We start from the raw sequence: 138,951 nt of genomic DNA, 5'->3' as shown, positions 1-138,951 counted from the left end.
GATGAAATTTGCCAATTTTGTCCAAAAATCATAAAACTGAATGGTTTGAGAGTTATAGATTCAGGTGCCAAATTAAAAAGACACTTACGGTGGAAATAGGAATTTGTCAAGTTTCAAATACACATCGAAACAAAAAAAGGAAAACAAAATAGTATATGTACTATAGTCTGCATGTTTAGCGGAAAATTAGTAATGATAATTGTATTTGTTTGACCCTTTGATTTTCTTATAACATGTCATCGTTTTTCCCTTCCTATTTTTCAAACTATCAATGGTATTCCTGTTGGATTCAACGTAACATTTTTGCTTTCTGATTGCATACCATGGCAAAGCAGATGTGGTTTCCTGTCCTGAGGTAACCATTTGTGGTGAAAATACGAGATGGTAAATTGCAACCCCCCCCCCCCCACCCCCCCAAAAAAAAAAACCACACACCGCCCTCCTCCAAAAAAGGCTCGTCGAACAAGCTTCTCTAACACACATTTTTATAGAACAGTAATGCTAAGTTGCTAACCTTCCAAGCAAACATATGGGTGTTTCGGTTTTAAGATGATTGCATCGAAACCATAAAAGATTATGTTAAGTTAGTTAAAATGAGAGCGCAGAAAATCTAGGCAATATTTACTGAGTGACAAATATGTCTTAAATAGCAAAGATTCAAATTTCTAGCGTCATGATCTAACCTTTTATAAAACAAATGAGTTAAGATTCGATGACTAGCCACTTTTTCTATTCTACAGTATACTCCGTAGTAACTAATAGAAATCTGTGGATCTTTAATTTTGATTAAAAAATGATAACCCATCCAAGCCTCCTCTGCACAAAAGGATCCAGAATAATTTTTGTGGAGTGCCTGGCTATTTTCTTATTTACGCTTTTTGGTAAATGATAAAGCACGTTTTAAGGACTGGGCAGTCAAAGGTCTAAAATGATGGATTTATTTCTATTTTCTAAAAAATTGCTTGTTTTCTAATATCTTTAGTTTGGCCAAAGTCCTTCCATTCCTCAGCCTTCTTTTTTTATGTCCTTCCTCGGACCCCATAATTCATAGATTTCATACAAGAGGAAGACTCGCAAAAAATTCATGGATTTCAGATTTTGAGCTCATGTCCTGCAAGCGATGTCCTGCAATAGTGGAAACATATATGTGGAAACTATTGCCATTCAGAGTAATCAATATATCGTGGGCATTCACACAGAACAAGGGATGCCCTGCTATAGTGGAGAAAATAAGGAAGTGATGTCTTGCCATTAAAATGTATGTGATGAGCATTAGCAAGCGTGGCTCATTTGACGCAGAAAATGTTCTTGTGTGCAAGAAACAATGCCAACAAGTTCCATAACTCACATGATCCCGAGAGCCATCCACTCTAAGCATTCCAGTTTTCTCAATCCTATACTGTATATAGTCAGACATTGTAGTTTGCACAAGTTTCCATGTGACTTGTATTGTATTTTTGAATAAACAGCACGGATACATTTTCTTGAGAGGTACATACAGGTCATGATATGATTTGAATGCTCAGTGTCAAACAGTGCTGAAAATTGTGCCCTGTGAATATGATGAGCATTAGGGTCAAAGTACCATATTGCAGTTTACACTAACCCAATTTAGAATATACCACATATAGTTCTAAAAAAGCTTAGAATATACATAAGAGAAGTATGAATGGTTACCTTTTTCCATTGTCATTATAGATACAAACAAATTGTCCAGTGGAAGAATTGATAGTATTTGGTTTGACAAATAGGAAAAATGATCATCTCCGAAAATAGAATTTGGTTTCAATCTCCATCGCCCAACGTATTTGTGGAAAGTGCTGTCTCCCATCACAATATGAGAGAACCCGTGCCTGGGCATCTTCACTTGGAAGTTGTATTTTATTTTCTTGCTGTAGTACATCAGTTTTGGAATACTGGGAACAATAAGGATGAGGTGTCTTGCCATTAGAAGGATGCAGTCTATCAGTGTGCTACAGATGTTTCAGCAGAATGTCAACAAGTTTTGTACACTTGCTCAGCTCAGAGATGAGTGATTTGTCACTCCCATGATCCTGAGAGACGTCAACTACTTTCAGCAATCATGTAGAAATGGCTAAAACATGGTAACTTGTAGAAGTTCTCAATCTCTAGTACATTGTATTTGTTTCTTCTCAATCTGTTATTATTGGCAGCTGAAGTTAAGCATGTTATTGGCAGTGAGTACCAGGAACAGATCGCGCGGATGGCAGAGCATGCAGGACCAGTTCAATGTTGTGCTGCGGTTTTCTAGCGCTGCCTGTCCCTGACGGTTTCTGCAAAGGGACAATTCCATTCATGACCCTGGCATGCAAAAAGTCATTTCATGCTCCAAACTGATCACTGACGCAGAAGCCAAGAACCGGGGCCTGGCAGATGGAGTGGATGCATGTCGAAATCTCAGAAATTATGACGAGATGGTTCAAATGCCTGGTCAATCCTGCCGAGCCAGACAAACAAACTGACCCACTCATTAGTTCAAATTCTCCTCAAAAGTCTTGATCAAACAGGGCATGCAGCTCACCTCACTTTTCCTGTTGTTCTGCCACTATAAATACTAAAGAGCCACCGATCCCTTTGCATCGCCATAAGCATCAGAGAGCACAGAAGCAATTTTTTCACTAGTCATTCAAGGATCACAGCTCCAAGCTGCGATATAGTTTTCAGATTCAAGAACTCTCCAGCTAGTACAGAGACAGAAGATGGCGGTCGTGAAGGCATTCGTGCTGTTGTTCACGGCCTTCTTCTTCTCCGGGCTCATGCAGCTGTCCATGGCAGAGGGCAAGCCAGCGACCATGGCGGCGACAGCACGGGTGATTGATGCAAAGGCGATCGATCAGGCGATCGCGTACCTGCTCATGTTTGCGGCGCTCTTTGTCACTTATTTTGCGCACTGACCGGCGTTTAGGTACTACAGTTTCGTTGAGTGGTCTAAAGGCAGACAAGCAAGGTCGTCTTTGGTTCTGTAATAAATGCCGGCCGTTTTGAGATCTAACTGTACCATCAGCTCAGTTCTTTCTAAGCAGATTATTGTTAATTTGTTAAAAAAAAAGTAAATGTACACGCACAACAATAATATTTGTATCCTGATATGAGAGAAGTCTCAGTTATAATGTATCTTGATATAATGAGAAAAGTCTCAGTTATATTCGACATACTACATGTATGTACCAATTTAGTTCATAACTAGGGAAAGGGGCTTATGAAAGTGTTGCATGTATGTACCAATTTAGCTCGCCTTGACTCAGAAAGGGCCCATGATATGCTTTTTATGAAAATCGTGTTGCATATAAACTTCTATTATGACTCCCAAGTAAGGTTTTAAATCTCCCGCTATAGCCCGCTATAGCTATTTGAGGCATGTACCGCAATTTGAACTTATGTGTAATCTAGCAGTTATAGCTCGCTATAGCCTCATTCGACCCGCTATTAGCTATTTTTAGAGTTCAGCCGCTAAACCTCTTAGCCCGCTAGTTAGAACCATGCTACCAAGGGCGAGGCCACTTGGTACTCCATTATTTTTACAAAAAAGCAAGTATATATAATCATATACATTTATTTCAAAAAAAAGAGAAAATGGTATCATCCCAGATAACATCAGCCTACATCCCTTCTCGAAAAATGTGCCGAACAATCCAAAAATTGGCCCACTCGGCCACTCTCTATCTCTCTCCCTTAGATCCTCACTCGATTCGAACCCTGCTCACTAGAGGCCGGCCGACAGCAGGAGGAGGGGGGCTGCGGTCAAGCAGCGATGGCAGTGGCCGACTGGCGGGCTAGCTTTGGCCTTGCGCGGGGAGGGCAGGAGGCTGCTGGATGCCAAGACGAGCCACATGGAGGCCTGCGGCGGTGTGGCACGGGCCCACGGCAACGGCGGCGGTGCAGTAGGCAGCTCTTGTGCGCGACTTGGGTCTGTGCTGCGGTGCGTCCGCACAGGGCGCCAGGGCCGCAGCCGGCAGCCCGCAAGCCATAAAAGTGCTCAGTGTTCAATTGTCCATAGCCTCTATTTCAATTTTAGTCAAGAACTCAAAATTAGACAATTGCTAAGGTAAATTTCTCAAATTCCCAAATTTCTCAAAATTGTTCGATGTGTGTACTTTAGGCTGTCAATTTTTTTGCACCCTATACAATCTTGAATACCCAAACTCAAAATCCTAGTGCCGCCCCTCATGACTACCGATATTAAGCTACATTCACCAGCTAAATTGACCAATAACTGACTACCTAGAAAGTGGCCTAATACTTAAAATCCTTCCAAATCAATTTGCACAATTTCAGTGTTGATAGATTCAGACAACAAATAAGCATATATTCTCATTTTAAATGGGTGCTGGCTCTGGTAGCATCGGCGAGGGAAGATATATAGCGGCAGCAAAAATTATAAAACAAGCAAAAATAATAAATAGTCTGATCCATAGTGCATTTGAGACACAAAATGTTTTTAAAAGTAGCATTGCATAAAACCTCCAAGCTTATATATTACTACCTCCATTCTTAAATATATGACCTCATTTACTTTTTGCTTTCATTTGACTATTCATCTTTTTCTACAATATTTATGTGAATAGATAAATCTAAAAGTTAAATTTGAAATACCTTTCATGATAAACATAGTGGTACTCCTTTACTTTATTTAACTAACTTATTAAATAAATATTGTTGGTCAATATTTGACAAAAGACAACAGTGTCATATATTTAAAACTGAGGTAGTAGTTATTACCTAGGATTCCATTTCTATCCTACTATACAAATTCACATTGATTTTAACAAAAATTAAAGGATAACTGTAAAATATGAGCTAAATATACAATGATAAGCAGCTATCATATAAGAATTATTGATTGCTGAATTTGTTTAAATCTTTATTTGTGGAGTTGCATTTAACACCGTCCATGCATGGCTCTTGTTTGTCTCATACTTGCTCGAGCATATAGAAGGAATCGTCATTCGGTATTCGGTAGGTTAATTCCACGGTATTCGATAGGACACGTTTTATCTACTATATATATTTCAGAACTAATTTTCATTTTTTAAGTATACAAGTCATTTAAGTATCATGTGTTTGTATAACAGACCACGCGAGCCGTCTACTGTCCACGAACAAGATCGCAGGGAGGCAGGGGCCAGTCAACATTGTCCTGCATTTTTCTACGCTGCTGCTTACTGAATATTTCAGCAAATACTACCATTCACAACTTGCACAGATAGCGATCATCTCATTGCTATGAACTAAACTCATGTGCGTACCCTGCAAAGTAGGGACAAAAGCTGCTAAGATAGAAATGTTCAGAACATTTTTACGACGACGGAGATGGTTCAACTCTTCAGTCAATCCTGTCGAGCCAGACAGACAGACAGACTGACCGATTCAAGACCGTCTCTTCAAAGTTCAATTTTTTTTCCTGCAGTCATGATCAAACTGAGCACACTCGGAGACCTATAAATACAACATGCCCACCGATTCCTTTGCATCACAAACAAATAAGAGAACTTGTTGGAAGCACTTTCACGTTTCTTTTTCTGTCAAACTTCATTTGAACAGATGGCAGCCGTGAAAGTGAGCGTGCTGATGTTGGCGGCCTTCATCTTCTCCGGGCTCATGCAGCTGTCCATGGCGCACGGCAAGCCTGCGGCCCTTGCGGCGACGGCGCGGGTGATCGACGCAAAGGCGATTGATCAGGCGATCGCCTACCTGCTAATGTTTGCGGCACTGTTCGTCACCTATTTCGGCCGCTGATTGGTGCTTCGGTTCCTGATGAATGGGCTAAACCGCTGAAGGCAGACAAGCCCCTTGCGGTTACCTAGTGCCGCTGTGACGAGCTAACTTATTCCATGCACCGGTTCAGTTCTTTCTGGTTATTAGAGTCTGTTGTCAATTTGTTCAGAAATTGTACGTGCAGATGATGATGCTGTGTCCTGAATTCCTGATAAAGTTGAAGTTTTTATTTTCTTTAGAGGAATGTCTCGATTATGCATGATGTATAGTTTTTATGTTGTGCAGTGTTGAGAAAAAAGGTTACATATTTCTGTCGAGATAATGTGGCAAATATATTTTAATGGCATTATCCATTATATTCCCATCGAATTTGCAGTTTAGAGTTCAGAAAAGGTACTAGTAATCAAACTAGCAATGCCTATAACTTATGCATAAGCGTATCAGGCACATAAGACATGTGCCAATTTGCAGCGACTATATTCTTGGAACAATTACCTCACAACAACATCAATAGGCATCATTTCAGGCAAATAATAAACACAAGAAAGTGGTTTCTCATGCATACATATGCAAGTCATCCATATACCATGGCTCGAGCAAATTGATCCATAGCACATATATGCAACCTCATCAATCAACGCACATTTTAGTAATAGAATGAAGTATACAATAGTTTTAAACAGCAGTTTTGTAAAATACTACAAACCTTACAGATTTATTTATTAAAAGAAAATTAGATCATACATCCCCTTTAAACGACCCTTTCTTCATCCTAAAGGAATAGAACACAAAACCTTGCCCTTAGGGTTACGGGTTTGAGTTTGTGCCCACGGGCACGGGTGCAACTCTAAACCCAACAAATATCTTCTAACAGGTTAAAAATTGATACCCGAATTCACAAATCCGCAAACAATGACTCTTGTGATGTATTATGTATGAGACTAGTTCTTTTATTTGCTAAGATTTATTTGTTTCCTCAAATAAATGGTGTGTTGCTTGTTGGGTTATAATTTATTAGTGTTGAGATATATATGTGCATTTATTGATATATTAATATTTACATGATATTAAAATGTGCCTGTGTGTTTGATTTTCTAAAACTTGCGGGTATATAAGCGTGCCCGTGGGTATGCGGGTATCTGCCGATAGAGGGTACGGGCACCGTTTCTTACCCGTAGCATGTTGCGGGAACAGTGTAGGCGCAGATTTTAGTATGCGGGTACCGGCTTGTGAAGTTGATATCCCCACGAATTTTATCCGTTGCCATCTTTGTGTGTGTGTGTGTGTGTGTGTGTGTTGGGGAGGGGGGAGGGGGCTGTTTTTTTGGGTGAAGGAAACATATGAATATTTTAGATTGCACATATTTGAATACAAAATTATTTTGAAGTACCGGTTATTGGAAAACTTAGGGTGAAAGACGACAGTTATGAAATTGTCATCCTAGGCACCAATTAAGTGCCATCACACCACCTTTCTTCCCGGCTGAAAACATGGCCATTTAGCTATGCTTCCTCTTCTCTACAAATTCTGTAGATCAAAAGTTGCAGAAAAGCAAGTCTTATTGACTAGTAAAACAGTCAAATCGTAGCGTCAGATCATGGTACTAATTCGTTCATAAACAACAAGCAGTAAGGCCAATTGGGTGAGTTGAGTGTATGCAGTTAGAAAACACAAGAAATCAGGGAAGGCGGAAGAGCATAAATATACTGTGTCACATGGAGTGTTGAACTCGCAGGATTTAGAAAACACAAATATCAAACTTTGTTGACAGGGGAAATAAGGGACTGGAGGGAGAATATGTACAATGTTCTTTCTTCCATGAATAAATGCTTTAGACTTCTCAAAAAACAAAATATATAAAATGTGGTTTGACTGGAACCATTTTTATTCTCTATGACATCAAAAAATGTTAATTCTCCTATATTTAATAAAAATGTGTCGTATATGAATTTGGCAACTCAACTAGAAAAATGTTGCGCCGTTGCCCCCCCCCCCCCCCCAGAGGCCAATCACGGACATATATATCGGTGCTTATAAAGTTTTGTTGCGGGCTCGGTCAAATTTAATTTGGTTTGTTAAATGTATTTGTGTGAGGAGTGGAGCGTTAAAATATGTCTATGGATCGTCCATGCGTCCGTAGCGAGAAAGCATATATGTGGTAGTCATTATAGGTGTTGATGTTGTGGTATATGCAGTGTGTAGTGTGGGAAGCGATTTAACCCGTCATCGATACATATTAAGGGGGTTGGTTTCGCAAAAGTCTGGGGGGTTTCTGTGAAATTGGTGTTCGCCGTGGAGTGCGGATTGATTTTTCCAAAGTTCATATGGTTTTATGTGAAAGCGACGTAGGCAGAGTGCCGTTTTAGGGTTTTTCATAAAATTGTCATCAATAGAGTGCGTGTCGATTTCGTCAAAGTTTAGGATGTCTTTTGTAATCATAAAGTCCGGGGACTCCTTTGCAAAATTGTTGTTCATAGACTGTGAGTTGACTTCACCTAAGTTTGGGGGGTGTTGCAAAATTTACATCCCCAAATGTTGATTTGGGGTGATGTGGCCACCCTTCGGTGCAAGGGAATGCATAAGAATTAGTAGAAAAGATTAGTATGCTTCACATTGTTTTAAATTGTAGGTTGTTTACATAAATTTTATTATGCATTTAGATAAATGCTATATCATCATACATGGTAAAAATTATGTCTATACTCCCTCTGTTTAAGTGTCGCTGAGGAAGCAGTGCTGCGCTCACAGTAACGCTTCCCGAGCGACACTTAAAAAGGAATGGAAGGAGTAGATTTACCAAAACAACCTATAATTTGAAATGAAGGGAGTATAGTTTGGTAGGAGTAACACACATGGCATCGCGCTTGCCGGCCGTGTGTTGCGCCGCCAACGGGAACCGCATCGCTGGACTCGGTCAGCATCGCTCTGCTGGATCAGAAAAAACGCAAGCCACCGCGTGTGTCGGTCGGCGTTGCTCGATCCGGTGGTCTCTGCGCCGCCGCTCCCTGCTGATGATTTCAACGGGCCAAGGCCGACAGCCTGACACCACCATCTATCTCATCGTGCACCCTGGCCATGACACGCACGCCTTTCTTGTACGTGTTGCACAGCTTGACATGCGAAACGATACAGAAAGTCACAAGGCTTGACATCGACTTGCTTGAGGGCCTAGACGACAGTACAAAGTATTAACAGCTTCCAAAAGCACAGCATGGGCTAGCAGAACTAACGCGAACGGCCGGTCAATCCTGACAAGCCCCGCGGACGAGCAGACTGACTGGTTCGTCGTGACCCTTTTTGTTCTCTGAATCCCTGATCGATCAAACAAAGCGTACGTCGTGACCCTTTTTGTTCTCTGAATCCCTGATCGATCAAACAAAGCGTTCGTCGTGACCCTTTTTGTTCTCTGAATCCCTGATCAAACAAAGCACACTGAGCTAGAGAACTCTTCGCTCTTTGGTTTGCTTGTTCTGTCGTCAGGCTCACACACTACAACGTATATATACCCCAGCTGGCCAGGGCCAGTAACTCATCCTCGATCATTGCATCGCCAGTTGACATAAACTTCTGACGAAGGAAAGACCCGTGTGCGTGTGTGTGATCTATAAGCAAGTTCAGCAAACTTTAGCAAAGATACATGGCGACCATCAAGGCTTACATCCTGCTGTTCACTGCCTTCTTCTTCTCCGGGCTCATGCAGCTGTCCATGGCGCATGACAAGCCAGCACCGGCGGCCGCCGCCGCCGCTGCGCGGGTGATCGACGCCAAGGCTATTGATCAGGCGATCGCGTACCTGCTCATGTTTGCGGCGCTCTTCGTCACCTACTTCGCGAGATGATCCATGCTTCGTCACGGAGGATGAGATCGATCTGAGCCCCGGCCTGTGGTTAGCTGCGGACCAGGGAGCCATGGTTCTAAAAAGTGTGCTCTAATTGGGACAGTTATTTTCTTTCTGATATTGTCGTTGCTTCTATAGTAAATTGGTTTCAGTGCTATACTCAGTGGGTTAGGGTGTGTAAGTGATGCTATCCTAACTCATACGTATACAAGTTATCTTTTCAAAAAGAAACGTATGGATCGGAATGCTTGTATATGGCCCACGGAACAAGTAAATTTATGCGATGGACAAATAGATCGTTGGCCATGAAAGTATTTCTCCATCAGTGTCACACGAACCTCTAGGCCCCCCAGCAGCCAGCGTCAGTTAGTCGCAAGCCCAAAACCTGTCAATTGCGACAGAACTCGCAATGTCGTCCTCCGTCTGAGACGATTGACCGACCAGAGCGAAAGCAGAGCTCAGCTACACGCACTGTGATAGATTGAAAAAAAAAATCATTCCTCACGACTGGCAGCTAAACTGAGAACGGTACCAATAGTATCATTATGAAAGTTGATCACATGACGAGCACACGGTTAACATTTGGTTTAACAGCTGTAGCATCAGGTATTCAGAGAGGAGCATCATTCAGTGCTAGGCCAGATGCCTAGCTCTAAGCGAGGTTCAGCGTTAATCTGTGTTTCAGCACATTAAAGCCGAGCTCTTATGCACAGATCTCAATTCTCATTTCTTGGATGGGAAATTACCAATAACCGACTAGGATGCCAGGAGTCTTTGTCTGGATGCCCAATCAAATGCCATACTTAGGTATCCTTTTTGGCATCAGAAATGTCCTTCTGGTCACGCTCACTCTCTTCCAACTTTCCATTGGCTGCTGCCTCTAGCATAGTCTTATTCTGTTTTGATACAGCCTCCAGGTTTTTCTTGAGCCTTCGAATTTCTTTGACATAGTTGTGCAGCCGGTCAATGATTAGAGCAAGGAATAAGGAGTATCCTGAAAGAATGTGATGCTGTGAATTAGAATTTACCCATAAAACTTCACAAATTGCATCATAGAACATATATACTGTGCTGTGCGTGAAAGTGGAACTGCGATCTGAGTGGACTCATTGCATTCCTCACGACGATCAATAAAACTAGTGGTTTTTTATGGTTACATATGGAAGGGAATATAAATCCTAAAGTTTTAATCCGAATAAAATATGACCGCTGATATAAGTGGAATCCTATGGACTAAGATCATAAAGACATTCAGGGATAAACTTGCGAAATTCTAAGCCAAGCAACCAGTGAATGAGGATGGGCATGAATTGAAATATCTCTTTTTTTTTCTGAGGAAATTCAAATATCTATTTGGCTGCTTTCTGGAAACACAAACACCCATGCCTTAGATTTTCCTTGAATACACTACTTTTATGTTCGTAAAGTGTTAAACAAGTTCCATATGAGAGTGTATTAACCTAAGGGTTCAATGACTAACAAATACAATGCACACAAAATAACAAACTTAAAGATTATTAAAAAGGATCACATATGATGCAAATACCAAGGATAGGTCACCGCAAACCTCATTACTTACATAGTGCAATAGAATTCTAAGAACAGTCTCATAATGATATGCACAAAATATTCTGATACTGCATGATTGCATCTACTCATTTCATATTAAGGCTTGGAACCCAACCATACGGGGATCCATCAATACTTTGGATTTGAAACAAACATGTTGTATGTTTAACGTTACTTGGGATCAACCTTAATTTAACTGAAAATAGAACCATATAATTGACAATATCCATGATCTGCATTGCAGCATAAGATATAGATGTAGCATAAAGGGCATGTGTTCAGCATTCTGAAAAAATCATCAACATAAAGGGAGAGAATCTATGATCTACATTACAACCTAAGGTTCAGAAAAGGGCCCCTAGGATACCGAAGACGCATAGTGCCGGAAAGAGAAAAATGAGACACCAAAAAACAGGTTGTTCTTGAATATCCTATTCCAGGACATAGTGGAATTGATGACAGTAAAAGGGCATTGTATCATTGAAACGTGTCCAGCATACAGACTGGTTCTAGCAATTATTCACACGCATATACTACCATAAACTATAGGAGGGGAATATGAAACACTCCATGTGGAACTCTTCTGGATTTAGCTTATGCGTTATGGCAGTGTTTGATTTTGCTTTGTACAAGGATTAATAGAATAATGCAATACTACAGATACAGGACAGGGTTTATAATGGTGAAGTAAAAAAACAACGGTACATGTGACAACCACATTTTATTGGTGTAAGTAATTGTATGGCATTTCATCCCATAAAGCCTGTTCGGATAGGGGGTCTGATATCCAAAGCATTATAGGTTAGTACCGATTGAAATGAAATTCTAGAATTTCCTGGAGCAATAGCCTCATCCAGAAAGGGGGCAAGTCTAATAAAACAGAGTTCACCCTGAGCTCAATTATCAATCTATACACCACTTGGTGCAAACTGCAAAGTGAAATTTAGGGACATCATAGACGGAAATTTTGAAATGCATCATCCCAGTATGTAGCCGTACGTGGCACTGCTAAACTGATATTTCAGAATGAAATCCTATGTTCCTGTTTTTCTCTTAAAAAAAAAAGAAATCCTATGTTCTTGTATCGTGCAATGAGGTTAATTCATCCGTTCTCCAAATTCCTACACATGGGAAGCCTCACCAACACAACCGCTGCGACATTTACGATGACGGACCAAATCAAAGCGAGGAGAAGGCCCAAGAGAATCAGGAACCGCGCGCGCACGTACGTACCCATGAGCGAGGCCTCGAGGAGGTGGCGCGAGAGGAGGACCTGGTCGGTGGGGGTGAGCCCCACGACCCCGGCGCCGTCGAGCTCCCCCTCGGCGCGGCCGCGGATCTGGGCCATGGTGTGGAGGCTGGACGCGAGCAGGACGAGGACGGTGGCCGCGACGGTGCGCACCATGACGGGCCCGCGCCCGCGCTTGAGGCGGTCGAGCGCGAGCACGGCGAGCTTCCGCAGAGGCGTCTTGAAGAGCAGAGTCGACGCCACCGCAGCCTCCGCCGCGAGCACCGTGAAGAAGAGCTGGATCATCTTCGAGGCGGGCCGTCGGCGGCGGAGGGGAAGAGAGGGCGACGAGCCGAATCGGGGAGGCAGGCAGGGGTTTGTTGGATACTTGGATCGAGGCGGCGGCCGTTCCCCTTTTCTTCACGACCGTCGCCGAAGCGGCGGTCTACCTCGTGGTTGGTTTTGGAATCTAGAAGGGCACTACTAGTAGTGGGTATCTGGGGATTCTGGGAAGCTAAAGACTTTGTTGCGGTGGGCGTAAATTTGCTCGAATGCACGGCGTTCAGAATTTGATTTCCATCTTTCATCGGACACGCAATATTTTATGAGAGGTCGTATTCGTGAGCTATCCCACCAAAATCACATTTACACTACTGCACGGCAGTCTAAGTTAGCCCTCCACCGCGCAGGGCATGACACGTGCAAACGACCTCAAAACTTAAAAAAATTGTAGTTCTTAAACAATACATCAAATTCAAATTCCGATTGCGCAACTATATCTCTTTCGAGGAGATCTTCAAAACAAGACCCCACTTGAATATATTTCGACGATACTTTTTAAAACACATAAGTTGCTTTTATGTACTGTGAAAAAATACCAAAATCAATTAGCCAAAATACTCAATCGATCTGCTAAAATTGCCTATTATTGATCATGCGATCAATATTCACCTACCTAACAAAATTGTTTACCATTATTCACTATTGACACTAAACATTCTATCTTCACAATATGAACACCAATATCCACTTAACTTATCTCGGGCATGCAAAACCAACATTATGTAAACTCATGAGCATTTTTGCAAACATCATAAGCAAATTAGAATATGCGAAAAAGTATTTTCTCTCAAAAAAATTATATCGTTAAAACATAGTGGTGTGCGATCTTGTATTGAAGCTTTTATTGAAACGAATACAACTGTGCAATCAGATTTTGATTTCGATGCTCAGTGTTGAAACTATAGCATTTTTTATCTTCAAAATTATGTGCATGCATGTGCTGTTGGTTCTGTCATTGTCCCTCACATGCATGCAACACTCACTGTCCGAACGGCCGTACGGCTAGTCTGATTTACGGCCGGCCGTAAATTAGCCGTGTCGGGAACACCGGGAAAACGAGGAAGGGAGGAGGAAGGAGACTGCCCTTGGATTGGACGGAAGGTCAAGGACTGCGTCCTGGAGCGGCATTCTTCCGCAAATATTGTACTAGCAGTTAAGTCATCATATAAGATTTAATAATTATTTTAATTAAAAAATTGTTTCGAAACAAAAAAATATTTCAAAATAAATTGGACTAGATCACACATGGATCGATTTGTTGGATCAATTTAGGCTAAAAATATAAAATTTAGAGTGGAAAAGATTTAGTGTGACAAGGGTCCTGTTTGGAACGGCTTGCCAAAAAAATCACGAAGCTTATATGCGTAGTGCGGCTGGGAGATCGCTTTTGCGATTTTCGGTGGCCCAATTCAACTCCCGCGATTTGCTGTCGCGAGCGGGCAGCCAACGCGCGTCAAACGCAAAGTGTTTGGCAGATTTAATTTGCTTTTTCCGTGGAAAAGCGACGCAGTCGCGGTCCCAAACAGACCCAAGTATACGTCCCATTCTTCGGAGTCGACAGTTTTGTTAGACCGTTTTTGCCTGTCTCGGACTTCCAATACCAGTTCTTTTGGCACCGAGCCAATAATCATCCACCTTTTTGATCCAGTAGGAATGCAAGTCAAGTATCTCTCTATGACCTACTAAGATGTTTTGTAGAAATTAAGAGTAAACTTGGTTCCTATGGAAGCCCCGTCTTACCTTGTTCAGTTTGGCTTCTGATCAAGATTATGTGTTGGCACTTGACAGGATGGAGGAGTCAAAATTGCTTGCCCGTGAAATAAGGAATAATACAGGTCGCGCGGAGCAGAAGCGGAGGCGGCCCAGCCCGGAGCTTGACTAGTGACTCCGTGCACGTACTCAGGAGGCCCGAGGCCGAGCTGGCCCAACATAAAAATGACGCACTTGCTGGCCCAGCTTTTCTCGTGCTCATGGGCTGTGAGTCAGTACAATTTTATTTTGTTCTAGAACGGTTGTTTCAAAATATTTTATTATGAATATTTTGTTTTGTTTCTGAAATATTTGTCTTATTCTCAGAAAAATTTATATTTTTGACAAAACATTTTTATTTCTCTTTTGCAACAATTTTTCTTGGGACATTGTTCTACAACGTTTTTAATTTTCATGTCAGAAAAAAATTTCTTGGAACATTGTTCTACAATGTTTTTAATTTTCATGTTAGAACATTTTTTTCTTGGAACATTGTTCTACAATAGTTTTAATATTGATGTTAGTATAATTGTTCCACCTTCACAATCAAATTGTTCCAAATAAAAATTATCTAAATATATTCAAGTGTGATCTTAATTTGAAGATTTTTTATTATAAAAAATACAGTGACATCTTCAGAACGATGTGTGAACTATTTTTTTTAGGATTAGATAGTGCGCTACTATTTATCTTGTTACATGGGCCGTGAATCTATACATAGAACAGCAAGTAACAAGTAGTTGGCCCTCAGTCTTCTTATTATGTGTACTCCTTTTTCTGGCCGTGCTGTTGCAAACCTTGTTACGTGGGCCGCAGACCGTGCACATGTCGCAAGCAGCGGGGCCTCCGTCTTGTGTGACAGATCTGCATGAAGTCACTGTTGACACCCAAAATTGGGACACATCAGATTTACTGGACAATCTGGGCAGACCGGTCAGACCTGTCGTGAAAACCGGTCAGACCGGTCAGACCTGTCGTGAAAACCGGTCAGACCGGTCAAGACAAGTTCGTCATATTGTAAATTAGACTTCACTGTTGCGTAGATCTCGTCAAGACGATCGAAATTCATATATGGAACGTCCAATTTGGACTCCGGATGAGAAAGTTATACCTCCCGGAAGACCTGCACCCCGGTCTGACCGGTCCAGGGGCGGTCAGACCGGTTCGGAGACCGGTCAGACCGGTCCGAAATGCCCAATTAGAGTTAGTAGTTATATTTTGACACGAGATTTGTAAGGGTTTCGACTCCTAATGGTTACAGACCACCCCACCCTATAAATATAAAGGGTCACGGTCGATTGAGACACATCCAATCGAACAAATCAACTCTCTACCTCTCCAAACCCTAAATCTCTTCCAACCTTAACATGTTGCTGTTCGTCTACTGATCTCCACGACCAGAGATGGCGTCCTAAGGCTTGCTGGTCAACCTAGAGCACGTCCGGCGACGTTCACGCCCCGACAGGGTCCCTCCCGGGCGAGAGCTTCGACGGCCTTTGCTAGTTTGATTGTAAACTAGTCGTTCTTTGTCACGTAAGCGCGTTGGTTATCCTTTGCTGGTTTGCTTGTAAACCTCGCTGTCCTTCACTATGTAAGTGTGATAATTATTCCTCAAGACGACCGATTCCGGTGAAACCCTAGAAACCAGTCGGCTGTAGTGGTCTGATCGGTTGCGCGGCCTAGCTGCCCTCCGGTCCGTTTGCAACTCGTACGCTTGAGTGTTCTCGTGTGTTGACCGAAATCTGTGTCAACAGTCACGCGTGTGGCCTCCAATAGCACCCCCATCTGCACGAAGTCACGAGCTCAGTGGTGGGCCAAAATTGTAGTTCAGATAGATTCAGAACTACGCTTAAATTTAGACCAAAAACTTTGCCACCCTAGGCAATTCACGATTCACCCTTCCTTCTTATTTTTCTGTGTCCTCTCTCTATCTCTCTCTTCTCTCCTCTCAGCCTTTGTCAGTTCTTTCTGTGACAGGTCTTTGTCAGGCCCTTCTCCGGTTACTTGCATCCATCCATCCACCAGGTACGGCCCTTCCCTTCTTTCTGTGCGAAACCGAGCACTCCAAGCCCTAACATGAGCTATATGTATTCCGATCCGACCCAATCAATAAAGCACACGAATCCACTTCGATTTCTTGCAAAAGTGATCTATTGTACATGCACATCCGTGCTCTGGATTGGGTCCGCCCCCTGCTCAACGTTAACGTAGATGAAAATCACAAAATTCAGATCTGTAGGAGTTGCACGCTGCTCTCAGTTTTTCTGCTTTCAGATATACAATGTGCGGTTTGTAAAAAAAAAAAACATTAAGGCAATGCGCTGTGGATTTGTACATTATGGTTTTGTGTTGAAACAAATGACGAGTCCAAACATCACTTCAGAGGACAGACACATCTCAGATAATATTTCAATCTCTATTATCGTGCCTCACTTCAAATAATTCAGTGAAAAAAAACCCTTCAGATGTGGTATGATTGGAATGAACTTATAATTGGGGATGCTTTAGATAACTGTATTGATTCTCGTGCACGTTTTGCTTGCAGAAGGTGATCAGTGTAGACAGATGGCAAAGAGAAACACATGGTTGAAGAAGCAACTGAATGGACCGCGTGTCAAAAAAAAAAAAGAAGTCAAGGCTCCAGTTGAGCGACTTACCATCGTCCATCGGTATGAATTGTCAGATATCAATCAAGCAATGTAACTGCTTTACTTCTACTCCACACAATTTATCATGTGATACACTCTCACTACATCTGTTGCACCATGTTGCACTATGGAGCATATTTTCTTGTTGCCATTGAACCATTGCTAGTTATAACACCGTTGCCTTTTGTTCTACAGGATATTTTGCACTATATTATATCACAACTGCCCATAAAATAGGCTGCAAGGACAAGCATATTATCAAAGCACAAGAAATATGTTTTGTGTTCCCGTAGGAACTTGGAGTTTTCTTTTAAATCATTGTTTTACAACAAAAATTGTAGGATTCCTTATTCGTCCATAAAAGAGCAAGTTTTTATTGACAGGGTCAATACGGTCTTAAACTAACACTCTGGTGTAGGGGTTGAGAAATTGGAGTTTGAAGTTTCAAGTTTGCACAATGAACATGCAGAGCACATAGATGGGTGGCTCAAGTTTGCTATTGCATCTAAGACAAAGCAACTTATTCTTGATTTCACATTTGTTCATCCTCCAAAGGAACCATATATCTTCCATTTCCAGCTTTTTGATGCCACTACCGGTTCTTGATTGCGATCTATTGAACTAGCTTGGTTCTGTTTCTATAAAGCAGCCATCAAACATCAAGTTTCTTCTAAACCTTACAAAGCTTGAGCTAGTAGATGTGAACATTGCTAGTGAAGAACTTGAGACTATGTTGTTTAACTTCAATGTCTAGTTTCTTTGAATTTCTCGTTGTCTAATGCTTACAAGCCTGCGGACACATCATCCTCTAAATCACCTTAATCATTTGCATGTCAGTTACTGTCCCTTGCTTCAAGAGCTAGAGTTAATTTCCAGCCTGATAACACTTGAATATGAAGGTCCGTCGATGCCATTAGAATCTCATTGCACTTTAAGAAACGTGTGCATAAAGTCGCCATATGTTTGCTCTGCTCTTTGCATATATCTTGACTGAGTTTCCCAGTACTCTTCCTTGCCTTGAGATGCTGACCATACGATGCCAAGAAATTGAGGTTTGTTCTATTTTTTTATTTACATTTTTTTAATTTTACTGCTTTCTGTGTACGTTAAAGGGCATCGTATCCTATGGAAACCAAATACCCAATGGAAATTATGAAAACTGCAACGGAGACCACAGAATCTTGATCGGAGGGCACCAGACAGTGGTGGGGAAATTTTTCATTTTCACGCCCGCCTCTCCCCACCGTTCTCTACGCGTTTTGCAATCCGCCCCCTGCCTCCATTATCCTCCAGTGCCGTCACACCTGAGACCGCGTCGTTCCATCTCTGCAGGGGGTTCCGCCCACCGCGTGCAAAACGCGCCGCCGCCGGCCTCGTAGGATCTCCAGCAGCGCACACCGCGGCGATGGCGGAGAGGCCGCGCACGTCGGCCATGGTGCTGGATGGGTCGGCGGCCAGCGCGGACACGCCCTGGTCGTTGTAGTAGACCGTCACAGGCCATGGAGCAGTGCCGACCCGTGGCCGCGGAGCAGCGCCGTCGCCAGGTCACGGAGGAGCGCGGCGCCGTCGCCAGGCCATGGAGCAGCGCCGCCGCCCAACAATCAGAAGGCTTCGACAATTGTTTACATTCGGAAGGATCCTTGCTTGAATTGTGTTTACATTCGGTTGCCTCAACGGAGGCACAATCAACGGCGACTGCAACTTCATCATCCATGGCGGCGCCAGACTGATTACACATGCAGGCAATGAGAAACATTCAGTTCACGCACCCAGCAGTGATTACACAAACACCATGCCTACTGATCGCTTTAGCTACCCATCAGTGAACTCTGAACGTCAAGCGGCCCGTGGACGTACCGATCGGGAAAGCGAAGACGCCGCCGATCACGACAACCATGAAAGACGAGGGCGGCGGCGATCAAGACGTGATGTGATCACGCAAGACGAGGGCGGCGCTGCTGGAGGCGTTGGAGGCCGGCGGTGCTGTGGAGTCCCCACGGGCGCGCTGCTGGAGCTCCTACAAGGCCGGCGACGGCGCGTTTTGCACGTGGTGGCCGGAACCCCTGTGGAGAAGAAACGACGAGACGGAACGGCGTGGTCTCGGGCGTGACGGCGCTGGAGGATAACGGAGGTAGGGGCGGATTGCAAAATGCGCAGGGGACGGTGGGGAGAGGCGGGTGTGTAATTGAAAAATTTCTCCTCTATCCGGTGCCCTCCGATCAAGATCTTGTGGCCTCTGTTGCAGTTTTCATAGTTTCTACAGGGGGCTTGGTTTCCAAAGGACACGGTGCCATATTAGGGAGCTGATATGCTGGACAAGCCTCTCAATTTACCTACCTAAGGCACCTGAGATTGGAATTAATTTTTGTCTCCCTGGAAATGGAAATAAGGACAACTGATGTTCTTGACCTTGCTTGCCTCCTTGAGGCTGCTCCTTACATGGAAAAGCTGGAACTTCATGCCAGGGACAGGAGCCCGGGGAGCTTGTGCAGTCAGCCAGTTTCTCGACTCACGGAAGGAAAGAGATTGGACTGAGGTTGAAGAACGGTGAACGGCACTCTGGACGGTCCGATGAGATGACGAGATTGATCGACTGGGAGAATACAAATGACGAGAATGCAAATTTTGAGGCGCGTGATGTACAGAATCACCCGAGTTGTGAAACATTACAAAGTCTACGTGGTGAACATAATAACTACTACATGTATCACAGGATGAAAAATACTACCAGTTCATCATCATGTGCTGCGGCTGCTAGTATATAGAAGGATGGATGGGGAGCAGAGCAATTCTCCAACACAAACCAGAGACGAGAGCACAAGCAGCTAGCAACTCCGCCGTGAGCACGCATGTACACTGCACGAAGAAAGAAAGAGACCGACGGGTGGTCGACGACCGATCAGTACCACGGCGAGTCCGGGACCGCGGTGATGACGCTCTTGACCTGCAGGTACTTGTCCATGGCGCCGAGCCCCTGGTCCCGGCCGAAGCCGCTCATCTTGTAGCCGCCGAAGGGCGCGTCCGGGTCGAAGACGAAGTAGCAGTTGACCCACACGGTGCCCGCGCGCACCGACCGCGACACCCGGTTCGCGACGTCCAGGCTCTTGGTCACGATCCCGGCGGCGAGCCCGTACCTGGTGCAGTTGGCCTTCTCGATCACCTCGTCCACCGTCCTGGAGTCAAGAAGAATAAGAAACCCATCCGCGTGGTGATGATGCAAATCCAATCGTGATGATGTGAGATTTTGTGAGTGCGTGGCGACCTACTTGAACTTCATGAGGGCCATGACGGGGCCGAAGATCTCTTCCTGCGCGATCTTCATGTCCTCCTGGCCAATCCATCCAAATGAGCATGTGTTGGTGACATGGTGGTGGCTGGCATTCTTCCTAACTGCAGTGTGCTTGTGGAACTTACCGTGACGTCGACGAAAATGGTGGGCTCGATGTAGTACCCTTTGTCGGCGGCGGGCTTGCCGCCGGTGAGCAGCGTCGCGCCCTCGCTCTTGCCGTGCTCAATGTACTTGAGGACCTTCTCAAATTGGTCCTTGTCAATCTAGCACAACGAACAATGCCATTCAGATGCCAATCAACCTGAACAATTTGGCATCCATTGCTCCAAGCAATTCAGGAGAAACCAACAGAGTATGCTATGATCATATCATACCTGGGGACCCATGTTGGTGGTGACATCGAACGGGTCTCCGACCTTCCAGCTCTGCGCGGCCTCCACGGCCTTCTTGACGAACTCGTCGTAGATCCCTTCCTGCACATAGACGCGCGATCCGGCCACGCAGATCTCCCCCTGGATTGCAAGTTCATCAGGCGTTTGCTCTGAATCGGAATTGATTCTGCTGCACATCATCACCTGCAGTTTATGTACAATAATGTTGCCTGCGACTGCGATGCAATAACACCGACCTTGTTGAAGAAGATGGCGAGCCTCGACAGGTTGACGGCCATGTCGACGTCGGCGTCGTCGAAGATGATGAGCGGCGACTTGCCGCCGAGCTCCAGCGAGACCGACTTGAGGTTGCTCCTCGCCGCCGACTCCATGATGAGGCGGCCGACCTCCGTGGACCCGGTGAACGCCACCTGATCGACCAATTGCATCGCATTGGATGGTAAATATATTCTCGGTTAGCAACCAGCAGAGAGCATGCAGACGCAGCAGCAGCATCGTCAAAACGCTCACGGTGTCGACGTCCATGTGGGAGGTGAGCGCGGCGCCAGCGGTGTGGCCGAAGCCCGGGACGACGTTGAGGACCCCGTCGGGGACGCCGGCGAGCTTGGCGAGGTGCGCGTAGTAGAGCGCGGAGAGCGGCGTCTGCTCGGCAGGCTTGACGACGACGGTGCAGCCCGCGGCGAGCGCCGGGCTGACCTTGAGGAAGAACATCATGGTGGGGAAGTTCCAGGGGATGATGACGCCGGCCACGCCGACGGGCTCCCGGAGCGTGTACCCCTGGTACCTCCCCGAGACGCGCAGCATTTCGCCGTGGATCTTGTCGGCGGCGCCCGCGTAGTAGCGCAGCATCTGCGTGGCGGAGGGGATGTCGATGACCTTGCCCACCAGCAGCAGCTTGCCGGCGTCGGCGCCGTCCAGCGCCGCCAGCTCCTCCGCGTGCTCGTCCACCAGGTCCGCGAACTTGCTCAGGATGCGGCCTCGCTCCTGGCGCACGCGCACCAATTTTGGTCAGATAGGGAGCTACACTGAATTGTATGTGCCTTTTCTTTCGTTTGGCTTTTGAATTGAATTAATAAATTTTGGATTTGGTTTGAAATCGCGTGCGCTCATTTCAGAAAATTTTGGATTTGGAGTACTTACATAGCCTGACATGCGGGGCCACTTGCCGTGCTCGAAGGCGTCCCGGGCGGCCTTGACGGCGAGGTCGACGTCAGCCTTGGCGGCCTCGGCGACGTGGGCCAGCACGTCGCCGGTCCGGGGGTCCCGGGTCTCGAACGTCTTGCCTGCGACATGGAAGGAATGCGTTCAGTGCCAAGCCACACGTCAGCCTTGTTGAAAGACGACACCGTTTGTTGCTCTGGCGACTGGGCCTTGGCGGGCGCACGGGGCAGGGGAGCTGACGTCACGTGGCGCCCTCCTCTGTCTGGGTCCTCGAGGCGCACAACACAAAGCAAGCAAGCAGCACGGCACGTCGGCACGGCGGGCTGCACGTTCTCGTTTGACAAGCAAGTCGGACGGACGCCGGGCAAGCCGGCAAAAGGTATACTGGTCTGACCAGATTTCACAACCCAATGGAGGATCAGATCATATTAGAGCTGCTTGCTGTGACGTTAGAGCGAAAGGGCAACCGGCACCGCCCATCCCCAGCAGCGGCAAAGCGGTGGGGGAACCGGTTCCTCCGTGGTTACCGCATAGATACTTGGTGACCGATAGCCGATATAGGGCCTGTTTACTTCGTTTAACCTGTAAACGTAAATTTTTTTGCGTGGGAATTTTGCCAATTTAAAGTACTAAATGAAGTCTATTTATAAATTTTTTTGCACAGATGAGTTGTAAATCGCGAAACGAATCTAATGATGATAATTAATCCATGATTAAGAAATAATTAGCGAATGGTTACTGTAGTATCACTGTTGCAAATCGTGGATTGAGTAGGCTCATTAGATTCGTCTCGCGATTTACAGCCCAACCATGCAAAATTTTTTGTAAATAGACTTCATTTAGTACTTCAAATTAGTAAGATTCTTTTTCACTTTAATGTGTTTACGATTTTTTTGTGTTTACGGGGCGAGAACTAAACAGACCTCTGCAGCTATCAAGCCGCGGTGGGTCAGAAAACAGAAAGATGGCTGCAACAGCCGGCCCCAAGCTGCACATCCTCATGAAACTCAGCCCGACGCATCAAAATATAATGAAACTTTTTTAAAAGAATAATAGAACTTATATTATTTTGCGAGACAGATATGCTATACTGTACTCGAAAGACATATTTATACGCATGCATGAACGGTGGCCGTTTATTTCTTCCGTGGCAGCGTTTATTTCTTCCGTGGCAGCGGAAAATATCTTGGGCGGCGTCGCGTTTTAACGACGACCGAGCAAGCGGTTTTACCCGCCGGCCGGGCCCGAGGATCGCCTCGTCTCTATCGCGCGGCGGCCGTTGCATCATCCATCGGTCTCCTCCTCCGGTCTCTGCCCCGGGCCGGGGATCGGCAGCGACGACGATGAGAGCGCCGCCGACTCGCACGCACCGCCCTGAACAAACTAAAACGTCGCCGTCCCCGTTCTCGAGCGACGCCTGCCATGTACCTGGACACGCGCGCCTGCTACATTATCTTTTTCTTTTTTTAGCTAGCTAGCGCGCGCCACCGTGGCATCAAAAGTAGAGTAACCAGGACCAAGTTTCGTTGTAACATTAAAAATTTCGCGAAAAGTAAATCTTATACGCATGGAGTAGTAAATATAGTCTATTTGTAAAAAAAAAATTAGAGATGGATGCAAATTTGCGAGCCGAATCTAATGAGCCTAATTAATACATGATTAGATATAGTAATACTACAGTGACCATACTCTAATCATCGTCAAATCATGCGGTCAAAGGCCTCATGAGGTACAAAATTGCTACAGTACCCATGGTTGTGGAGGTGCTTTTGTAATTAGACTTAATTTAATATCTCTAATTAGTGGTCAAAGTTGCAAAAAGTTTCCATCAAAATTTTTTCACCCCTAACCAAACACAGCACAGACACTGGCGGATCCAGTGGGTGGACAGAGTATGCCGTGGCATACCCTAAGCCCAGCATTTCTCTTTCTAATGACTTCTTTGACTGGGATTAATAAAATTTGAATTACAACTTGACAATTATATTGATGGCACTAGACATGAGGACAACTTTAAAGGTCTTACCAATCGTGTTGACCTCTCAGTTCTAGTTTAAATTGGGAGGTATAAGGTTTATGATATTGTTTACAATCTTCTAAAATTGGTCTTACTTCTACCGGTGACAACATTTTTTTTTCCAAAGCCAGCTTTTCACTAGTACAGATCCAAAAGCACTTTCCCCTACTTTTACTGTCTTTTGGACATACAAATTACTCACTTGCCATTGATTATGTAAGATACCGGTTTGTGTTTTTTTTACGCACTCTCTCCTCCCTCTCGCGACCACTTCCTCGGCGTCCCTCACCTCCCCTCTCGCCAGCGCACCACAAGCCTTGTCCGCGCGGGTGCACGGCCCTACTCTGATGTGCGCGCGTCCCTGCCCTCATCGTCGTTGAGGCTCCGCGCCCTCCCCACGTCGCTTCCCTCCCTCGAGAGGGCCGCATTGGGATGATTGTGGATGATATGTGGGTTCTCTTAACAGTTTTCTGATAAAAAATTACAGCTGTCCAACCAAATGACCTTCTACTTTTTTACAACTGTTTTTCCATGGCCCACAACTCACAACAGCTTTTCCAAAAATCACAGCTCAACCAAACACACATTTAATTTGCTTCTACTATTTATATTGTAATCTATGCAAGTATTGAACCTAATTACTTGTATACCGAATTATTTGTGAAATTTTTTATTGTGCACCAAATTTTTTTAGATTGTATCGAATACCGAATTGTATGTTAAAATTTTGACATGGCATACCCTAAATTTAAATGGGCCGCCACTGGCAGCAGGCCGGCAGCTGCTAAGCTAGCGTTGACCAAGCCAACAGCGACGCTTCTGTACTAGAAGCTGCAGCGCTATACCACACGATCGTTCCGGAGATCCAACAGCTTAGCCATGTAACCAAGTTTAATTTATCCCCAGCTTGCATGTATTCTTTTTACGGAACGGAGGCGCGCGACGAGTTGCAGCTACGGTTAAAAGTTGGGTGTAGACACTCGCCCGTGGGTGTAGATCGATCGAGGCCCGGCCGGCCGGGGGTTGGGGGGGGGGGGGGGGGGAGGAAGGCACGGCGAGACACGTACCGGAGACGGCGTCGACGAACTCGCCGTTGATGAAGAGCTTGGTGAACTTGATCTCCGGCACCACCACGCCCGCCGCCGCCGCGCCGTTGCCGTTGCAGCCGTCGCCCGCCATTGACGACGCTGCCTGCAGCCGCCTGCGTGTGTGCGATTCGCCTGATGTCAGCCTGTGCGGGCGGCCGTACAGCGCCTCTTCCTCCCCGTCGTCGAGCTGTGGGTGAGGAAGGAGAGAAGAGTCGTCGCCCTGGAGCCTGGAGGCTGGCTGGCCTCCCCTTTTTATAGAGGGGGCAGGCCGCACGATACAGGCTTGCTGGAGGGCGTCGGACTTCGACAAATCGCTGTCACATTCAGGGTAGACCTGGGCAAACGTCGGGTCGGGTCGGGTTCGGGTCGGGTCAAGACCGGGTCATGGGTCGCATAGGACGGCCCGCGCCCGACCCGTACCTATCACCGGGTCGGGTCGGGTTGGCCCGTGCACCCTGCGCGGGCGTGTCGGGTCGGGTTTTTTTCGGGTTGGGTCGGGTTTTTTGGCCTTTGGGTCGGGTTTTTCGGGTTGGGTCGGGTTTTGGGTCAAAAATCACGGCCCGTGCCCGGCCCGTTGATTGTTGCGGGTCAAAAAATACGGCCCGCGCCCACCCGCCACGTAGCTCGGGTCGGGTCGGGTCGGGGTTTTTTCGGGCGGGTTGGGTCGGGTTGTTCGGGTCGGGTGACCCATGCCCAGGTCTAATTCAGGGTTTACAAATTCGATCCGTCCGGTCAAACCGCCGCCCTTCGGTAGTGGTTTATCGGACCAGTTTGACCGGAAACCGGTAGAAACTGGTTGAATTCAAATTCAAATTCAAAATAGCATGTGCAACCGGTTCCGGCCGGTTTGACCGGTTTGGAAATTTTTCATTTTTTAAATTTAAATTTGAATTTTGAATTGGGACCGGTAGATCGGTTTGACCGGTTTACCGGCCGGTTTGACCGGTTTACCGGTCGGTATGACCGATTTGAGAATTTTTATTTTTTTAAATTCAAATTTAAATTTTTGAATTGAGGCCGGTATCCGTAACCGGGCCAGACCGGTTGTAACCGGTCAAACCGGACCGGTTCCCACCGATTTCGTTAACCCTGGTCACCTCACCCTCCCGCTGCTTTCTTCTCCACCGATATTTTAATTCCAAATGAAATCAAATACAGTACTAGTATATATTACATGCACCACCACATGATATATTATATATAATATATGTAAACATACACACACATGACTCATAATACTACTCCAACATATATAATTACCGAGCCAGCAGACTTGTACTGAAGTCAACTGGCCGTCCGGAGTCGAGAGGATACAATTTGTCGCGTGTTAATTTGTATATAAGATAGCATATGAAATGTGAAGGTCAACTCTCCATCTGTCGCGTCAGACAGCTCTGCTCGCCACGCACACGCACGCCGCGTGCCCGAGATATTTACCGGGAGCTTCCCCAGCTGACACGGCGCCACCAGGGGCGGCGGCTTGGGATTGGGAGGCAGCCACATTCTCATGCGTCTCTGTTTCCCTCTCGCTCCAGGATACATTGTATATAAGATAGCATTCAGAGGATACTAGTTGATTAGTCTCAGGATTAATTTTAGTCCTTTGAATAAAATTTTTAGTCCATTCATATTTGGAACTAGAGACTAAAGATCATTAAATGAACTAGTTTATCAACCCGTGCTCCCGCACGGGCTAGTTAGAGATATCTAATAATTATCTATCTCACACTCTCTTTAACTAATTAAATATTCTAATCTAGTACTGCAAAGATATATATTTATCATTATGTAATTATAACAAATGTGATAGGTTTAGTTACTAATAATTTTTTTCTCACTTCACATCACACCTCCATATATGTTTGATATGTGTTTAATTGAATATTTTTGTTTGAGCTATGTGAACAACATAAAAATTGGTATTCTTATCTTTTCTCTTATACATGAATATATGGTGATAAACACATTATAGTTAGTATGTTTAAATAAATAATAACATAAATAATATATTAATAATGATAGGAATAATACTTTAGAATTTTATATTGATGCGCTTTAAGATTTTATTATAATAACATAATTTTGATTTAGATTTGGGTTCATTTTAACTTTTAATTATGTTATCATTGGATAATATATATATATATAAGCTTAGGGGGTTATTTGATATTATTTTATAATGGCAGAGATGGATAATTTAGATACACGTTTAGGGGGTTACTTTAGTCTATATTTATAATGACAAAGGTGGGTAATTTATTTAAAAATATAACAGATCCAATGGCTGTTATGATTAGAGTTGCCGAATTGATGGCCGGATGTTTTTGATTTTTGTGAGAATTTGTAGAATTTCTCTATTTATTTAGACTGTCCACCTAGGATTCAAGGTGACTTCACATGCTTCAAAAGGAGCCTCCAATGAAGCCTCTAATTAGTAATAGTAAGATTGTACAAAAGATCATTTTACCCCTAAAGTGGAGATGGACAGATAAGGTGGAGTAGAGGTGGCAGCTGGAAAACTAGGCCTTCAATATGCATTTAGTTCTAATAAGCACCTCCAAGACGGTCTAATAGATTTTAGTCCCAATACGCACTTTTAGTCCCTTTTACTCCCTCGTGTTTTGTTCTTTAGAGACTAAAGCAAACAGGACCTACAGTTGCTGCTGTCCCAAACGGGAAACAAAAATTCGGTGAAGGCTCTGTCAGGAACTAAAATATAATTTCTTTAAGCTTTGATGACCAGACCACTGTTGGACCGTACTTTCTCGTACACATTATATACTGCATGCTAAAAATGGACAGTGAATTAGGGCTGCTGGCTGGGTACATTGTTGGTTCTTCATTGTGAGGACAAAAACACGTCTTCAACAGAAAGGTTTGCCATGTGTTGGGAATTATGTTAAGCAACCTGCCATGTTCCAGGCGACCTCATCAACGTGTAACCATAATATAGCATATATACACAGAGTGTATCTAGATACTCCCTATGTCATGCCACAACCGTAATTTGATCCGTTTGTTAGCGCAATGTCCTGAAGCTGCCAAGCTGCTAGCTAGTGTGAATTCGTCCCTGCCGGGATGCAGGCCGGAGCGGCCGCAACTGACGCTAACAACAAGTTGCTGGCCGAACCACTTCCATTAATTCATGACAGCAAGTCATTAGAAAACCGGCAGAGAAAACAGTCATGGATGGCGGCCTTAATTTACTCAAGACAGCGGGGTTTTCAGAGGCTAAGGGTAATTTTGTGTATTCAAATATCAAAAACTTGGTCAGTACTTCGGTCTGAACCAGTTCCATGTATGATTCAACATGCAGCAGATGGAACCCTGGATCAGGTCGAGAGAGGGGAAGCAAGCTCTGGCCAAGTTTGAATTGGTCGGTCAGGCTGGCACAAAAAAAGGAATAATCTGAACTGAAGCCGTCTGCTACGACATGTGTTAGGACCGGACCCGTGGTGACGGCAAAAGGTCCCTCCTGTGCGCCACCTTGGTCACTAGCTGATCTAAGGAAAGATTTACTCTGATGACTTTTTTTTTGAAAAAGAAGTTTTCCTGCTTTTAGAGAAAGCATATGAATATGATGTTTGTTACAGAGATTCTGCTGGGGCCACCAGCTGTCCAGAGCCGCACTCAGTTCACAGCAGCAAGGAGAAGAAAGCAAAGAAAAAACGGAACAGCGAAAACGGGCCATCCGATGCATTCCACCTCTTCCCAGCACCGCTTTGTTGAATCCACCTCACCAGCTTCTCCTTGGAGCTCTCCATCTTTGCCCGGTCTTCCTCAGACAACAATATCCCCCCCCCCCCCCCCCCCCCATTTTCCACAAGAAGAAACAGGGAATTTGTGTTCCATAGCCATTTTATTCATGTTAGTCTAAAAAGCCCAAGCCGCAATTGCACATGAGCGATAAACTATTTGATGTAGTCAAAAGGTAAATTTTCCTATGCAAGTTCGTTTTACAATATCACCAGTCACTCTGACTATGGCCTTGTTTGAAAATAGAATAATTCCCTCCAATCCATATGCATTGGGAGAGATCAGAGGCAAATTAGTTCATTTTCCACTCCAATTTGCTTGTATTCGGAGGGAATGGCTTTATTTATACAAACCGGCCCTAAATAAATCACAAATACAACCCGGTCATGGGTGATTAACCAGAGATCGTAGAGTGTTGAATCACTTATTGGGTAGCAATTGGTTGTTAAACTAGCTGGTCAACGAGAAATGCAGCCAGCAGTACAGTCGAGCGCACAGCCTAAACAAATCTGAACTGCTGAAAGAAAGCCGTCGGTTGAATGACGTGCTCATTGCATAGCCACATCGTAGAGTGTTGACTCTTGGGTGTTACTTGGCCATTTTAATCTCGGCATGTCGGTTGTCTCGTTGTACATGAAGCTTCGTGTGTTGACTCTCCTCCCTCCCTCCCTCTTTCTTCTCCTTGAGAGCACTTTCTTGCCGAATTGAAACGCACAACTTGGTACTGGAACTTTCATCAATGACTTGTGTTGATCACATCTTTAGGATCAATAAGTATCGCACTTTCCTAGAGTTGCGACATCACATGCATATATTTCTGTGTAAAAAACATCCAAGTCACAAATGAAAACATGCACTACCAAATCTAGAATATAGTAACATGGCAATTTAGTACGCAGGCTTTAATTTAGATTTACCATAGGTCATCTTCAGACTTCAGTGTTACTTATTGGTTGGCAATTGGTGCGTCCAATTAGTTGGTCAGAGAGAAACACCCATTAGTCACTTGCCCGATCAGTGTTACCATCAGTCGAGTACACAACCCAATCAGATACGAACTGATTGAAGCTAGCCGTCTGTTGAACGCGTCTGCCCGGCGCATAAACAAACAGGTAAAGAGCAAAGAGCAGTCTATAGTATGATAGGTGTACCGTGTATGGTCCAATCTCTGCGATAGGGAGAAATGAGAGTTACAGAGACTTTGTTGATTTGCCTCTTTTTAAATCTTGGCCAGTGACGAAATATGAATTCCTTGTTATCCAAGATTCCTTGCTGTCATTTTGTCAAGCATCAACATCAGAAAGAATCATCTCCGATGGGACATCCCGACTAAAGTTGGCAAGTTGCAATATTTATTTAATACTTGTTGCTTAATGGTGACATCCATTGTTTCAAGTGAAAGTATGTGAAAAGACGCTTATTCCGTGTTCATTTTCATGGACGCATATGCGTCTTTATCATATCGTAAATGATCCACAAAACTAAGCAACATAATCTGGTAGTGAGATCAGGAAAAAAATGAATCCACACAAAGTCAATGGTTGTCAGCTAGTTTAATACTGAAACATGTTCTTGAAAAGATGAAACAACAGCTGACGTCGCCGAAACATGTGTCTTCATTGTTCTTCAACATGTCCATGCAGCATTGCTACATCAAAACAAAGCAGGATCAAACAACTGAACCTTTCGATCTGTGTAAGACATTATTTCTTCATCTCTTCCTGTGCTGTTCAATTGCTCATAGGATGAGATCTGGGCCATGGTTTGCTAGACAACGGTCAACGTCTGGATGTACTTTCCAAGCAATTTACCCGCGAAGACATTCATTTACTTATTTTCGGTGACGCCCATGCATCTTTATCATAGCAGAACTGATTCGTAAAATCTTGCCATATAATTCTAGAGTACGATTAATCCAAGAAAAGGTTCCCATGGAAGTCAATGGTTGTCACTTGTCAGCAAAATACTGAAACTGTCCTGGAACAGATTAGACACCGGCCAAAGCAACCAAAAGTCTGAAACATGTCTTTATTGTTCTGAAACAAGTCACCATGCTACATTGTACATCATCAATCCATGCAGATGCAGAGCTACAAACAACCCATTCTTTTATCTGTATAAGACACGTTTCTTCATTTCCTCCCTTGTGTTGTTCAGTTGTCTTAGGATGAGATCAGAGCCAGGGTGTGTTATATAGGGGTGTGACCACGGTCTTCGTCTGCAGATACTTCTCAAGGCCGTCCATGCCCATGTCCTTGCCGAACCCACTCATCTTGTAACCACCAAATGGCGCATCAGGGTCGAAGGCAAAGTAGCAATTGATCCAGATGGCGCCTGCGCGGATCGACCGCGACACCGTGTTTGCGATGTCAATATTCTTAGTCACGATGCCAGCGGCTAGGCCATACCGGGTGTTGTTTGCTTTCTGAATGACCTCTTCAACAGTCCTGCAATGTAATAGTTCAGTTGTTTCAGACATTCAGTTTCAGCTGTCAAACTGAAAAAAAAAAAGTTTCAGGGAACAAGCCTACTTGAATTTCATGAGCGCCATCACCGGTCCAAAAATTTCATCTTGCGCGATCGACATGTCATCCTGCATGAGCATTTTTTTTAATTTGTTAAGAAAATTCAGTCTTCTGTTTTACTTTTTTGTTCATGGTCAGGAAAAACTATATCTGCTGTTCACGTTGAGCATTGACCTTTACGTCCGTGAAGATGGTGGGCTCAATGTAGTACCCCTTGTCACCGCAGGGCTTCCCTCCGGTGACCAGCGTGGCGCCTTCGCGCTTTCCGATATTGATGTACTTGAGAACCTTCTCGTACTGGTCTTTGTCAACCTGCATTGCAGTCTCACAGTTGGTCGTTGCTTGCATCAAGTGTTGTGTATTCTTCTCTGAACACGAATCACTGACGTTCATACCTGTGGGCCTTGGTTGACACGCGGGTTGAACGGGTCCCCGACCACCGATTTCTTGGCGAGCTCGGCCGCCTTCTTGACGAACGCGTCGTAGATCCCTTCCTGCACGTAGATGCGCGTGCCGGCGACGCAGATCTCGCCCTGCGATATTGCAGAGTATATCGTTGCAGAGGGGATGTGGAACTCTGTCCGAACTGGATGGTCCGAAGAACAGATCACAAGGTGAGCAGAGCATAGCAGCATACATACCTTGTTGGTGTATGTGGCGAAGTTGACCAGGTTCACGGCCATGTCGAGGTCGGCGTCATCGAACACGATGACCGGGGACTTGCCGCCGAGCTCAAGCGAGACGGATTTGAGGTTGCTCTCGGCGGCCGCCTTCATGACGAGCCGGCCGACCTCCGTGGACCCGGTGAAGCTGAGCTTGTCGACGTCCATGTGCGCGGCGACGGCGGCGCCGGCCGTGGGGCCGAACCCTGGCACGACGTTGAGCACGCCGTCGGGGACGCCGGCCTCCCTGGAGAGGTGCGCGTAGAAGAGCGCGGAGAGCGGCGTCTGTTCGGCGGGCTTGACGACGACGGCGCACCCGGCGGCGAGCGCCGGGCTGACCTTGAAGAAGAACATGGTGCTGGGGTAGTTCCAGGGCACGATGTGGCCGATCACGCCGACGGGCTCCTTGAGCGTGTACCCGTGCATCCGCTGCGCCATCTTGAGCGTCTCGCCGTGGATCTTGTCGGCGGCGCCGGCGTAGTAGCGCAGCAGGTGCGCGGCGCCGGGGATGTCCCGGACCTTGCCGACGAGGAAGAGCTTGCCGGCGTCCACCGTGTCCAGCATCGCCAGCTCCTCGATGTGCTGGTCGATCAGGTCCGCGAACTTGTTCAGGATCCGGCCCCGCTCCTGCCAATCAACCAAGTGACAAAAAAAAAATGGCGCGAAACAAAGACGCACGTCATTCGATTTGAAAAAAAAAAGCCGTCATCCCAGTTGGGTTGGGCCCAATCCAGAGCGAAGAATTGCTTCTTACATAGCCCGTCATCCTGGGCCAGGGGCCATTGTCGAAGGCCTCCCGGGCGGCCTTGACGGCGAGGTCGACGTCGGCCTTATCGCCCTCGGCGATGTTGGCGATGACCTCGCCGGTTCGCGGGTCCCGGGTCTCGAACGTCTTACCTGCGGGGAAGAGTACAAATTCAGATGCTTCTGCTTTCACAGATTGGAATATGGAAAGCCAAACTGTCTGAATCTGAACCTTTGGCACCAGTCATCAGAAAACGCTGTGAATTGCAATATATTGCAGTTTTTTTTTGGATTTTTTATTACAGCATGATTTAGAGGTTGGAGTGTTATGTTCTTCCATGGCTCGTGGCGGAAGCACCGCTCGTTCTGCTAGCTGGTGGCCATTAAGAAAAGCAGGGCGTTGACATTATTTACAGGTTTACGTCTCATGATGACAGTAACGTCTGAATCAGCTAGGGGCGTAAAACAAAAGCTATACCTACTGTATAATATAATGAGTAGTGCTAGAAAGGAAAGACAGTTTAATCGTAGCAAACAATAATGATGAGCAGATAGTGTAGTTCCACTCCTTGATTCCCCCATCACGAGACTAGTGCGCGTAGCTAGAATGAAGACAAAGCCAGGAACATTATCTCCTGACACGAGACACTGACTAGACACACGGAATTTAATCTAGCTCTTAATCAGATGGGGCTCGCGTTGGATGGCATTCTGGAGCAGTCTCTGAGAACTCTCCAAACAGCTTCAGCAGTGAAGCCAAAGCCGGTGAAGCTAAAAAATACATTTATCCTGGTTTATAAAACGATTTCACGTAATAGTATCTCGATTTGTGCAAAATAGGTGAAGCCGAAGATGGTAAAACCCTCCCAAAGATCATTGCATATGCACAGCAGCCCTCTCTCAGCAGTTGGGTAACTTGTCTCCATCTAATTATATATAAAAAAAAGTCTCCATCTCATCATTTAACTTACAGAGACAAGCTTTCATACACAATTATATCCCTACCTTGGAATCTATCGTTTTAGATTCCGTTTGGATCATCAACTAAGTTTAATCCGGACTAAACTTTAGATGACTAAACTAACTAAACTTTAGTCTATGACTGTTTAGATCCATGGACTGATTTAGGTGAGAAATCATTTGAAACATATAAATATTAATGGGTGAAACTAAACTTTATTCTGAATTAGGTGGGCTCTATAAACTAAACTTTAGTAGGATGAAATTAAACTTTAGTCCAAAGTTCAGTCCACTTAGCTTGTTCGGATCACCTAATGAACTAAAGTACATAAGTACTGTTTAAAAAGTTTATTCCATAGATCTAAACAAGATCTTTAGCCAGCTGGACGGATAGGAGCTGGTTCCTCCAATTCGTGAATCTTTTAGGAATTACACAGATACAATTATGGATATGTCTGGATCCACCAACTAATTAGTAGATTGCTAATTTTATTAGCTGGGTGGATGCAATCTAGACTAGCTAATACGTAGTTAAAGTTTTTCTAACTAACAAGATAGTAACTATACAATTAGCTGGTCCAACTCAGCTGATTTCAGTTAGCCAGCTCATGGATTAACTGGGTTGATCTACACGAGCCTTAAGCACGGCCACAATAGATTCCAACAGATTCTACTCCCTCCGTTCCAAAATATAGGTCATTTTGGCTTTTCTAGATTCATAGTGTTAACTATGCACCTAAATATAACATATATCTAGGTACATAGCAAAATATATAAATCTAGAAAAGTCAAAACGACCTACATTTTGAAACAGAGGGAGTAGTTAGCAAGTCCTGGTCGTTGTCATCATCATCAATGATGCCTCTTTTTAAGTTTTGAAAGGATGCGTGCATATATATTTCGAGAACATCTGCGGGTCACCGTCGTTCTGATACCCTATATATATCATTCTCATACCTCTATCACTAGTATTCATATTCTAGTACATCTCTCCCTCTCACATTTGAATCCCTGACGACGACATTGATACTCTTGATGGTGCCGTTCTATTGGTTTAATTTGTCGATTGCCTGACGGAGAATTTTTTTAGAAAATAATATATATCCTATCACCAAACTGAGGGGGGGGGGTATGTAAGTTGATTTTGGATTGAAGACTCACGATCGAACACCAGAAGAGCGGGCAACGGACGGCTGCAGATTCGTCTACGGTTGCTCCATCTCCATCTGCTATCTGCTACGGAGTACGTACACACTAGTATTTAATTTGTTTTGCTTTCCTTATTAATTGCTTTATTTTGTTTCCCTCCTAATAATCTAAGCCCGATCCGTGTGTAATATATGTTGTGTGTGTAAACACTAAACCAAGGTCTGCACGCTGACGTCCGGCGCGGGCATGTCTGACCGACCGAGAGAGAGAGAGACCCAGATTGAAACCGACCGGCGGCGGCGGGCGCGCGCGAGCTCCACGAGGCCGCGCCGCGACACACATGCATCGACGTCAGCCGGCCGCGAGCGAATGGCCCTAGAGCAGCAGCAGCAGCAGCCGCAGGCCGCCGAGCAAGCCACCAGCCGCGTGTACAAACGGAGCGAAGCTTCTGCGGCCTGCTGCAAGGACTCCGATTCCGGCCGTGTGCGTGGCCGGCGGCGGCGACGGAGACCTTGATGCAGACAAGCGGTGTGAACCACAGTCTGAAGTCCCCGGAACGACGGATCAAACAATAAGGAACGACGCTTGAGATCTACTTTGGGCCGGGGACGAAAATGTTCCCGCGTTCCCGTCCCGGATTAAACGGCGTCCCGGAACATGGAACTAGGAGCGTTCTACAGTGTGAACATTATTTCGATCGAGGAGCAAGAGCTAGCAATGCAAGGCATCACCAGAAGAGTACGTGCGTCATCACCCGGGCCGGCTTTGATTTGGAGGCTGTCCGATCCCGTGCGTTCGTTTTCGTTTAGCTAGCAAACGAGCAACGAGCCAAAGGCCGGCAGCCCGGTGATAGCTCCCTCCGTTTATTTGGCGTGTACTCACGCGCAGCTCAGCGGTTTGGGCGACTCGTCTCCATCCATCTCATCACATGGAGACTATACTGCGTAGTGCATGCTCCTATATAGACTGCTGCCTGCCTAGCACAGTAGCATAGGCTAGAAGCTACTATCTGTATGTATGCATGCTAGTTATTAATACTGCACTGTTTCCCGCGAGCTTATTATTAATTGTGCTGCATGCTAGTTTTCACCAAGGATCATCTAGCTATATGTTCACAAAGAAACAAAATCACATCAAACCATCTCATACAATACATGTTACTACTCGCCCATTAAGCTATCTTTACGGCAAAAATGTTTGGAAAATTTCGATAAAAGACCACACGGGCGGCTCCAAAATTGATGAATTAGCAGGCTAAATCGGTTAGGCATGTGCACACTAGTCTATAGGAGTACTTGTTGTCAATCTACATCCAATGCAAGCTGTAATTTGTCGTTGCGTGATCTAGTTTAATGCCGCTCAGCTTTTTGTTTCGTTTTGTGGCTGTCGTGATGACCGTGATGGCGAAATCAGCACCATCTATCTCGCACTTGCAAGTGGTTCATTTCAGACCCCTTTTTTATAAGCCTTACCGTGGTGCGCGTGGCCATTGCAACAACAGATGAAGTGTGTAGATGCAATTTTTCGATGCAGCCCCTGTTCTAGCAGCTCGATTTTCATGATTATACTTATTCCTCAAAATTAAGGGGATGTTTGGACCCATTTGTTAATGCGGGCAAAGTGCTAAAGTTTAGTATAAATGATAATAGATGTTAAAATTTATTACCACTCAACTTTGGACCATCCAAACAGAATCTAAGAGTCCATGAGAGCTGGAACAACGGGAAGGTCAACGATGTGTACTGCTAGGGCTAGCTAGCTAGTGCTGCGACTTGACTAGCAATAGCAGGGAGAAGCAGGCATCGAGCCGTGGTCATCATGTACCAAACTGGAACACCATGGTGGTAAGTCCTAGTCATCCGGGTGCCCTGGCTTTCGGTATTATCTAGGAGTATTGAAAAAAGGATGCGCCGCCGTAGCAGTGTGTGGTCGGTGAATTTGCACGAATCGGGAAAGCTATCTAGGACTCTCAGCTTAGACGGTTAGACCCAACAGAAATCAGGACTCTCCATGCACCTACCGTTTGCAAGGGAACAAGCAGTCCTACTACAGCTTTTTTGTGCTAGACTAGACAGGTAGCCTCATGAAGGATGGGTGGTCACTGTCAACTTAAGCGTGCATGGCCGAAACAGCTCGTCCAAGGCTGAATTGCAGAGACACAAGATATTCTTTTTTTTTTGGCAGAGAAAAATTTTACATACGAAGTATATGGTGCAAATTAAATTCTGCCGATGGGTATTCTGAAAATAAAAGGCCTTTTTCTTTCGTCAAGACGCAGCTTGGTTTGGGCAAGATATCAAAAAAGCGCACAGTAGCACTTGACGAGAGTGCGTCGTCCGTGTATCGTTAAAAGAGCTAGCACTTACATCCGTAGCATGATGAGTATCCTTAGTATTTGCGTTGCGGCATTGACCATCCAAGTACGGTGCCAATGGTGGTACTGCTGCGTACAAGTGTACAACCTTCGAGTACAGCTCAACATCAAGTACATGGTTAAGCCTATTGATCAGCTGTTTTTAGTTAGAAAGTGGCAGGCAAAGCAATTTCTATCCCGGAGACCTGGACTTCCTTTTTTTATGTTGCCATGCGGCTAGCCACACCTCAACTTTGCCGTGGCCTCTTGTTTCCCACGATCGTCGCACAATATCAAAGCATAAAAAAAAAAAGGACTACCAAAGCTACAGGTGCCATGCCAGCTCCTACTCGCGGTTACTGTGACGGCCTATCTTTTGCCAGGACATGCACGGTCCCAGTTTGGCCGCCTCCGCCCGAGATCTCACTGGTGAATAATCCAAGGAAGAAGCTAGCGATCGAGCCACGAGGCAGCTTGTCTTGTTCCTCCTCGATGTGGCCACCCGCTGCGCCACTCCCAGTCCCAGTGGAGACGAATTGTTTGTGCCCAAAAATTTAAAAAAATATACTTTTAAAAATATTTGAACTTTTCAAGAGATTTGGGCTCGATTTGGGGGGAGATCGTAGTTAGTATAGCACTAGCGTGCCACTAGAGAACGGCCGGCATGCATCGTCGTTTGGACTGAAGCGTGAGGGGTTCTTCCCCATCAGCTCTGCCCTCCAAACTCTGCAGTGGCGGTGACGAACCCCGCCGGCGACATCGCCGTTCATTCAGAAGGTCGCCAGGCAGGACGAGCGGAGAGCTCGGGTGCAGGAAGTGAGGGGGAGAGAGAGAGGCACGGATGATGGGCGGCGTACCAGAGACGGCGTCGACGAACTGGCCGTTGATGAAGAGCTTGGTGAACCTGACCTCCACCTTGGGCACCTCGAACCCCTTGCCGCCGCTCCCGTTCGCAACCGCCATGGCGCCGCCCGCCCGCCGCTGGGCCGGACTTCGCAGAGAGAGGTGTGTGCTGTGTGAGCGCGGGAGAGGAAGGAGGATTAGATAGATGGCCTGAGTCGGGGGCGATGGATGCACGGCCTGCAGCCTTGGAGGCAGCAGGCTTTTTAAAGTGGACGGCAGGAGAGGCCAGGACGAGGAGACAAAGGGCGGCATCGGACGGCGGCAGATTCGGCTACGCTGCTAGCTGCTAGCTGCTTCCTTTCCCTTTTTTTTTTCTTCTTTTCTTCTTTTTTTTTTTTGCTTTGCTTGCTAGTTATAATCTTTGATTAACGTGTCCAAAGTCGTTCCCGGCTTACGGCGGGCCCATGTGTGGGGAGCTTCACCTAAAAACCAAACTTGCAAAGCAGCAGTAGTAATTAGTAAATAAATAAACTTAGAAAGGGACCTAATAAGGTTTTAGTCCCGTGGACCACGTGCTCCCGCTGCTTGTATTAGAAATCTGAAAAGGATTAAACTTTTTTAAAATTAAGCGTCCACTAATAATCAAATTATGTGTGTGCTTATCAGTATGTATATGATGAAACTTATTTAAATGGCTTCGTATTCATTGGTTTTTACGGTATTGATTTTGTAGTAGGCACCGGTGATGGCTTTGTTACCTGTACCCTGCTTCTAGATACTTCACCAAAGTGTAAATATATACCTGAGGAAGACGGTGCGAGTAAAACCAATAGAACAAACCAATAGAACAAGTGTGGCCTTTATGTTCCCAAAAAAAAAAGTGTGGCCTTTATTATTTACTACACATCTAGTAAAACACATTAAAGTTCAAGTTGACCTCAGCTCGTGTTACTGTCATGATGGGGGCTAACTTATTGTGTTTGTTTGGAGGAGCTAGTGAATGCTAAACTTTAGAGTTGAATGTTGTTAAACTTTAGTACATATTAGCACTTATATCTTTGCCAAAAATTTTAAGTCTTTGCTAAACTTTAGCCCATTCTACTTCCATTTGGGCCATGTTTAGTTCCTAAAATTTTTTTCTGCAGTATCAATCACATCGAATCTTTGGACATATGCATGGAGCATTAAATGCAGTTGAAAAAATAACTCGTTACACAGTTTAACAGTAAACGACGAGACGAATCTTTTAAGTCTAATTAGTTTATGATTGGATATTAATAGTCAAATAACAATGAAAATGTTGCAGTACCAAAACCTAAAAATTTTCGCGAACTAAACAAGACCTTGGATACACTAGTGCTAAAATTTAGCACATTCACACCCATTAGCACTTAGATCCGGGATCAGGCAGGTCTCCCATGGCTAGGCAGTAACGTGGCCGCAGCTCTACCTCCGGCGACCTCAACGTGTTACGTAATTTGTTAAGGCCATGCGTGTGATAGCTACAGTAATCCCTTTCTTTTCGTTTACGGCAGGGTTGCACTGGCTTTCGTCCGTCCCATCGATCGTCACTAAGATTTCAAACAATAAATACTCCTAGGTACGCATCACAAAGTCAAGATCGAGGACCCGTTGAATCAAGCGGATGTGGGCGCGCGCTCTGTCACTGTTACACTCTCACAAGTCACAAATGGCCGCGTTACGTAACCATGACTCATCACCAGATGGATTCGTCACTGTTGTACACCCATAGATCCATAGGTAATTATGCTCGTGCGTTGTTGCAGACAAAATTGATATAAATATCATATATGTATTGGTGCTCGTATTTAATTCGTAGGGATTTATATGATTGAGTCGTGGACGGAGAGCTGATCCGACTCGTATAAGGGATGCATTAAGGCCCACATGTCAATGGTACCAGACGGATCAAACCAAAAATTTGGACAAATCAAACAAAAAATTTAAGTGAAATCTTACTTATTTGAGAAATATGGTATAGATTTGGAAATCGAAACGATCGAACCCAAACAACACGGCTCCAGGCTCTCCCGGCCCACTGAGTGTCAAACTCCGAACCCTAGCTCGCCTCACGAGCTCGGCTTGGCACCACAAGTCTTTTCGCGTTATTTTGTAATGAATACCTTCGCCACCGCATGACGATAACATGTCCTTGAAATACTACTGCTCGGATCGCTGGAGATCTCCACATTTGAAAACTGAAACAATAAATATAATCCCGCGCGCAACAAGGGGCCGGGGTTCCGTCAGGCTTTCACACGATCGATCGAATGTCTCGAGCTTGCCCCGTGTGTGTGTGTGTGTGTGTGTGTGTGTGTGTGTGTGTGTGTGTGTGTGTGTGTGTGTGTGTGTGTGTGTGTGTGTGTGTGTGTGTGGAAGTCTTCGATGCTGACCGCCACTTCCCGAATCGGTCTGCCGGCAACCCAGCGACGTCGCCCGCTACCGATAGTTGCAGGCACCCGGGAGAGCTAGCGCGCCCGGCGAGAGGCCACGACGGCAGCCGAGCGCGGCGCGGGGGTCGCCAGCAGCGGAGGCTCCCACAGGCGTCCGCGCCGCGCCGGTCGCCCCGGACGGGTGCGTGTCGCGTCGGCGTCGCCAGCAGCAACAGCGGCACGTACGGGCAATGCAACCGGCCGTCCAAAATAAAGAAGAAACCGAGGATGGAGACGTACGGTTCATGGACGGACGGCACGTGTGGTTACTGGCGAGGCACGTGCAGCATCAGCTGGTGGTCGTCGCCGGGGCGCGTGGCGTGGCATGCCGTGCAGACCTGATGCCGTGGCGTCGACGACGTGTCCCTCTCCTGGCCAGGTAACTGACGAACCATGAGCAAGCTGCAGGGCAATGCCACGGTCGGGCCTCGGCCACAGATGGAAGCGTGACGGTCTGCTGACTGACGGAGGCGCGGACACCGACGCGGCCACGGGCTTTCGGAAGAGTACTAAATTCCAATCGTTGTCGCGAGGATCGGCGGATTTGCAGCGACATCCCAACCAACGTATGCGTATGACCGCAAGCGCGGGTGCTTGTTCGTGAGTCCGGGCGTGCCGCCGGTCGCCGGACGGCGCGTGTGCTGGGTCGCGAGCACCGAGCAGAGGGGGAGACACGGCGACGGCGACGGCGACGCCGGCCGTGGCTGCGCGCGCGGGGCCCCTTGGCCGGCGGAAAAGGAGAGCGCGGGAGCCGTCCGTCGATCGCTGCCCGGGGTGGACCCCGGGCGCAAGCTACACGCCGCCGGCCAAGGGGTAGCCAACATCGCAGGGTCGGGACCCGCTGCGTAGGGCGCGCGTGTTGCCTCTTTCCTGATGTGTCCAACTCACGACCGGAGAAGAGAGAACACGAGCAAGGAAACAAGAGGGCCCGTCGGATCACGAGTATGACAGCCAGATGGACACGATTGCCTATCAGCAAATCAAATGTAGTGGCTGTGACCGTCCGGGCAAATACGCTCTTCAGCAAAACTACACCTTTTACCTATCACATGGCGCAGGCACGCCAGAATTCAAGCAATCCAGCCCTTCAGCAGCTCAACGGAAGTTTCAGCAACAAGACGCGACATGGATGTAATGTCAACTTTCTCCACGCCTCGGCCTCACACCATGCAGTTGGGATGCAACAAATCAGAAACCCATGACATCCATTCTGTTGAACTTTCAGGTCAGAGGTATGTCATACTTGTTTTCAAATATGTGTGCACAGGGTCCACCGCGGGAGCACAGCTGCACGGACACCACCCCAAGACCATACCCTTTACACTCTGTTTTTTCAACACTACGGTGCCATTACAGCACGAGGCACCTGTTAACAACCTACAAGCGCCATCTGGCGCGCTAAAGCTCCCTAGGAAAAAATGCTAGTGTACATTACATTGGCCAACTGAAGCATCAGCTTTTTCACCACAAAAAGCCTTGTCAACAGGCGTACATCAATTTCATGGTACAGAGGAGCGAGATGCCTTCAGCTTTGTAACGGATGGCTTTGCCTGCTTTCTCCTAGCCACCTTCTTGGCATACAATGTTACATGGGGCGGAGTCGAGCCTCTTCAACAAGTCATGTCGGATTTCTGAAGAATGGATGGTCCAGAGCTTCTTGGGCACTGAGACGCTCCGATGGCTCGAATCGCAATAGACCGTATAGCAAGTCCACTAGTGCTGCCCTTGAATGGTCAGCGCTCCTTGATACCAAGTCCTGAAGTTGCGGCCCATAAGTTCAGGATTCAAGAGTTTAATCCCCCCTCGTATTTTGATAGCTTTTTACTCATGTTGATTTACATTTCAGATTCTCTTAGTCCAGATGCGAAATCAATAGCAGCTAACTAGTTTTCACATATTATTCGGTATGAAAGAATATGAAGATAGCACTAGCAAATCACCGAACGAGACAGCAAAACTGCACATTGTGTTTCCTAATTGAATTCCAACAAACCAGACTGATTTGTATGTTTGACATGGTAACAGATTGTCCTCATCAAGCCTATTTTAGGATGTGTTGTTAAGTAAATTCAGTGTCTTCCAAAAGAGAAGGTCCATATCTGCTAACGCTTTCTGAAGGACGGTATTTTGTCCATGTGCAGTTACATATTGACTCAATTTTGTGCCTTCCAAAAGAAAGTTCATAGATGCCATTCTTACATATTTTTATTATATGTCCAAAAACTACTGGCAGGAATAGCAAATAGTATATCTAATAACTATAAGTGCAAACCCTAACTTCTAACCTTAACCAAACCCAGTTACCCTTGAAATCTAGGGAAAAAAGATAACCAGACCAATAACAAGAATGTATTAAAGTTTCTAAATAAAAAGTTATGATTAGTTGAGAAAGAGCAAACTTGAGGGAAACGGAAACCTTTAGTCGATCCAGTTTTCTCACAGCTCTGATGCTTTCTCTTGAAACAGCGCCTTCAGGCCAATTTAAACGCGTTGCTCTCCTAAAATACTTTTGAGCAGATGAACTGCAAATTCCAGGTGACGTATGTAAGCACAATGAATGAATATTAAAAAAATCAAAGATAAAATAAATAGATTGCAAGCTAACACCATATAAATATCATGTAGTTGCATCCTCTGCATACAATAGTTTCCAAGAAATTCTAGCATTGACAAATTCAGCATAACATACAAGCAACACACATAGCAGAGATACGTGCACATGCAGAAGTACCTTCATCAAATTTAAGGAGCAAAAAATAGAGGTGCAAGCTAGTATTACTAGTGGCCATAAAAGCAGCTATTAGCTTCGAAAATCAAGTAGAAAACACAAAATAGAATAAATCATGTCAGTTAAATACAGCTGATACTCTGCTATTGAACAAATACTATGAATTGTAACTTCTTAGAAACAAGTAAACTTGATTTGACTCTACAGGCAGAATCAAATGCGCCACTTTCTCAAAATGTTCAAATAAATGAAGGTAAAATATAGAAGAAAACAGGGTAAAATATGTAACAGATTAGAAACAAATAAATGTAGAAGAAAGCATGGTGAAACCTAAAATCTCACCCCTGCCAAAAAAAACCTTGAACCTCAAGGAAATAAAGATAGTTTGCCTCTCAAAGGCTGAATTCAAAACATTTCCATTAATTCTAAAGTGAAAATGATTAAAACTAGTCAACAAATTAATATTGCAAGGCACCTTGCTTTCCGTATCATATGCTCTGGTATAGGTCCCAGAACCCTCTCCATCATTGCTAGGTGTTCCAGATTCTCGTGTGTTTGAAACAATGCTTCCCCCTAAAAGACTCGCTAATGTTAGGAAAATATCCATCAACAAATGTTAGAAAAATACAAGTGTGAGAAGAGATCTAACAGAGCATAGCTCAACAAGAATACAGCCAACACTCCAAATATCACATGGAGAACTCCAGCCTAGGCCTGCACTAGAAATATTCAACATCAGAATTAATGATTGGCATAACTGGAGAAGAACCACTGGCAACTAGTATGAGAGCTAGCAGAACAACTACGGAGCATGATAACAAATCTTATTCTTATTTTGCACATGAGCATAGATCTCAGTAGTCAGTCCGATCAATTTCGTCAATCAGTGACATTCAACCACCAACTCTAAAACTAAATATGTTCGGAACACATTGAAGAGGGGGGGAAAACCAACTTTTCTTTTCAAACTGCTGTCAGTTGTGTCATTAAACGTAAACAAGAGTATGAACTAGGATGCAGACTTCGCTAAGATTTTGAAATCTGTCTTACCATTTGGAGAAGAGCAAAGAATATTCGCTTTTCAGTGATAGTTCATACCTCAAACAAGATAAATAGAATCAAACCTTTAAGAATAACCAAATTACCTAAGATTATTTCAGGTGCCCTGTAATGCCTCGTGGATACAATCGAGTTATGTTCCTGATTATCAAAGGCGGTACTACCAAAATCTATCAGCTTTATGGCACTGGACTTTGGCAAGCACTTGAAATGCATCTCATCTTGTGAACTCTTCTGTACAACCCCAAGCAATCATTCAAGAAAACTGCTAATACAGTATGCCTATTAATGAAATAGCAGATGATCACTAAAAAATGGGTGAGAACAAGTACCTTTGAACTTGGAACCTTTATATACTCAGAAGACACAAGAAGTATGTTTTCTGGCTTCAGATCAGTGTGGATAAGCCGCAATTCATGCATATCTGTTTCAAAAATTAAGAAAGATGGTCAATACTGCCCCTTTTGGATCAATAGAATAATGAAGCTGCAGCTGCCAAATTAGCTAATAATTGATGCGCAGAATCAAGCAATAACTAACACACATGCTACAGATTCCAACAGTTGCCGTCCAAACTCCCGCACAAGTTCCATAGGGAAAGGTTGGTATCTATTTCGCTTTAGAAAATCATACAAGCTTGGCCCAAGCTTCTCAAAAACCTGACAAAATCATTGATATCCATTGAATAAACAGCCTTTTTAATTTGTAACCATTTCAGGGAACCTTCATGAGCAAAGAACAAAAAGATTTTGCAGTCAAGCAAATCTTGCTACAGGTGAATTATCATAATTTGTATAGATGAGTCTCTCATCCCAACAAGGGGTATTGGGTGGGCTCATAATACAAATATTATCAACAAACAATATATGGACAGAAATTGCTAACTGATTTTAAAAATAGTAGAAATGACAAAAAGCTAGTACTTACAATGCATATATGATTACGATAGTCAAACCATCTCTGAATTTGGACACAGCTGGCAATTGAAGAGCAATAGTCAAGTCAGAAACAGAATAGGGTTATACTTTAAGTAATAAGTTTTCTGAAACACTCACAGTGATCTGTATTTCTCATTTTCTGCGAGGCGGTTAAGCACATCTATCTCAATCATTGCAGCATCACGGTATTTGCGGATGCTCCGAACAACTTTTATGGCAACATATTCACGTGTTTCACGGTCCCAGCATTCCAAAACACGCCCAAAAGTACCTACGAAAATCCAACTCGCAGCGCTCTTCATTAGAATAATAGCGAAGATACCCAGCAGAAGTGGAGACGACAGATTGCAGAAAACCCGAACCTTCTCCCATTTTGCTCAAAATTTTATCTGCATAAGAATAGAGCAGAATATCGATAAATATAGCCAAACTTTACAGAGTACCAAATAAATCCAGGTCAAGAAATACACTGAGAACTAAGCAAACTGCTAGATGCATAAAATTTACTACTAAACTCACAAAAACTTAAAGATCAGAATTAGAACCCAGCTTCCTTCAACTCCTTCACTTAATGTAAGTAATAATTTAATATATGGACTCTAACAGCCCAAATTCTCGAAGAAAAATTCATGCAATGCGACAACAGAAAGCAAAAAAGTATACTACCAGCTTCCGCGCAGAATCAGAGGCCAATCAAAAAGCACATATAAACAAAATAACAAATAGACGTCACCACTAATCACATAACAAACGTTATCCGCGCACAAGGACTTAAGGATCTCAGATAGAGATCTAAGAGTCGGGTGCTCACATCGGCGGGTCAAGTTCTCGCCGAGATCGAACACGTAGTGGCCGTCGCGGTCGTCCTCTCTCCACGGAGGCGACGCACCGCCCCTGGGTACCTGCGTCCAAGGCGTGACCGAATCCGCATCAGCACACCCCCAAACCCCGTGAGCACACACGAGCAAAGCGGGCCCTACCACCTCCCGCTCAGGCAGCGGCGCGTCGGGGTCGTCATACGCTTGGCGCGTTCGCTTCCGAGACCGCGATGATTCCATGACAAGCTGCTAATTAGGGATGGGAGGGAGGGGCAGGGAGGAGAGAGAGAGAAACCCTAGATGGGGAGAGGCGAGGTCGGGGTGCGCTAATGGCCGCGAGGACGTGCAGGTGGGGGCGCCGAGGCGGCGTGGCGGGCTGGGGCCCAGATGGAAGTGAGGGGCGGCGGTAGACGGGCCTGGGCTCGAACTTTTTGGGCTCAGTTTTTGTTTCAGGTTTGTGATTGTGTAACACATAGCACTGGGAGAGCTTTAGTAGCAACTGAGATCCAGAGTTCACTCTCTATGCAAGCGAATATTCTGAAATTTAATAACGTTGTGCATTCAGTTACAGGCGACGTTCCGTCGACAATGAGCATTATTTGCCTAAACGGTCGTTTAGCCCGTTTAAACACTACACAGTGGTACAATATTTCGTTTAATCAGTTGTTTCGACCGTTTAAACGGCCGTTTTTACGTTTAAACACCCGTTTTGCTCGAATAATAGGCTAAACAGCATGTTACCGACTGTTTACCGTTTAGCATCTATGGTGACTTCATTAATCCCAAGGATTTGCCTACTCCATCTTCGAATATATTCATAGGGGTAGAGTTTGCATACGTGTGTTCATAGGGGTGTGAGTGTGCATGCATTGTGAGTGTTTGCGTTGTACCGTGTAATCTCGAAAAAAAACAGCTGGCATCATGTCCCATCTTCATAAGCACAAACTTTTGTAATTACAAAGATAATTGAGATTGACAGGAGAAGGGTTCACTCATCTGGAAGATATTTTAACGTTTAAGAGCATCTCCAATCTTAGTCTCCACTAGAAATTTCTCTCAACATGCAAACTATCCACCTCAACAATGCATTATTACATGTAATTAAAACCCACTAGCATTTTGTTATCCACGTCAACATGTCATGCAATCCACTAACAATTAATTATAATAGTTTATTTATTTATAAAAGTAATCAGAATATATATAATTACCTCATTCATCCACGTCAACGTGTACATGTGCATCACTATTAGGGTCCATAAGAATTTATTACTATTTCCCTATTCTTTAACCTATATAGTTAGTCATTTCTCTCAACATGTAAGCTATCCACATCAGTAATGCACTATTACATTACATGCAATTAAAATCTACTAGCATTTTGTTATCCACATCAACATGTCATGCAATCCACTAACAATTAATTATAATAGTTTATTCATTTGTAAAAGTAATTAGAATATATATAATTACTTCATTCATCCACGTTAACATGTGCATCACTATTAGGGTTCATGATGATTATTACTATTTCTCTGTTCTTTGAATCAGCCACATCACCTTCATTATTGTAAACATCCAATCAACTTCGTGCATATCCTATATCCATGAAATGCATGTCGTATTCGTTTCTTTCTTCTCTAACCAAATAATAGCTCAAAAAATTATTGTTTTTCATCCAAGAGATTTCTCATATAGTTTTCAAAATCACCATTTATACGAGCTTTTCTTTATTAAAAAAGTCTATCATCTTTTTGTTTTTTTAGTAAACTCAATCTAAGCTCTTATTTGTCTTACTATACATGCTCTCCATTATTTTTTATTTAAAGAATTATTGTATTTTTTATCATAGTTTATTGAAAAGCTCTCTTAAATTCCACAGCAACGCGTGGGGAATCATCTAGTAGTTTCTTAAAAGTTCTTCCCCAAACTATGTATTGGAGGCTTTTAAAAAAAACTTCTCTAAATTAATATCAACCCACAGCAAATCACTAATAACTAGTCTCTAATATTTCAAAACAGGTCACCTCATTATAACTGGACTCATTGTAGTTGGGCTGCTCACGTTCCCCTCAACCACAACACCCCCCCGGATCTCCGGTGCCGTTCGTTGCCGCCAGGAGCTCAGGTAAAGGATTTGCCGCCGCCGCCCCTGACTAAGGAAAAGCAGTCCTACCTGCGATCTCAAATCCAATTGGAGATAGGTATAACGGATTCGCTATGTCGACGAAGCCTTTCCATGCAACTGGGAGATGTGGCCGCCGAAGGATAGGATTGTCGCATCCTTGGTCGCAGAGCCAAACTTGCCCCCGCCGAATTGGGAGCAGTGGTCCATGTCAGCGTCGCCGTTGTTGCCTCCAGCGCTGACGCTGCCAAAAGCTTTTTGCTCGCTAGAACTGGCACGTGCAACACAAACAAAGTGCAGTAATGGATGCCGAGCGCGCGAGAACGGAGGATGCGGGGGTGATGGGGGCAGCGGAACTTGCGAAAATATTCGCGATACATCGGTTTTCGCATCGCGAAAATATTAGGGCTGTTTTAAGTTTCGCGAAAAGTTTTCAAAATTTTTCACTGACGCACATCACATCGAATCTTATGATACATGCATGAAGTATTAAATGTAGTTAAAAAATATAACTAATTCACAGTTTGATTGTAAACGATGAGACGAATCTTTTTAGATTAATTACTCCATGATTGGACAATAGTTGCCAAATAAAACTGAAACGTGCTACAACTTCTTCGCGAACTTTTCGCGAACTAAACACACCCTAGTAAAAGTTTGTGCCATCTGTTGGACTCCATTTTTTTATTTTTCTTCTCAAAAAAATTTAGGAGGTGAGATACACGTCCTTTTGGAGCGCGCATTTCAAAGTTGGCCGAAGTTGTGAGGCCGATGACTTGCGCGTAGGGGTAGTAACGGGCCATGGCCCTAGTGGTCACTTCACAGCGCAACTTGACCCTTAAATTTTTTAGACCAAAATTGTATAGGATTAGAGCCCGGCCCTTTTATGACCCAGCCCTTAGATTATTTAGGCCGAATTTGATGGTCCTTTACTACCCCTACTTGCGCGTGGTTTGCTCGCACGCATAGATAGACGCGGTCCGCTTCACTTGGATGGGCCTGCTCACATACGTGCATGAGCTGGTGGTTCTTGGTCGTGGTCGGCAGCTGCGCCTTATAATCGACCGATGCACACCGATGTATTATGCCATGTAGATTTGTATGGTGTTTATTAATAGAAATATTATTATTCAGGGGTCGTCGAGAACAGTTGGATTTAGGTGTAATTTTTATGAAATTGGATGGTCTATTTGCAAAATAGCCAAAGGTTATGATTGCGGACCATGAGGGAGGTTATTGGAAAAGTGCCTTGGTTTTTTTTTAAAAAGTCTCGAGCTTGATCGAATTTCTCATTCTATGTGTTGAAATAAATATTAATTCAGGGCCCCACGTGAAAAATATATGAACGTGGGTACTATACCATTGGGACGTGTTGGGTTTAGTTGTATTTTTTAGAAAACCGGAGGGACTATTTGCAAAGTAGCCAAAGGTTAGGGTTGAGGCCACGAGGGTGGTTGTTGGAAAAGTGCCTGGAGGGATTTCGTAAAGACCCGAGTATCGAATTTGTCCTTCTTTGTATTGAAATAATTATTAGTTCAAGGTTCTACATGAAAAAAATATACAAACGTGGGACTGTACCTCGGGACGAGGTATGTTTAGTTGTAATTTTAATAAAACCAAAAGACCTTTTTTTGCAAAAATATCCAAAGACTGGTTGTGCAACACGCGGGGAGGATGGCAAAGGGGACAGGGGCAAAGCTAGTGCACAGAGGCCCCGAGTGCACACCTCAGTATACATATGCAAAAAAAAAAAAACTTGACTAACATATGCTAGGGCACATAAATGCTTAACAAAAAGAAGAATATGGTAGTACTGACAGTTATCAATAAACACCTACAAAATATTAATTGGCCTACATGGCAGTGATAAAATATACCTCTTAGTTTTGCGATTTTCTAATTTCCTAAAGAGATCCACTATAGCATTATTTGTAACTTTTAGCATTTTTTTCTTTCTCCACGTTGCAAATGAGAGTGATTCATGTAGTCACCTCCCATGTAGTTGCACAACTTTGCTTTCACAATTTTCATGATTGAAAAGATCCTCTCTACGGTAGCAATGGCGACGGGCAATACAAGACCTGGCTTCAAAAGCCGATAAACCAAACGGTAGGTAAGATGTTTCCTGCTCGCTACTGTTTTTTAGGAAAGCTCCGCAATGGTATGTATGTTGGCAAATCTATCATCTTCACGCACATCATCAATATAAAGAAAAAGTTTGGTGTTAATATAAGATCCCTCAACTACATGATCAAAGTCAGCAGGATATATATAATTTAGTCAGGCTTATCAAACTGTCCACATTAAAAACATGGAATGAATCTCTTAGATTGAATGCGGCCGAATATACAAGCAATTGAGAGGCAGTCTCATTGAAGCGACTATCAAGCTCTTGTAATATGAACTACCTTAATACTTTAAAGAAAATGATTGGCCACAAAAGTCCTAGAGCATTACGAGTGTATCAGTACTTCCAATGTGGAGTGGAGCAAAGTGAGAAGCTAGAAGCATGTGCAGCAGCTGAGAGAAAAAGGAGTTGACAAAGAGCACCCAAACAGTCAAACCTGCTGGTGCAGATTCCGGCAAGCGGCGAGAAGTCGTGCACTGGTGCCGCGGCGACTTGCGATGCCGCCTCGCTAGCTTCCGCCTATCTGTGATTTTCTTTTTGTTGCGATTGCCGATTGGATGAGTGAGCGTCTTCACGGGAACTGTTTCGCCAAAGCGGGATGGAGGCCGCGGCCGGATCGGCGCAGGGGGCGGTGTCGATGGTCACCTCCAGCGCCTGCGGCTGTTCGCGATGGCTGTAGAAATGGATGGAGGCATCTGGATTGGGGGGGGGGGGGTGGGGGTGGGGGGTGCTGGCGGCTGATGTTTACATATGGCGGTGCTGAACTCCATCCGATCTGAATCCAACATAGCAAAAAATTTGATGATGTGGCCCAATGAGAGCTCAGGGATAAGCAAGCCGGGGCCAATCAGGGGCCTTGATGGGCAGTGGTCTGTATGGCAGCTGTTGCCTATTTAGGCCGGACAGTGGTGCACCTAGCTGATATTTAGGGAGTGCACATGTGGTAAAATTTAGATGCTAATCACTGATATTTTCTCCTTGCTGCACGTGCACTCAGCAAGCCCAACGTGGCTTCGCCCCTAAAGGGGAGAGGCTTTTAATCATTTTGACTAGAACATTTGGCGTGCAAAGCGCGTCCTATCATGACATCAACTATAGAAATGAGCACCCAACGATCTATAGTGGCATGAAATTTCTAGAATACGAAAGGGCACAAATTGATGCATAGGAAATCATATAGATATAACTTTTACAAGCATACACATTCCATCTAGTATTTTGAAATATTGATTCGACTGAACATGTTGATGCAGGTTACTTAGTCAGTTCGTTGTGCTAGCACGAAAAACTCAGCAATAACTGGTAAAAAAAATATTCAGATGATTGCCCATTCAATATACATTTAATTTACATATTCTCCCAGGTTCTTTTCTGAGGAAGTACCAATTAGAGGTCCTCGTTGTCTCCGTAGATTTGTACCAAAGTTACAGCCACTACCAAACTGTGCAACTTTGCCGAATGCCGCAAACACTCGACGAAGCCCAGAATACACTCGGCAAACAGCACACGGCGTTTGAACTGACGGCGAAGCAGAGTTTGCCGAGTGTCATTTCTCGGACACTCGGCAAACAGTGGCGGATCCAGAAATAATTAAAGGGGGGCTGATTTCTTCTTCCTCTCCTTTCTCCTCCTTTCTTCTCAAAAATGAAGGGGGGCTCCATAGTTTTTTGGACCTAGTGCTGCCTCCGCCACTGTCGGCAAACCTTTGCCGTGTGCCAGGTCGCACTCGGCAAAATAAAGGTAAATGGGACTATTGTACAACAAATGTGACGGGAGAGAAGGGGGTGGTAACGGTTTTTTTTGCCGAGTGCCAGACGTAATGCACTCGGCAAAGTTTGAACTTTGTCGAGTGCTTTCCGCAGGGCACTCGGTAAAGTTTTACTCATTGCCGAGTGCCCCACGTCTGGCACTCGGCAAAGTTTCAAACTTTGCTGAATGTCTAGGTAATAGCACTTGTCAAAGCTGTTTTTCAGAAAATAGAAAAATGGTCCCTTTGCTGAGTGTCTAGGTAATAACACTCGGCAAAGTTTGTTTTTTTTATTATTTTCTGTTTGTTATGTACTAGCCACATCTATAACAAATATAGCAAATATACGGCATATATACGGCACATCCATCACAAATATCGCATAATAGCACAAATATCTCACGACACATAGCACACGACAAGTTCAACATCAATACCATAAATGTAGACATCGATGCCATAAATGTAACGTCCAACAAGCACAAGTCCAACAAATGAGCTAAGTCCAACAAGTCCAACAACACGAATATCACAAATACCACAAGTCCAACAAGCACAAATCTGTAGAACAAATACCATAAACATTTCTAAATCAAGTAGGTGGCCACTGCGGCACCGGTGCCGGCGAATGCTCGTCCGGAGGCTCATTTGATGTCCCCATTGATTGAGTCTGCAAAAAGAAATTGACACAGGACTACATTTCTAAGTCAATATGTATGCGCAAGCAAGTAAATACATTCATACTCATAGGAGTGCCTGTAGCACTAGGTGGAGGAAAGATAGAAGGATAGCCTATCTGTGGCCGAGGTGGTGGAGGCCAGGACACCATTGGCGGCGGTTGATAGTTGATCGACGCGCCAAGACCTTGAATGTAGGCGAACATGGTCTGCATCTGTTGTTGCGCGGCCTGTCGCTTAGCAAGAAGCGCCTGCTCCATCCTCTGCTGCTCCTGCATCTGCTCTTCCTGCCACCTGCGCTCTTTCTCCTGCCTTAGCATCCGCTCCTCCTCCAACCACGCCTCGATCTCCTCCCACCTCTTCTTCTCTTCATCCATCTGGGCCTATACGATTTCATCCAAATGTTATAATGCGAACAAAAGATAACTAAAAGCAACGAACGACGAATGGAGCAGAAATAATCTGGATTGCACACACGCTGGCCACTGAAGTCTCAGGCCGTGGGTGTATTGGCGTGGTCGAGTCGGTGGTCCTTGCCCGAAGCTGGGAGAGAGTGGGCGTACTGGTTGTGTCGACTACGTTGTTAGCGAGCCAGTAACGGCCGTGCTTCTTCCCTCCTCCTGCCCTCATGATGGCTTCTCCAGAAAGGGGTTGGGTGGCCAGATCCCATGTGTCCCCATGGAGCGCCCTTCCCATCTCCGTGTACTGAGTGATGGTGTGGACGCTCGGGTTGTTGTAGGCCTCGGGTGGATTCGCCGGGTTGTAGCAGACATCGGATGTCGCCCTACCCTTGTGAGCCATACAGTATGCCATGAACTCGCTGCATTCTTGGTCTTCATGATGCCTTGTATGCAATGAAACTCATCATCCTGCTGAGAAGAAGCAGCCAATTAGGCAATTATCTAGGGATACAGGATGACAGCTCTTATACTATATAATTAGAATAGTCAACATGAGAAGAGATTAATAAAAGTACATGTCTATGCATGGATTAAAGATAAGTTTAACATGATTTGCAAATAAAAAAATCTAGTATAATAGCACAGTGGTATTCACCTAAAAACTAAAAATGTTGTTTTGTAAATGATCTATCAAAAATAATCCAAAAATCGCAACAGGAATCATCTTAAAACAAAAAATGTTGTGGAAATAAGCGGAATTCAACCTTGTATTACAATGAGACATCGAGATTGAACAGGCTATAGAGGGGAGAGCTAGTGGAGGGGGAGGGGAGGTACTTATCTCAACGACCGTCAGCATGGCTAGAGCGAGGGCAAGTAGATACCAACGGGATGCCACGATCTCCGCCAACTGCTCCGGTGAGACAGCCCAGCCTCAGGAGTGGCAGCAGGGAGATGAGGGCAGTCTCGGCATTAGCACGGAGAGGGAGGGGGCGCACGCCTGTACGAGGAAGCGGTAGCAGAGAGGGGAGGGAGCACAGGCAAGACGCATCATGCGATATGCCCCGGCGGGATGGAGCACTGCACCGCATTGAGAAGGCTGCAACAGAATTTAAAAAAATGGCAATAATTGTGTCTATAGGTAGAGTGGTCCGTGGCTCTGTCGGTTTACCCACCATTTTCCTTTTTTTCCCAATCTCTGACCGCATGCTACCACCATTACATCTCGTCGTCCTTTTATGTATTTAGTCCAATACGCCTTCCTACGCACTTCTCTTTCGTTTCCTAACACCCTACACCCATGCACCGCAAGCTCCCGCCATTATCTCGCCCCACACTCCGCTCCGCCTCCGCCTCAGCCGCCGCCTCCGCTTGTTCGCCACCACCTAGCCGCCTACCTCCTCCGGTCCCACTCCGCGACCTCCTCGCCCACCGGCTCCCGCCTCCTCGCCCGCTCTCGCCTCCGGCCCCGCACCCTCACGCCGACATCCTCCTCCTGCTCCGCCGCCGCCGCGGCGACGCCACCTCCCCGGAGCGCCTCCACGTCGAGCTCGTCAAGCGGGGGCTCTGCGATGACCTCTTCCTCGCCAACCACCTCGTCAACTCCTACGCCAAGGGCGCGCGCCTGGCCGCGGCGCGCCTGGTGTTCGACGAAATGCCCGAGCGTAACGCCGTCTCCTGGACTTGCCTCGTCTCCGGGTACGTGCTGCAGGGTCTCGCCGACGAGGCTTTCCAGGTGTTCCGTGCCATGCTTCGAGAGGTGGAGCCCTGGTGCAGGCCCACGTCCTTCACCTTCGGGACTGTGCTCCGGGCGTGCCAGGATGAGGGACCCGACCGGCTGGGCTTCGCGACACAGGTCCATGGGTTGGTGTCAAAGACAGAGTATGCGTCCAACACCACTGTGTGCAATGCCCTGATCTCGATGTATGGTAGCTGTGCTGTTGGTCCGCCGATCCTAGCGCAGCGGGTCTTTGATGGCACGCCAGTCAGGGACTTGATCACATGGAACGCCTTGATGTCTGTGTATGCTAAGAAAGGGGATGTGATTTCAACGTTCACGCTGTTCATGGATATGCAGCGAGATGATTCCAGTATTCAGCTGTGGCCAACGGAGCATACCTTTGGTAGTTTAATCACTGCAACATCTCTGTCGTGGTGCAGTTCTAGTGTGCTTGACCAAGTATTCGTGAGAGTGCTCAAATCTGGTTGTTCTAGTGACCTCTACGTGGGTAGTGCTCTGGTTAGTGCATTCGCAAGACATGGCTTGCTTGATGACGCTAAGGATATTTTCCTCAGTTTGAAAGAAAGAAATGCAGTTACTTTGAATGGTTTAATGGTGGGTTTGGTGAAGCAACACTGTGGTGAAGAATCAGTAGCTATTTTCGTGGGGACGAGGGATTCAGTTGCTGTTAACGCAGATACATATGTTGTGCTACTCAGTGCCATAGCTGAATATTCTGTACCAGAAGAAGGGTTGAGGAAAGGTAGGGAAGTCCATGGGCATTTGATTAGAACTGGTAGTACTGACATGAAAATCGCTGTTAGTAATGGTTTGGTTAATATGTATGCCAAATGTGGTGCCATCGATGATGCCTCAAAAGTATTTCAGCTAATGGGAACGAGGGACAGGATTTCATGGAACACCATCATCTCAGCTCTTGATCAGAACAATAATTGTGAAGAAGCAGTAATGCATTACTGTCTGATGAGACAAGGTCGCATAAGCCCATCAAACTTTGCAGCCATTAGTGGCCTGAGTTCCTGTGCAAGTTTGAGACTTTTAGCTGCAGGTCAGCAAGTACATTGTGATGCTGTTAAGTGGGGCCTAGATTTAGATACTTCTGTTTCAAATGCACTGGTTAAAATGTATGGAGAATGTGGAGCTATGTCAGAGTGCTGGAAGATTTTCAACTCTATGACTGAACACGATGAAGTTTCTTGGAACTCTATGTTGGGGGTAATGGCAAGTTCACAATCACTTGTTTCTGAAACTGTGGAAGTTTTCTCCAATATGATGAGGGGTGGTTTGATCCCAAATAAAGTTACATTTGTAAACTTACTGTCTGCTTTGTCTCCGTTGTCTGTTCTTGAATTGGGGAAGCAGGTTCATGCTTTAGTGCTGAAGCATGGAATTGCAGAAGATAATGCCGTAGATAATGCACTCATATCATGCTATGCGAAATCAGGAGAGATGGATTCCTGTGAGCATCTCTTCTCAAAGATGTCTAGCAGAAGGGATGCCGTCTCATGGAATTCTATGATTTCAGGGTACATTTTCAATGGCCATCTGCAGGAGGCTATGGACTGTGTTTGGCTTATGGTACACACTGGTCAAATGATGGATTGCTGCACTTTCTCCATTATACTAAATGCATGTGCCTCTGTGGCAGCATTGGAGCGTGGAATGGAGATGCATGCTTTTGGCATTAAGTCACACTTGGAATCAGATGTTGTGGTTGAGAGTGCTCTTGTGGATATGTACTCCAAGTGTGGAAGGGTGGACTATGCCTCAAAGGTTTTCAATTCCATGACTTTGAGAAATGAGTTCTCGTGGAACTCTATGATTTCTGGTTATGCAAGACATGGTCTTGGAATGAAAGCCCTTGAGATATTTGAGGAAATGCAGCGCAGCAGAGAAATTCCAGACCATGTCACCTTTGTTAGCGTACTATCTGCATGTAGTCATGCTGGATTAGTGGAAAGAGGTTTAGAATACTTTGAAATGATGAGGGATCATGGTATGCTGCCTCGGATTGAACATTATTCTTGTGTCATAGACCTTCTCGGCCGAGCTGGTAAGCTTGACAAGATAAAAGACTACATACAAAGAATGCCAATGAAACCAAATGCTCTCATATGGAGGACTGTTTTAGTTGCTTGCCGACAGTCAAAAGATGGGGATAAGATTGATTTGGGGAGAGAAGCTTCAAGGAAGCTTTTGGAAATAGAGCCTCAAAATCCTGTAAACTATGTTCTTGCATCTAACTTTCATGCAGCTACAGGAATGTGGGAAGATACAGCCAAAGCCCGAGCTGCAATGAGGCAAGCAACAGTGAAAAAAGAGGCTGGTCGCAGTTGGGTAACGCTAAACGATGGAGTCCATACTTTCCTTGCTGGAGATAGATCACATCCAAACACCAAGGAAATATATGAAAAGCTGAATTTTTTGATACAAAATATAAGGAATGCTGGTTATGTTCCCCTGACAGAGTATGCCTTGTATGATCTTGAAGAAGAAAACAAAGAGGAGTTGTTGAGCTATCATAGTGAAAAGCTAGCTGTTGCCTTTGTTCTAACTCGTTCCTCCTCAGGTGGCCCAATAAGAATAATGAAGAACCTTCGGGTTTGCGGAGATTGTCACACAGCCTTTAGATACATTTCTCAGATCGTTGGCCGGCAAATCATTTTAAGGGATTCTATCAGATTTCATCATTTTGTTGATGGGAAGTGTTCTTGTGGGGATTACTGGTAACTGATTTGTAAGTCTGATTCCAATACCAGTTTTTAATTTCTCATCAGGTCATAGTGCCACACTGCCAGGTCCAGATTTCTTAACTTTCTCAGATTTTAGGCAATATTTCTGTTCAAATATACAGTTACAGTTAGCATCAAGAGAGAGAGTTTTGTGTTTCTCTTCGGATGCATGAATTTACCATTTCATACCAAACTCTTGGTAAATATCATTCCATTTCCCCTACCCTAAGAAATTTGCAAAGCAATCACTGCATCTGTCAAATGCTTAAAGCTAACCATTCTAACTTCTAACATGGAAGTTGAATTTGTTATGCAGTTTGCTGTGATGTGTAGACTAATATGGAGCTTTAGAGGTATTTAGAAATGACGAGCTGGAAGCCTAGAACTTGTGCTTATTTTTAGGTGTTATCTTTTATCCATAATCTTCTGAATAGCTACCTTTTTCCCCTTATGCCTATATGAACAAGTGCAGTATGTTTAATATTATTCCCAAGCCACCACTTTGCATGTGTTCAGGACATTATGATGCGTGTTGGAAATAATCTCATGTGAATTAGTGTTCAGGTTCAGGGACATCAGTAATTAGCTATATTTCAGCAAGTAGTTAAAGAAGATTATGTGCTGATCACAGGGAGGAAAATCCTGCATTGATTAGGATCCCATCACTTCCATATTTTAGTCCTTTATCAGCTATATATAGTGGGGAAAAAACTGATAGAAGCTGCAAGCATTGTAGCAATAAAAGTCTACTGTGTTCTAGTGTTCTTAGGTGAGTTCTTGATGCTCGCCTCGGGAATGAGGCTGATAATGTGCATATGTTACTGTACTATCCTGGTTCATCTACCTTATTAACATATATAACAGACTTGTGTGAGTTTGAACTCAAGCTACATGAGCTGTTAGCCTGTTACCAGCTGAAAACATATACTTTGATTGGAATTTGGCACCTTGTAATCGTACATTAGCGTTAGCGAAGTTTTATCCTTTTTCCATGCATCCTAACCCAGTTAATCCCAATTGAACCACCACGTGGCCTTTCGCCATGAGTAAATCCAGGTTGCTAAGCAAAGAAGAAAACTGGAAATTGACTTTATGTTCATCCAAATTCACAGGACAGTACAAATGAAACCAAGTTATAAGTTAAACAATGTGCAAGGTTGAACTTTCTATATGCCATATTATCAAGTAAGGTACATTACATTTAAAAGACTTATACAGAACGACAACAGCAAATGTCCACCTTTAATCCAAGTCCACAATTCCAAAATTCGAGAGAAGGATCTTCATTTGCTGAACAAAATCTGAGCCTGTTGCATACTCTGTTAGCATCCCTACTGCAAACCCAAACATAGCCCATCTGCAGGATTTGTAACAAGTTAAATTAGCGCATGAGATGAGCTAACCAATTCAGAAACATGGTGAATCTGAAAAAAATGGTTTTTAGTAACTTCTTTAGGTCTTATTCCTAATTGACTTTGGAACATGTCATTCCTCAATAAGAGTAAGCGACCTAAAGCTTGATGTTTGTCTGATTCATTGATTGTTAAGGAGCATGCTGTTTGTTACAAGCTTAGATCAGATCATTTCCTTTTCGCTCATAAATTTGCAGTTCCTTAAAAAAAATCTAATAAGGAAAATAGCACTGATCTTGCTTTGATAGTTCAAATAACCTTCTGGCTCATAAATTTTATTTGTCTTGCGCGGGGGGTGCGGGCGGGCGGCGGGGCGGAAACATACCTTCCATTGGAAATCTCATTCTTTGGCAAGAAGCCGAAGAAGGGCCCCTGGTCGGCCTCCTCCAGCTTCTTCTGCTTGAAATATTCCTGCAGGTCCTTGGCCACCTTCCTCTGGTACTCCAGCGTGACAGCCCCAGCCACCGGCCTCTGCAGAGCTGCCACCGTGGCTGCGGTCTCAACTGGCTTCTGCTCAGGAGATGGCGGTGGCTGCTCCGACGACGTCGGAGCAGGAGCCGGCTTCACTGTTTTCGGGGGCTGCGACAAGGTCGGAGGTGTGGACAGAGTCGGCGTCTTGGGCGGCATCGGCGGCGGCGGCGACAGCGGAGGCGCCGCGGGTCTCCGGATGGGCCCCTCCGCCTTGGAGCTCCTGATCACCGCGAACGACGACCGGTATGCGCGGTGCGGGGGCGCCACCGAGACGCCCCCTACCTTCACCTTGATGGAAGGGATGGACGGAGCCAAAGACATTGCTGCGTCGCTTGAGCTCTGCAAGAGCTGGCCGGCTGGTTCTTTTGTTTCTTGGGAGAGGGAAGGAGGAGAGGGAAGGAACGCGTGGAGAAGGCCGGGACACACACCCACGCTCTCGCTGTGGATAAGAGTGTGCGGTGCCAAGTTTCCGTCGGCGAAACACCTTATTAATCGGGCGTGCTGTCTCCTAGCAGTTTGTGAGGTTTGCAGGGACTCAACATGGGCGCAGTGCATTCAGACATTCTGCTGACCTGCCGCGATTGTCCCTGTCACTTGGGCCTTTTGTAGCGCTGGTGTTTTATAGTACGTACATCACAGAAGATGTGCTGCAGAAATTAAATTACAAGCCCGTAGCCCACCGGCACAAGTTTTTGGATGAATGTTTATCCGTGAATGCAGAGTTCGTTCTTGTTATCGTGGAAAAAAAAAACAATCTGTCTGCATTTCCAGCTCCAAGAATAAAGTACTAATCAAAGGCTTACGATCCATAACTGACACAGTGGTACCAAATTAGCAACAAATATACACTTTCTCCCCTAACTTGTTGGAGAATAGATCTTAATTTAACTGTCGAAAAGCATGTCTCACCACCACGTCAAGACAAGTACAGAGTTAAAACAACGCAAATGGCCCTCCCATGGAATAACTGTTATGAAACAAAGGCATGAGGTTTACCAACTTCAACGAAAATGTTAAGAAGCCTTCACTCAACACGTTAGGAGCAAAATAAAAACAGAAACAGGGGTAGCAACAGGACAGCATCATATGGTACAACGGGCATGAAAACATAATGGAATGCTAGGAAAATAAAATATGAAAGAAAAAAAAAGAAACAATAGAGTCAAATCTCAATATTGTACAGGCGGGCATCAAAACTGTAAACCTGCTGCACAGACTAGCTAAGCATAGAACCAAAAAATAATTTAGCATGAAAACAAACCGTCCCTGTTTGTTTTGTTTCGACTATGATTGATCTTCCAGTTGCTGAGAAGTCACGGGTGCAGCACACACCCTGCACAGCATCACTTCGGTTTGACGGCTTCACATGAAGAAATGTTTCTGTCAAGCTTGTTCTGAAGTCATGAAATCTACTGAATCACACACTCACATTTCCTAAAACCTTCATTTTCAGCATCATCATCTGACAACCCTTCATCACTGCCAAATGGCAAACCCCAGTAATCAGAATATATTACAGTACAGCAAAGCGCTAGTAGAACACAGGAATACAGAAGATATGTATGCATTCGCTGTACCCATGTTAAGATAAAGGCTCAAGCTTAAAACTAACAAGGTTTCTGGCATTATAGTTAGGGAAAAAAGCAGAAGCGATCAGACACTTTCAGCATACGAATAAAGAATCAGTGCTAATAAGTAAGGAGGGAGTTGTCTTACAATCAATGAGTGCAGATCAAACAAAGATGCAGCTATTTCTTAATAAGTAACAGTAACAAGTATTGAACCCCACCGGACAGACACTAATATATTTACATTATTTGACAGTGCAACTGCTTCTTCAACAAGCTACAACTGGAGTAAACTTGTTTGCTACATAGAACAATTGACAAATATATGTTCTACATGCCATCTACACATATTTATAGCTAGTTCTTAAATTAAACTTAACTAATGTAAGTATATGTGTTGAATGCCTGCACATATGTTTAACTTAAATTTTACTACGTATAAGTGTCTTTGCTTTTTAAAGTATATGTATATGTCTTTACTGGATATTTGACTCTATAACCAAGAATCTACTAAGTTCTAGGTTAATAGTAGAGACCACTTCTTAAAACGAGAATGATATGGTGCTTTTTTCACTGCAAACTTTGATGATGTATTTTTCCAAGCACAAGAAGGATGGTTTCTAGGTGGCACAAAAATACAGAACATATGAATGATATGTTGCTTTTTTAGCTCTTCTATTGAAATTTGGATTCAAAATTAGTAGACGACAGATTTGTATTCATTTAAATGTATGATAATTGGCAATGGACCACTCCGACATTAATAAACATGAAAACGACATATTCTGGAAGGCACAAATAATGTACAAGGAAAATAGAACTTTTGGACCATACCTCGTTTCAAATTCCCTTATCTCAAAGAGATCTTTTCCACATGTATCTGTCCACTGAACCTTCCTTCGCTCCATGCTAGCTCTCAAGGTCTGCACTTCTTCCAGTGACTCGCGCGGTTCTTCACCCTCACTCGCAACTATAATATGCTCCAAAGAATCCCTTTTGGAATTGCTCTTAAGACAGCCTCGTCTCTCATTCCCAGTGATGGAACCACTAGTAGTCAAATTCTTGTTCGCGGAGCAAGATGCATCTTCCTGTGTGCTGCCCAATGCATTGCTCGATACCACTTTTGGAGGCGACGCCACCTCGAGGCCATTGGCAGTGCAACCGAAGCAGACGAAGGGAGCACATTTCCCAGGCGCCTGATCCTTGCTGGAGGCCAGATGGTACACCTGCTCACCTCCCCGGTCGACTAGCCGGTACTGGTTCCACGGCGCGACCTTGACGGGCTTCTCTTCCACTTTCCTTCCAAGCAGCAAGAGGGCGAGGCCATGGCTGTACCCTGAAGCTGAAGACGAGAAGAACCCTCCTCCTTCCACGGCCAGTAGCATCTCCACTGCTCATCCAGGCACCAGGAACTAAGATCTTGTGCCCAGCCGGACAAACTACCTCCCCATTGGCTAGCTAAGAGTCCTGCAATAATGCAATGGAAACTCGCATCATATTCACTATTCCAAATTCTTCAAAAAAATAGTGCGGAGCAAACAAATGTTCAACCCATTTGACGGATCCAGGGGCGGGCAGTACAGGACACCCAATAATTTTGCCAAAAAAATCGGAGCTAGTAGGTATGATACAGGTATATACTAGCAATTGGGTCAGACACTCAGATCCGAACGCACATAGCTTGGGCTCTGCTCGATTCCGCAGCCTGAAGAGAAAAGAATGGTAGGGAAGGGAAAGAGCAGCGTACCTAGTGGACGATCGTCGCCGGCGAAGCCGCTCGCCCAGCGCCGCCGCCGCCGGTGAGGAAACGGCACGTGAGCAACCGCGGATCGGATCGAGAGCGAGAGCAAGACACGCACGGACACGGAGAGAGAGAGAGAGAGAGAGAGAGAGAGAGAGAGGATAGTTCGGGGCTTTTCGGGGAGGGAGAGAGTCTTTTGCTCCCCGGTGATTTAATTCAAGGGGGGCAAATTGCATATTAGCCAAGTACTTTGACCGTTTTGACGGTTGGACCTTAAATTCAGAAGAAGAAAAAAACCCTCACCCTTAGAAAAACCGTAACTGCAAAATTGCCACTGGAATCACATTTTGTACACCCCGCGTGCCACCAGCTCTAACTTTTGTTAAATATCCCTTCACAAATTATAGGTATAGGTTGTTTTAATTTTTCTAAATATATAGTATTTCTTATACACTTTTTTTAGATAAAGGAAATAGCATTTCTTATACACTAGCCACTAGATGTATGATATAAAAAATCAAAACGATTAGTTGTATGTAACGGAAATCTTTTTGGCATAAAATTGAAAATAGATCGAAAAATAATAAGAATGAGAAAGGACAAAACTATCCATATTAATATGGTACAATGTCATTGTGTTCTTCTTCCTTTCCATAATCTTTGCCTTTTCTTTTTTGGTAATGATGGCTTTTGGCTTTGGCAAAGCACCAGCACTCCAGCAGCAGTATCTTGCACAAGTCTACTGAAAATAAATCTTAACCAGTACTCGCTCTATTCTAAATTATAAGGTCGTTTTATTTTTTTATACAAAATTTAATCACTCGTCTTATTCAGAAAATTTATGTAAACATAGTTAAACTTAAGTCATTCTTGAAGAACTTGAATTGATACAAGATACAAATTTTTGAGTAAGACGACGAACTTGTGGTAAAAAAATCAAACGACTTATAATTTAGAACAGAGAGAGTATAATGCACGACATTGCTACGGGTAATATAATAGATCTATATAAGACCATCAACTTTACGGTTTACGCTCTTTCACTTTTTATACATGCTGACTGTGATCATGTGAGGCATTGATTGTACGTGTTATTATTAAAATTTTGGTCGATATGTCTGTGCTCCTATTACAATTCCGATTCACTTATCCGGACCTTTCGATTAGGATACCAAGAAATTGTTTTGGCTGCTTTAGAAATAGTAGAGATGGGTATAGATGTTTTTTTGTTTATGCGCGCGCGGCCCGGCCCGGCCCGGCCCGTTTCTCCTGATGGCCGGCGTGCTGTGCTTCGCGTCGTGAACAAATGACACGACAACACGTTTCGGAAAAGAGAAAACACGAGACCGAGACGGGATTTTTGATTTGATTTGAAGGTGAAACCGAATCGGACCCAACCCAAACCACGAGTAGATAGATATTAGAGGAGAAGAGAGGCGGCCAGAGGGGGAAACAAATTGGAAGCGCAAGCAATCCGCAAACCCTCCTGTCCAGTTCCCCTCCTCGATTCGCCCGGCTCCATCCCCGGCGGCGGCGGCGGCGGCGGCGGCGATGACCCGGAAGAGGAAGACGGAGGCCGCGCCTCGCCTGGACGAGGCCGACCGCACGCTCTACTCCACCTTCTGCGGCGCCGCCAACTCCCTCTCCCAGCTCTACACCCAGGCCATGGCCCAGCAGAAGCTCTCCTTCCAGGCCGGCGAGCGCCATGCCTACGTGCGTACACCCTCCCCGCGTCCTGTCCCCCATCTCCATTTATTCCCCCACCCCTCCCCCCCCCCCCCCCCCACCCACCCACCCCCAAGTTACTACCGTGCGCGGCTGCCTGCTTCCTGTCTGTCGGTTGGGGGATAGGGGAATTAGATTGCTTTTCCGTCTGCTGGGGTTGACGGAGGAGGCGATCCAAGTCTTAAATTCGAAACTTATACTATATGCTAAGATGTGAGAAAACTTCCTATCCAAATGCATCAGTAGACGTGTAGGATTCTGCAGGCACAGGCTTAGAAGAAATGCTGGTTGGGACAGTCTCAAATCTAAATTCGGTGTTTATTGTGTGTAGTGCCACACTGTCGGCCTGTTGCGTCATCGTAGGTAAACCTTTAGGTAATTCACAGCAATTCAGTAAGTAATTGTGCAGTGCAGGAGTAGGACGCCGTAGGTGTAATCATGTTGCAACAGTATAGTATCCACTGAAACTTGAAGTAGTTCAGTATGAAGATTTATTCCATTAGTCTTTGGGGAAACAATTATGAGGCATGACTACAAGTGACTAGAAGTCCACAGTTTTAAAGAAACGTACAGGATTTGCTACCTCAACTAATTCCTGCCTGTGAGCATTTATCTTTGTTAGAGAATGATAAATTTCTTGTCGGGGAAGAATCTTAATTTTAGTTTGTGATGATCTGATCATTTATAACTTAAAAACTTGGTCGTGTGGTGTCTTACCTGACAAGTACAAGACCTTCCAGTTCTTATGCCGTTCTTCTTTGCTAAATTCAAGCTTAATGATGCAGGAAAAGCTCTACCAGTGGATCTTGAGGAAGCATGAGGAAGAGTCAAGGCTCACAGTAGCTGATATAATGTCTCATATTCAGGTCCACCCTTGAAACCTCGTAAACCATGGTGCTGCCTTCTTTCCTGAGAACATGCTTTGATTCTGACTTGCATTACTTTTTTTTTTGGAGAAGAAACACTTGATTTGGTTTACATAATCTTATCTTTCCATATTTGTTTCATTCTCTGTGTTCGATATATCTATATGGATCTCCTTCTTGAGGACCAGGTTTTTCCAAACATACAAGATACACCTCATACTGTACAGGAGCTATGCTCGGCAATGGATTGTCATGTTGAGAATTGCTTGAGTGGGATGTTAAGTTGTGTTTGGTAAATGCTATTAAGTATGACTTTAGGAAAAACTGCAGATGGATATCTTGTTACTACCATACCTGTTCCATTGGGTAGTAAGCTTTATTGCACGCATTAAATTTGTGAACCGGGTGTAGTGTTGACATACTCTTGTTTCTTTTGCAGCATGAGATGGACTACGGAGGTACTGATGCACATGTCTCCCCAAGAGTGCATCAGCATCCTCAGATTGCAAATCCATTCACAAATTCAGTTGTTCCATCTGCAACTGGTTTATATGGGCAGACGGCAGCTGGATTTGCTCCTAGACCCAGCCTCAGTGACCAGTCAAAGAATACAATATTTTCTAATGCCCTATCGAGCCCGGTGCGCAGGAGTCTCCAGAACTATCATTTGGCTCAAGGTGCTGGCAATGGAGGCCGGAACGCAGAACCAAACTCAGCAGGGGCAAATAGGGAGACCAACTCTGCAAGCTCCAATGACACTTCAATGGACATGGTTTCAGATAGCGCTGGGAATGAATTCTACCAGTGATTTGTGGTGAGACGTGTCTGCAATCAAGCCAGCATTGCATACCAGCAACCGCTGTTGTCGCTTTTTTTTTCCTGCCTTGCCTTCTTTGGTATTTTCCCCAAAGGTCACATTCTATGTGGCAATGTACCTGCACATTCAAGTTTATTTAAGTTATTATTGGTAACTTTGTTGCTTTATCCGCCCCCACCCCCGCTGTTTCCTTGTGTTTGAGACTATGATGTAAATGAAAATCACATTGTGACATATTCTTATAGAGGAAGACGACTAAACTTCTTGAAACTTTGATTAACTACTTTGCGAAATGCAACGAGACATTTCAAGGACTTGATGAGACCTCAACTAAACTTGAGGCTTATTCTGTGCAAACTTCTAAAACCTTGAGAGGATTGCTGTCTGAAACCTCACTGAAACTGGATTTTCCTGGATGACCCCTGTCCGAAGCTTGAGCTGAGTCGCTGAGAGATGTCTGCTCCAATCGAAATGGGTTCGTGTTCTTTATTCATAGACTTCTGTTCCACGCGCAAAGTTTGGTGTAGTCTTTTTTTTTCAAAAATAAAAATTGATGCTGCAGTCCTATTGTAAACGATGTGCTTGGATTTGTATTTCTCTTGATGGCTCTGCTCAACCCACATGAGATGTACTCCTTTTGATTACAAAAAATTATGGCTTTAGACATAGTAAAATGTTGAAATGACACTTTTACTCTTTAACCACGGGTATGCATTTGCATAATACGATAAAATTCTAGTGCCGTGTGATTTTTTTTTTTTGAAATAAATCTGTTGGTGCCCACTTCAAATGTTCAAACTTACACTACTTGCGGTGTTCTTAACTGGGCAACGGTTCAATCAATTCTAAGACGTGTCTTCTATATCTCAGGTGACTGGAGATTTCGATTGTTTCATCACGTAAGATATATTGTTCTTTATTGTTGCAAGAAAATATTGTATGATGTTACTGAATTGTTCTTCAATGTTGTCGACTCCATGCTCCACTTCCTCTGACGCCGGCGTAACCCCGGATTTGCCTGAGCGCAGTGCGCAGCGCCGTCCCCGCCACGTGCAATGGTTTGTCTCAACTCTCATCTGGGAAAATTGCTAAAATTTGAAGGAGCTAACCGCAAAATGTAGAAGCCATCACTGTCTTACGCCTTCACGCACATATCATCCCAAGGTTGGAGTTGTTCGCGATCATCCTATTCCCGCGGCCGCGGGAGAGCATTTCGGTGACACAGCAACCGATCTGCCTGGGAAGTGGCGCGCCGGCGGAAAATGGCGTCGCGGACGCTTGTTAGGGCTGTCCAAGATCTGCCGCACCGTTCTCGCCTGGCATTGAGGACAATCGAGGTTGCAGAGGCGGGCAGAGCCGGACAGGCCGAGAGGGCCCTCGACCTGTTCGAGGCAATGCCCGTGAAGAATCAGGTAGCCTGGAACGCGGCGCTGGCCGCGCTCGTCGACGCCGGCCGCACCGACTGGGCGCTCTCCTTCTTCCGGGAGATGCCCAGGAGGAACGCCACCTCGTACACCACCATGATCGGGGGCCTCTCCCGCGCCGGTGGAGCTGCCGCCGGGGAGCGGGTTCTCTTAGAGGAGCTCCCGCTCGATCAGCACAACGTCTTCACCTGGACGGCCATGATCTCGTGCCACGTCCGGAACGGCGAGCCTGGTAAGGCGGTGGAGCTCTTCGTGGCTTTCTATGGCGAGTTCTTTGCGCGCGGGATGCTGCCCAACGCGCACACGTTCAGCTCACTGCTCAAGGCCTGTTTGGGTGTCCGGTCGCTGGCCATGGCGTTGCAGCTCCATGCTGTCATCGTCAAGCTGGTGGGCGAGGGGAGCAGACATTGTTTCGTGTGGAATGCCTTGATTGATGCCCACGCAAAGCTGGGCGCACTGTCAGATGCTGAGAAGGTGTTCTACTGGATGCAAAACAGGGACATCTGCTCTTGGAACATCATGATGGATGGATATTCCTGGCATAAGCTCGTCGACAAGGCTCTTGATCTCTTCAGGATGACAAGGGAAAAGGATACCTTCACATGGAACATCATAATATCCTGCTTGGGGGAGAACCACCATGGAGAAGGTGCGCTCCGCCTCTTCATCGATCTGGTCAGATTGGATGGCCACTGCGGTGGCAATGCCAAGCTGAACGCGTCAACATACACGACAGTCCTGCACATTTGCTCAGTGCTGACGCTGCTTGCGTTTGGGAGGCAAGTCCATGCACGCACTGTCAAGGACGGGATTGGTCAGAGCAACGTCTCCGTCAGCAATTCTCTGCTCAGCATGTACAGAAGCTGCGGCGCCATGCTTGATCTGGAGCAGGTGTTTGAAGAAATGACGGTCAGGGACATCATATCATGGAACTCTGTGATACAGGGGCTTGGCCAGAACGGTCTTGGGAGGCAAGCCCTGGCGTTTGCGGAGCGTGCACTGGAACTCAAGATGTACAACAGCAACACCTTCATCGCCATCCTGACATCCTGCAGCCACTCGGGGCTAGTCACTGAGGGGCTGGGTTACTTTGACAGCATGGCCGAGAAACATGGGGTGGAACCGACGCTTCACCACTACATCAGTGTTATCGATCTCCTCGGCCGTGCAGGGAGGCTTGAAGAGGCGTACGACCTGCTCCGGAAGATGCCGTTCGCACCAAATGCTGTGGCGTGGCGTACTCTTCTACATTCTTGTCTAGTCCACATGATGCGGCTGTGGAGGCAGCAGCATGGCTGATGAAACACTGATTGCAAACGAGAAGGGTGCTGATCACACGCCAGGGTGTACCTGGCTCACCTGAACTTCTGAACATCCAGGGTCCGTTCAGTTCATGCCTGAACAAAGCTACATCAATATTCAGTAACTTAAGCTATGGCCCGCCAAGACTCAGCAAGGCTTGCCAAGGGGTTGTGCAATTCATGATGTCATGAGTTGAGTCCGCCAACATCAAGTTCACCATTATCTGGACTCATGAATGGAGACCAACAACATCAAGAGATAGGCCAGAAGTTCGGAAACAACAGTCCTGGCTATCTGCCATGGTGACTCAGTGCAGAACAAGATAGATGAGATTGAAAGTTGAAACATGGAACACATGGAAGCTGGAGCATGGGAAGATAACCTGAGGCTTGGCCTGCCATGATGAGTGAATACGAACATGCCTGCACAAAACTGCATCAGTAACTGTTGAGCCGTGGGATGCGAAGAATCTGCGGAAAGCTTGACACTTGCAAAGCGTCGTTTACAGCATCAAGAGATACGCCACAAGAAGGCTGGAAACAGTGCCATGGTGAGTGTGCAGAACGAGCTTGAATTCTACTATGTAGGAATTCGAGCTATGGTGACAGCTCCCCGGATGCATGAAGTTGGTGCCAAGTTAATTCTTTTAATGTGCCAAATTTCTCTATGCAACATCGAATTACACTTACCAAATGGAGAAGGCAAAATTCGCCCCGTTTGGTTAGCCTAGAATTCTAGGAAATAGGATTTTGACCTCTAATTAGAGGTGTTAAATAAAGGCTGTTTATAAAATCAACTCCAGAACTCCTGCGTTAGGAATCTTAACGAATCTAATGATGCCTTTGACTGTATAATTAGAGAATGGTTACTGTAGTATTACTGTAGTCAATCATTGATTAATTACTGTTGTTAGATTCGTCGCGAAAAATTACACCTATCTGTGAAAATTTTGCAAATAAACTTCATTTAGTACTCTATGTATACAAGATTCTCTCCTAAAAGATTTTAGAAAAGAGTATCCAAACAGAGGACTGGGGGGAACACGGCAGTGCAGCAGCTAATGGTAATCAGTTCTTTATTAGGTCAGTCTCAGTGGGAGTTTCATGGACACAGATATCTAGATTGGGAATTAGGTAACCGAGCTAGATGAGTTTCATGGTGATAAAACTCTCCTTATATTACATGAAACTTTATCCTTTTCTCTCCTTGCCACGTCAGCAAAATTGATGATATTTAATGTCATGAAACTCTCCATGAAACCCCGCTGAGACTGGCCTTAGGCATGTAGAATTATTTTCTCCACTTTTGAGACCATAAATAACATAATCCCTGAAGGAATGGACACAGCCTAAAATGTATAGAATAAATTAGCCCAGGAAATCATTCCTCCGATGTGTGAATTTCTTTAAAACATGAGAGTTTTTCTTGCTAATGTTCTTAAATATTTCCTTCCAAATGTGTTCTCTCTGTTTTTGTTCATTTTTTCTTTAATACAAAACCTTTGACCAACATTTTTATGACACAAACATAATGCTAGATTCAAATTCAAAACTATTTTTTTGTGGTTATAGTTCTGTATTACACAAATAAAAAACGGAGTAATAATTGGTCAATGCCTTGTATGCCCCTACAATTTCTGTTGAGTACAATTACATATGATTCTGCCAATTTTTAAACAGATGGGAAAACACTTTGATAATCAAACTTCTGAAAGTTTGATTGCACACGCTGACACGCATAATAAAAGGTATATCCCTAAGCACAATTAAGCTGAACAAGAGTACCATGGCAGGTGTAAAGAGATGTACCAAGGATATACCTACAAGAATTAGATACGAAGCAGCGACCAATATTCCACTGCAACTGTGAATCAGCTATAAAAGCCTACAATAATGTTAGATGCTGTCATCAAATAATCTTATCTAGAAACATCTTATCACAGCAATTTGCATTAACTAAGCGGCTTTCTGACATTTTCTTTCCACTACAGGTTCTATTTGACGACATCACTTCATCAACTACAAAAGGGAAAAGGCTAGAGTTTAATTACAAAGCAACACAATGGGGGAAAAACAAAAGAAAAAAAAATGAGGACTACTTTCCCGATCGTTCTTGACATTATATTTGTCGATTGGCTGCACAGCAGTCATGACCAGCAGCGAGATGTTGAAAACCCCTCCCATTGAAGCATCATGATCTATAAGGCTATACAAGAAACTCGTCTATCCGGAAAATCTTTGCAGCAGAACACCGTTGCTCTGCTGGCCAAAACAATATGTTGGCATGGGTAAAGGATCAGCAAGCTCGAAGCATCTGCATGCATCAAAATGTTATCAGTTGTTGTACCTCTAAAAGCACTCATCACATGGATATCATGACAAAGGATGGATTGGCAGTACCATGGAAGCAGCATTTCTGTCCCTCATAGACAAAGTGACAGCTTCAAGAAAAGCTTTGGCAGTTTCAGCATCATTTTCTGCAAGCTCCGCAATCCTTGCTGCTTCCTCAGCTTCTGCGATCGCTACTTCTGCCTCAGCAACTGCCTTGGCAGCAAAGGCAGCTGCCTCTTCCTTAGCCATGCCTTTCATCTTCTCCAGTTCAGCATCCACTTGAGGCTTAGTTAGCTGTTTAGCATTATTATCTCCATTCATCTCTTCAGCAGAGTACACCTTGGTGCTTATTCCACCCAAGGAAGGTGAGCTTGGTGCAATTCTGTACTTTTGGTTTACCTACAATCATGATTAAAATATAGATCCAGCTTGAAGTCTGTCCACGTTTTATTCCTAAAAAATCTCTCCCCATTCCAGAGAGAGGGAGAGAGATGGAGATTGAGAGAGACCTTCATCAATTTTCCTGAATTAACCAATGCCTTCAATTTCGTAGACAGAAGCCGTTGAAAATCAGCAGGTAGCCAGTATTGCTCCTAATAATATAGACAATTTAGGTTGAAAATCATACGCAAAAGAAAAGATAGAAAAGGATTATCTCAGTTTGCAAAAGATCAGCAGGGATGCTCCATATTATTAAAATGGATGAGACAAACATTCCGAATACAGACCACAGTCAGAAAAAAAAAGAAATAGCAAGGCAGCTGATGTACAGTTAAACAAAACACAATGTAAAACAAGCGAAAATGTAAAAACAAAAAACTGTTATCCACTAACCTCAATATATGCAGCAATGGCTGCCTTATTGGACCCAGAAGGCTCCTTAAGCTTCTTTATAGCTTCTAATATGAGGTCATCAAGCCTAAATTACATACATAAAAAAAATCACATTAGATGACCAAGCATCAAGAGAGCAGTGTGCTGAATAAATTGAGTTGTATAATAAACAGTTGAAGTAAAATTAAATAAGCAATGTGGATTCCAACTGCTGAATATATATGTTCTCTCAGTTAAATACAATGTTCAAAAAGGCGCTAGGCGCTATCTAGGTGGTGACCCACCGCCTAGAGCCTAAGCGGGATTAGGCGTTTCAAGGCGTTTTTCTAGGCGGTGCTATATACATACATATATCTTGCAATAGACATCATATATCTCTTAAAGAAAAGAAAAAGAGAGAACCAGTAAATCTTGAGTCGAAAAAAAAGCCCAAAAAAACCCATCAAACCAGCCCAAAATCAGCCCAACGGCCCACCTCCAACCTTTATCTCCTCACTCCTCCCGTTCCCGACGCCTCACACCTCTCTCGACCAAAGCCGCCGCCCCTGCCTCCTCTGCCAGACCGCCACCGCACACCCGCCCCTGCCTCCTCCCCGCCGCGCTCCCGCACCTGCCTCCTCCGCCGGTCCCCTGCCTCCTCGTCCTCCGCCAGCACCCGTCCCCTGCCTCCTCCGCCGCCGCCGCCCGTCCCCTGCTTCCTCCTCCTCCACCGGCGCCCATCCCCTGCTTCCTCCGCCGCCGCCGCCCACCCCTACCTCCGCCGCGCCCATCCCTGCCTCTGCCTGCTGCCTCCTGGCCGCGCCGGCGGCCCACCTCCTCCCAGCGGCGCCTATCCTCCGCCTACCCCCCTAGGCGAGGCGGCACCCCTCCGCCTAGCGCATAAGCGCGCCTGGGCGAGCGCCTAGTAGCGCCTTTTTGAACACTGGTTAAATAAAAATGATATGCAATTATGTATTAATAAACATGTTAAAGAAGTACAGAACTATCAACATTCATGGAAAAACATGTAGAAGTCTAAAACTCTGCAAGAAATTGAGCATTGGGAGGAGCACAACATGTGCAGAACTCTGAGGATGTATGTGTGCAAACTTTTATATTCCAATTGACAACAAACAGTTTCCTTTTTTGTTGACTAACAGAAAGGGTGTGATCCTGAGTCCAGAGATATGGCATACACCATAGGGACAAATTATGAGACTACCAGAACATATTTGATAGAGCAGATCATAGAGGGGGTGAAAATATTAAAGAAGCTACGCAGCACCAGTACCACATGAGCATACATATGATAATGTCATAATCAATCATAATCAACTGACATGCATTGCAGACTACACATAGCAAAGATACATATGTTGCTTAATGTTTGTTAACATGGTGTTTAAACATAGAAAGCCCGTCCAACTTTTTTAGTAAGATATCGCTCAGGACAACATTTATTAATCTATTTTCTGTATGGATAAAGTCTGTGCGCACATAACCCACCATGGTCGTGCTGACCACAAGGGCTTAACATGTGCATGTGCAAAGTTTCCCTTTTCTATCATGATGACCAACTTCATATCTCCTCATGCCAGGTCCTTCATATAAGTTTATAATTGTGATGACCACATAATTGTATAATTCAATAACAAGGTCAATTTAGGTAAATACAATTTATCTTTCTTTCCCTAGAAAAATGTAAGAACCAATGAGGCAGTGACAAGAAGGTCAAACTGAGTATAAAAGGAAATGTATGAATGTTCATAGATATGGTAGAATAGGCATGCATTTGATTTTCTGCAGGATATTTATGTTTGTCTAAAGCATTAATTAGTGTGCCATGTAAGCAAAACGATGACATGGCAGCAGAGTTAAAGGAGAGAGAAGGAAACCGTTTCTCATGCAATGGTCAGCTCGAGAACCTAGGAAGGGAGATGGTGGATGGAAGAGAAAAGGGGAGAGAGCAGGAGATTGGATGAGAATTTATTATCCATGGTGAATGTAATGTAAACTGTAATGGTAGCGGAAAACAACGGGAATGGAAAAAGAATCAAGAGAATATGGGATTTGTTTGGTTCGGAGAAAATGCAGTTGAAACTTTCAGCCCTTCTCATCCAGCAGAAAGCTTCTTCTCGCATCGTACCAACAACCATAAGCAACTAGAGAACTCGGTGGCATCGGAGAACAATTAGGACGGGCGACGACGCTCACAAAACCGCAGCCAAATCACGGAGGACTCGCGGTGGCATAATTGCAGCTAAATCATTAAGGGACAGAACTCGGTGGACATTGACGGCGAGGCACAAGCTACAAAATTATGAAGCAGCGAGGCTCCAGAGACCATTGACGGCAAGGTGTAAAGCGGTGACTGAACGACGGCTGAGACATGCTCATGGTGGCCGGTTTATAGTCCGCCCAAACCAAACAAAAACGAACATAATTACATCATATCATTGTCTGATTGCAGAGTAAAGTGACTCAACCAAACTCACCTTATGTCTAACCAGGCCTGAACAACTATAGAAGCCGAAAACCAATCAATCAATATTAACATTTGTATCTAGCAGCACCCCCACATATCCCATAAAACATATTCACCAAAATGAAACCAGGTGATCTGAAACTTAGATCTATATACCTATTAGTAAAGCGAGTAAGGTTTCCACCCAAATTTTTGGTTTAGTACGTTAGTTTCGTCCGCCTGTGTTATTGACAGGTGGGCCTTAGTCCATCACGTATGCGAGTCGGACCAACTCTCTCCGTCCACGACTCGATCACGTAGATCCCTACAAATTAACACACAAGCACCAATACACATCGAATACTTATACCAACTTTGTCCGTACCAACGCACGGGCATAATTGCCTAGTTACTTGTAAAGAGAATAAGATGCCGCTTTGGTAAAATATATGATCAAGTCTACTAACCTAGCAACTGATTTTTCCGGACTTCCCTCGAGTGCCAAGGGCTCCACAGACATTGCCAATGGCTCAGCATCGATGACCGCATCATGAACATTGTCCAAACCATTGGCATCCACATCCATTGGCTCAGCAGTAAGCTTAGGCACCACACGCCTGCCTTTCTTCAACGCCATTCTCGCCTTCTCCCTAGACCCATAACCTCCCGCGGTGACACTCAAGTTGCGCCACTTGTCCTGCACAACCAGACATACCAAAGAATGGTTGGTACATGTCAATACATAGAAACATGGTGTAGGGAAAAACATATTACAAAAAGAATCCTAGTGCAAGAGAACAAGATCTCTACACAGAAATGGCCTCCCAAACAGCCATCAAGGCATAACACCGTGACCTAGATCTCTACATGAATGAAACAAAGGGGTGTGATGGTAGCTCTTGGGGCATCATAATGGCAAGAAGTTCCAATCATCGTAGTCCCAGATCACTCTCGCCTGTCCGCCCAAAATAGTAGCTAGGTTGTGCCATGAACAAATCTTCCCAGGCAATCGCTTGCCCAACCGCCTGGAATCCCGATCTAGAACAAAATTAAGGAGCACGCCCCGCTCAACGAGCCGTCCAGAGCCACAATTTAGTTTTAGCCCAGAAGGGCCCCGATATTTCTTTCCTATCCCCCCCCTGGCCGATCGCCAGAAAACCCGCCACCGCAAATTCACGAGACCGCCCACCCTCCCCGGCGATCCGGGCGTCACCTTGAGGTCAACATTGGAGCGGAGGCGCAGGAGCGTGCTGAAGTCCGGGTCCCTGAGGATGGTGCGCCACTTGCCGGGCCCGTGCTTGGCGACGCCGGCCTTGAGCGCGGCCTCCTCCTCCGGCGTCCAGCGCTGCTTCGGCGCCCCCATCGCGGCACGGGGGGAGAAGAGACCGAAATCAGGAGACGCCCCCCGCCCGGGGATCCAACCGCCTCAGGCGCTCGTTATTTGATCGAGAGAGGAGGCAGGCAGGCAGTTCGGTTTCGATCCGGCCCGGAATTCCGCGCGGAATTCCGGGGTTACGGATCCGGCGCGGGCGTGTCAGCGGGGCCGATCGGAGCGAGAGGGGAATTCGAGGAGGAGCGGCGGGGGGGCGAGGGTTCTAGGGCAGCGCGGCGGCATGAGACGAGGAGGAGGAGGAAGCCATTAGGCTTTGGTGGAGGAGCAAGTTATGAAGGGAAGGGGATTAATTGGCTTCGGCGTAGCGTTGGAAGGAAGCCTCTCTTCTCTGTCCTCTGCTCTCTCTCTCTCTCGCTCCCAAGATGTAAAATCGGGGAGGAGGAGGAGGTGGGCCGGGCCCACTGACAGTGTGGGCTCCTCCTTGGTTTTCTTTTCCACGCGTTTCTCTTTTTTTTTAGTAAAATGCACTGGGTCCTTAAACTAGTAAACTAGTGAGGATATGTCAAGTAGGTCCATAAACTCCTAAAATGCAGAATCGGCCCCCTAATCTATTTAAGTGTGTCACTGGAGGTCCAAAACCCCTTTGACCGGGTCTGACTGTCTACGTGGACTGCCACGTCGGATCCAACGTGGCCGTTGGCCCACGCTGGCTCCGCTGGCTCGTCCCCTTCTCCCTGGCGGCCCCTTCTTCGCAGGCGGCGGTGGCGGGCGGCGACGAGCGGCCGGCGCGGCGCTGCGGGCGGCCAGGGCGGGGGCAGCTGGCGCGGAGGCGGAGGAGCTACACCCGTGAAACGTCGCCCCCCCTCTTTCCTCCCTTTCCTCTGGTGCCCAAGCCCCGACCCACCTGGACGGCGGTGACGCCGCCCGTGAGCGCCGCCGTCCCTCCTCCCTCCTCGCCACGCCGAGCTCGCCCCTCCTCCCTCTCCTCGGCCGGCTACGGCGGATCCCCTGTCCCCTCCATGCGGCGGCCGCGGCGGGGCGGACCGGCGAGCGGCCACGGCGGCGAACCACCTCCCCTCCGCTCCTCGCCCTATCCCTCCACGCCTCCCTCCTCCTCGCCGCCTCCCTCCTCCCTCCCAAGCTCCTCCTCGGGTCCTCGCGTCGGCCGTGGTGGAGCTCGCGCGCTGGCCCGGCGGAGCTCCCGATCGGCGGCCGTGAGTGGGGGCCGCACGGCGAACCACCTCTTCCTCACGCAGTCCGAGAGCGAGGTCACGGCCGCCATGGCCGAGAGCGCGCGCTGCTGGGGCGCCAAGGTCACGCCGCGAGCTGCTCGAGCTGCACGGCGGAGGCGGAGGTGCGCGTGGTGGAGCAGGGGAACTCCAGCTACGCGACGCAAAGGCAGTGCGCGCAGGAGTAGGGGCGACCTGCGCAGGGCAGAGCGGCGAAGGCGGAGGCCCGCACGGCACGGGGCGCGGCGGTCGTGGTCGAGCGCGGCGCCTCCTCCCGACGGCCATGGGCGGCGTGGCGTGGCCCTCCCCTGCTCCCTCAGGTCCCCGCATGGCACCAACGGTTGAGCGGGAGGACCACGGGTGCGGTGACGGCTCCTCCTTCGCGGATCGAGGCAGCGGCTCTTCGGGCGGATGTGGTGGCGCTCCGGATCGAGGCTGCGTCGCCGCAGCGCCGGCCGCCCACCCCGCCTCGCGCGGACCCAGCCGACGAGTCGGAGCATGAAGGGGAGAAAGGGGGCGAGCCGGCCGCCCGCTCGCCCGTCGCCGCGGAGCCTCGCTGCCCGGCGCCGCGGAGCCTCGCTGCCCGGCGCCGCGGAGCCTCGCTGCCCGGCGCCGGGAGGGGAGCAGAGCCGCCGGGAGGCAGGGGCAGCGCCGCTGGAGGACGGCCGCGGGCCGGAACAGGGGAGGGCGGGTGGGAGAGAGAGGAGGCTGGGAGTGAGGAGAACCGACGTGGCAGGCCACGTAGGCGGTCAGACCCGGTCAAAGGGGTTTTGGACCTCCAGTGACACACTTAAATAGATTTGGGGGCCGAATCTGTATTTTCGGAGTTCGTGGACCTACTTGACACACCCTCACTAGGTTTAAGGACCCCAGTGCATTTTACTCTTTTTTTGAGAAAGAAAAACCCTGTGGCGTTTCCATAATTCCATTTTTCCTGTTTTGGAGGGTGGGGATCAAGCTTAAGTTTTGGTTCCATTGACGAAAATGCGATGCCATTAGTGAGATCTTTGCCATACTGCCATGTGTGGACAACTCAAGGTGGCGTTGGTTGTTTCTTGTTTGGCCAATTTGGACGTCCTAACATAATAACATTAGTATGGTCGTCAAAATTGTTGTAGCGGGATAAATGCTCTGCATACAAACCCTACCTATTTGAGTGCAATCTAAGTGCAATCTTATATTTATTATTTATTCAAACTAATACTACATCTATGTTCCTTTTTTTTTGCATTGAAGTGATTTCAATCGGTGAATCTTATTTCTACCTAAGTTACATCCAAATGAACGCACAATGCTTGTTACTGAAACCTTGGCAAAAAAAAAAAAGTCAGGCCATCGAATTGCGCCACATTAGTGTTCATAAGATACGTGAAAATGTTTTTGTTTGCTCAGCAAAAATTTTCTTGTCACCATCTGGTTGTGGATGGAAATATAGAATCATACGTCCTGGCAGCAAATAAATCCCACTGAAACTAAGGGCAGCAACTAATTCGTGTTTATGTTCAGTGTTGACGCGGTGGCCGATTTTGATCGTCCTCGGCCCACAGCTACCGGCATTTATTGATGATCTCCACCACACCACCCCTGATATCCTTCCTGCCATTGAATCGTAGCCAACCTTTGTTGTCACACTACGCGCCAGTAAAACGTTCCAGCTCCTTATCCCTCGCAGAGAATTTTAAAAAGAAAAATAAAAGGAGAGGAATCTTCATCTTATCTTCCATGCGCCTCTCATTGCGGCTCACCTTGCCGCCTCCCACCACTGAGAGACGACACAAAGTGCCCATTTGTAGGTCATGCTGGAGCTCTATTTCTTTTTGTTTTTCTTTATTGCGTCATTTCAGTTGAAAGTTCACATACACCATGGTTGAAACATTCTAAGCATTTTCTTTGGTTAAATGCCTGGGGACGCAAGTTTTTTTTTCTTTGAATTTTCAGGTGAGAGGGCCTTTCTTTTCATTTGAGCATTTGGAATTTATTTATACCACCGAAATCGTCATTAAAGACGGAGAACAGAAGTAGAACAGATGCTTCGTTATTCATGACACACAAATACAGTTTTTAACCCCCCCAATCCAACCCCAGGAAGAGCCACATCACTCATCAATCATCGGCCCTGGGGGTGCCTGCCAGCAGGAAGGCCTTGAAGGTCACCTTCCGCACCAGCGACGCCCCTCCCCACTCCTCCTCCAGCTCCTTCACCACGCGCTCCCCCAACAGGTCCACGCCCTGCTGCTTCGCCGTCGCCACCGCCGACCACGAACGCAGCATGCCTACCAGGCCCTCGAACGACATCTCGTGCTCCATGTCAAGGCTCGCCGGCTCGCCTTCCCTACCGAGGCCGATGTCGTCGAAGGGGAACGGCAGGTCCCGGTATCCTTCAGTGCAATACCTGCATGTTACCACGGGCATACAGCCATACACAGCATAGACGATGGGTCATGCATCTGATCGTGATTTTCTTTCTGGCACTTGCAAGGCATTGTAGTGGTCAGTGTTCAGAGTGCTGTACCGAGCTCGGGGGTCCCAGTAAGGCAGGGTGGTGTTGAAGAAGCGCGCCATCATGTCCTCCACGGGGCTGATGCGGTAGTTGTAGCCCCAGACCGCAATGACCCCACCGGGCCTCCGCAGGACGCGGCGGGCGACACCGTAGAACGCCGGGAGGTCGAACCAGTGCACGGCCTCAGCCACCGTGATGAGGTCAACACTGCCCTCGCCGCCGAGCGTCGTGACGAGGTCCTCCCCAGGCATGGCATCGGGGGTGTGGAGGTACTGGACCTTTGGGTGTGCTACAGCACGTAGTAGCTGTTCCGCGCTCACATCCGTGGCCAGCACGCTGTCGTAGTGCTCAGCGACCTGCACGACAAATGATCCATATGTCACTATATGTATGAACATGCCATCTGGAGAGCAGGGTTCGAAGGGAGTTGAGATGCTTACACCGATGGCTGCCTGGCCATTCCCAGTGCCGACATCCCAGGCAAGGCGATGGTGAGCAGTGAGGGATGCAAGCTTTGTGAAAAGATCCTTCGGGTAGGCTGGCCGCGCTGCAGCATATACAGCAGCCTGCTTGGTGAACAGCCCAGCCATCCGGTCAGGTCCCCGGTGGAACAGACCACTGTCCAACCTCCGTTCATCTGTGCTCTGGATGCTCCTTACGCAGATCTTTTAGATCTGAAAAAAAGGTAGCACAGCTGGTGAAGGAAGTGACGTGAACAAGATAGCAACCACCCATTAACTGCACAACCAACTGTCTAGGAATGATAGACCATGTTGTGTGTTGAAAACTTGAAATGACGACATTGCTGACTTCATTCTGCTTGTCATACTCAGTTTCTTGCTTCTTAAGTCTAATAACAGCCTGTGCAGTATGAACTAGTTCCATACCTCCAAGTGTTATCGTTGAATAATATGCCTTGCGATTATGAAAGTAATCATTAATCAAACACTATCCAAATAAGATAAGGTAGGAAAGAAGAGTTTCTATTCAAAAAGGGTGAAAAGTCAGGATGGTGACTTACAGTTAGGCAAGGACATTTAGTGGAATTTAGCTGACTGGCAAGTTGTTTACATGGGCAGGCGTGCCAGTGCCTTGAGCATAATGCCTCTACCATCCTCCAAAAGGATCTGCCAATGCCTCCGATGCTGCATGCATGTTCCCTTGACGCCTACAGAAACCAAGCTTCATCACAATGCAATGAGATTACAGATCATTCCGGCACCATCTTTTCACCCATGTGTAGCGATTGTTAAGAGATTACAGTAAGTTCAAAGGATGATACTGCAAAGCATATGGTGTGAGCTCACAGTACCCCTAATTTGCATTTGTCACCAAAAAAAGCTAGATATTGTGAGATTCGCCAAAAAGCCATGAATGGCCACTAGCCCACTAGCATCCTCCAGAATGGCCTGCCAAATGTCCCAGGCATTTTCTCACCATGCCTTCAGAAACTAAGTTCCCCCACCATTGCAGTAGCAAACTAGCAATCATGGCAGACCATTTCCTAACCACCCTATTGGAGATAATATCATTCCGATGATCATTCCCTTATGATCTTGTCAGTTGTCACCCATGTGTTGCAGTTGGTAAGATAACACTTGGTCCCCAGGATGACACCACAATGTGAATCGTGTGAGCTTATAATGCCCTTGAATTTGCAGCTGCAACCGAAACAAACTGGGCATCAAAACAGGTTTAAATAATTGTTGCAAACAACAGCAAGATACAGTTTCTTCTATAGCATATAAACAGGACACAATACGAAAATGTGAAACTCAGCCAAAAAAAAGTGCTTATGAAGATATAGTCTCACCAGTCATTGAATACCAATTGCGCAAAAGCTCATGACATATGTAATCATCTAAATACTGCTCTGGTCACCAATGTTAGAATAATATTCATTAAGAAATTGGTGAACATTCAAAAGCAATGCAATGTACAGACTAACAAGCGCCCAGAGTCTTGCTACAGCAAATGGTAACATATAAATACTTGATAGTCGCAGCATCTGAGAACAAATTGTAATGAGAAGTGTATTTATTTGATCTTTGTTCATCTCAAGAAGATGGCACTAACATGGCCATGCAGAATTGTAGCACAACTCAAAGTCATGGTTCATAAGGTCCGAGAAAAATTCAGGGTTCATCGAAATTCCAAAAATACAATAGTACAGCTTTAAATGCTGCAGTTTATACCACATGCAGCAATCAAAAACACCTGGGCAGATGTAACCATTACATGAGCCCAACTCATTGAACTAATCAGATGCCCCTTCAATAGCTCCTGATTCTTTTCTGCTTTCCAGTGCTGATATCCTCTTATTTAGGGCTTCATAATGCTTTTCAGAAGTCTCCTTAATTTCCTCCACCTGGAAGTAAACACACCAACCCATAGCCACTAGTCAAACACGATCCAAATTTAAAACAGTCGAGTCCAAAATGTTATGTTGAACTACTAGCCTCAGGAGCCAAAAGAGACAAAAATTGTACTTCCATCATGAGATTGCGATAGGGGGGGATCAAACTAGTCACGCTTAAGGCAGAAGCAGAGGCCCAGGGCATGTTAAACGCTTGGTTGAGTATTTTTTTACATGTACTCTGCTTTTCTCTTTTGGACCTAGTGTCCATGTAATCCGCCTGTACATATTCCCCTTTTATACCAAAAAAAGGTAGGGGCCTCCCCTGCCGTTCGCCTAAACAAGTAATGCAATTCACCAGTGCATATAACACATAAGAAGCTTGATCAACCTTAATAGCTAGTGCAATGGGCAGACGTAAGATAGTAAGATACACAGTGTATAGTCAGCATGATATTATGTTAATGCTATTATGATATCACCAGCATGCCAAATTCCTTTCACCAATACTGCCCCCTAAGGATTCATAGCTTGACCACAAACATGTGACCCAGCACCAAGGTATAATTTGAAATGACATGCACAATTCCTTGATGAGATTGACTAAGGAAGCGGCAAGTATCAGCACCATACATACATGTGTATAATGCATGGTGTACCCCTACATTCTTTCACAACTGTGTTGGAGCCCGTTTTTCATTAAGAGGAAAGAGGAGTCGTTGCCGGTACAACTGAGCCAAGGAACATGGGTCCAAAGCTCAACACACATCATGAATAAGCAAGAATATACTATACCGCAAACAATTGGCGACCCTGCGGTCGACCAAGGTAAGTATTGAAAGGTCAGAATATGATTCATGTTACATAAATTGATCTCTAATTCAGACAGTATCTTAATGTGTCGTGGAAAACTCTGGATAAAGTTCTGGCTTCTGGAATAAACACGTACAAGGATCAATCATAACCTACAGGCTACATTTCCCTTGAGTCTTGACAAGGCCGTGGTCTGAATTTAGTTCAGTACGCCTCAATCCCAAGGACAAGCCGATGTGGCATTTCCATCAAGAGCAACACGAACAAAATGGTGAAAGGCTTGACCACCTATTTGGTCGAACCAGATCACGGTATGTGGGCATCGGGAAGGAAAACCAGAGGCGCCTCATCTAGCGAGAAGGGTCAAGTGCGCAAAGAAATGGGGATGAACGGGCGATTAACCAGATTAGCCCCCCGAGAATCAGAGCGGAGACGAAGTGGCTCGGTTGGTTCTCGGGGGTGGAGGACTCACCTGCCGGGCGATTGTGGCGCGGGCGAGGAGCTGGTCTTTGTAGAGGAGGACGAAACCGGCCGCCGACGCCGCCGCGGCGCCAGCCGCGAACGACGACAGTCGCGCCCGCCAGAGGTACCCCATCCCCTCTCTCTTTCCGCCGCCGCTTTGCTCGCCGGAGACGAAGACGACAGGCAGGGAGGTCACAGCCCACGATTCGCAATCTGCCTGCCCCCATTCTCAATGAATGAAATGGGCTCGGTATAAGGAGGATATCCAGTGGGCCTCCAAACATTCGGCCCAGCCCAAACTCTCTTCAGTTTTTGAGACCGAAAAAAAATTACAAGAGGATAAAGTAACTCGCCTCGCCTCCACGCGACGCTCCTCGCCACTGACGAGATGCCGCCGCCGTCGCCGTCGCCGGCGCCGCCGTGTCGGGGCCTCCTCCCGCCCCTCTCTAAGCCGCAGCCCATGCTAGCCGTTGCCGCCAAATCCTTAGCCTCGAGGCAGGCCAAGGTCAAGGCCCGAGCGCGAGCTCAGCCGGTCGCGCTCGCCAGGTCCACGAGCATCGACGACGCGCTCGCCGCCGGCTTCGTCAGCCTCCTGAATGCCAGCCCCGGGCTGGACTCGGATGCCGCCGGCGCAGAGTCCAGGCTGTACGACCCCGAGCCGGGGGATTTCGCGGTCGGGGTCGTGGTCTCCGGCACCGAGGCGCGCCTCGACGTCGCGGTCGGCGCCGACCACCTCGCCACGCTGCTCGCCAAAGAGCTCCTCCCGCTCGACCGCGGTGGCGGTGGCTTCGCGGCACGAGCGGCCTCGCCTCGGCCAGGGAGCGTGGGGGTCGTGGCGAGCCCCGCCGTGGACGAGGAGGCGACCAGGAAGCATAATCGCGGGAGCAGGGCACTGGTGGCGCCCGGCACGGTGGTGTTCGCGGAGGTGCTCGGCCGGACGCTCAGTGGGCGGCCGCTGCTGTCGGCGCGACGGCTCTTCCGACGCCTCGCGTGGCACCGCGCCAGGCAGGTTTAGTCCTCCTCGCGTTTCCTTATGCTCTCCCACCTGACATTGCTGAGGCCTGAGGGCTGACGCCGAGCAGATAGCTCTCTATTCATGAATCATGATACCGCGAGCGTTTCCAGACGATAGTGCATCAATCGTGTGTATTTAATTTTGTCAGACAGATTATGCAACTCGATGAGCCAATTGAGGTTAAAATTTACGAGTGGAACACCGGGGGTCTACTGACAAGAATCGAGGCAAGGGATCTTTCCCCCATTATCTGTTGTTGATGCATCTAATCATTAAGTTGCATTATTTCTGTTCAAGGCTAAGATTTAGGCCAACTTAATTTCAGGGGCTGAGAGCATTCCTTCCTAAAGTTGAGCTTATGGACAGGATAGGTACATTTACAGACTTGAAAAACAAAGTAAGGACCATTTGGAATTAGTACTGTTAATGCCTAAATCATCGTTCAGTTAGCGAGGCATATGGTGTTTTATGATATTAAGCTACATGGCTTGTTACTTCTTGGCATACAGGTTGGCTGCAGCATTCGTGTGTGCATTGCAAGGCTCGATGAAGAAACTAATGACCTGATAATTAGTGAGAAGAAAGCATGGGTTAGTACACTGACTCTGCTCCATAAATTGCAACTATGGTTAAGTAAAAAATCAGATTACATGTGTTTGTAAGTTGTGATGGTCAAGTACCAAAAATACCAATTGAAATTTAGCACAATCAGATATTGGTGAGACGCACTGGATTGTGTACATGGAGAGTATTCATTTATTTCTGGGGCTTCATCTGCTGAGGCTGTGTACTGAATGCCATCACACTTACCCTAACATCAATCATAAGTCAGCTTCTTGACAATGCATGATTACACTACAAAATCAATGGCCCAAGCTAATACCCCTTCTTTCCCTAGTGATATTGGTTACTTCTGTTATAAGATGATTGCATGACACTGGACATAGCAAATTAACTTATGTTTTACTCCTTTCTCAGAAGAAGTTCCCATTTATCTGCAAGCTATTAACACTGCCAAGTGCCAAAGATATCATGACAATTATTGTACTGATACACTGAATTTCTGATCATCAGGAAATGACTTATCTTAGAGAAGGAACTCTCCTACAAGGAAGTGTTCGCAAAATTTTTCCATATGGTGCACAAGTTAGGATTGCTGGGACAAACAGAAGGTACGAGATGGAACTCACAAGACTAAATGCACTTTATGCTTTAACTTGTTTCTTTCTTTTTTGAATTTGTGATCAAGCATAAGCTAAAAAAGTGTGTGTTTCCCTTATAAGCATTTAATTATTTGCAGTGGATTATTGCACATATCAAACATTAGTAGAGGTCGTGTTTTGTCAGTAAACGGCGTCCTAAAGATAGATGACGAGGTAAAAGTTCTCGTGATCAAGTCAAATGTCCCAGACAAAATCGCACTGAGGTAAACCTGACCTCACACTGGCATTGGCTCTATTTAGTTGTGAACTAACTGTTGTATTGGTTTCAATTTTACTGAATACTTTCTTTGTGATAAGATTTGGTCACCATATGTGTTAGAATAGTGAAACTTATTTTGCTGCTTAATCAACAGCATAGCGGACCTTGAGAGTGCACCTGGTTTATTTCTTTCAGACAGAGAGGTGAGATACTGAGTTGCACTCTAGTCTAGTTATACATTCAATCTTTTTGATGAATTTCCCTCCTGTGTATGCTTTTTTACTATCATTTGTCTTGTACCGATGCAGAAAGTGTTCTCAGAAGCTGAGGAAATGGCGAAGAGATACAGGGAGCAACTTCCAGTTATATCTCAGAACACCATGTTAGATGATAGCCTTCCAGGAGAAACGCTACCATTTGATGACGAAGCTAAACTGTACGCGAACTGGAAATGGTTCAAATTTCTGCATCATAACAAACCTGGTGACAACAGCAGCAGGGATCTGCCATAGTTTTCAGGAAATCATGGGTCATGTCCAAGAGTATGGCACCTATGGTTGCAAAGCAAATACCTGGTAAAGTGTTGATCATGCAAAAGCTAAACCATGACTAGAGAACCTGGTGAAGTCAAATACGGCCGCAGGTGCTAACGCTCCGCCTCCGTAAACCAGCATCAATCAGCAACAGGCAAATGTCATCCGGCAGCCAGAGGGGGAGAAATGACCAGAAAAAAAGAGGAGGGATGTTGCTCTCACTACGGGTCTGATGTTCGTCTTTCAAATTGCGTTCACTCCAAGCCCCACCGGAGTGACATGTTGTACTTTAACTTTACCTGTGTGTGTAAAATGCTTCGTTGCATTCATATTCTGTCAAAACGAGTCAGAGCTCTCGTTGCCAAGCACACGGATCTGTCCATGAAATAGATTCTGGAATTTTGGCAAAATATGTTGGATAGCATCATCGATGATCTGAATCTCTAGAAGTGGTGTGCTTCTCCGGTCGGGACGGTGAGTGACGTCCCCTCTTGCCTGTATGGTCGCTATGACTTAGGTTTTTTTTTCTTTTGAGATTACGCTATGACTTAGGTGATTGAGAGGTAATTTTTTCAGGGTCTCCTGCCCAGGGCTGAGGGCTCGTTTGGTTTTTAAGTCATAATTTCCGTCACATCGCACGTTTACACATCAATTAGGAGCACTAAATATAGACTTACTACAAATTTGATTTCATAAGTAGTGACTTAATCACGAGACGAATCTATTAAGTCTAATTAGTCTATAATTTAACCACTAATTGCTATAGTAATCATCTGTTAATTTTGTATTGATTATACTTAATAGATTCGTCTAGAATTTTAATTGCAATTTATCCAATTAATTTTATATTAAGTTGGTATCTGAATATTCGAATTGACATTCAAATAGTCGATGTGACCGCAACTTAAAAAGTCAAACGAGGCCCGAGTGTGACCCGCCCCAAGGTGGCTTCACGCAGCTGCGCCGCCGATCGTCCAACGGGTTGTCATCGGTCTTTGCTGCTGCCGCAGCGCCCGGTTTGGACGCGACTCTGCAGGCAACCTCCGCGGCAGTGGGAGAGGGCACGGCAGTTCCGCCGAGCGCGGAGGACGTGATATGGAAGTGATATTGTGTTTGATATGGATAATTAAAACATCTATGTTTAAGATAGTACCAAAAAATTACTAAAACTAATAGTTGGTTAGAAAATTCTACAAACTACAATATATTTTAGGTCCATAAACCTGTCAACAAAAATTCAAATGATTTTAAGAAAGTAGGGTCATACATTGTCCAAAATAAGTACATCTCCCACTTTGTTTTCTAAAACTCAACGCAAACTATTATTAAGTTTGTATAGTTCAATAATACTATTGAACTTATATACACCTCAAATTTGGACACATTCTCACATTTATCTTAGAATTACAAACAAAATATGAAATTATATTTGCAATTGTTATGCACAATTATTTTGTTAATTAAGAGACATCTAAAAGATGTAAGAAATAGTACCTAGTTTGCCAAAAAACACAACTAAATGGAAGCGAGTAATTTTAGATAAATTACAAAAACAAATCATCGAAATCGGAGTTTATATGAGGAAAAAATACCATTTATGAGTTTTATTTCTGGATTAAAAAGAGAAAAATGGACTACTTACTCATCCCTTTGAGCCAATCACGCACTACCACGTCGAGCAGTAGGTCTGTAGGTGACGTCCGCCTCCTCACCGTTTGGCGGGCATATTTCCTTTTACATAAAGTACTATAAAATCAAATTGCCTCCTCACCTTTCAGCGGGCATATTTCCATTTATATAAAGTACTTAGCGTGTTGTTGGTCTAGTGGTAAGGAAGGCTCACCGCAAACATGTATATAGAGATGGTGGTAATGACGCCAACGAAGATGACACCGGACGGAATACTGAGTCTAGGCGGACAGATTCTAGATCTGAGATTGGTTCTTATTTTTTCCTAAGTCCTTTAATCCTGATGGTTTTATATTTGATGAATAATGAGAATTTTAATGAAATCACTGCGGTACCTACAAAAGAAGTGGCTGGAGGAAAGCGAGGCCAGCAACCAGGGGAGTTTTGCTTGACCATATGATCAAAGCTATGGGGAGAAGGATTCCAATCTCTATTGCTGAGGAGACCCTAAGGCCGCATGAACCAGTGCAAGCTGCCAAGTTTGCATCAGAGGTTGGTGTTATTATTAAGTCTCAAGTTCCTATCTTGACCCATTAGAAAGAATACAAGTAACACCCTGAGCAATTGTTGGTGTTTCGATCACCAGCTAGTAAATTTAGTGTCACGCTTCTCTGTAGCTCGATGGCCAACAGCCCTACATATAGTATGGGGTGGTGTTCTTCGTGTTCCTCACGTTTGAATGATGGGTGCTTACAAGGGGGCAAGCCAAATCTTGTTCGCCCAAATCACGGCGCCGCCTGTCCTCGGCCTACCCCCACCCCATGGCACGGGATGGCGCTGTTGTACTTGCGGCACGCCCCCATCCTGATGCGCCAGGGCGCGGGCCTCTGGTTTGATCACGCCAGGCCTCCCTCGTAGGGCTGGGGTAGGGTTTTACTTACCGATCGGTCCGGCCAAACTAGTGCAGTCCGGTACCGGTATACCGGTCTGGTTTGGCCAGAAACCGGTCGGTACCGGTGGAATTCAAATTTGAATTCAAATTTTGCAGTACAACTGGTTCGTATCGGTATACCGGCCGGTTAGACCGGTATACCGGTCGGTTTGACTGGTAACCGGCCCAATTCAAATTTTTTCTTTTTTAGTTTAAATTCAAATGCCCGCAAAATATACTAAATGAATATTTGTATAACATATTTTAGTCTAAATTAACCCTCCAATTCTTTTTTGTACTACTTTTACATTGTATTTGTATACTTTTGTATGCACACTTTTTTTGTTTAACTTCAAATCCCCGCAAACTATACTAAATGAACGAATTTTTGAGAAAATTTGACACCATTAGATTCGTCGCACCTTAAAGTATTTTTATGATTTTTTTGAGAATTTTTCATTTTTTTGAATTTAAATTTGAATTTTGAATTTGGACCGGTTTGGTACCGGTCCAAACCGGAACCGGGCCGGACCGATTTGACCGATAACCGGTCAAACCGGACCGGTTCCCACCGGTTTGGTGAACCCTGGGCTGGGGTCGGGCACCTTGTTCTCCCCTTGCTGCTCGGTCCAAGGAGGGGCCCGCTAGCACGGGGCACCGACCTTACCCTATGCCTAATGGCGGATGCTGACTCGGTACGGGCTATCCCGTCGGCCCTGTGGAGGGAGTGCGGCCGGCATGAGCGCTGGTCGTGACTTCATAAGCGCCCGGCTAACCGGGACGTCCCCCCGGTCCTTCTGTCTGCAGGCTGCGTACCTACCCTGGCTATCGGGCAAGGGGCCCACATGCACGTCTTGTCGGGGTTTGTGCATTTAATCGCCCTGTGCCTTCCCCAGGTCGCCACGGGGTTGACCCCGGCTTTCGGGGTCGGCTCGGGCCTCCCGGTCCCTCTCGCGACGTCATCGGTCGGGAAGGCGCCACGTGCCCTGGGCTCGGACTGCTGCTAGGCAGCCGGGGCTTCCTGTGCCAGCGGGGCCGGTTGTGGCTGTGTGTCTATCTGATTGGGCTAGGCTATCCGGTCGAGGCAGGTTAATCCCGTGGTTAGGCCCCTGTGGAATGTACTTTGGAGGTAACTGCAGTATTTAATCTCATCATAAGTTTTTATAATTTTTTGCATAAATTTGGTCAAAATTTGAAAATATTTGACTCATAGGGAGTAGCATCAACGTGGATCTGAATTTTGATGATACTTGGAACGCATTGCATTATCTGAATGTGTCCCGTGGCATCTGGCATCTCGCGCATCTGAATTCAGAAGAGGCGTGATGACTGATGAGCTCATGCTATTACAACAGCTACCAGCTCGCGGTGAACTTGTGCTGCTGTGCCGTGTCCCAGTACAGCCCAGCACAGTGCCCGTACAGTGCAGTTCGAGGAGTCGAAGTCTCGAAGAGAGACTCAACAGAGTACTGATCGAGCCATGAACTTTTCAGGATTGGTTGAAGCATGGACTGGAGTGAATGTTAAGATACATCCCGGTATCTCCTAGTTGTTAGGATAGATAAGTCTAGAGGTTGCTGTAGGTAAGCTTCTCGGTCACGGGATAATCGAGAGAGGGAGCAGCAGCAATCACGGAGGAGGAATAACTCGCCATGGATCAGGTCGAAAAAGAACCTTGCTCTGATTACCATGTGGAATTGGGTGGAACAAGATGCCTTACACTGGGCAGCTGTGTCAGACCTGAGGCCACGGGACTGCTCATAGGCATAGAATGTTCTAGATAGAGGGATAGCACATGGACTACCCCTCGTCGCCTTGTGTCTACTCGTACAGCAGTAGAACTAGCTGAAGTACAAGGAAACTACCCGACCTACTCGGAGTAGAACTCTAAACATACTCGGCTAGAACTTTCTATGTAACCCGGTCCCCCCAAGATATATAGAGGCGGGCAGGGATCCCTCCAGAGGACCGAACAACACCTAAGGGAATACAAACCACCACACAAGACGTAGGGTATTACGCTCCGGCGGCCTGAACTTGTCTAAATCATTGTGTTCCTTACACCATCGCGTTCTGATCTCGGCGAGTCCCTACTCATAAGCACTCTCCTCGGGATACCCCTTGGAGAACCCGATGGTAAAACAACGACAGCTGGCGCCCACCGTGGGGCCTCTCGCCAACGATCGACAGAAGAATTCGATGGCATCCTTCGACCTCAGCTTCCCTGCGATCGACGCCGGAACCACCTTCGTTTTCGGCTCGTGGGTCTGCATCGCCGACGAATCAGGAGGTTTCTCTAGCCACCTGATTAACTCCACAAGCACGAAGACGCCCCGATAAGGACAACTCGGCGAAATATTTTCCGTCGAAATCCTTCTTCCTGGGATCGCAGAAGAAATTGAGAGCTTATCCTTATCGGACACGGCTCCAACCAGTTTCCCTTTCGGGCTGAGGAATTCTGCCACATCGTACTCCGCACTCCTCTACAGAAGGGATCAGACCGGGACTCGGACTGCTCCCCGGTTCGACACCTACCCGGACTCAGATGACGACTTCGATCTTGACTCGGACTCGCTCAGTTACCCGAACTTGACCATCCTGGCCATGCCGCAAAGCCGAGTCATTTACTGGAAGGATTCAGAACTTGCTGGTGCGCTCAATAATGCCCAAGTTGTGGCTTGCCTACACGACTTGCCTTACCAGTCAGGCAGACCCCTCTCTCCAGTCAGAGGAGAAGAAATTGGCGGCACAACTCTGGTCGATTACAGCACAACTCACTCGACCCCAGACAGACAGGTGTACGTTTCACTTCACGGAGAAGAAAGTGCACTCGGTTCTCAAGCTGATCAATATGCCAATGAGAATCTAGACCAAATATCAGACGATGAGCTATCAGTCAATGCTCCGCAAGATGAATCCCAACAAGACAGAAAAAGCCGGCGACGACGCAACCGCCGCCGTGCCACTCGCAAAAAGAACGCGACTGCTCGAGCCCAACGCACTCCAGCTCCGCACGGACCACGAAACTTGCGACGAGACTTAGACGAAGCAGCCGACAACGCTTTCTGCAGTCCTCTGATCAACCTAGCCAAGGCAGCCATATTAATGCAAGCCTTACCAGATACTCCTCAAATCCGTGAAATTCAGCACCTGACCAGAGATGCCCTGCATCAGATTGGAAGACAGAACCCTGCTCCTTCTGCTTCCCACAACAGTCGGACTCCTGCTCGACAGAAGGACAACCATGAAGCAAATCAAGACAATCACCCCCATGGCCAGCCTTAGCTTCGGCATCAAGATGAGAGCCATCACACCGGTCCTTCGAGAAGTCACGACCGCCACCACAAAGACATGCGGGATTTCATCAACGCGAAACGTCATGGACGCCTTGCGGATGAAACCAATCGATTCCCAGCCTTCAGCCAGAATATAAACTACGCTAAGTACCCGACCGGCTTCAACCTAATCAACATGCAGAATCTGAAGAAGTATGATGGCAAACAAGATCCTCGTTACTGGTTACGGATCTACTCGACCGCTATCGAAGTGGCAGGATGGACAAATTCTACCAAAGTCATATACTTTCCGATGAACTTAGAATCTGGCCCCCCTCACATGGCTCGAGAGTTTAAGACATGACTCAATTCACTCGTGGGAAGATTTGAAGAAGATTTTCATCGACAACTTCCAAGGCTCCATTCATCGCCCAGCTACTCGCCACGACCTACGACTATGCAAATAGGAGCGTGGCGAAGCCCTGAGATCATACATAAAGAGGTTTTTTTGACACACGATCTACCATCGCCAACATAGCAGATGACGATGTGATCGACTGCTTTCACAATGGCCTCGCCACGCAGCAGTTGTACCGAAACTTTGGAAGGAACAAACCCCGTTCAGTCGTTGCACTTCGGGATATGATGCTGGGGTGGGCCGATCGGGAAGAACAAGAACGAGATCACTTCCCCTGCTGCGAAGACAACAACCAGAAACACAATGGAGATCCGCGATCAGATAAAGGCCAACGCAACTTCGACAAGAAGCGGAAGCCAGAAGACATAGTAGCTACAATGGATCGAGGTCAACGAGACAAGAAAGAAAATCAGCAAGATGATTTCCAAAAACTACTCGCAAGACCCTGCCCTCTACATCCTAAAGGAAGGCACACGATCCTCGAGTGCATAAACCTTCGCAAGGCTCTCCAAGAACGTCAGTTGGAAGAAGACAAAAAGAAGAAAGACAAACAAGACGATGAGGACGGCGATAAAGATGGAACCATGGGATTCCAGCAACCTGCCAACAGGGTCAATATGATCTATGGAGGAGACTCTTCCTTCAACAGGAGAAACCAGAAATTGGTCTGGAGAGAAATACTAAAAATGGAACCAGCCGTTCAGAAACCACTGAGGCATAGCGAGACACCGATAACCTTCTCAATGGAAGACCAATGGACTAGCTTTTCTGAACCTGGAAAACTTCCACTTGTCCTGGAACCGGTGGTGGCAGGCACCATTCTCACTCGAGTACTCATAGATGGAGGCAGTGGCCTAAACCTCATCTTCATGAGTACAATCTCCAAGATGGGACTCGATATCTCCGACAAATTGAAACCAAGCAAGGCACCCTTCTACGGCATCGTGCCAGGGAACGCTTCCTTCCCAGTTGGAACTGTGGTGCTCCCAGTCACTTTTGGTACACCAGACAACTACCGAACAGAACTCATCAAGTTTGAAGTGGCAGACTTCGAGTCCTCATATCATGCCATACTCGGACGACCAGCCTTGGCCAAATTCATGGCAGGCCCCCACTATATCTACCTTCTGCTGAAGATGCCGGGAAAAACAGGAGTTCTCACCTTCCGCAGAAATCTTCAGAGGTCTTTTGAATGTGAAAAAGAAGCTATAACCTATGCTTCCACCAATCGGCTACCGGATACTGCAAGAGAAGTACTCGCAACAGCCCAGCTGTACTCAGCATCAGGGATAGAAATCCCAACCAAGAAGATAAACCGTTCTGTCCCAAAACCACCCGATAACGTTGGAGTCAAGGCAATCCAACTACAAGAAGACGATTCGTCAAAGACAGCCTTGATTGGGACAGGGCTCACTTATAAATAGGAAAACACGCTCGTCAACTTCCTCAGGGCCAACCGCAACGTATTCGCTTGGAAACCAGCCGATATGCCCGGTGTCCCGAAGGAGTTGATCGAGCACTCCCTAAATGTCAACCCTACTGCTACCCCAAAGAAACAACAGCTATGAAGATTCTCAGCAGAGAAAAGAGAAGCCATCAAAAAAGAACTCGCCAAATTACTCGCGGCTGGGTTCATCAAGGAAGTTTACCACCCCGAGTGGTTGGCGAATCCTATCCTCGTTCTTAAAAAGAACAACAACGAGTGGAGGATGTGCGTCGACTACACTGACCTCAACAAGCACTGTCTGAAAGATCCTTTCGGACTCCCTCGAATCGATCAAGTCATCGACTCGACGGCAGGTTGCGTCCTACTATCCTTCCTAGATTGCTACTCGGGCTATCATCAAATAGCTCTCAAGGAAGAAGATCAGATCAAAACTGCGTTCATCACTCCATTTGTTGCATACACCTACAAGACCATGTCCTTCGGACTAAAGAATGCTGGAGCAACTTATCAGCGCGCCATACAGCTATGCTTCACCAACCAGCTCCACTGCAACGTGTTAGCTTACGTCGATGATGTGGTCATAAAAACAAAGGAATTCGATTCCTTTATTCCTAACCCAGAAGAAACTTTCAACAGTTTGCGAAGCTTCAGGTGGAAATTGAACCCGACTAAGTGTGTTTTCGGCGTACCATCCGGAAAACTACTCGGCTTCATTATTAGCCACAGAGGAATTGAAGCAAACCCAGAAAAGATTAACACCATCATGAACATGGAAGCTCCGGCCTCTGTCAAAGATGTTTAGAAGCTCACTGGATGCATGGCTACCTTGAACAGATTTCTATCGAGACTCGGCGAAAGAAGACTCTCTTTCTTCAAATTACTGAAGAAGCAAGACAAATTCAGATGGTTCCAAGAAGCAGCCGATGCACTCGAAGACCTGAAACAGCACCTCCAGTCACCTCCTATCCTAACAGTTCCAATGCCAGGAGAGGAGATGCTTCTTTACATCGCAGCTACCACACAAGTTGTCAGCACAACAATCGTGGTAGAATGAAACGAAGAAGGCCACGCCTACGGCATCCAAAGACCAGTTTACTTCATAAGTGAAGTACTCTCTGAATCAGAGGTGCAATACCCACCAATTCAGAAGCTCCTCTACGCAATACTGATCACTTCAAGGAAGCTGCGATATTACTTCGACGAGTACAAGATATCAGCTGTCACGGACTTCCCACTGGGTGATATCTTACACAACCGAGACGTGACTGGTCGCATCTCAAAATGGGCAGCCGATCTAGGAGCACTCGAGCTGAAATTTATGCCAAGAACAGCGATCAAGTCTCAAGCCCTAGTCGACTTCCTGGCTGAATGGAGAGAAAATCAAGTACCCGCTCCATAATCCGTTTCAGACCACTGGACCATGTACTTTGACGGATCACTAAAGTTGGGTGGAGGAGCAGGCGTACTCTTCATCTCTCCAAAAGGCGAGCAACTCAAGTACGTTTTCCAAATTCTCTTTGAAGTATCCAACAACGAAGCAGAATATGAAGCTCTCCTAGACGTCCTCCGACTGGCCATCTCCCTCGGCATCAAGCGACTACTCGTCTACGGAGACTCTCTCCTCGTGGTCCAACCAGTAAACAAAGAGTGGGACATCAACAAAGAAATCATGGACGCCTACGTTGCAGAGATCAGGAAACTTGAAAATAAATTTTCAAGACTGGAGATCCACCATGTCGTCCGCGACAACAATGTGGCTGTAGATGTCCTTTCAAAACTCAGCTCCGAGCGAGCAGAAGTCCCTCTAGGAATCTTCGTGCATGAGCTTCATCACCGCTCAATCAATACTTCCACCCCAATGGAAGTCGAGAGGTAATGATGATTGAAGCCGACAGGCGCACTACGTTTATCGACTACATCAAGGACAAAGTGCTCCCAGCGGGAATAAAAAAAGATGACACAGAAGCAGTACACATCATGTGTCACAGTAAGAATTACGTCCTTGTTGACAACAAACTCTGCAAACGAGGCGCAGGATCCGGCATCCTCATGAAATGTGTCACAACAGAAGAAGGAAAAGGAATCCTACAAGAAGCCCATGAAGGCACATGCGGAAACCACGCAACTTCACGTACGCTAGTCGGCAAAGTCTTCAGATCAGAATTCTATTGGCCCACAGCATTATCAGACGCATAACTACTCGTCAAACGATGTCTAGGATGCCAGTACTTCGCCAAACAGAGTCACTTGCCTGCCCACAACTTAATAACCAAACCTCCATCTTGGCCGTTCGCCTGCTGGAGCCTTGACATGATAGGACCACTCCCAACAGCGCCAGGAGGCTTCTCACACGTATTGGTGGCAGTCAACAAGTTTACCAAATGGATTGAAGTCAAGCCAATAAAAAATCTCATCAGACCATGCAGTCGAGTTCATCAGTGAAATACTCCACAGATTCGGTTTCCCCAACACAATCATAACTAATCTTGGATCAAACTTTACTTCATAAGAATTCTGGGATTATTGCGAGAACTCCAGCATTGACGTCAAATATGTATCAGTCGCACACCCAAGAGCCGATGCCTAGGTGGAACACATCAACGGACTGATAATTGATGGCCTAAAGAAAAGGATCTTGATTCTACAGGCAAAAAGGGAGGCAAATGGCTAGCAGAACTACCAATGGTAATCTAGGGGTGTCGGTGTCCTGACTGGGCGGTCCGGACCCAACTAGTGATGATGCTGCGTGTTCCTCGTCCCAGATGGTTGATGCAAGAGGCAACACAGTAACACACGGGTTTATCCTAGTTCCGGCCGTGGGGCCGTACGTCCAGCAAAGGGGTGTGCGAGAGCACTGTACTGTCTTGCACCGGGGGTGCCTGTAGTTGGGGGTGCAAGCGAGGTGAGAGAGGGAGGGAAGCTCCCAGGTCTCTGCTAAAGGAGGAGTTAATTGAGGCGAGTGCCAATATCGGGGCTTAGAAGAGCGTTTGTGCTCTGTGGGTAGTGCTGAGTGTTCTACTGGATGGATCCCCCCAATATAAAGCCCGCCTCCTCCTTTTATAGACATAAGGAGGGGCGGTGTACATGCACAGGAGATCGCAGAAGTCATCGTCTTCTCCCCGAATCGTGCGGGTGCAGTGGTCGAGCACTGTAGAAAGTACACTGTGGGGTAGGGCGCCTGGCGTGGCAGTCATCCTGGGCATAGTCCTTGGCCTTGCGGAGATCGCGCCGGCATCCTTGTAGCTCTAGCGGGCGGCGTGGTCATTGTTGTAGGGGGTACCGTCCTTCAGACGTGCCGTGGCGACGTTCCGAGGGTCCTGCAGGCCAGGGTCTTGTCCTGGTCAAGGCCGGAGCCGCTTCCAAGGGTCGTGCCCATGCCATTCGAGGGTTCCGCGGAGGGGAAGCACGAAGGAGGTACGGAGAGTTGGCAGCACAGTGGCTGGAGCAGTGCCAAGCACGTCTTGCACTGCGTCGCAGGTTCCCACAGTGTCGTCACAGCGTCCGGAATGGCGGAGCAGTGACCGGAGTTGGCGGATGGGACTCCGGTCACAGCCACTGTAGGGAATGGCGGCCTGACGCCGTCTGACCCAGGCGCTGTAGAGGGTTGGTTGGCATTTAATGCCTCCGTACGGCAGGCGGACGAGCGGAAAGGCCGTTTGTCCTTCCTGCCGAGGGGTGGCCTCGAGCGAGGCGGAGTCGATCTGCTCTCTTGAGGGTAGGCTCGCTCCCCTCGAGCGAGGCGGAGGCGCGGGGTGCGGTTGAGGGTCTCGACGGGGAGCCCTCGAGTGAGGCGGAGATCGCGCTGCGGGTTCGATGGGGCTTGGATGGGCCGCACTGTATACGTGGGCCGCGTATTGGGCTTCTTTGAGTCCTTTCCTTTCTTCCAGATTGGAAGGAGGCTGTAGGCCTTTGTGGGCCCGGTTGCCTAACATGTGTTTGCGTTTTTAGGGTGATTTTTGTCCCCTGGTTAGGGTGCCCCTAATCATGGTACCCAACAGTAACCCCCGAGCCTTTGGTCGAGTCAGGGGATTCGGCCAAAGGGTATTTGGTAATTTTACCCCTTGATGTGATCGATTGGCATCACGCTCGGGCCGGGCACGTCCGGGCGCTTGCCTGGTGGACGTGACAACTCATCGGTCGGGGTAGTGCGCCAGCAGAAATAGTACTCCAAGGCGCGCGCCTTTTTGTTTTGTTTTGGTGACGAGACGCGTCAGCGTGCTGAGCAGGCCAGGGTCATGATGGCGCCTGCTGCTATGCAGCCGGTGCTAATGCCACGCTGTCCCGTGTTCAGGGTCTCAGCCCTGCCTTCCCTGGTTGCCTTGCGATGCGCCGTTCAAGGGCAGTCGGCCAGTGCTGATGCTGTGCTGCTCAGCGTCTAGGGGCTCGGCTTTGCCCTGTCTGGTCACGTCTCGATGCGGTAACCGATGGCATCTTTCGATCATGGGGTGAAGCGCCGTCACGGGCGGTCCAAGCCTTCCCCCTGCGACAGGTTTAAAGCTTGGTGCCCGACGCGGCTATAAATGGGGGTCGTGGGACTCCTTTTCCTCTCCAACTTCCCTGCTCTTACTTCTATCTTCGCCTAAGTCTCGTAATGTGTCCCTTTGCCTTCCACGGCCGACCCCCGGAAGGGGTGGCCTGGCTTTTTTAGGCTTTGATGCTAGAAGAATGCTTGCGAGCGGCGGGGGAAAGCTCGAGAGGGCGTGCTCACTGTCCCTCAGCTTCTGTGGAATTAGCAGAAGAACATTGGACCTGTGGGGCCCTACTTCTGCGATGTCCCTCAGCCTGAAGGGGCGTTGAGACGCCCGACAATGGCGTCAGCGCCTGGTTTGGCAGCCGTTCTTCGCACCGTCCCTCTTGGCGACGATGTTGCTCTCGGGAAGGTGGCGTAGAGGGTGCTGTCCGCCAGCTTGCCCCCCGCAAGGTCTTCGATGGAGGAGAAACTAGAAGAAAGCTTGCGAGAAGGGCATCTCGCCAGACCCGTGCGGTCTAGGGGCTGGTCCTCGCAATCCCGAGTAGCCTGGCCGTAATGTCGGCCAAGGACTCGGTCCTCTTCATCAGCGCTCGCTCCTCCCCAAGACAGGGAAAATTGCCACACATGTAGCAATATGTTTGTACCTTTCGACGGCTTCGAGCCGGTAACTCTTTGTAATCTTTATTTGCAAAGAGCAATGAAGTCTCCTACTTCTTTGTGGAGAGGGTGACCGAGGGTGTAAAGGTGAGCGTCGGCTCTGTAGATGCTTAGCCCTTCGAGGGTGTGACTCGGGTACTGACCGAGGTGGTCTTGGTTTGCCCGGCGGGGCGCAACGGTGCTCCGGGGAGCATTGTTAGAGGAGTCTGATACATGATCGGGGTTCGTTGCTGGAGAAGCAGTGAGGTGGCCACTCCGAGTTGCCTATGCAGATCATAGTCGCCCCGAGCACCATGGTGCCGCCGCTGGGCATGTCGTCGTCGTGCTGCTGAGGGCATTCGAGCAGGCCTGCAGAGGATGTTGGTCCTCGAATGTGTGAAGTTTCCTCTGTGGGGGCGCGTCAGCGCACCCGCGGGTGTAGCCCCCGAGGCCTTGGAGGAGTGTTTGCACTCGTCCAAGGGCTGTAAACGTCGCCCTGCTTGGTTGCTTTACTAGGGAGGCTGCTCAGCTTCCTTTTCAGCTGGCATTGGCGTTGCTTTCAGCCGGCCTCGGCATTTTTTGTGCTGGTGCAGTGACTCAAAGTCCCGTCAAACCATCTGGCATGCGCGCATTAAAAGTGGGGGTTTTGGCTAAACACGTGGAACTTCACACTCGACGTTTGTCGATCCACTCGAGGGTGCGGCCTGAGCCGCGGCGTGCGAGGACCTCCCGATCCCTGGCCTGCGTGAAGGCATTCAGGGAACCCTCGACTTTTGTTACGACCCTCGCCGCCCTTCCGCAGAGAGGAGGGGTGAAGCGCACCATGCTACCTATGCCCGGGCCGTGAGCTATGGCTGCTTCACTAAGCTGTTATCGGGTGGTTCAAGTGGACGTCCATGCCCCATTCGATAAGGGTCGGCTCGTGGTCCATGGACACGTTACATAAAGCACTCGCAAAGGTTCGCTAGGCGGGGCTCGGACCCATTCGATAGGGTCCGAGGGCTCGATGCTCTCCCTCGATGGGATCCCCCTGCTAGGCACCCTCGACTGGCCTCGAACACTGCGTAGGATGTCTCGAACTCCGCGTTCAAGGGTAGCTTGTACTGCACATCCATGCAGTCCCTGACTCTGGCAATCTGGGGTGCCTGTCGAACCCTCGACGGGCCAGGCTTCGAATCCCTGATCAGTAAGGCCTCGAAATTGATTTCCTTCGATGGTAAGGAATCCCCGGGGGGAATATTCCGTAACGGTTCGCTAAACGGCGCAGAGTCGGTGGTTGTGCGCGCCAGTCTCCCACTAGTCGTGGGCTACGTGGCCCAGTACGTGTAGCATGGTGCGGGGCGCGCCTTTTCAGGCCGCTGCCTTGGGCAGGCGAAGAGGTGTGGGCGGCGGCTGACAGATGGAACAGTGCTACAGTCACGCCACGCCCGTCGGTTACTGCGCCGCAATTATCACCGAGTGTGCGCGTGGGAGACTCCTCTGTCGTGGGGCCCAACTGTCGGTGACAGCAAAATCTACCGCATTCAATGCGGTGGATTCGGCAGGCGGCGGTGAATCCGCCCGTCTTGATGGATAAAAGCGAGAAAGGGGGATTGTTCGGGCTCACCTGTTGTTGTCAGTCGAAACCCACCAGCGAGCAGCGACGGGCAACACGAAGAGCCGGGAGGTTGCTGGGGCGCTGGCAGGCACTGCTCCCTCGTCGACGGCCCGCAATTCCATCACGCGCCCGGAGGTTTTGTGGAAAACTGGGCGTGCCACCTGACCTATACCCGATCGGGAGGGTGTAGACGTGCTCCGAACAGTTTCCTGCATACAAAGACACGTGTAAACGTAAGTCCGAGCCGTGGTCGGCTCCTCGGGACGACTCTTGCATCGGCTTTAAAGAGCCGATCGAGTCCCGGTGTCAGATTGGATCTGTAACCATCCAGATGTCGACGAATAAAGCGAATGATTGTAAAGCTGCTTCAATTAAATCTAACTAATCTAATCCACGATGGTAAAAGCTTCACTGCTAGATCGGAACATCCTACACGTGACTAGGCCTAATGAACATAACAGACAACTAGACCACAACCCAAAACAGAGGCCTAAGAACTAGCAAGAGCCGATTCCCGGAACAATCCCTATCAAGGTCAAGATAAGGCATCTACTATGCCACCGGATCGTCCAATCCGTTTGCAAGGTCTAACCTAGCAGATATTACGCCAACTCTTAAGATAAGAGCAAACCATGACAGATCAAATCTACTAAACATAAAAGAAGCATAGTGTTGCTTCTGTGCGACTAATTCTATGCGACAAGAACTAGCATAAGATTGAAACGTGACAGCACAGAAACAACGTGATATTCGTAGATGATAAGCAATGAGGCACAATAGGTCTACAAAAGCCATGCTACGAACATCAGGATAACTAGTATTACTCGCCATAAAAAACGCTTCAGTACGAGTAATACCAAGGTAAGAGCAAGAACTACGCTGCCCTGATCGCAGGAAGCGATCAGGGCAGCAAGGCACTTACTTGGATGAAACCCTAGGATTAGGGGTGGCGATGCGCCGAGAGTTGTTGTTGTGAGACGTGATGACGCTCTCCTTCATGAATAACAAAGGATACATATTTATAGTCCGGAGACTTGGGAAACAATCTAAACTAATCTTGTCCCGATTGGACTCTATCTCTAACCTTAAGCTAAATCTAAGGATACACGGCCAATGTGGCCCATATGCTCACGCAGGAGCCGATTTACAAGCCTTTCCTCAATCTTCTGTTTTAAGCCCATCTTGCCTTCGGCCCATAAATTAACCCTGTTAATTTATGGCGATAACACATGCCCCCCTGGTTTTGGCAATGATAGTTCCAAAACCAATCCGTCGCTTCATCTTCCCGTTAATGCTCATTAAACATACTGCAACCACTAAGAAAGACGCAACGTCTCTGCAACTGGCTCCTCATAGAATGTGAAACTGCCGATCCATCTTCCATCTTTTCACTATTTAATCTCACTCTGCATCGGCTCTTCTTCACATCAAAACTCCTTCTTTCTCCCAAAGCCAGTAGCGCAGAAACCCCAACTCTCCACCAGCCATGGCCATCTCCTCTTCCTCCGGCTCCAACTCTTTTGGAGATCCCTCTTCTTCCTCCTCCTCTCCTCCTTCTTCTTCCTCCCTCTCGGCCTCCTCCATCGACTCTATCCCAGAGAGCCGAGAGCCGAGCCCCGAGTGGGACCCAACAGCAGCCTATGAGGCGCTAGCTGCTCTGCACTGGGATGTAGAGGAGTTCGATTTCGGGGTCGCCTCTGAGGAGGACAAGCCCATAACTGAGGGGGAGGAAGACCTCCAGTTCCTGCTCCATGGGGAACTGGAAAACAGCGAGGACGACACCTTCTCCTGGGAAGGAGCCGACTCCTCCGAAGAGATCGGCTCTTCCACCAGTGACGACACGGCAGCAGGGGGAAACCCCCACCACTTCCTCAAGGCCCCCTTGGAGGGGAGCGAAGAAGGAAGCAGCAGCAGCAGCAGCAGCGGACGAAGCAGCAGCAGTGCCGATGACAGCGGCGATGGCAGCAGCGACGACGACGATGATGACGACGACGGCGGAGACGCACCATCACGAAGCCCAAAGCGCCGTAGGTGTTCAGACACCTACGACTGGTAGATGTAGGTAGCATCGTAAGAATAGGACCTCAAAGCCGAAGGATTGATTCCTTTGTAAAATTGGCCTTCCTTGTAATGAACTTTCCTTTAATGAAATCGAGTTTCCCCAATTTCGCGTCTTTGTTTACCTTCCAAAAAGCCGATGGCAACGCATCAGGCTTCCATAAATATCCAAGAGCCGACGAAATTCAAACTAGAAGCAAGCCGCAGAAGAATAATACTTCCAGTCTGAACCGAACTCGACGAACCCCCAAACTCGAGTGTAATTCAAAAACCAAGCTCTACAAATCCGAGCAAGAACTCTTCAAGCAGCCGGAATTCGAATCACAATCTCCAGCAATCAAACCCTAAGTCAACAGATCTGTACCATGGCAGATTCTGCAACTCAGACGACAAGTTCTAATGATGCGGCAACCCACGGCCTGAAGGTAATATCCGGCCTAAACCTTTAGTTTTCTTTCAGCTTACCAAGTTTCTGAAACTGAAACTCTGAAACATGACACCATACGCATATTTCTGAACTTCTGAACTTTAGGTGTCAGACATCCTTTTGCCGCATCCCTCTAATCCAAAATCTTTCTGTCTTGGCCCACAAACCCATGAAAACCCCATAGATTTGATCTCTTGTGAAGCAAATAGGATTCCTTTTGTGAGTCAAAACATCGATTTGAACCTCTGGGCCGACTGCTTAAGAGCCTGGCCTAATCCACCTGAGAGCTGGATTACATGGTACAGCAGAGTAGCAAAAGCTCACATGCCCTTATGGCGGGATTTGAACATAGCCGATGCACTTAATCTATCACTGTCACCCCTTGACAAAGATGAAAATCTTCTGAAAACCATCGGCTATTTCTGGTCTGATGCTCTGAATTTTTTCCTCTTTGGTCATGGACCCATGACCCCCACTCTGCTGGATGTTACCATGATCACTGGACTAGACATTAGCTCTCCTAATCCTGCTGCTCACAAAATGGCAGAAATCCCCTTCAAGCTTTCTTCCAAGGTTAACTGCACAAACTGGGGTACTTACATGAGTCAGCACATGAAAACAAAAGGTCCAGTGACTGAGAAGGAACACACAGCCTTCTTAAATCCTTGGCTAGAGCACTTCATCTTCTGTGGTCCTTCTTTAGCTCCAATTAAGAACTATCTCCCTTTGGCCTATCACTTGGTCCATGGTAATCACACCGGTCTAGGCAAACTTTTCTCGGAGAAACATACAGATATCTCCATTTAATAACATCTAACTTGCTCAACCACAAGAAACTGAGAACTGGAGGCCCTTGGTGGTTTATTCAGTTGTGGACACAACTGTACTTCCAGCATCATATTCCCAACTTCCAACGCCTGACCAAGAACTCCTTTCCTGATGAGAATGGCAAACCAATTAGATGTACTAGTTATGGCCAAGCTTTGTTCAATCTCAATGGCAGTAAACTAAATTCAACAGATGCAACAAACTGGTTTAGAGTCTTCTACAAAGGACTAGACAATCCTCTCTACTTCCCGTTTACTGAATCTGAATCCTTTGAGAACCCAACTGCCTTCAGATTAAATAACTTTGCCGATGACGACAGCACTCGGCATCTATATTCACTGATGATTCGACCCGGTTTCCTTCCTGTTGGCATCAGCACTTCTAACAGAATTATCAAGCCAGGTTATGAATCTTACCAACCAGTTATAGCAGCTCGGCAATTTGGCCTAGGACAGGTCCCTCCCCACATTCCATATTCACTACTTGGTGGAGAGCAGAGCCGATCTGCCTGATGGTCTCACCAGCTCGAGATGCTACAACATGTTTGACAATCTCCACATTCCAATACCAGCCGATTTGTCTTTCACCTCCTCATCAATCGGCTTTGATACTTGGTGGAACATGTGGAAAACTCATGTCTTCAGAAAGGCTCTAAGTCCTCGACTGCAGCAAATCAATCCTGAATATATAATCCTCGAGGAAGAGGTACTGAATTTATGCACTTCATTTCTCCTAAATCCTCTATTCCATTCTCTTGGCTGAACCTGCTCATCCTGTCAGCAGCAACAAGATGGTCCAGAACCCATGACCAGCACTGGGGAGCCATTTCACTTCCTTCCAACTGTTCCTAATGTACTCTTCTGCAAAGGATCACCATCGATGAAGAAAGTGATAATGACTGTTCAGCCAGACTTACTCTAGTCGGCTTCCAAGCGAAGACAAACTTCTGCAAGCATTGCCCCCCGAGTCTTGACCAAGAAAAGGAAGATGATCACGAGGCGAGTGATCAAGAAACCAGCACCAGCTTTTTCGAGTCCATCAGAGTCTAATACCAACCAGGTAACTTATTTCTCTGAAACTTCTTCTTTATCTCATACATGTGTACTCTAGTTGACTGTAGTTCTATGTTCAGGATGCAGCTGAAGAAATCCCTAGTGTAGAAACCCTGAATCAATAAGAGACAGCTGCAACTCCTGATGCACTGATGGATGCAAGCGAAGAACAAGCTGATACAGTCGATGCTCTTGACGTTAACACCAACTCTGATAGGACGATTGCTCCCGAACCGACCAACACTTCTTCTCCAGAACAGGTGACATTACAAAACCAATTCTGAATTAGCCGATAACTTCATAAATGCATATTGTTCTAACTCCAGAGATGTCCATAGAGCTTTGACATTTCAGGTTTGCTTTCCTTCGACCCAGCATCAATGGGTCTGATTGTCCCTGGAGCAGAAACATCATCTCTGCAGCAATCGGCTAACTTGACACATCAGCTTCGACTCATTAGGGATCTCCTATCTGCTCCAATCACCGCTCTGGTTGACGATTCCAGCAAAATAAAGAACATCTTCGAGCAAATAGAACCCCAACTTCCGGAGCTATTGCAAATCTAGCTCTGGTCAGCCAGCAACCTCCCATTCTTTCGGATAGAAGTCAGTAAAGCACAACAAAGGATGGAAGCACGTCGCTCTCAAGCTTCTCTGAAAGCTGACATTACCCAAAAGTGCAAGGCCCTCAACCAGAAGAAGGCAACTCTAGATATCAAAGCTGACGTGTTTGCCAACATGAACCGACTCGACCTCCTGAAGAAAGAACTGGCGGAACTCGAAGAAAAGGTCCGCACCACCAAAGAACTCATCCAGGCCGAGGAAACCTCCATCGCAAACTCCAAGCAAGAAACCCAGGAAATAACCGAGCAGATACAAGCAGAGTTTGCAGAAATCAGCACCTTGAGTCGGCAGATAGTCACAGGCGATGACAAGGATGATGAAGCAATTATAGCACGAGAAGACACTGTCCGAACTGAAGCCATCCATGCCATAGAAGAGTTCCTGAACCAGTAGATAGGCCGGAGGAGACCGAGCCGAATCCCCCCGACGGCTACGTCGCGAGCCTCGTGCGCCTCCACGAGCGGGGATTCGGCGTCCCCGTCGGCAGATTCATGCGAACGTTGTGCAACTACTACGGAGTGGAGTTGCACAACTTCGGCCCTAACTCCATCTCGCAGGCGGCGGTCTTCGTCGCCCTCTGCCAGGGTTACCTGGGGATCGAGGCGCACTGGGATCTATGGATCCATTTGTTCCGCGGCGAGCTCTACGTCGAGAACATGCGGGGCCAGCCGAAGAGGTTCGCCCGCGCCGGCAATCTAATGCTCCACTTGTGCCCAATCCGGACGAATTTGTACATCCCCAACAAGATGACGACGAACAACGCCGGGTGGACCCGAGGGTGGTTTTACCTGCGCAACTTTGGCAACCAGCTCCCGGCGTTCACCAACAAGGTGCTCCGGGAGAGGCTGGAGAAGTGGAACTGGGGGGTATCTCCCCCACTGCATCAGGCCAGGCTCGAGGTGCTCACCAACGCGTTGCAGTGTCTGGCGAGGAAGGGGTTGACGGCGGCAGCCATCATCGCAAACTTTCATCGGCAGAGGGTGATTCCTCTCACGGAGAGGAACATGCCGATTTTCGACCTCACCCCCGAGGCCCCGAGCGCGGGCTCGAGGATGTCGTACGTGCTGCTCCCTAATGACGTTGCTGTCCGGAGGGCAAAGAATGCGGTGGGGGAGTTCCCCGACAACCCAGACGATCTCTAGGTGATCAAGTTTCAATTCGTTGTCGATTTGTGCTACTCCTCTCCCCACTCCCTATTCCTGACTTGGTTGCATTTGCAGGGGGTGAGCCACAAGGGCTATACCTCAAAGCCTCCGATCCTGGAGGAACGCAAAGTCAACCGCCTGCACGGAGAGGCGGTGAAGAAGAAGAAAGATGCGGCGGAGGAGGTCGCCGCCAGGAAGAGGAAGAGGAAGGAAAAGCACGAGAAGGAGTGCAAGATTGCGCGCATAGAGGGAAAGCCGTGGCCCGCCACGCCCGAGTCCACCGAGGAGGAGGACTCCTCGGACGCCGAGCTCAACTTCTCGGACAACAACGAGGCGGCAACAGGCGTGGGTTCCCCGCCGGTCTATCGAGGGGCTAGCGGCGAGGATGTGACAGCGACGCTGGGTGAGGCGAGCCTCACATCGGGGTCGTTGGTAGATCCACCGCCCGCAGGGGCGGGACGGAGGTCGCCCACGCCGATGGCGAGGCGGAGGCCTCCCGCGTCGGCAGTGGGCGAGAGGTCGTCCGGGCCCGCGACGGGGCAGAGGTCGTCCATGCCGGGGGCGAGGCAAAGATCGCCTACGCCAGCGGCGAGCGAGAGGACACCCGCGCTCGCGACGGGCGGCGGGGAGTCCCCAGTGAGTGCGGGAACACCCGCGTAGACAGCCTCGAGGTGCCAGGCCGACCCGAGGGTGGCGCCCTCAGGCCAGTCATCGGGAGGCGTTAGCGTGCCACGGGCCCGGAGGAGCGGCTCGGGCAAGCGCAGCATGAGCGCCCGATCAGGGTAAGTGGTCTTGATTTTATCCTTCATATTCGTTTAATCGACCCTCCAGCCCTGTTGAGTCCGACACTTCTTCTCCGATTACCTAGCTCCGGGGCCATCACCAGGGATGCGGCCCAGCTTGTGCCGACCAAGGCCCTCAAGATCAGGGCGCGTGCAACGCCGCACACGGTGCCGTTGCCCTTGCCTGTGGTGGACATAGTGATGGAGGTCGCGAAGCTCCAAGAGGCGAACTGGCTCGAGCGCCGGAGAGTGGGGGCGACGCCGGTCAGAGCGGTGTTGTAACGGTCGCTCAGGCTGACGCCGAGGAGGAGGTCGGCCGAGGCGGCACGGATTTCGCCGCCCGGCCGGACGTCGAAATCAAGGCCGGTCGGGGCGACGTAGATAGCGCCATCCAGCTGGTTACAGGAGAAGGAGCTGGTGGGGGCGCGCAGGAGCACCCCGCCAGCTAAAGAGAGGAGGAAACCCCCGCCCCCGAGCCCCCGAGGGGTGGGGTCGAGGGTGTCACAGAGGAGGATTCGACGCCAAGGGCGCCGGTAGTGGAGGAAACCTGTGTCCCGGAGCCTGCAAGTGCCGGGGACGAGGGTGTTGTTGTAGCGGTGTCGGCGCAAACGGCGCCGGAGATCGTGGAGCCGGTGGTGGAGCTGCCGCTAAGTAGTGATGAGTTTGGGGACTCGAGGGACATCGACCCTGCTGCTGCGGCCAGCGTCGCCGACCGGATTGCTGAGTTCGCATCGACCTCCGAGGAGGTACTTAACGCGGGGACATCCGAGGGGCCACATCATGGAGTGATTATCTAGTCCAGGGTCCCCTTGGAATTTCTCCGCAGCGAGCAGGCGGACGAAGCGGTCTGGAAGGCGCAGTTTGAGGTCGGCTCTCAGATTGAGGACCACCTCGACCGCGCCTTGATGCTCCATAGAACGACGGATTTCCATATCAGCAACGTAAGCGCCTTTCCATGGGAATTGCTCGCGTTCGGTTTTGTTTTCGTGTGCTTTGCTCACGCTCTTCCACTTGTAGCAGCTGAGGGACATTTTGCGCAAAAAGAGCGCCGAGCTAACCCAGTTGTACTCCCAAATGCACTGGCTTGGGCAGTACAACGCCGATTTGGTGCTCCGGAATATCGACGCCAACACCCAGTTGACTAGTCAGGGAGCGTGCCAGCGCGTGCTAGAGAAGGAGCAGGCGCGGACCGCCAGCGGGCGCGGCATCCAGAGGGCCGCGGCGGAGCAGAAGGCTCAGGAGGCCGAGGCGTAGACTACCGAGCTGCAGCGTGTTAGGATGGCGCTCTAGCAGAAGGAGGCCAAGCTCCAGCACAAGGAGGCCGAGCTCCAAGGCAAGGAGGTCGAGCTCCAGCGCGAGAAAGCGACCATCGCTATGCTGACCGGGACCCTCGAGGAGAAGGGCAGAGCCCTCGAGGAAAAGGAGGTGGCCGTCCGGAACGCGGAGGCCGCCCTCAAGGAGAAGGAGGACTCCTTGTCCTCGCTCGAGGGGGTCGCCCAGGTCCAGCAGGAAGAGGCGCAGAAAAATATCGCGGGTGAGTGTTCAAAATTTCATTGTCGTTTGATCTGAATTTATCAACTTATCTTGGTTCCTCTGATCAGAGCTGAGGCAGAAAGTGGCGGACGAGGCAGCAACGAAGGAGGCGGTCATCATCGCGCTCATGGCGGCGCAGGCTGAATATGCTGAACTGGAGTGGACCACTATGAGCGTGTGCCAGGAGCTTGAGGGGGACGGCGCCGTGTCTGGTAGCTCGGTGGTCAGCCACCTGCAAGCGCTAGGTGGCCGGATAGCCGAGCACGCCAAGAGCACCTTCCGCGTCGGTGTCCTTCGAGCCCTTGCCGTGGACTCGACACACTACATCATGGACCTCAAGAGGGTGTCATCGGGGTACGTGGTCCCGATCGACGCTGATGCGGATGCTGCGTCGGCCATCATGGATGATGCCGACACTGCCGCCGAGTTGTTCGCCACTTTCCTAGCCGGGAAGCTTGAAGCTGACATCCCCCCATAGCTGAATTCGATGCCGTTGAAGACCCGCCAGGGGGGGATGATAACCTGTAGGAAGTCAGGGCCACGGAGCCAAAGTAATAAGTTAGTACTTGTCGTAATAGTACCTTTGGATTTGAGAAATTTGTTATTGTAAATCGACAGTGTGGCCCATAGAGGCCTTGTGCGTTCGAGCCTTCGCTTTTTCCTACTTAACTTCCGTGTTCTCGTATATGACTTAGATAGCTTTCAGCGAGGAAGTTCGCGTTCACAAATGACTTAGGCGTAGGGAAGTGAGTGGGGATGCCGTATCCCGGAGGCGTAGGCGGTCCCGTGGCTCGGCCGATCCCGTTCCTTAGTTGTTTACGCCTTGCGTCCAGCTGTCTAAGTATACGATAAACTTAGATACAGAAATTTTTCGAAAAAACGTTGGCGATTTTTGGGGACGTTCGGGGGTTCCCCCCGTAGTAGCCCCCGAGGGAGGCTTGGCTTCGCCGGGGGCAAACCAGGCGTACCTTAGTGTTCGTGCGTATCCGAGCCCCCGTGGGTCTGGAAAGTTCCTAAAAAATAAATAAGTAAAGCATACTTCTTTATTATTTCGGGAAATCTTAAAAACGAGTACAAATAGCTTGGAATTCTAAGCATAGAAGCGACGTAGCTGCTGTATGTTCCAAGCATTAGTGAAGACTTCGCCGTTTTCACTCGCCAGCTTGTACGTGCCGGGCTTGAGCACCTCGGCGTTGATATATGGGCCTTCCCACGGTGGTGAAAGCTTGTGGCATCCCCTGTTGTCCTGTCGAAGCCTCAACACCAGGTCACCCTTGTTGAGGTCTCGGCGTCGAACTCTCTGCGCTTGGTATCTTCACAGGGACTGCTGATAACGCGCAGTGTAGGAGCACTACATCTCGAGCCTCGTCCACTTGATCCAGCGAGTCCTCGCGGGCTTGCTGGTTCTGCTGCTCTTGATATGCTTTGAGCCTCGGTGACCCGTACTCCAAGTCTGTGGGGAGCATGGCCTCATCACCATAGATGAGGAAGAACGGGGTAAAGCCTGTGGCTCTGCTTGTGGTTGTCCTCAGGCTCCAGATAATCGAGGGTAGCTCTATGAGCCACCTCCGGCCAAACTTGTTCAGCTTGTTGAAGATCCTCGGCTTGAGGCCTTGGAGGATCATGCCATTCGCACGCTCCACTTGCCCATTCATCTGTGGGTGCGCCACAGCCGACCAGTCCATGCGTATGTGGTAGCTATCACAGAACACAAAGAACTTCTTGTCTGTGAACTGGTTGCCGTTGTCGGTGATGATTGAATTTGGGACCCCGAACCTGAAGACAATGTCGGTAAAGAACAGAACAGCCTGTTCGGATCTAATCTTGCCGATGGGTCGAGCCTCGATCCACGTGGAGAATTTATCGATTGCCACCAACAAGTGGGTGTAGCCCCCGGGCGCCTTCTGCAGCGGGCCAACGAGGTCCAGTCCCCACACTACAAACGGCCATGTGATGGGGATGGTCTCCAAAGCGTGGGCCGGGAGATGCGTCCCCCGGGCGTAGAACTGACAGCCCTCGTAGGTTCGTACGACGTCGGTGGCGTCGGCGACCGCGGTGGGCTTGTAAAAGCCTTGCCGAAATGCGTTACCCACGATGGTGCATGGTGCGGCGTGGTGATCGCAGATGCCGACGTGGATGTCCCGGATCAGCTCCTTGCCCTCGAGAATCGGGATGCAGCATTGCAAAACGCCCGAGGGACTGAGCTTGTATAGCTCTCTGTCGATCACAACAAAAGACTTGCAAAAGTGGAGGGACAGGCGTGATGCGTCGCGCCTGTGCGCAGTCTGAGGGTGGCACCCCTCGATTAATCCAGTTGAGGTACTGGTCGCGCTAGTCTTGCAAAAGTGGAGCCTCGTCGATCTCCATTTCTTCGGCCTCGTCCATGGAGGAGTTCTCGAAGTCAGTGTCCATGGGCTCGGCCTCATCCGCCGAGGTGTTCCCGCCGGGGGGCTCAGCGTTCGAGGGGCCTGGTTCCGTCGGATCCTTGAAATCGACAGAGGGCTTGGCGATGTCGCGAGCAAAGATGTTCGGGGGGATGGTGGTCCGCCCTGATGCGATCTTGGCTAATTCATCGGCATCCTCGTTGTACTTGCGCGGGACGTGGTTGAGTTCTAGACTGTCGAACTTGTCTTCGAGGCGGCGTACTGCATTGCAGTATGCCTCCATTTTTGGGTCATGGCAGTTAGACTCCTTCAACACTTGGTCGATGACAAGCTGAGAGTCGCCGCGTACGTCGAGGCGCTTGATGCCGAGCTCGATGGCAATGTGGAGGCCACTGAGGAGGGCCTCGTACTCTGCCATGTTGTTGGACATAGGGAAGTGTATCCGAATTATGTAGCGCATGTGCTCTCCGAGAGGTGAGATGAAGAGGAGGCCGGCACCGGCGCCGATTTTCATCACCGACCCGTCGAAGTACATGGTCCAGCATTCAGCTTGGATTTGCGGTGGGGCAGCTGAGTGTCCATCCACTCAGCGACGAAGTCGGCCAAGATTTTGGACTTGATTGCCTTACGAGGGGTGTAGGTGAGAGTTTCTCCCATCAGCTCCACGGACCACTTGGCAATTCTACCCTCGGCTTTCCTGTTGCGGACTATCTCTCCCAAAGGGAAAGACGAGACCACGGTGACAGGATGGGCCTCGAAGTAGTGGCGCAGCTTGCACCGAGCCAAGACCACCGTGTATAGTAGCTTCTGGATCTACGGATAGCGTGTCTTGGTTTCGGACAACACTTCGCTGATGTAGTACACCGGCCGTTGGACAGGCAGAGAATGACCCTTCTCTTGTCTTTCGACAACGATCACCGCGCTGACCACTTGGTTCGTCGCAGCTACATACAGGTAGAGGGGCTCATTGTTGACGCTCCTCAGCGCCCCTGATTTGTATACCGCAAGCGCACGGTTTCGTGTAGCTTTTCCCTCAGAGTATTCCCCCAAGGTTTATCAATCCACGGAACCAAAGAGGCAAGAAACAATCTACTAGCATAGAGACTCCTTTGTGTTGAGAAGGTGAAAACAAATCCAATCTACTAAAAATGACAAACACCGAAGGTAGCAAGAGAAAGTTAGAGATAACCAATCTAGATCACCTAGATCATGCATATGTTATAGTTCCAGCTAGATGTAGTGAAGTAAGATAGATGTGAATCTCAATGAAAAGCATCTTTAAACTCAAAATCTCCAATCCGATCCCTCGATACCCCACCTACTTAGTGACAACGTCCTGTCACGACGCCACCCCTTTCGACAAAAGTACCCTGAAGCAAGTTGAACCCCCTTTGGTAGTTCCGCCATGAACCTCTAGCCACCATGACTACAAGATCATGCTAAGCGATCTATCTCGATAATAGATCTAGGATGAAGCATACCCAAAGAAAAGAACAAAATCAAAAGAGAGAACATGGTCGCTAAACATTCGAAATCACAAATAACTTCACCATGAATGATTGTACATCACAAGATCACAACCGGGGCCCTACCTTGATCTTGATGATCCTAGCTCCAGAACTCCGACGTGGTCTTCCTTGCAAGGTTCCCACGTCGGCTAGGGTAAACCCTAGACAACTAGCACGACCCTCGGCTCTCCGAGAGGTGTCCCTCTATCTTCTCTGCTCCTTGGCATCGTCTCCCAAATTGATCTCTGTGTGAACCTTGGGGAGGGGTCTTTAAATAGCCTCAGGGAACCCTAGGTCAAAGGGGAGGTCGAACCGACCTAAAAAACAGCTGGCCCAGCCGGCCCAATGGGCCTAGGCCGGCCGGCCTGTCTCATTCCTTCGCCGTCTCGTGTCCTTCTTTCTCCCCAAGCCTCCTGGAATCTTCTAGAGTTTATGCCTTTCACGATTGCACCCCATTAGACATCGTTATCTTCGAGATTTCTTCGAGGAAAAGGATAGGATAGAAAATCCTTCCTTAAATATCTCTTTGCTTTGCTTAGCCCCGAAGTATCTTGATCTTATCTTGTGGGCTTTGTCCTTTGGGCTTCATTGGAGGGTGGATGTGCATGAACGGGCCTCTAATCATCATGGCCTTCGATCCTTTGTTAGGGCTTTGGCCTTCATCTTTCTTCGTATCATCGCCTGATCGTGGGCCTCGTCATTTCATACTCCAAAATTGGTCAAAAACCTGCAAAAACGAAGTACCTCCAAAATATATGTGCAAACGCGAAAACAACCAATAATTGGGCCGAGGTTAGGATGGTTAGTGATTCTGATATTAAATTCATGCCATTATCAAAGTTAAACAGGGGATAAAATGGATACTTAAGGAGCGCCAACATTCCCCCCATGCTTAAACCTTGCTCGTCCTCGAGTAAGTCTTTGATAAAAATCAGCGCTGCCTTTCAGTGTCCAATCCCTGCACTCGATCATACACGAGAAAACACAATGCTCCCAAAATATTTTGCAGTTAATAGTTCAAGTTGTAACCAGCTTTTTCAATGTGGAAGGTAGATACAAGTTAAATGCTTCCCCACAATTATTAAGCACATGCTCTCAAAATTAAACAAGTCTTAGAATTAAGAAAGTAAGTTCCATAAGTAATGCTAAACCAAGATCAATAATTTAAACCTCATTGCAATTTGCTCATGGAAATCTCAGCTCATCTTGACTCTCAAACTTGCTAGAACTTCCTCCTTTCTTTCTCTCATATGTATGTGTGAGGCTTTATTTGGAGCTCTGGAAAGGTTAGTCCTAACAAAAGATATTATAATCAAGATATTATCAAAACAAGAAATACTTCTTATGGATTTACCGAGACTCGTCAAAAAGACCATTGGAAAATAATTTCTTTATGCAGAGGGAGAGAATGGAACACACACTTTAGATGGTGGACATGTGCAAGTGGCAACGGTTGATCCCAAGGCACAGCTGAAGTCCTTGTTATCGGATTGCACATGGTTGGAATAATTGAGTATAGAGTAATCTTCAAAGTACCTGGAGTTTAATGAAGCTAAAGGAACCGAGGAGCTTTTCATCATCATTCATCATTTTTTATTTTCTCTCTTCTTTATTTTTTCTTTCTTTCTTTTTGCTCCTCAGAACCATTGGCAATACAATGCACTTACTCCACCTCCCCCCATGCTTAAACGTTTGCTTGTCCTCAAGCAATGAAGTGATGATAACTTGATGGAGTGAGTGCACAAAACCCTTATCAACTCTCTGGACTCAACTTTGGAATTCAATGGGGCATCTCCTCGTAAAAGATTGAAGCCAACAGAGGAAGAAAAAGGGCAGCCCGGCCGGCCTAGGGGTGTTGGGCCGGCCGGCTTACTGCCTGTAGGCCTCCACTTCTTCGGATTTTTCTTCTGTGAACTCTTTGATGCTCCCCAAGCTTATGTTTTACTGAATTTTGCTCTTGATTCCACTGTTTTGCCATCAAAATAAAAATATATACTCAATATATAGGTTGTGGTCAAGGAGGTGTTTCACAAAAAGATGTTTTTGGTTAAGGGTGGATATCCAGCGAGGTTTGTGATGTTCCTGGTTTAGAAACTCACTATGCATGGATAGAATGACTAGCAAAAGAGAGGTACACAAAAATATGGAATGGTCAACTTCTTAGTCTCGTACCAAAGAAGATAAATTCTGAATTAATTCACCTGAAAATAATTCTTGCTCTATGGTTTGTTATGATATATCATTTAGGCTTGTAGAAGGGTAGAGCAATTGCAAAAGGTATCATTGACAAGGTTTGCTTAAAATTAAATCCAAATTAAATTTTCCTTGACAAGCTTAAGTAAGAGAGCAAGAATAAAAGATATGGGTCTTAATTTATCATAACCTCCACAATTAAATTAGCTGGCATTTAATTAATTTCCAGATCATATTAGAGAGAGCATTAGTTTAATCATGCATAAATCAAGCACAAGAAAGTAGACAAAGCGGCAACGATCATCATATTTTAACATGGCACAAACTTCCAATCATCATCGCTAACCATAGCATTAAAGCCTGGGTGATGCATTTATTTATCATGGTGATGAAAGCAAAAGAAAACAATTTGCACACATGCTGAAAAATAAAAACAAAAAATTGCTACGCACACACAAGCTTGCACACATGCTGAAAATAAATGAAAAGAAATAGAAAAATCCAAACCACACGTGCGAGCATTTTATTCATGGTCGTGCCATCGATCACTCTCCTTGATTGGCTCTTGCGTTGTATCCTTGGTCATAATACTGCTGAAATGCTCCTCCATTAAATTGTTCCGGTGGCGCCAGGCCTAGAAGTCCCATTTGATATGCGATTCCCACGGTTCCATCTTCTAGTTGGGTTGTGTGCCTCCGGATGGCGTCTATATCCTCCATGTTTCTTCTTGCATAGGCACCCATGATTCTCATTCCTTGTTCCGGTTGAGGGAGGTCAAAATATTGTGCTCCAAATGACGGGTCGGGCATCTCTCCTTGGTATGACGAGGGTGGGCAGCCGTAGTTGCTAAATGGTGGGGGCACCGCCGTAGCATGCCCCCATGCTTGATCTTGGTTCCCTTCCCATTGACTCGTCCATCCTTGCGGGTATCCCTGTCCACTTGATGCACCTTGAAATTTATTCCTCCAATAAGCGGAACTTGGCGGTGGAAGGTTTACTTCCAAGTCTTCTTGTTGTGCCGATGCTTATGTTCCTTCAATTAACCTTCCTCTTTTTGATTTCTTCACCTTTTTTCCAATATTTTCAACTCGCCAATCAGTCCTCCCTCTTGCAAATAATTTCAGCCTTTGATCGGGGAGGGAAATATGCATCTCAGAAATAGTGAATCCCTTCTTTTCATCCCCTCTGATATAATGGCCTTGCCCCAAATGTTCAATCCCAATATCTCTTCCCGGAACATAATATTTTTGGATCACTCGTAACCTCGGATTCATGGCTCGGGCTATCATTGTGAGATAATACCCCGAACCAACTTATCCCGTACCGGATGATGCTTCACAAATCCACCTTTCAACCATGATGTAGGTGAGATCAATCACTTGTTTCTTCAACAATGCAGCATACATCCAATTTAATTCTTGGTCGGTGACCTTCGATTCTCTTATCCTCCCGAGAATTCTTTTGCTCAACTAAGAGTGATATATTTAGAGGGTCACATTACTTATATTTTTCCTTTGGCGGTTGACATCTGTTGCTATATTTCTCCAAAATTCATCAAGCTCTAAAATTCAACTTGCACCATTTCATATGCATTACTTTTGAATCCAAGTAAACTCCCTATTTCTCCATAGGTGATGACTTTCTCTTCATTCTTGAGCCGAAATTTCAGACATGTAACTTCTTCATCATCCACCACTTCTGTTGTTTTCTCCAGTGTCATGAACATCTCCAGAGCCACTTCTTCTTGCATGTCTACCGTGACACCGTCGGAAAATAACTTCCAACCGATGTTCTCCAAGAGCTCATAGATGTCATGATGGAATCCCAACTTCTCCAATGCTTCATCATCAAAATCATAATTTGCTCGCAGTCTTCCCTTCATGAACTTGAGCCTTTCTTCTTCTTCCATCGACAAGATAATAAACCCATATTCTGAATTCTTAGGCTTGTATGGTGGTGGTGCGGATGACCTTGTCGAACGCCGTGGAGGAGGTGGCATCCCTTTGGTGAATCTCATGGAGGAGCTTCTCGGTCTCTCATCCCACCAAGGAGCAACATGTCGCTCCTCGGTGCGGGGTTGTCGTCCTCCAGGCTTCGCGGAGACTCAGAGACCGAGTGCCTCCGCGAAGAACTTGCCGATGCGTCGGATGTTGATGAACGCGTCCTTCTCCTCCCGGCGATGAACTTCATGAGGCCACTCATGGTGACTCCTTGCTGCATACACTCAAAAACAAACAGACCGGGGGTTTCTTGCTGGCGGGAGAACAATATATCAAAGAATGGAACAAACTAGGAATTGTGGTGAATTTTCTGAGATTTTTGGAGTAGATTTTGGTGGATGAATTTTTCAGGGCTCTAACTGATGTTTCTGGGAGACGAACTTGAAGAACATAAGCAAGGAACTGAATGAGGAGTGTACCTGTCAAAGGGCGTCACCAGAGGGCTTAAAAAGGGGCCAGGCCGGCCAGCCTAGGGCCTTGGGGCCGGCCGGCCTAGGGGTTTCCTAGCTCTCCTCTACTTCAATTTTCTCTGGTGGCTTTCTGGTGCAATTATTCGCTTCTGTCCAGTACATCTTTGGTGCTTTGAACCGTCCAAATCCCGTGAACCACTCCTTCTTTGCCTTTGATGTCCACTTGCAACATTATTTCTTCACTTTGTGTCATTCACCTTGTCCCATGATTCATCATTCATCACATGGTGCCATCTTTGCTGAAAATCACATGTCCTTCCCATGCATGGCTGCTCCCTCCTTTGAATTATTTGCATGTGGTGGTAGGTAGAGAGCACAACTCTTTCCCGTGAACTCACTTTGATCAATGGATGTTAATCAAGCACATAAACCCTCTCCAAATCATGCTTAGATGTTTAATCCTTCTCTAACTTTGAAATTTCAGAATTGACTCAAAGCATGCAATGAGTTTAAATGAATAATCAGAGGGGAATTGAAACATCTTTACATTTGTAAGTCGAAAAATATTTCCCGACTACATTAATTTTGGTTGCACCGGAACCGTTCACTTTCATGAATTGATAGTGAACAATCTCGAATTCAACCGTGGGTATTGGGTTTAGGTTCTAATTTTTGCCAAAATGAGAGAGAGATTTTTGAAAAAAGGAATAAATAAAGTTAGGAAAATTCTAATCCTATGGTGATGAAACTGAAAATTCTCTCTATGTTTGTGCGAACCTACGCATCAAGAATTCAAATGATATAAACATAGCGCGGCTCTATTCGTGTGTTTTATCTCAACTTGGTCCGGCCGTCATGGACAGGATGTCGCCAAAAATGGGTATGGAATTTTGGATGTGGCTTTCTCAAGAAGAGGCAAATAAATCATAGGATGGCTCATGTCATTGGTTTAAAATAAGAAATAACATCGGAATGACCGAGCTAATAAAATCTAAATCGAATTGTTCGACCGAACGACCAATTGTTCAAAAGTATATCATGTCTTTGCGTAGCAAAATTCCTGACTCACTTACCTAAACCTTTCTCGGGTTGTCCTCCCGGCAGCTTATTCTTGACTCGACGAACAGGTTGAACTCCCGGCAGCTTTATTCTTGACTTGACGAACGGGTTGCCTCCCGCAAAGCGCTTCGTTTATAGTCTATAGCTAGACTTTCTTCTTCTTCACTTCGGACCAACGCTCGGTGATGGCGCTGCAGTCTTGGGTACCCACTTCCGCACAATCTATGGTGCGGATTTGTCTTCTAGGTTAGTCGTTTTTTTGGTCTTCACAGGCGGACTTTTAGCTTTCTTCGTGACGGGTGCAACGATCTTCTTTATCGCGATGGACGCGACGAATTCTATCTCCTTCTTTGCTTCCTTCTTGTTCGGCTCCTCTTCTTTCTTTGGCTTCTCCTCTGTGACATGGCGGTGAGGCGGAACATATTTGACATTGATCATATTGCATACCTCGAGGCGTGGACGAAACTTGAACTCGCTTGTGGTGCCATTGATGTCAAACTTTATCTCCCCCTTGCCAACGTCGATGTTCGCCCTTGCGGTCTTGAGGAAAGGCCTCCCAAGTATGAGAGGCGCCTTGCTCCCTTCTCCCATATCGAGAATCACAAAGTCAACGGGGACTAAGTGTTCTCCAATCTTCACGTGTACATCTTTGGCGATTCCCAAAGGATAGCGAACGGAATTGTCCGCTAACTCTAGGCACATGGCGGTGGGTTCCGGCTCCGGTAAGCGTAGCTTCTCGAACACATTCTTCGGCATGACGCTCACACTTGCACCGAGATCACAAAGTGCTCTTTTGAACATAAGAGATCCAATGGAACAAGGGATGGTAGGACATCTGGGGTCCCTCTTCTTTTCAGGAGCTTCATTAGCTATTGTCGCGCTACATTCCTCGGTTAGCTTGACAGTGCTTGGTGGTATCTCGCGCTTGTTTCCCATGATGTCTTTGAAGTAGCGAGAATACGTCGGAACTTGTAGAGCATCCAAGAGCGGCATATTGATGCTCAACCTGCGTACCATGTCAACAAATTTGTTGAATTGCTCATCTTCATGTTTATCTTTGCGGTATCGTGGCCTTGGCGGTAGAATCTTTGTGTCTATGTAATCTAGCTCAAACTCCGGCTCTTCGGTGACTACCTCTGGCATAGGAGTAGGTGCCTTCTCCTTGATGATGGTCTCCACTTCAACTCTTGGCTCAGGCTTCCTTGCTCCCTCTGCATGTTCAGGTTCTTCGGACTTTGAGGTTGCCCGGGCAATTTTCCTTCGTTGCTAGATAGGCATCCGGAGAGCTGGGCTACTTGTGTCTCTAGCATCTTCACCATGTTGGGTACTTGAAGGTTAGAGCTCCCAACCTCCGTCACCTTGCCATCAATGTTCTCCAAGATCTTGTCCATAGCCTTGAACTTGGTTACGGTGTCCTTGTTGATCTTGCCTTGCTCCTCCATGAACTCCTTCAATTGTATACGAAGAGGCACCGAGTTTTGAATGGAAGAGCTTGCATTAAATTGGGGTCTACCTTGCCCGTAGCGGAAGTTGGATTGCGGAATCCATTCTCCCTTCTTCATGTAGTCGAGCATCTTGGCTTCCTCCGGGCAATTCTTTTGGACATGGTCGTACTCTCCACATTCTTCACATGTAGACCTTGCTTCGGCCGCCTTCAAATCAATAGCTTGGGCTTCTTTCTTTTCCACTTCCATCTTCTCCAACCTTCTCATGAGCGAGTCGATCTTCCCTTCTAGCACTTCTTCGCGTTCCACTTGTAATACACTCTTCGCGGCGCCCACGGCTTGGAGTGGTTGTAGGCGCCCCGATGAGGCCCATGCGTCATTGTCTGCCACCTTCTTGAATAGCTTGAAAACTTGAGTAGGCGTGAGCTCAATGATAGAACCTCCGGCCGATGTGTCAATGATCCCCCTTGATGCAGTAGTGAGGCCTTGATAGAACTTCTGGACCACATCCTCCCTTGAAAACTTGTGATGAGGTATGGCGCGGATGTAGTCGTTGAAGCGCTCATAGGCTTCCGCAATAGTCTCCGTTGGGGCTTGCGCGAATGTTGCAATCTTGTTGCGCAGAATCTGGGTCTTGCCCGGCGAGTAGAACTCCGTCATGAACTTTTTCATCAAGGACTCCCAATTTTGCACCGTCCGCGGTGGTAGAGAATGAAACCATTGCAACGCTCTCCCAAGTAGAGAGAACGGAAAGAGCCTCGCTCTTATTTGATCTTGAGTCATCCCTTGCATGTCGAAGGTGCGGACATAGTTGGAGGAACGCTTGAAGATGTAGATTAGCGTCTTCTTTTCTAGTGAAGGGCGAGCTTTTGCACCATCCTTATGATTGAAGTCTTGATCTCGAATGGAACTCCGATGTTGTCGAGATTTTGGATCGGCAAGTCCCGAACGTCCGGAGTGCATAGCTCTCTGATCGTACGCTCTTGCTCTGATAGCGCCATCCTTTGGTGAAGTGGCGCCTCCTTTGGACTTGTTGGTGGAATTGCTTGAGGTGAAGACGCTGAATCGTCGGCTTCGACGTTTGGATCTACTAGTTCCGGCTTCCTTGATCGTGCTTCTCGTCTCCTTTGCCTGTAAATTTTTTCTGGATCATCCACAAAATTTTCGGGTTTGTTGGAGAGGCTCCCGTCCATCTCCTGTTAGGGGTTAGTGAAAAAGAAAAAATATATAAGAGATCTAAAAGATGAATATACAAGATCTAAAACATAAAAGAAAAATAAAGCAAAATAAAGCAAACTCTAGATTAGATTGATTTTCGTGGAATAGATCCATTTTTTTAGTTAGCTCAGAAAAATAAGAGATCTAAAAAGGTCAAAAAGAAAAATCAAGAAAAAGAAATATTTACGAATGCAAGTAAGATTGGATCTTAAATCGATGGTTCCCCGGCAACGGCGCCAGAAAAGCTTGTTGACGCTCCTTAGCGCCCCCGATTTGTATATCGCAAGCGCACGGTTTCATGTAGCTTTTCCCTCAGAGTATTCCCCCAAGGTTTATCAATCCACGGAACCAAAGAGACAAGAAACAATCTACTAGCATAGAGATTCCTTTGTGTTGAGAAGGTGAAAACAAATCTAATCTACTAAAAACGACAAACACCGAAGGTAGCAAGAGAAAGTTAGAGATAACCAATCTAGATCACCTAGATCATGCATATGTTGTAGTTCCAGCTAGATGTAGTGAAGTAAGATAGATGTGAATCTCAATGAAAAGCATCTTTAAACTCAAAATCTCCAATCCGATCCCTCGATACCCCACCTACTTAGTGACAACGTCCTGTCACGACGCCACCCCTTTTGACAAGAGTACCCTGAAGCAAGTTGAACCCCCTTTGGAAGTTCCGCCATGAACCTCTAGCCACCATGACTACAAGATCATGCTAAGCGATCTATCTCGATTATAGATCTAGGATGAAGCATACCCAAAGAAAAGAACGAAATCGAAAGAGAGAACATGGTTGCTAAACATTCGGAATCACAAATAACTTCACCATGAATGATTGTACATCACAAGATCACAACCGGGGCCCTACCTTGATCTTGATGATCCTAGCTCCAGAACTCCGACGTGGTCTTCCTTGCAAGGTTCCCACGTCGGCTAGGGCAAACCCTAGACAACTAGCACGACCCTCGGCTCTCCGAGAGGTGTCCCTCTATCTTCTCTGCTCCTTGGCGTCGTCTCCCGAATTGATCTCTGCGTGAACCTTGGGGAGGGGTCTTTAAATAGCCTCAGGGAACCCTAGGTCAAAGGGGAGGTCGAACCGACCTAAAAAAGGGCTGGGCCGGCCGGCCGGCCTGGCTCATTCCTTCGCCGTCTCGTGTCCTTCTTTCTCCCCAAACCTTCTGGAATCTTCTAGAGTTTATGCCTTTCACGATTGCACCCCATTAGACGTTGTTATCTTCGAGATTTCTTCGAGGAAAAGGATAGGATAGAAAATCCTTCCTTAAATATCTCTTTCCTTTGCTTAGCCCCGAAGTATCTTGATCTTATCTTGTGGGCTTTGTCCTTTGGGCTTCATTGGAGGGTGGATGTGCATGAATGGGCCTCTAATAATCATGGCCTTCGATCCTTTGTTAGGGCTTTGGCCTTCATCTCTCTTCGTGTCATCGCCTGATCGTGGGCCTCGTCATTTCATACTCCAAAATTGGTCAAAAACCTGCAAAAACGAAGTACCTCCAAAATATATGTGCAAACGCGAAAACAACCAATAATTGGGCCAAGGTTAGGATGGTTAGTGATTCTGATATTAAATTCATGCCATTATCAAAGTTAAACAGGGGATAAAATGGATACTTAAGGAGCACCAATACTCGTGCACCAGGTTCCTGCACGTCGTGCCTTCGAGGAAGGCGTTGATGACCTCAACGTGGGTCACGCTGGGGAGCTCGGTGCATTGCTTAGAGAAGCGTCGCACGAGTCGCGCAGGGACTCATTGGGTTTCTGCCGACACCCTTTGAGGTCTCAGGAGTTCCCAGGGCGCACGTAAGTGCCTTGGAAGTTGCTCACGAAGATCTTGACTAGGTCAGCCCAGTCGTGGATCTGGTCCGCGGGCAAGTGCTCGAGCCACGTTCGTGTGGCATCAGCGAGGTGAAGGGGGAGGTTGCGGATGATCACCGCGTCATCCGTAGCTCCGCCCAGCAGACATGCTAGGCGATAGTCGTTGAGCTAGACCGCGGGATCGGTCTCTCCCGAGTACTTGACGAGGGTGGTGGGCTGTCGAAAGTGCGGGGGAAAGGGAGCGGTACGAATCTCCCGGTTGAACACACGGGTGCCCGGAGGCTCCGGTGACTCGCCCCTGTCCGGCTAGGGGTCGAAGCGACCACCCCGTCGAGGGGTGTACTTCCTGCCATTGATGATGTTGCGGGCGTCGCCGTCGCCGGTGTGTCCGCACGTCTCGTGGAGTCGCTCCCTTGCAGGAGTCCTTCCGATGCGGTCGTGCACCGAGGGTGCCTTCGCCCAGTCTGCTGTAGCTGCCTTGCCCTTTCCTTTCGGGGAAGAGTGCGCCGCGGCCTCGCAGCCCTGGTATGCTGCGCCTCCGGTCTTCGGGACTGTCGAGCGCATGCGAGATGCAGAGCTCTCGGCCTGCTGCGCAGCAGCCTGCTCGATGAGCACCTGTGTCTTGTAGCGCAAGTTGCGACCCGGAGTTGTTGATGGCTCGGGCATTGCTTGGAGTAGGTAGACCACAGCGACGAGTTTCTTGCTGGCTGTCTTCAGTTCCGGTGGTCTATCGGCATTGTCAGAGGATCCGTTCCCGAGCAACGCGCCCCGCTACCCGGGCCTGCGCGCCACGCACGGTGCGCTGCTGCTCAAGCACAGTGCGCAGCTCCTGCGTCTACTGGCTCTGCTCATCGAGCCTGGCTTGAAGCTCCTTGAGTTGCGCTAGCTGTGCCTGCTGCGTAGACGAGCTTGATGAAGAAGATGGGGTTGCGACTGGCACCACCACTTGGTTTGCCTGCGCGTCCGCCCCACCGTTCCCGTCATTGCCCGGAGCGTCGCCGACTGACTCGTCCGCGAGCTGGACCATGAAGCACTCCTGAGTGGGATCGTAATCGCCCTCGCTGGAGTCCTCGGAGCAGGTGAGGCAGTAAGCTGTCATGAACTGGAACGAGCGAAAGCGTCGAGGTTGCGGACCCCGGAGTAGTCCTCGGCCTCCTCGGCCGTGAAGTTATCCAAGAAGAAGTCGATGTCGTCGGCGATCGAGGCCGCCGTATCAGGGTAGGAGTTGTCAGGAGATGACGCGATGAGGTTGCGGATCGAGAGGAGGTGGTGCCCCGATAGATCCTCATACTCAGTGAAGTTGGTGCTGGATGAAGAGGCATAGGTGGCAGCATTGCGCATCCCGAAGGGAAAGGTCGACGGCGCAGTCGCGCCCTACCTAGGAGGTACTGGGGTTGCGGTCGATGGTCGTGCTGGAGCACGTGATGACGAAGTGGTGGCTCCGTCGGCCGCGACGCTGAGTTGCGACATACCAACCTCAACCCACGTGGGGGAGCTGAGGCGTGTCGCCCTGCGCTGCTCCGTGCGCACTTGTCGCGAGCGCTGGTCCGAGCGCCTGTTGCACCGGGCTGGTGACGTCGGGGCGTCGGGGTTGCGTCTAGGACAGAGGAGCTCCATGAGGTAACCGTTGCCGGTTGCCCTGAACTCAAGACTCCCGAACCGAATCTCGTATCCCACTGGGAGCGGATCCAAGGCGCCCATAGGAAATGAGCTGGATCTGCTTGCCATCCCTGGGGATCAAATGGGAAGAAAAAAGAAATGTCACGCAGCTGCCCCTACCTGGCGCGCCAACTGTCGGTGTCCTGACCAGGCGGTCCGGACCCAACTAGTGATGATGCTGCGTGTTTCTCGTCCCAGATGGTTGATGAAAGAGGCAACATAGTAACGCACGGATTTATCCTGGTTCCGGCCGTGGGGCCGTACGTCCAGCAAAGGGGTGTGCGAGAGCATTGTACTGTCTTGCACCGGGGGTGCCTGTAGAAGGGGGTACAAGCTAGGCGAGAGAGGTAGGGAAGCTCCCAGGTCTCTGCTAAAGGAGGAGTTGATTGAGGCGAGTACAAATATCAGGGCTCAGAAGAGCGTTTGTGCTATGTGAGTAGTGCTGAGTGTTCTACTGGATGGATCCCCCCAAGATAAAGCCTGCCTCCTCCTTTTATAGACACAAGGAGGGGCGGTGTACATGCACAGGAGATCATGGAAGTCGTCGTCTTCTCCCCGAATCGCGCGGGTGCAGTGGTCGAGCACTGTAGAAAGTATATGTGGGGTATGGCGCATGTCGTGGCAGTCGTCCTGGACATCATCCTGGGCCTTGCGGAGATCGCGCCGGCATTCTTGTAGCTCCAGCGGGCGGCGTGGTCGTTGCTTTAGGGGGTACCATCCTTCAGACGTGCCGTGGCGATGTTCCGAGGGTCCTGCAGGCCAGGGTCTTGTCCTGGTCAAGGCCGGAGCCGCTTCCGAGGGTCGTGCCCATGCCATTCGAGGGTTCCGCAGAGGGGAAAGCACGAAGGAGGTACGGAGAGTTGGCAGCACAGTGGCTGGAGCAGTGCCGAGCACGTCTTGCACTGCGTCGCAGGTTCCCACAGTGTCACCATAGCGTCCGGAATGGCGGAGCAGTGACCGGAGTTGGCGGACGGGACTCCGGTCACAGCCACTGCGGGGAATGGCGGCCTGACGCCGTCTGACCCGTGTGCTGTGGAGGGGTGGTTGGCGTTTAATGCCTCCGTACGGCGGGCGGGCGAGCGGAAAGGCCGTTTGTCCTTCCTGCCGAGTGGTGGCCTCGAGCGAGGCGGAGTCGATCTGCTCTCTTGAGAGTAGGCTCGCTCCCCTCGAGCGAGGCGGAGGCGCGGGGCGCTGTTGAGGGTCTCGGCGGGGAGCCCTCGAGTGAGGCAGAGATCGCCCTGCGGGTTCGAGGGGGCTTGGATGGGCTGCACCGTGTATGTGGGCCGTGTATTGGGCTTCTTTGAGTCTTTTCCTTTCTTCCAGATTAGAAGGAGGCTGTAGGCCTTTGTGGGTCCGGTTGCCTAACATGTGTTTGCGTTTTTAGGACGATTTTTGTCCCCTGGTTAGGGTGCCCCTAATCATGGTACCCGATAGGGGGCTACGTACCAAACCAAGCAAGGCCACTGGTAAACACCTTTCTTCCCGGTATACGGCTCCAAAGCAATACTACTGGCAGGCGTAATGTGGAAGTCACCTCGTCTAGAGATGTATGACTTATCAGAAGCCGATGGAAGATGCCAACTGGAACTGGTCTCACTCGATGTGATGAGATGCAATGCATTGCTACGATCAACTCGATATCTCCAAAACATGCGAAGATATCACGATCGCAATATCCAGACAAGATCTTTCAACGTGGGAGACATGGTCCTCTGCAGAATTCAAGATGAAACAGGTCTGCACAAACTCAATTCAAGATGGGAAGGACCTTTCATTGTCACTAAAGTCACAGGACCAGGATCCTACCGACTGATCTACGCGGACGGACTAGAAGTCCCAAACTCATGGAACATCGAGCATCTCCAGAAGTTCTATCCATAAGCTGTCAAAGACCACCTCTCGGATTTCAAATTTCAATAAAGAAACATGGTCATTCGGAGTTCAATTCAAAGGCCCAAGACAGCTTCAGGAGTCGTAACTCCATTGGCTACCTCGAATACCAATCTTTCTTTGTTCACTCAAAGTCAAAGGCACGATGAATCGAGTAGTCGGGGCTATGGGACATGAGCCTGCGGCCCTATAGACAAGTTCTCTACCCTCTTCAGGAGTCGTAACTCCATCGGCTACCTCGAATACCAACCTTTTTTGTTCACTCAAAGTCAAAGGCACGGCGAATCGAGTAGTCGGGGCTAAGGGACATGAGCCCTGTGGCCCTAGAGACAAGTTCTCTACCCTCTTCAGGACTCGTAACTCCATCGGCTACCTTGAATAACAACCTTTCTTTGTTCACTCAAAGTCAAAGGCATGACAAATCGAGTAGTCGGAGCTAAGGGACATGAGCTCTGCGGCCCTAGAGACAAGTTTCCTACCCCCTCTAGGAGTCGTAACTCCACCGGCTAAGAGACACGAGCTCCGCGGCCAAAAGGAACAGGCTTCCTATCTCCAAAGATGATTTTCTCGTCCATGAGACGACAACTGATCAACTACTACGGTACTCGGCTTTTGGAGGGACAAGTTCCCTATCTTAAAGAAGACTAACTCACCCATGAGGTGCCAAGTCGTCGACTACTACGGTACTCGGCCTTTGGAGGGAAAAGTTCCCTATCTCCAAGACTTACTCGTCCATGAGACGACAGTTCATCGACTACTACGATACTCGTCCTAAGAAGAGACAATATCTCATGAAGAACTATTCATCCACAAGATGGAAACTAAGAAAGAGACACGATCTCTACATCCACACAAGATGACCACTCAAGCAAAGTTCTCATAAATAGAACTCGACAACTCATTGGCAAAAAGTCATAATTACATGGCAAGAAGAAGGTACAGTACATCCAACTGTTCTATCAACTTTACAATCTGGTCGGCCACAGGCTCAGCCTCCACTACATACTTGACGAATTGGTCATGGTCACACTTTGAACACATGCCATCGCCAAGAACGGCTATCTTCGCTGCCAGCCAATATGACTTAACAAGCCCAAGAGCTTGCGCTACACAATTCCTAGAAGTTTCAGCCAAGTACTCGGCAAACTTATGAGGAACCACCGCAGCCGATCAGCCAAGCTACCACCAGACTCCTCGGCTAAACCTATCGACTCAACAACAGTCTGAGCTGCCACCTTAATCTCCTGCAGCTCCCTTTGATGATTTTTGGTGCCATCTGTTGGTAAAACAAGAAGAGACTCAACGCAAAGGCAACCAAAAAACAAAGCTCCACAGAGACAGAGCAGAAGATTACCTCGATTCTTCTGAATCACCTCCTTCAACATATTGACCTTCTGCTCGAGTGCCGCTTTGTCCTTCTTCAGAGTAGCATTCTCTTTCTCAAGCAGACTGATCTTCTGGCGATCCGCTTCAGTCGCCTTCAATTTCTATGACTTCAAAAATGACCGGTTGGCCATTTGCTGCAACAACACAAGTCAGTCTACAAAAAAAATCCCACACAAGAAAAAAGTACTCGACAACAGTACTCACCACAGAAAATCTGGTGAATTCCCGAACAATAGCTTGGAACTTCTTCATATTCCCAGCCATCAACTGCGGATCATCTTAAAGCTGTTCACAATGATAACACTCAAAGCGAGGAGGAGATGCCGTAATCTGCTCCAGAAGGCTATCACTCGACTCCTCGCCGACATCTGGTGAAGCGCCTATTGTTCCAACTTCGTGAAGCAGTCGAGCAACCGGAAGAATTTTCGAACCATTATGAGATGGCATAATGGGCTCACCAAATGGAATTTCTTCCAAAAGTTGTGGTCCCGTCACTCCGGCCCTCCTTGACGATTCCGCCGCATCAGAAGGAGCGGCGGCAGCATGAACTCCTTCCTCAACAACTCGCCTCTGCTTGGGTGCGGTTCCGGGACTATAACAGAATCAACCAAGTCAGATAACAAACTTAGGGAAAGAGCCCAAACAACTCGACGAGTTACCTAGCATCACTGCTAGCCCTCCTCTTTCGCATAGTAGTCGTTGGCTTTTAGGACAACTAGTGCCAGTTTCAGGCTCATGGTTCTTGCCTCGATCCAAGGACTCGACCGCCTTACCCTTCACATCCTCTACAAGGGCAGCACTCCCGTTAGAACCTTCATCCGATAAACCATCGAATTCAGCCGAATCCGAATGAGAATCAACAAATGGTCGATGAGCACTTGGACTCTGATGAAACGGACGAAGCACTTCGGGCAGCGGAACATCACTCCGGAACACAAGGAGATCACTCTACAAGCAAAAGCAACATTCAGCAACAAGTGCAAAGAAGAGGAATCAGAAAGACAATTTCTAAAAACTACTCGAAGAGCCAGAAAATTACCGGATTTGGCGGATTCTTATGACGATACAGCTTAGGGAGTTCTGGCACGGAATCCACTCCCTCGAAAATGTCATTCAGAATCGCCATAGCCTCACTCGGATGAATCACCTCTGAAGAAAATCGGGAAGGATCGTCCAGACCGGAATACTCGAACCCAGCATGGCAATGCTTCTATAAAGGCTGAATTTGTCTACCAAGCCAGGAAAAAGCAACCATCGCACCGGTCACCCCCTTACTCTTCAGAACTGCAATCCGTTGCTACAGTTCTTCCTTCTGAGAATGGGTATATCCATGATGAAACCATTCATGACACCGTTTGGGCGGACCAGGAATTCTGTCGGGAAGCGACGGCGCATGATTGTCTATGTAAAACCACTCGGCCCTCCAGTCACCAATCTGACGACGAGGAGTATACGGAATATACTTCCTCGCCATCTCAGAACGAAGCTCAAGATTGGCTCCACCAATCGTGGCAACATTCGTAAAATTTGGATAAGGGTTCAAGAAGAACATGCTCTTGAACAGATCAAAGTGCGGGTAGATTCCAAGAAAAGCCTCGCACAAATAAACAAAAATAGCAATATGGAGAATGGAAGTTGTAGTCAAATGATGAAGCTGGATCCCCCAGACAAAGAGGAGACCACGCAAGAAATCGCAAACGGGAATCGCTAACCCGCGTTCCACAAAAGACCTGCTGCTTATGCTGCCTGCTACTGCCGCCGCCCCTTGTTGCAGCAGGCGCCGCCGCCACGTACTACAGCCGGCACCACCTGCTGCAGCCGCAGCCGCCGCCCCTTGCGGGCCCACCCTGAGGCAGCAACGGCGCTGGAGAGGAAGGAGGGAGCGGCGCTAGGGGCCGCCGGGGCAGGAGAGGAAGGAGGGAGCGGCAGTGGTGGCCGCCGGGCAGGGGACAAAGGAGGGAGCGGTGGTGGCTCCTGCCGGGGTAGGGGAGGAAGGAGGGAGCGGCACTGGGGGCCGCCGGGGCAGGGGGTGCGGCGGCGGTGAGGAGGAAGGAGGAAGCGGCGAGAGGGGGCCGCCGGTGGTGCCCAGGGGAGGTGCGGCGGGTGCGAGGACGAGCACCGCTGCTGGCTCGCCTGCACGCCACCGCGGACCACGCCTGCGATGCGGAGCACGCCTCGCAGCGGCGCCCAGCCTCGGCCGCCGTGCCGTCTCCGCGCAGTCCCCGCTGCCCGATTTGCGCGGGCCCTGCACCGGCTGCTGCTCAAGCCCGCCGCCGCCCAGCTCCCTACCACCCCTGCTGTAACACCTCAAGTGTTTAAAAATAATTAGAAGGGTCATTAACCATGTCATCTTGCAAAATCATCAAGAGGAAATAATGCATTTCTTGTATGTCCACAAATGTATGGGTACATGTGTATGTGTGCAAGTACAGTGTGACTTTGTAACTTTTCATAAACAACTCAATTTTGGCTAGTGAAAAGCATCTACACATCCCTATTAACAGGGTCTACAAAAGTCTAGTTGACATCATGATCAAAATAATAGTGACTCCACATGAAATGACAAATAATTTGAATCATAGTTTTTGAAAATTTAAAATAACTTTCAAATCATTGCTCAAATGAATTTTAGCCTGGAAGGTTAGTTGTAGGATTTTGAATTTTGAACAACTTTCGTGTTCAAACTTTTTCGAGTTTTCATGGAAAATTTTGAGAAAATCACGAGTCAAACACGTTGACCTCTCTTCTCTCTCTTTCTTCCTCCTCTCTCTCCCTTCTCTGCTTCTGCACGACAGAGCAGAGCAGCAGTGCTAGCGGCGCTAGACTGCCGCCGCTCGCTGTGCCGTCGCTGTGGCCACTGCCGGCCATGAGTGCCTCTCTTGCACGCCACGTTGACCTTTGCCCCATCCCATCACCGCTGCAACACGCCTCCTCCACGCTGCGCCCCTGCTCGGCTTCGATGGCGCGGCGCGATGCCGCCGTAGCGACAAACGAGCCCGGCCACTCAACTGCCCGAGCCGCTGCCCACGACCGGCCTTCAATGCCGCACGCCACCGACACCCCAACCCCTCCTACCTCTCCTCCCTTGGCTCGTTTTAAAGGGCCCAGAACCCCTGCGCGCGCACCAGAGCTCGCCGCAGTCCGCCATGGCCGCCCCCTAGCAGGTCGCCGTGGAGCTCCCCTCTGCCCTCTCCTCCCCATTTACTTTGCCACCCCGCGTTCCCGCTCCTCCCCTCTCCATTCCGCCCGAATCCAAGCCCCCACTCCCTTCCCTGCATCCTGGAATGCCGCCGTGACCACCGTTGCCGCCTTTAGTGCCGCCGCCTCAAGCTCCACGCGGAGCCCCCTCCTCCGCCCTTCCTCGCCCCAAATGGACCCCGCAGGAAGTTTCACCTCGCCGCAGTGAAGCTCCCAGACCCGCTCGCCTCCGCCCCGGACCGCTAGAGCGGCGCCGCCGCCGTCCGCCACTGGCCGCCTCCGCTACTGCACGCAGGCAAGCTCCTTCCGGCCGCCCCTAGCCCCAATCGAGCAGACCTAGAGGTAGAGTGTGGCCTCCTCGTGTTGTTCACCCTCTCCTCCCTCGCCGACGGCGGCCGGACTCGCCGAGACACGGACCGCCACCACCTCCTCTGTTCCTGGCTCCGGCCAGGGGCAATTTGCAAGCCCCCAAATCATTCCAGGGGCCTAGATGCAAGTTTTCGTTTTCTTTTGTTTTCAAAAACAGCAAACTTGTAAAATCGATATAAATTCGTAGAAAAATCATAAAAATGCAAACTCAATTTATCTGAGTTCCTTGTTACTATATCTACAACTTTCATTACATAAACTTTTTCATTTGCTCACTGTTTTTTGTTCTTTATTAAATACAAATTTGTTAGTCCTTTATTTAGATCTCAAGTTTTAGCCATGACCTGTAGGTGATTTTTGGAAAGATTGTTGTATACTACAAGTTTAGGACTCTGTTAAAATTGGAGTTCCATTTGACACTCCTAGATATAAGTTTTATTTAGGACTTGATGTATGCCTAGGATAAATAGTTTTATTTATCCAAGTTGTTATGTTATGATTCACAGGTTTAAACTTTTACAGTACCTTTAGTTTTGTTCTCATATTTTACTGAAAAAGTTTGAGAATTTTTAGTTAAACCCAACTGGACCAAATGATTATTGGTAAGGAGAAATACATTAAATCATGAAAAATAGTTTATTTACCTATAAAAATCTTATATTTTTACCAGACCTGGTATTTGTGTACTGAATATTGATGGAAAAATACTAACCTCAGAAACTTAGTAGAACTACCTGTAGAAATTATTTTTCTTTACTGCAGTTGTACATTGTTCTATTTTTCATGACCTGTGTGATGATTAATTAAATATGAAAATTTTACAGCATGATCATCTTTAGGTAAAAAACATTTAGTAAAAGTTTCATTACTAGCACTTCCATATTTTTCCCTGTACAAATTCATCTTGTTTTCAGTAGAGGCTAGGTAAAAGATTTTTCATCGTGTTTCTGCTGCAGGAAATGGACTGAAATTATTATGGTAGATTGCTGATCATGAATTGCCTGCTATGTAAAAATTTCATGAACAGAGAGTGTAGGAAACTATATATTTTGATTTATACATGGATAACTAGTGTAAATAAAGTATTTTTGAGTTGCTTGGTTGAGTAGTGTTTTGGGAAAACCACCCCGGTTCCCTGTGAACTAAATCATGTTAGATAATACCCAATAAATGATTGCCCTGTGAGATGATTTTGAAAATGGTTGTTTCCAAAGTTGGGTTTTGTTGGATTACAACTCTATAGTGAAGAAATGAATAAATCGTTACCACTAAAGTAACTCACGCATATGCATTCATGTAGATTTGACTACTCTTGCTGACGGTACGTACGAGCTGGTGCCGGAGTCCGAGAGTGAGCAGCGTGAAGCTCAAGTTAATCTAACTGAAATTACTGAAGACCTGAACCAAAGTTCAGAAGACCCCAAGGCTAGCGCCGCTCAGGAAGGCAAGCCCCGGAGCATGTCCTATCTATTTTAAATTTATGCAACTGCTTATATTCCTATCTACTTGTGCATTTAAGTTTGTAGGAATTGTTTGGAACCCTAATTGCATAATCTTAAGTACCTATGTTTGAATACTAGCATGTATAGGTCGCTAGTTGGCTATGCTAATGGTTCAGTAGAAGTCGAGTGATTTCCTATCACTCGCGAGCTCATAGGAGTTGAATGTCTACTACATGCTGCAATCATAAGGTTTACGGGTGGGGGTTGTTGTACTTGTGATACCCCGTCTGTTTAGTAAAAATGGATAAGGCCGCAGTGTGTGGTAGTGGTGGTTAAGCGTTTGAACGTACTAACCACATGCCGAGAAATATGGTAATCGGTAAGATTAAGTACCTGATCGGCCCGGGGAGTGGACTTTTCCCTCACCCTCTTTGAATGTTGTTTCTCATGTAGCCACATGCGGGTGCAAGCGTGGTCACGACCCGGCGTCGACCGTGGCGTGGGGCTCTTGTAGTCGAAGGGGGTGACCCTGATCCACGAGCCGGAAAGAAAGGGGAAATGTTGCGTGGGGACTCGGTTCCCATACGTGTGTTTAGGCAAAATCTGAAAATAAGGACTCACTTTTTATTGCTTTTCAGCAAAACCAAACCCCTCCAGCAAAAAGCCTTGCATGTCTAGTTAGAGGACTAAGTATATCCTAGTCGGATAAACCTTTCTGAGTATTAGTATACTCAGCCTTGCTTGTGGCTCAACTTTGTTTTCAGGTGATACGTTTGAAGATCATATAGCTAGCTTGACTTGGCCGTTTACTTTACCTCCTGGTTGGTCGGTGGAGTGGGATACGACTCCGGCCAACTATGACAATGCCGAGTGATGTCATGTACGGGCTTCATCATGACATCTTGTATCGTCGTTTAGAACTCGCTTTATTTTCGCTGCAGTTAAACTCTGAACTACTTTCAGTTTGAAATTTCAAGTACCTTTCTGAGTTTTCAAACTTGGTTTGTATTAATTAAGTTAAAACTCTGTAATGTAATATATTTGTGAAATATTGTACTCTCTGGACTCACCTTCATGTGAGTTGCATGTAAGCTTTGGGTTCGATCGACGCTCAGGTGGATTCTTCGGGACTTTACCCGACAGCACTGCCAGATTACTCTATTTGAAGTGCGTGTTAGCCGGAATTACCTTTAGTGTGATGGTTAGCGCACTTGAGTCGGATTAATTTGGGCGGTTCTGCCACAGCTGGTATCAGAGCCGTACAAAGCGCACACCCAAGAGTATGACAAGATTTCAAAAGTTTTCCTTAAAAATTAGCCACAAAATCGCATTTGGAAAATGCGTTAGTTCGCTAAGGATTTTGCATAGTACGTAAAGCCCTAGGGAAAATTATGGGAGTTACTAGGTGGATATCTAACTTATGGTTTATTTATAACTAACTTCCAGCACATTTCTTTCTGTACTTTAAATTCAGTACTTTACATTATGTAACGACGCACCTACGCGAAGGTAAGATGGTAAGGATCCTCACTCAATTGAGAGAGCTTGACCTTCCCGTCGGTGATGCGAGCCGAACGCTGCCCTCAAGCAGTGGCTTACTTGAGGTGCTGCCAATATATCAACTATTAGTTGACTATATTGGGAGTAAAGTATACTCAGTCAGCTGAGGGAGTCTGACCTTTCCGTCAGTGATGTGAACCGAACGCTGCGCTCAAGCAGTGGCCTACTTGAGCTGCTACCAATATACCGACCATCGGTCGATTATATTGGGAGTAAAAGAAACCGTGAATACGTCGCCTCGGTAGCGTATGAGCACTGTCCATGCAGTGTTGGACGCATGGATGCCGCTTCTATAGTGAGCGGTAATGTATGGGGACACTTTCATGGGTGCTGGCATGAAAGGTTCAATGAATATATATCTGTCAATTTTCTGCAGGTACACTAACCACGATTACGTAAATTAAGAACGAATAGCATTCGACTAGTTATATATATAGGGAGAGACGTAAATTGCGCCATGCCACCGGTGCTAACCCCGTAAGTCCAAAGTTATTTGGCAATTATTTTGGTTGTGAGGGTGAATAGGTCGTGCATGCATCATGTCACTGAAACTGAATAAATCTCTTATGGTTGGGTTGGGAGCGATAGGTTCATTTTGAGTATGGTTATCGATCTCTCAAGGTGTTTCTAGAAATCTGTCACTTTCTGCTATACCCTAAGAGATGAAATTATTGGACCTATAAAATGACCTTCTCTGTAGTTCTTCCTGTGGAGGATTTTGATCCAAATCTTGTTTTTTAACTTCTGTTTAAATTTGAGAATTTTTTGACTAGTATACAGAGGGGTACACTAGAAACTTTGACACCCTATTTTCTGTCAGTTTTGAGCACTTCGGTTGCACGAATTTTTTTAGGCCTTCCTAGGGATGTTTTCTGCAGATGTGTTCAACACAAAACTTGTGCCAAATTTACTCACCGAGCTGCTGTCAAAATTTTGTAATTTTAGGCTTAGTAGTTTGTCCTCAGCACTCATTTTACTAGCTCTCTGGTCACTGAAAATTCTGGGCAGAAAGCAAAGGAAAACTCTAAGGATAAGACATTCTTAGGCTCTGACCTAGCTCTTGGGTTGACTAGCAAAGTTGTGCATAAGAACCTTAGGAATATTCCTGTAAAGTTTGAGAATTCTTAGAGTTATGTGCTTTCAGTTATACTTGTTTTCGTGCACTACCCAAAATCTGTTTTAACCATCACTCACTTGTGCACATCTTTTGTACAGATGGCTGCCCCTGCTCTCCTGGTGTTTGATGAGGATGGGCGTGCACACTCCGAGTGCACACACTAGCAGGGTTTTCCCTCCATTCTTTGGGAAGTGATGCGCGATGCCGGATATCCCAGTCTCGCGCGCTATGTGGGCGAGGAGTTCCATGAGATGGGAGTCGCGCGCTGTCGCGTGCGCATGACTCATGCTCCCCACCCTTTTCCAGCTCACTGGGCTTCCTTGGAGCTGGAGGTAGTTGGGCACCATCTGGTTGACACTTGGAAACTTGCAGCCATGAGAGCGCTCAACAAGTTTTGCGAAAAAAATTATGCAGCTGTCACACTAGCCCCTATTGGCCTCTTCCCAGCAGAGCAGACCAATGACCCTAACTGGCTTAGTCGGGTCGGACACACTGGGTACCTTCAGCAGAATAGAGCTGCAAAGACTATCTCCATGTCGGTGAAGTGCATGAATGCATTCTACCGCTTGCAGACCTTACAGGCCAAAGCCATGGCCCAGATTATTGGTTCTGCACAGACTAGCCATGAGATGGTGAATGCTAAGAACAACCAGATCGCGGATCTTGATGCCCATATTGGCCAACTTGAGGGTCAAGTTGAGGAACATGATGCTCTCTTGGACGAGAGGGATGCTGACTTTGCACTTCTGGAGCAGCAGTTCGCTGCCCAATAGATTCAGCTAGATAATGCTTTGGATCACATTGAGGTGTTAGAGGATCAGCAGGCCCAGCCCGAGGCCATGGAGGAGGAGACCCAGGAGGTTCAGGGTATCTCAGGACTTGACACTACGTCTGGAGTGCCCGTGCCACCACTTCCGGGAGCTCACTCACCAGTGAGGAGCGAGTCGTCAGTCAACAACCTCGACAACTTTTAGATGTTGTCTTAAGTAGTCTTTTGCGCATACTCCTCGATATGGTAGCCTAACTTTTGGATAGTGATGTAATAGGCTTACTAATAGTTGAGTACCTTGCTTTTGTAATGAGTGGCACTCAGATATAAAAATACTTTAATCGCTTAGGCCTTAGCTAAGAACTTGATAGATGGTTGTAATGGTTTGCCTACAGTTGAATCTATCACTGCATAAACTTGTCTAAATTTTTATCCATATTTCCTTGCATTTCTGGGCTGGGTGTTGAATAACAAAGTTGTCGTGAATTTCATGACCTAGGTGTTCACAAAATTTCAGCATCATTAGACTTGTGTGCCAACAATTATGGCCCGAACATTGTACCTCAGCCTGCTGAAAAACAGACTGGGCAGAGAGACAAAAATTGCATTTTTCGACCATCTTAGCTATCGATTTAACTTTGGAGTTGAATACCAAAGTTGTAGTATGTTAAATTATCTATCTTCTATCAAAATTTGGGTGCATTTCGATGAACAGAGTGCAAGTTATGGATTTTCTTGTAACGAACAGCGTTGCTGTCCCTGTTGTTATCATACTCATTCCAGTTCTACTTTTCCGCACTTACCCTTCTGTACATTGGGGAAGTCGTATATCACCATACTAATGAAAGAATTTGCCGTTCCAGATGGTGGGAGCGACACGTGGCACCCCTGATGGTTTCGAGAACGCGAATGGTAGCGGATCGCAACAACCGCCACCACTGCCACCCAACTTCACGGAATATCTGGCCGCCCAAACCGAGTTACTCCGTCAACTCGTCCAGGGACAGCAACAACAGCAGTAGTGGGGTGGGCACAATGTTCATCAACCTCAAGCTGTTGGTTACCCGGAATTCTTCGCAACCCAGCCCCCTCTGTTCCACAAGACAGAAGAGCCACTGGATGCGGATGCTTGGATTCGCACAATCGAGTCCAAGTTTTCACTACTTCTGGTGCCATGCTCAGAGCAAAACAAGGCTCGCTTTGCTGCACAACAGCTTCGCGGTTCGGCGCGTCTTTGGTGGGATAACTATCTTGGCATGCTCCCAGCTAATCACATTGTCACTTGGGATGAATTCAAGACTGCATTCAAGGGTCACCATATTCCAGAAGGACTCATGGAAAGGAAGCTAAATGAGTTCCTGGCTCTTACTCAAGTGACTCGTATAGTTCTCCAATATGCCCAAGCTTTCAACAATCTCTGTCAGTATGCGGGCTATCATGCTGACACGGATGCTAAGAGGCGCGATCGTTTTCGTAGAGGCTTAAGTACCAAGCTCAAGGAATGTTTGAACCCCGTTAAGGTTGACACTTACAATGAGCTGGTTAATCTAGCAATCACTCAAGAGGACTGTATCATGGCTCACCGTGCTGACAAAAAGAGGAAAGCACCAGCTGGACCCTCTAGTGCTCCGCCACAGAGGTATCGCATAGTGCAGAATGTTGCACCCCAGGCTCCTCTGAAGGCCCCTCAGCAAGGGCGTTGGGTTATCAGACCTCCACCACAGCAGGGTGTTGCACATCTCCCTATTTCTCAATTAACTGGCCCAAGGACAAATGTGCCACAGCCAACCCGTCCAAGTGATGGAAATTGTTGCTTCAATTGTGGGAGCTCAACTCATTTCGCCCGTGAGTGCCCGCAACCCAAGTGACAAAACCAGGACCAAGGCTCTAATCAGAACAACAAGAACAAGGACAGAAAGCAGACTATTCAGGTCAGGCAAGGGCGCATCAATTTCACCACTCTTGCAGAACTTCCTGAGGGCGCACCAGTGATGACGGGTATATTTTCTATCCACAACAAGCTTGCAGTCATACTATTTGATTTTGGTGCATCCCATAGTTTCATTAATGCAAAATTTGGTGCAAAAGTGGGTTTGGATTTCTGTCACACCAAAGGGTCTTATATGATATCAACACCGGGTGGAAAAGTTGCTTCAAATCAAATCATGAGAAACGTTCCGATCAAACTGGGTAGCAAAACTATCAAAACTGAACTGATCCTTTTGGCACTTGGAGGCATAGATGTGATTTTGGGAATGGATTGGATGACACGACATGGAGTGGTCTTAGACATTCCTTCCTGAGCTGTTGAAATCAATTCCCCAACCCATGGAACCACTACTCCCTATTTGCCATTTCAAGAGTGCATGAATTCTTGTGCATTTGCTATGAGGGAATCCAAATTAGAAGAAATCCCGGTGGTATGCGAGTATGCCGATGTTTTTCCGGATGACTTGCCAGGAAT

General features: G+C 47.2%; 13 protein-coding genes across 24 annotated transcripts; 4 read left to right on the top strand and 9 right to left on the bottom strand.

The window, feature by feature from the left end:
- Positions 1 to 10,082: 10,082 nt before the first annotated feature.
- LOC120707253 lies at positions 10,083 to 12,864 on the bottom strand. The gene is made up of 2 exons (XM_039992107.1): positions 12,377 to 12,864; positions 10,083 to 10,568 (listed from the first exon to the last, which is right to left on the bottom strand). Exons 1-2 carry the CDS (start codon positions 12,675 to 12,677, stop codon positions 10,378 to 10,380), a joined length of 492 nt encoding a protein of 163 aa, XP_039848041.1. The 5' UTR covers positions 12,678 to 12,864; the 3' UTR covers positions 10,083 to 10,377.
- A 6,854-nt stretch (positions 12,865 to 19,718) lies between these two features.
- LOC120707252 (aldehyde dehydrogenase family 2 member C4-like) lies at positions 19,719 to 25,270 on the bottom strand. The gene is made up of 8 exons (XM_039992106.1): positions 25,037 to 25,270; positions 21,932 to 22,074; positions 21,302 to 21,775; positions 21,028 to 21,201; positions 20,774 to 20,911; positions 20,525 to 20,662; positions 20,377 to 20,438; positions 19,719 to 20,283 (listed from the first exon to the last, which is right to left on the bottom strand). Exons 1-8 carry the CDS (start codon positions 25,146 to 25,148, stop codon positions 20,010 to 20,012), a joined length of 1,515 nt encoding a protein of 504 aa, XP_039848040.1. The 5' UTR covers positions 25,149 to 25,270; the 3' UTR covers positions 19,719 to 20,009.
- A 5,475-nt stretch (positions 25,271 to 30,745) lies between these two features.
- LOC120707251 (aldehyde dehydrogenase family 2 member C4-like) lies at positions 30,746 to 38,397 on the bottom strand. Its single transcript, XM_039992105.1, has 7 exons — positions 38,064 to 38,397; positions 32,755 to 32,897; positions 31,980 to 32,627; positions 31,734 to 31,871; positions 31,513 to 31,650; positions 31,345 to 31,406; positions 30,746 to 31,260 (listed from the first exon to the last, which is right to left on the bottom strand). Exons 1-7 carry the CDS (start codon positions 38,359 to 38,361, stop codon positions 30,987 to 30,989), a joined length of 1,701 nt encoding a protein of 566 aa, XP_039848039.1. The 5' UTR covers positions 38,362 to 38,397; the 3' UTR covers positions 30,746 to 30,986.
- Positions 38,398 to 41,681: 3,284 nt separating this feature from the next.
- On the bottom strand, positions 41,682 to 46,407 carry LOC120707250 (serine/threonine-protein kinase AFC3-like). Of its 3 annotated transcripts, none has more exons than XM_039992102.1 (12): positions 46,208 to 46,407; positions 46,039 to 46,129; positions 45,590 to 45,616; positions 45,345 to 45,498; positions 45,217 to 45,265; positions 44,834 to 44,948; positions 44,622 to 44,713; positions 44,376 to 44,523; positions 43,880 to 43,944; positions 43,706 to 43,803; positions 42,919 to 43,024; positions 41,682 to 42,258 (listed from the first exon to the last, which is right to left on the bottom strand). In XM_039992102.1, the coding sequence occupies exons 1-12, from the start codon at positions 46,283 to 46,285 to the stop codon at positions 42,121 to 42,123; spliced, it is 1,161 nt and encodes a 386-aa protein (XP_039848036.1). In that variant the 5' UTR covers positions 46,286 to 46,407; the 3' UTR covers positions 41,682 to 42,120. The 3 variants fall into 3 exon arrangements, with proteins under 3 accessions (XP_039848036.1, XP_039848037.1, XP_039848038.1); XM_039992103.1 differs by having other exon boundaries at positions 46,211 to 46,403; XM_039992104.1 differs by having other exon boundaries at positions 45,345 to 45,616; positions 46,208 to 46,395.
- A 7,970-nt stretch (positions 46,408 to 54,377) lies between these two features.
- LOC120707246 (putative pentatricopeptide repeat-containing protein At5g09950) lies at positions 54,378 to 58,906 on the top strand. Its single transcript, XM_039992096.1, has one exon. It carries the CDS (start codon positions 54,424 to 54,426, stop codon positions 57,592 to 57,594), a length of 3,171 nt encoding a protein of 1,056 aa, XP_039848030.1. The 5' UTR covers positions 54,378 to 54,423; the 3' UTR covers positions 57,595 to 58,906.
- On the bottom strand, positions 58,666 to 59,937 carry LOC120707248 (light-harvesting complex-like protein OHP2, chloroplastic). Its single transcript, XM_039992097.1, has 2 exons — positions 59,334 to 59,937; positions 58,666 to 58,953 (listed from the first exon to the last, which is right to left on the bottom strand). Exons 1-2 carry the CDS (start codon positions 59,798 to 59,800, stop codon positions 58,839 to 58,841), a joined length of 582 nt encoding a protein of 193 aa, XP_039848031.1. The 5' UTR covers positions 59,801 to 59,937; the 3' UTR covers positions 58,666 to 58,838.
- Positions 59,938 to 60,438: 501 nt separating this feature from the next.
- LOC120707249 lies at positions 60,439 to 62,957 on the bottom strand. Of its 3 annotated transcripts, none has more exons than XM_039992101.1 (3): positions 62,795 to 62,957; positions 61,882 to 62,437; positions 60,439 to 60,958 (listed from the first exon to the last, which is right to left on the bottom strand). In XM_039992101.1, the coding sequence occupies exons 2-3, from the start codon at positions 62,430 to 62,432 to the stop codon at positions 60,889 to 60,891; spliced, it is 621 nt and encodes a 206-aa protein (XP_039848035.1). In that variant the 5' UTR covers positions 62,433 to 62,437; positions 62,795 to 62,957; the 3' UTR covers positions 60,439 to 60,888. The 3 variants fall into 3 exon arrangements, with proteins under 3 accessions (XP_039848035.1, XP_039848032.1, XP_039848033.1); XM_039992098.1 differs by having other exon boundaries at positions 61,882 to 62,505; positions 62,795 to 62,934; XM_039992099.1 differs by lacking the exon at positions 62,795 to 62,957 and adding an exon at positions 62,576 to 62,788 and having other exon boundaries at positions 61,882 to 62,440.
- Positions 62,958 to 64,150: 1,193 nt separating this feature from the next.
- LOC120707245 lies at positions 64,151 to 66,466 on the top strand. Its single transcript, XM_039992095.1, has 3 exons — positions 64,151 to 64,501; positions 65,299 to 65,379; positions 65,819 to 66,466. The coding sequence occupies exons 1-3, from the start codon at positions 64,340 to 64,342 to the stop codon at positions 66,185 to 66,187; spliced, it is 612 nt and encodes a 203-aa protein (XP_039848029.1). The 5' UTR covers positions 64,151 to 64,339; the 3' UTR covers positions 66,188 to 66,466.
- Positions 66,467 to 67,019: 553 nt separating this feature from the next.
- LOC120707244 (pentatricopeptide repeat-containing protein At3g29230-like) lies at positions 67,020 to 69,682 on the top strand. Its single transcript, XM_039992094.1, has one exon. The coding sequence runs from the start codon at positions 67,459 to 67,461 to the stop codon at positions 68,917 to 68,919; it is 1,461 nt and encodes a 486-aa protein (XP_039848028.1). The 5' UTR covers positions 67,020 to 67,458; the 3' UTR covers positions 68,920 to 69,682.
- A 1,068-nt stretch (positions 69,683 to 70,750) lies between these two features.
- On the bottom strand, positions 70,751 to 76,264 carry LOC120707243 (single myb histone 1-like). The gene is made up of 6 exons (XM_039992093.1): positions 75,743 to 76,264; positions 74,997 to 75,226; positions 72,087 to 72,171; positions 71,762 to 71,845; positions 71,322 to 71,651; positions 70,751 to 71,235 (listed from the first exon to the last, which is right to left on the bottom strand). Exons 1-6 carry the CDS (start codon positions 75,890 to 75,892, stop codon positions 71,218 to 71,220), a joined length of 897 nt encoding a protein of 298 aa, XP_039848027.1. The 5' UTR covers positions 75,893 to 76,264; the 3' UTR covers positions 70,751 to 71,217.
- A 2,780-nt stretch (positions 76,265 to 79,044) lies between these two features.
- Positions 79,045 to 81,541, bottom strand: LOC120707241 (putative methyltransferase DDB_G0268948). 4 transcript variants are annotated; one of them, XM_039992091.1, is made up of 5 exons: positions 81,405 to 81,541; positions 80,613 to 81,252; positions 80,032 to 80,265; positions 79,604 to 79,947; positions 79,045 to 79,483 (listed from the first exon to the last, which is right to left on the bottom strand). In XM_039992091.1, the coding sequence occupies exons 3-5, from the start codon at positions 80,179 to 80,181 to the stop codon at positions 79,195 to 79,197; spliced, it is 783 nt and encodes a 260-aa protein (XP_039848025.1). In that variant the 5' UTR covers positions 80,182 to 80,265; positions 80,613 to 81,252; positions 81,405 to 81,541; the 3' UTR covers positions 79,045 to 79,194. The 4 variants fall into 4 exon arrangements, with proteins under 4 accessions (XP_039848025.1, XP_039848024.1, XP_039848021.1 ...); XM_039992090.1 differs by having other exon boundaries at positions 80,032 to 80,506; positions 80,613 to 81,461; XM_039992087.1 differs by having other exon boundaries at positions 80,613 to 81,461.
- A 72-nt stretch (positions 81,542 to 81,613) lies between these two features.
- LOC120707242 lies at positions 81,614 to 83,459 on the bottom strand. The gene is made up of 2 exons (XM_039992092.1): positions 83,233 to 83,459; positions 81,614 to 81,959 (listed from the first exon to the last, which is right to left on the bottom strand). Exons 1-2 carry the CDS (start codon positions 83,353 to 83,355, stop codon positions 81,849 to 81,851), a joined length of 234 nt encoding a protein of 77 aa, XP_039848026.1. The 5' UTR covers positions 83,356 to 83,459; the 3' UTR covers positions 81,614 to 81,848.
- Positions 83,460 to 83,578: 119 nt separating this feature from the next.
- Positions 83,579 to 86,624, top strand: LOC120707239 (protein PIGMENT DEFECTIVE 338, chloroplastic-like). Of its 5 annotated transcripts, none has more exons than XM_039992086.1 (8): positions 83,579 to 84,231; positions 84,386 to 84,464; positions 84,563 to 84,634; positions 84,747 to 84,827; positions 85,312 to 85,409; positions 85,538 to 85,663; positions 85,814 to 85,862; positions 85,968 to 86,624. In XM_039992086.1, exons 1-8 carry the CDS (start codon positions 83,819 to 83,821, stop codon positions 86,169 to 86,171), a joined length of 1,122 nt encoding a protein of 373 aa, XP_039848020.1. In that variant the 5' UTR covers positions 83,579 to 83,818; the 3' UTR covers positions 86,172 to 86,624. The 5 variants fall into 5 exon arrangements, with proteins under 5 accessions (XP_039848020.1, XP_039848017.1, XP_039848019.1 ...); XM_039992083.1 differs by having other exon boundaries at positions 83,584 to 84,231; positions 84,390 to 84,464; XM_039992082.1 differs by having other exon boundaries at positions 83,591 to 84,227.
- Positions 86,625 to 138,951: the final 52,327 nt, after the last annotated feature.

Source organism: Panicum virgatum, chromosome 5K, assembly GCF_016808335.1.
Source record: "Panicum virgatum strain AP13 chromosome 5K, P.virgatum_v5, whole genome shotgun sequence".
NCBI classification, from domain to species: Eukaryota; Viridiplantae; Streptophyta; class Magnoliopsida; order Poales; family Poaceae; genus Panicum; species Panicum virgatum.
This window is presented reverse-complemented; position numbering and strand designations above follow the sequence as displayed.

Bases quoted from the DNA above. Each gene is read 5' to 3' on its own strand.
- LOC120707243 (XM_039992093.1), bottom strand. From the start codon at position 75,892: ATGGGGGCGCCGAAGCAGCGCTGGACGCCGGAGGAGGAGGCCGCGCTC. The intron at 75,227-75,742 runs GTGACGCCCGGA...CTGGTTGTGCAG, and splicing joins GCTCCAATGTTGACCTCAAG to GACAAGTGGCGCAACTTGAG. The intron at 71,846-72,086 runs GTTAGTGGATAA...CTATATTATTAG, and splicing joins CCATTGCTGCATATATTGAG to GAGCAATACTGGCTACCTGC.
- LOC120707239 (XM_039992083.1), top strand. From the start codon at position 83,611: ATGCCGCCGCCGTCGCCGTCGCCGGCGCCGCCGTGTCGGGGCCTCCTC. The intron at 85,664-85,813 runs GTAAACCTGACC...CTTAATCAACAG, and splicing joins CCAGACAAAATCGCACTGAG to CATAGCGGACCTTGAGAGTG. The intron at 85,863-85,967 runs GTGAGATACTGA...GTACCGATGCAG, and splicing joins TATTTCTTTCAGACAGAGAG to AAAGTGTTCTCAGAAGCTGA.
- LOC120707251 (XM_039992105.1), bottom strand. From the start codon at position 38,361: ATGCCGCCCTTTGTCTCCTCGTCCTGGCCTCTCCTGCCGTCCACTTTA. The intron at 32,898-38,063 runs GTACGCCGCCCA...TCTTCCCCGCAG, and splicing joins GTTCGTCGACGCCGTCTCTG to GTAAGACGTTCGAGACCCGG. The intron at 32,628-32,754 runs GTAAGAAGCAAT...GTTGATTGGCAG, and splicing joins GGCCCAGGATGACGGGCTAT to GAGCGGGGCCGGATCCTGAA.
- LOC120707242 (XM_039992092.1), bottom strand. From the start codon at position 83,355: ATGGGGTACCTCTGGCGGGCGCGACTGTCGTCGTTCGCGGCTGGCGCC. The intron at 81,960-83,232 runs GTGAGTCCTCCA...GTTTACTTCCAG, and splicing joins GCGCCACAATCGCCCGGCAG to GTGGAGGAAATTAAGGAGAC.
- LOC120707252 (XM_039992106.1), bottom strand. From the start codon at position 25,148: ATGGCGGGCGACGGCTGCAACGGCAACGGCGCGGCGGCGGCGGGCGTG. The intron at 22,075-25,036 runs GTACGTGTCTCG...TCCATGTCGCAG, and splicing joins GTTCGTCGACGCCGTCTCCG to GCAAGACGTTCGAGACCCGG. The intron at 20,663-20,773 runs GTATGATATGAT...TCGTTGTGCTAG, and splicing joins CCACCAACATGGGTCCCCAG to ATTGACAAGGACCAATTTGA.
- LOC120707250 (XM_039992102.1), bottom strand. From the start codon at position 46,285: ATGGAATCATCGCGGTCTCGGAAGCGAACGCGCCAAGCGTATGACGAC. The intron at 44,949-45,216 runs GTAAGTACTAGC...TGATTTTGTCAG, and splicing joins ATCGTAATCATATATGCATT to GTTTTTGAGAAGCTTGGGCC. The intron at 44,714-44,833 runs GTGTGTTAGTTA...TTTTTGAAACAG, and splicing joins ACTGTTGGAATCTGTAGCAT to ATATGCATGAATTGCGGCTT.
- LOC120707248 (XM_039992097.1), bottom strand. From the start codon at position 59,800: ATGTCTTTGGCTCCGTCCATCCCTTCCATCAAGGTGAAGGTAGGGGGC. The intron at 58,954-59,333 runs GTATGTTTCCGC...CAAATCCTGCAG, and splicing joins AATGAGATTTCCAATGGAAG to ATGGGCTATGTTTGGGTTTG.
- LOC120707246 (XM_039992096.1), top strand. From the start codon at position 54,424: ATGCACCGCAAGCTCCCGCCATTATCTCGCCCCACACTCCGCTCCGCC.
- LOC120707241 (XM_039992091.1), bottom strand. From the start codon at position 80,181: ATGGCTGGGCTGTTCACCAAGCAGGCTGCTGTATATGCTGCAGCGCGG. The intron at 79,948-80,031 runs GTAAGCATCTCA...TTTGTCGTGCAG, and splicing joins ATGGCCAGGCAGCCATCGGT to GTCGCTGAGCACTACGACAG. The intron at 79,484-79,603 runs GTACAGCACTCT...GGTAACATGCAG, and splicing joins TACTGGGACCCCCGAGCTCG to GTATTGCACTGAAGGATACC.
- LOC120707249 (XM_039992101.1), bottom strand. From the start codon at position 62,432: ATGCTACTGGCCGTGGAAGGAGGAGGGTTCTTCTCGTCTTCAGCTTCA. The intron at 60,959-61,881 runs GTATGGTCCAAA...GCCATTTGGCAG, and splicing joins ATAAGGGAATTTGAAACGAG to TGATGAAGGGTTGTCAGATG.
- LOC120707244 (XM_039992094.1), top strand. From the start codon at position 67,459: ATGGCGTCGCGGACGCTTGTTAGGGCTGTCCAAGATCTGCCGCACCGT.
- LOC120707245 (XM_039992095.1), top strand. From the start codon at position 64,340: ATGACCCGGAAGAGGAAGACGGAGGCCGCGCCTCGCCTGGACGAGGCC. The intron at 64,502-65,298 runs GTGCGTACACCC...TTAATGATGCAG, and splicing joins CCGGCGAGCGCCATGCCTAC to GAAAAGCTCTACCAGTGGAT. The intron at 65,380-65,818 runs GTCCACCCTTGA...TTTCTTTTGCAG, and splicing joins ATATAATGTCTCATATTCAG to CATGAGATGGACTACGGAGG.
- LOC120707253 (XM_039992107.1), bottom strand. From the start codon at position 12,677: ATGATCCAGCTCTTCTTCACGGTGCTCGCGGCGGAGGCTGCGGTGGCG. The intron at 10,569-12,376 runs GTACGTACGTGC...ACATTCTTTCAG, and splicing joins CCTCGAGGCCTCGCTCATGG to GATACTCCTTATTCCTTGCT.